This window comes from Delphinus delphis, chromosome 1 (assembly GCF_949987515.2).
Source record: "Delphinus delphis chromosome 1, mDelDel1.2, whole genome shotgun sequence".
In the NCBI taxonomy this organism is placed as follows: domain Eukaryota; kingdom Metazoa; phylum Chordata; class Mammalia; order Artiodactyla; family Delphinidae; genus Delphinus; species Delphinus delphis.
This window is the reverse complement of record NC_082683.1, coordinates 167902615-168033851: the sequence shown is the minus strand read 5'-3', so window position 1 is coordinate 168033851 and position 131237 is coordinate 167902615. Positions and strand designations below refer to the sequence as shown.

Here is a 131237-nt window from a genome sequence, read left to right as displayed (position 1 = left end):
TTCAGGGAGTTATGATTTAGGGCTATTTATCTAGGTGTGTGATGAAACTTTTGTATTCAGAAGAGTTGTCCTCAGAGACAGTTACAAAATATGTTTCATTTTGCTTTGTTAGCAACATCTGGTCCAACACCGCTCACCTCATTCACCCACGCCTCCACTATAGCAGGAGTATATATTTAGCTTTCTGTCCAATGCTCTTTGGTTTTCATTCGAGTAGTTAAACAAGGGTATATGTTAGAGAAGTGGGCCTGATTCCTTATAATTTTAGTCTCTACATCACTACTGTCCGCTAGGACTTTCTGTGATGATGGAAATATATCTCCACTGTCCAATATGGTAGCACAAGTGGCTATGGAGCCTCTCCAGTGTGGCTAGGGATACAGAGAAGCTGGATTTTTCATTAATTACTTCAAATTTTAAAAGCTGCACATGGCTAGTGGTGGTCTGTCTCCCTAAGAAGAGAATAAAGTCACAGAGCATATATTTAGTCTAATAAAATATCAGTAAATTTTGGAATCATAAGTCTATCTTGAATTGTTACATAAACATTTACTGATACAATTTAAGTATATACAAATACTGGTGTGATTTTTATTGACTAAATTATGGTTGATGTCTTTTTCACTATTTGTATTTTTAAAAAGTTATATTAAGTTGCTTTATAATTATTTCCTGAGGTATAACTATTGTCCTTACATGTTAGGCCACTGTGTATGACACATAGCATTTGCTTTTTTAGTAGTACCACCTGCAGCTTTCAGAATGAACACACTAAACTTTAAGTCTCAGTGCTGTACTGTGAAACAGTAGGTTTGTGATGCACTAAAGGGACGTGCTGAGAACTGTCAGAGCAGCAGACAGCAGGTGCCATCTAAGCCAGTGAATTCCAGCGCTGGGGACTTCTGTCGGGAGCCTCCTTGTTTAGGAGGTTTCCTGAGGAAGCGCCTTGAGTGGCAGGGCTCCCGAGGTATCTGGCAGCTCAGATCTATCCCAGCACACACTCGACATCCTGCCAGAGCAAATGGAGGTTGCAGATTTGGGCAAAAAACCCGGAAAACAAAGAGCACCATGAGCGTTGTTAGTACAGCCAGTTTAAAATGATGAGGTGTTAAACCACATTTGTATAAAGAACAGTTTCTCTAACCCCAGAATCATTACCCTGGGTCTTTAATGCAATCGGTTCATAAACATCAAAGCAGCAACACCAAATTTGTATGGGGTCAGGACCAACTGGGGCTCTGAATGGAGAGACAGCTGAGAGCCGTGTCCTTTGTGTGGGTGGCCTTGCAGCTGTTGATTCACCCTGAGGCTTCTAGACAGTTGCCTCTGCGTGCTCGCAGAGCCAGACTTCAGTCTTCGGTAAAAATGGATCCCCTCCCGTGGGATGGACATAAACAAGGGATTGACATCAGCTCTCAAAACATCAGCCGGGCAGCCAGACAGCAGTTATCCTGAAATACTGAGTAGTACCCAGCACAACATCAGGGCTGCCTCTACGTAATATTTGTCTTTGTACAGTAACACTGGGATCTCTTAAGTGTATTATAAATAGTAAAAGCTCAGAGTCCAAAAGGTTCAAGGTGACATTATCCTTCTCTACAAATGGTAGGAATGATAGGAATATCTATTGCATGACACAGCTGCCATACTTTGGTCCTTATGAGGACTCCCAAGTACACTTTTTAATGATAAATGAAGTTATATTTACATGGAATATTTTTAGAAATATCAGTATTCGTTGTTAGATGACAGAAGGCAAAATTTTGGAATCAGAACTGAGTTCAGAGTTCAATTTGGACTCACATTAAGCCATGTGTTGTTGCAAAAATGTCTTAAAACTTTTTGAGGCTAGCATGTACCTCAGGCACAGGGATATGTTTGTGTATATTGGAGGGATTGGAACAATGAGTGCACAGCGTCTGTCTAGCACAGTGCCTGCTATGTAGTAGGGAGGGTCTCAGGAAACAGTATTATGTATTTGGAGGTTTAGATGCTGTGCGTGTAGACTTGTTATTCATTTCTGATCTCTAATCATAAACGTTCCTCTTCTAGATAATGAGTTCCTCCCAGAAAAGTTCAAAGTCTGGCAGATAGTAAAATTTGTGTTCACCCAGTAATTCTACTTCTAGAAACCCTCCTCAGGAAAAGATCCTAATTACAGAAAATGCTGTGTGAACAGTATAATAGCATTATTTTTAATAACAACAAATTCTAGACAACCTACAAGTTCAGTGACTTGAGGGCACACACAGACATCAACTGTGGTACTTCCACTTTTGTGTTACCATTTAACATGATGGCGTGAAGACTGGTGAAATCACGTGTCAAGAATTGCATGTAGACTGAAAATGTAAAAAATTATGGATAGCATAAGTAAAATTTTCAAATGCCAAAGATTCATTAGATGAATAGAAGAACGTAATACATTCTTTTTTTAAGAAAATAATTTTTGACGGCCTGAAAAGTCGAGTTCACACTGAGTACCAAGGTCCTGACCTTTAATGAGAAATTAAAATATATTTACTGTCTACTTCAGCTGTTCCAGAACCAAAACTCTAAATACTGTCTTAATAGAACACTCCAAGGGGTCGACATGGAGAGGTGCAGTTGATGACTGCATGAAGGTCGGCCCATCAACCAGTCAAGTATAAGTTGGACCAGAGCAAGTCATAAGAACAGCAAACATTTATACAGTAATTATTGTGTGCCAGATAGTGTTTAACAGTTTATAATGCCCTTAACTCATCCAGTCAGTCCTATGACCCTGTGAAGTAGGTGCTGTTATTGTCCCCAACATATAGTTGAGGAAACAGGCAATGGGTTCAGTAACTTGCCCAAGTTCACAGTTATTAATACAGTTGAGTCCAAGCTCCAGTCATAGAGCTGTTACACAACAGTGATTCCTCACATTGTAGGTGATACTAAGGTTGTATAGAAAATGACATTCTAGAAATTATTAAGGTCTTATAGAAAATGAGATTCTAGAAATTGCACTTTGCTCTGGGAAAGATAAATAGGCATATTACATTTTTTAGTCTCATTTACTCATGACACGAACCTACGGCGCGTATCAAAAGGTGAACACTTTCCTGGCACTAGCAATTTAAAGGTAGCTTGTCAGCTCAGGCTTTATTTTGGTTGCCATTGTCAGTTTATTATACAGTGTACTATTGGAGAATTTATTATAGATCTTGTTTGAGTATGTCTGATAATTAAAACTTTGCTATTTAATTATCTTGATGCTGCAGAAATGGAAGTACTACTAAGTACTGGAGTAGTGTCCAATAGTTTTGTCTATTGGAACATGACTAGCTCCTTTTATACTAAGATACAATATATTGCCCATAGCTCTGGTTGTTACTTAATGACATTAGATGGCTCATAAAAGTGTAAGTGCTGACATTTTTTCTATTAAGAATTTAGATATTCAAATTATGCTTTGTAAAAATGAAGACTAGATTTTAGTTTAGAATGTTATTGGCTAGGAGATAACAAGTAACTAACACTTTATTTTTCCTCTGGGGGAAAAAAAAGTCAATGGAAAATATCCTTGAGGTGAAAGTTAATTACAGTTAAAAAAAATTTACAGCCACATGACATTGTATCATTGTTTAATAGGCTGTGATGAAAATACCCAGGGAAATTGAGTATGTTAGTTTTCTCCAAATAGGAAGCTGTAGGACATACCACTTTTCTCCTCTAGGTGGCACGATTTAGGCTATCATTGAATTAAACGATTCCCCTCCAGCCCTCACACCAGGCGAGGGACTAGTTTCTGAACAATCAGTACAACCGGGGTATCGATTCCATTTAACCGTTATAACTGGTCAAATAACCAGATTGACCTTGCAACAATCTGTTGTCTAGTGACCTTAAGTAACTTAATTAACAAAGACCTCTTAAAAAACAAAAGCTTCTCTCTAATAACCAGGTAGCCAGAATCATTTTTGTGTATTGCTGAAGTCTCTTTGGGTCAGAGCACACGCCCATTTATGGATTTATTCCTTTGGTTTATGGTAACCAGCTTGCCATTTGATACTGACTGTGAAGATACTGCGTTTGTACTTGAAAAGACACATAGAGATAACTGAAATAATCTAAAAAGAAACCAGAACTGTAGGTGACGTTAACTTCCCAGGTGTCCCTGGTTTTGTTGCAGCCTTCACTGTTTACTAAACAGGAAAGATCAACATGTAAAAAGTCAGTATTAGGTGACCCGGAAGCAGCAAATGACGGAAACATTCTGTTCGTTCTGTGCACTAAAACGGGAAGAGGACACTTTATTTTTACCTTTCAGATTCTTTTATCTATTGTTCACTTTCCAAAATTTAAAAATGAATTTGGCTGCACCCAGAATACATGAAATACTTGTTAATCCCATTTTCATCTTCCTCCTCTTCTCCCTGTCTGTGTGGGGGATGGGCTTCCATGGAGCTCAGAAGAATCTTGACCAGGCACCTCTCAGGAACTTCATTTTGGGCGTGGTGCATGTTTATATAAATGCTAAAAATCGTACAAGTATTTTCAAATTATAGCTCTGATAGTGATTATTAGCATCGGTAGCATAGGCAAAGAAAAAAAAGGCTTGGAAATACGCAATATATATCATACTGAACCGAGAAAAGGTGAAAAGTTAACTGATGTATTGTTACAGATTCCGACTGGAAAGTGGCTTCATTTTAGGGTGACCGTCTGGGACAGTCCTGGTTTACCCCTGGTATCCTGTGTATAGATGAAAAGCATCCTCTTCACTCTTGGAAGTGCTCAGGTTTGTGTGATAAATTATATGGTCGCCCTAGATGTAAGCACTAACTTTCTTTTCTAAGACTTGTAACAAACATCAGGAAAAGTTTGTGGCCCGCAGTCTCCACTTTCACAAATCATAACTACCGATACAGCTTTGCTTTCTAAAATACGTATTAAAAGTATACTTCCACTTTGCTTTTTAAAATACGTATTTACTAGTTTTTCCTTCTAACATTAAAAAAAACTACATCCAGGTTTTCTTTTTATCTGCAATTGCTATTGCCTGTTGGTTTTTGTTTTATTTTCATTTTTTAATTGCAGGATAATTGAGGCAGCAGAAAGGCAAGGTTGTTTGAAATAGAGGTTGGTAACTTTGCTCATGGAAATTTACACATTCAGAATTTTCCACAATCTATGAAACCCTCTGAAATGATGACAAATTCATTTAAAACTATATATCTTAAAAAGATAAAAATTCCACTTTATGTTGTCATACTCATTTTAATTATAACATCATTATGTTTTTCTCTTATCCTTCTTCATCTTTGAATTTTTACTTTGTTCCTACTTCTTTGTCTCCCTTTCTCCCCAGCAACCTAATTCCAGTCTCTTGCTTTGTGAAGTGTCTGGGGACTGCTGGGCTGGTGGGGTCAGTGAAGTAGGAGCAGAGATTCTATAAAGGCAAGTGTCAAACCCTGCCCTAAAAACTAAGGAAAACTCTGCTGCTGGCTTCTTTTGATCAGCATTAGCATTTTATCAAGCATGTCTCCATATTTTAGTGTAAGACAGCTGTCCCCATAATGTTCATTTATTTATATCAATCACTAGGTGCTATTTTAGTGGCTGAATTTCACCGGGGGTAAGAAACCAGAATCTCTGGCTGATTTCAGTAGGCGGTGACAGTATCCAGGCCTCCGGAGGTTGCCCCCTGTTGGAAATCTCACGGAGCTGAAAATATAGAGGTGGAAGGGCCCCAAAGCCACCAGCAGTAATCCATCAACTAATCGCAATTCCAAAGGGTAGGATCGGTGTTCCCACAGTGTATCATCAAAGTGTGAGGAGTTTATCACTTTAAAACCTCACAACCTACTGATACGTCTGCTTTTCCCTGTCTCCTGAGTTCACCCCTTTATCTTTCACCACCTGTGATCTTCTCTTTCAGCCTTTTCCTCCCTGCCAGTGTGCCGTCCTTTGTCCTTTATCACTTCTTTCTTGGATAAACCTATAGATACAGAATGGAAACAATATTTGGATGATTTTTCTTGTGGAAATCACTAAACGTTTTCATTTCATTATTCTGCGAGCAGAAACTTGCATAAAAATGCGTACAGAACATGAGACAAAAAGTGTTATGGACCAAACATTGTTTTTGAATTGTGGTATCAAAGATAAAGTTACAAGGAAGAACTTAAAAGGCTTTTGGTATATTTTCACATTAAAGGGTTACTTTGCCTTTCTCAAGTGTAACTATTGAGAGTAAAATGTAATCAATTACAGTAGCTCTGTATATTTCTTTTCCCCACCTCCTGGTTTTTGAGGCTTGAAACCATTGTGGAAAGCTTTCAAAATTGTTACAAATGACGTTTTTCTTTCACCAGACTTAGGAAGGACCTATTACATTATAAACTCTTCTCTGTGATCCTTAGGGGTAAAACTCCGGGACAGGGATGAGTAGTTGTTTTGATATCAAGCATTTGTTTAGGCTCTTGTAGGACCTGCACATTAGTTAAGTGAATATACCCATTAATGAGCAGAGAAGGGCTAGCGGTGGAAACAGCTCTCCCACTGATCTGGAAGACAAAGAATTCCATTTTAGGGTGTTAAACTGGAATTTGGACTTAACTGGATTTTGATAATCATTTAGAGTTCTGTTCACCAAAAGTGTATCTTCTTGCCCTTTCTTCCTACAATTAGTAGGGGCAAAATACCATAGTGTTTAACATAACAATGAGCATGAACTTACAGAAACTGCTAGGAGGCATAACCGTGAAGCAAATTCTAATTAGCATCTTCCCTGGCTTTTTCATTCTATTTATGTTGGAGAAAGAGCTGACAGAAATGAAGAAGTGAGAGGATACAAGAATGGTCACTAACATTTAATGGGCATATATTTAAGTGCCAGGTTGTGTTAGAAACTCTCTTGGTACCTTGTGTCATTTAATCCTCACAGTAATCTTAACTTGTTGGTACTATGTGTTATGCCCATTTCATAGATGAAGAAACTAACAAGTGTCTGAGTAACTTAGCCAGGATCACAAAGCCAGAAAGCGATGGATATTTGAACCCAAGAAAACTTGAGTCTGGAACCTGCCCCTTTTACACTATGCTCACCTGCCTCCTTGAGCTAATCAGGATGGCCTGTGTGGGTGAAATCCCCTTTTACCGCATGGCTTTGGTAAACCAGGGGGACAGCTCTTGAAGTCTTACCTGTTGCATCTTCAAAGGATTGCTCACCTGAGAGGTAGAAAGGGGCGCCTCCTCTCCTGCTAACACTCAAGTCACTCTCCTCGGCCACACTAGAAGAGTTTACCATCCCCTCCCCTGTCCTCGCTTCCTGGGCTTTAGGGAAATTAAAAGTAGCCTCTTATGAACAGGCCAGGAGTCTGAGGGGTTGTAAAGTAAGCAGTACGTGTTCATCAAACTAAACACCATGGGCAAAAGTGTGTGTGTTTATGTTGGGAAGGGGGTTGTCAGAAGGATTTATGGCTTAGATTGCTTTCCTAGCAGTGATGGAGATGGACTTTTGCTGCTCTATCCACACTCTAATCTGAATCCACTTAACCTCAGGTACGTTTGTGTTTATATCTAGAAGGTAGTCTCCCTAATTTGAGGGGAGGCTGAGCCTATGTCCTTGGCGGAGCACGGTGCCTAAGGTTACCAGCTGCCTTCCAAAGCCAGATCTTCACTCAGTAGCTCCTGCTTTATGTCCTATAATTGCCCCACGTGTAGGAACAGTCACTTTTCCCCTTTGTGTATAGCTAGATTAGTGCAGTTCTCAAACTCAACTCAAAAGGGATGACAACTTGGTGAAACTACTAGCCCCATAGCAGCACCTCTTGAGTATATTTTGCTTTGGCTATTGGAGTTGTAGCTGGTTGTCTGACTGCTTTCAAGTTGCTTCAATTTGAAATTGACCTCCAGGAAAGGAACGTGCTAATGCTGATTTACACATAATTTTCAGAATTATTCAGAAGTTGGTTGGAACAATTCCTTTATTCCAGAGTTTTCTGATGTGTTTTCATAGGAAAAAGTCCCATGTTCAAGGGAGTTCAGGATATTCTGGGTTAAAAGGGTTAAACAGTTTTATTTTCTGTAAGATTCTCAGAGCCTTTAACATGACAGAAACTGTGAATCTGTAAGTAGGCAATAGAGTACCCAGTATCTCTCAAACTTAACTTCACCACACGATCCCTGTTTGTCAGACACATTCTGGTACCAGTGCTTCTTAGAAATACGTAGTGGATAAGAACATAGACAGTACATTCTGATGGCAAAATCCATCTTACTATGGTCTTGAACAAGGTACTTAACCTCTCTGTACCGCAGTCTCCTCATCTGCAAAATAGAGATGATAATAATAATACCTACTTTAGAATGTTGTGAAGATTAAATGACCATATATATATACATCTGTCGATCTGCCTCACGTTACTGAGTGTAATATGTGTTAGCTACTGTTATCGTAACTATTTACCCCTCTGTTTACTAATGGTATAGGCCCCATACACATGGAAAGTGTAAATTCCAAAAGTTAGAGAAAGCTCCTTGTGACCTTTCTATAATGAAAGGAACATCTGAACTAGGGAGTGATATAGTGGCTTTGAGTTTGGGGGAAAACTCAACAGAGTTTCCAGTTTAAATCATCTGTCTAGTCGGTATGGCTACCGTCATGATGAAATGAAAATGTTGACTTTGAGTAACTAAAGGTAAAAGAAAAGAAAAAGGGAAAAGTGAACAGGGGCAAGAATTATTTTTGTATTTATCTAATTTGGACTAGGTTGAAATAGAAAATGTCAAGTTACGAGTAGTGTATAACAGCGACATCAAACCCTTAAAATCCCAGCTTCCTGATATATGCTGTGGAAAGAATGAAGTTGATTGCTAAAGTCTAGCTGGGGAAGAAGGTGAAGAGAAAGCCATGTCAAGATGTGGCTTAGGCAGCAAATTAAGAAGATAGCCATTCATTCAAACAGTAAAATAAATATAATTCATTCTCCAGGTGCAGAAGAGAGAGCTCTGTTTTCAGCCGTTCACAGTCAAATGCAGAACTAGGCTATAAACAACAAACCATAATAAAATAAGCTTTAGGATAGAGGTACCGGCACGGTGCTATGGAATCTCAGAAAATGATGCCACTAAAAAGCTAGGAGGTGGAGCTTGGATGACCTATCCCAGGGCTGGCCTGGCCCAGAGTCAACTGTTTGATGCTCATTTGCATGAGCGAGCGAGCGAGCGAGCGAGAGAGGAGAGAGAGAGAGAGAGAGGGAGAGAGAAAACAATACAGGAGGGAAGACTTCCATTCTAGAGCAAGTGATCCCAACTGGGAGGCTGTGAGCGAGCGAGCCACACGAAGTAAAAATGGGAGGCTTGATCGCATGTCCTTCACCAGACGGGTCCAAAATGACTATATAAAGTAAATACCATAAATCACTGTTGTCAGGGCGCACACCACCTCCTCCCTCCCTTCCCCACAGCCGTGCTCATTTCCACACCCCCTCAACGGTTCAGGGAGAGCTCGTGGTCTAAGTAAACGAGAGGACTTCTGACTGTAATCCTAGCACGTCACTTCGTTGAAGGCAAACACGTGGTTCAGAGAGAACTTATAAATCTCTCCTCCCAGGCAGGATCGTGATGTTATCTGCTGGCAGCAGAAGGTTCGCTCCGAGCGGAGCTCCAGAAGCTCCCGACCAGAGAGAGACAGAGAGAGAGAGGCAGGCAGAGGCAGCGGGAGAGAGACAGAGAGACCGAGAGAGGCAGAGAGAGACACACACAAGGAAGAGCGAGAGCGCAAGTGAAGGAGGACTGGCGAGAGGGATGGAGAACCTAGGATAACGGTCTAGGGAGCCATTCGGGGGCAAACCGAGGGGCTGCCTGGCTGCAGAAAAGAGGAAGGAGAGGATCTACTGCAGGCTGCCTACTACCCTCGGCGAGAAAGCCCAAGTGGGAGAGAAACCAGGAGTGGGTGGGCAAGGGTGGGAGTCCAAGGGAACCCCTTCGCAACCCCCTAGGAATAAAACTCCCCTGTCGGCGCGTCCCGGGGCTGCCGCTGCGGTCCGCGGGGGGCGAAAGCCACGGCGGCGGCCGCCGCTCGTCTGTTGCCGGGTTGGCGTTTCGAGCGAGAGGAGAAGGAGCAGAAGGAGGGAGCTGGAGGCCGGACGCGTTCGCCAGCGGCGGCGGCGGCGGCAACGTGGAGTGACCGGGCGGGTCGGCGCGCCGGCCGGGGTGTCGGCCCCCGCGCGCACCTCCGGGAGCAGGATCCTCGCCGCGGCCCCCGCGGCCCCCGCCGGACGCGGCCGAGTCCCGGGCGCAGCGCGAAGCGCTCCCGCCTCCCCGCCGGGGCCGGGCTCGCTCCCAGCGCGCGCACACGGGCGCGCGCGCGCGCACACTCACACACACACTCACACACGTGTGCGCCCCTCCGCTCCGGAGCTGCTGCTGCTCCTGCTTTCAGCGCCGTAGTGGAAGGCAGGGCCGCGCCGCTCCTTCTTTAAATATATAAATTGGAGCCGGCCGGCCTCGGCCGCCCCCCTGACAGCGCTGCCCGCGGCCCTCCCGCCGGCGCTCCCGCTGCCAGCCCCGGGACCTTTTCATCTCTTCCCTTTTGGCCGGAGGAGCCGAGTTCGGATCCGCCACTCCGCACCCGAAACTGACACACTGAACTCCGTTTCCTCCTCCTAAATTTATTTCTGCCTAATAGCCACTCGTCTCTTTTTTTGCCCCCATCTCGTCGCTCCAAGAAAACTTTTGCTGACTCCCCCAAGTGAAGCTTCCCCCTTGCCCGTCGTGTATTAATATTTCCACTTGGGGAACGACTTGCCTTTTCTTTTTAAAGGAATTCAAGCAAGATAGCTTTTTCTCTCGGACATTGACTCCCGATTGTTTGCAAAAGTTTCGCATTAAAAAAAAAATCTACCTGATCTGTACTTTGAGAGTTGTTGGTTTCTTTTTATTTTTCTTACTTTTTTACTTTTTTAAAAAAAAATTTTTCCACCTTAAAAAAAAAAATGCACTACTGTGTGCTGAGCGCTTTTCTTCTCCTGCATCTGGTCACGGTCGCGCTCAGCCTGTCTACCTGCAGCACGCTCGACATGGACCAGTTCATGCGCAAGAGGATCGAGGCGATCCGCGGACAGATCCTGAGCAAGCTGAAACTCACCAGCCCCCCAGAAGACTATCCCGAACCCGAGGAGGTCCCCCCGGAGGTGATTTCCATCTACAACAGCACAAGGGACTTGCTCCAGGAGAAGGCGAGCCGGAGGGCGGCCGCCTGCGAGCGCGAGCGGAGCGACGAGGAGTACTACGCCAAGGAGGTTTACAAAATAGACATGCCGCCCTTCTTCCCCTCGGAAAGTAAGTACCGCTCCCCGCTTCCACTCCCCGGGGCTTAGCGCTGCCCGAGGCTTCCAGAACCGCAGCCACTCCAGGGATCGCCCTGCCCTCTCCGGGTCCCAGCTCGCTCCTTCCCCTGCTCCTGTCCTCCGTCCCACCCACCTCCTTGCCAGTTGTGTGCTTGAGGACGTTAGGCTTTAAAACGTGGACTTGCGACTTTTAATTTTCTCCATTTCTCCCTTCCCCCAACGCCCCGTCTTTTATAAGGCGTTTTTCTCTTTTTTTCTCTTCCCTGGAATTCTCGACTCGGCCACCGGCTAGGAGTCAGCCCTCCTCTGTCAAACTTGGAGGCGCTCCCTGGGGCCGCGTTAAACCGGGAAACCTTGGTGGGTTTGTTTTCTTTGCTCCGATTGGCCTGAAGCCCGCCGAACTGGTGCACGAGGGGTTAAAAAAAAAAGTGGCTCAAAACTAGCCTCTCCGGAAGGCGCCCCTTTCCGTGCCGACCTATCAGCTGATTCCCCAAGCCTTCCCTATTGTCTCTAAACTCCCCGAAAAATGTCAGCATCGCCAAGACAAAACCCGATCTGGAGACCCCTCCAAAAACCTACCTCCAACCCCTCAATTCTTGAATCTACTGCCTCAGCGAGGTGTTTACATTCCCCCCAAGGCGAGATCTTGTAACCACGTCCCCTTTTGATTTCACCTGGAATGGTAGAAAGGACAGCTTCGTTGCTGACTACGTTTAAAAGGGTTTTTCCTTCACGTTATTTTTTTCCGAATTCACTCAAACCTGCCTTCTTAAAATCGCCGGTGTAGCAGATCCTTTTTCTTATGCGTTTATTGTTTATCTTTCTCACTCTTGAGCCCGGTGTTCCCTGCCCTTTCATAGGCTTCCTGCAGTCACTTCGTTGCATTCCTAAATCTCAGCGTAGAAGACAGCCGATTTTTTTTTCTTTTTAAACTGGCTTCTCTGAGGGCAGTGTCCTCAAAACCAGCTGGCATACAGTAGCAACGGGAGTGAATGATTGATTGTTGAGTTCTTTGAGGGGAAGGGAAGAGGGCAGTTAGCTTAGAATGATTTCCAAGTTCTTTAAAAAAAAGAAAAGAAGAAGCAGCATATATTGATGCCCGAGAGGGTTAAATACCAGGAAGAAGAAAAAGAAAAAAAAAAAAAAAAAAAAAAGAGCTCCAACATTTGCCTATTCCAAATCCCAAGTCGTACACTTTTCATTGGTTGCCCATCTCTCTCCTCCCCTTTCCATGCCCTATATACTCCCTGGCAGCCTTCACAACGTCTCTGTGTCTTGCCTACAGAGATAATATGGCCATCTTGGTAATTTTATCCTAGAGGTTCTAATTGCAGGGTGGTGCTTTTCTTTTTGAATATTTATATTTAGTTTGACAAGTCGTAGTTCCGGGACTTGCCATGTCTTGTATTTGATGGTCTCACATTGTCAGCTGAAGTATCCAACCCCAGGCTTCCTGGCGACCTCTGTTTTGCTGCAGCATCATCTCTTCTTGTTTAAGGGCAGAGCTGAGGCAGGAGATCCTGGCAAGCAGGATGATTTTATTATTGTAATTACGTCACCATCCACAACAATGGTGATAAATACACTCCACCCTGGTGATTCCCCCCCGGGGAGTGAAGGAAAGCTTTCTACCTGGGGTGGAGCCATGGAGATAATTAGGAAAGAAAGTTCATTGTAATTAGTCCAAAATCATTGAGACCCAACAGGGAGTTGAGTCAGTTTGCTTTCTCTAGCACGGTGCAACCGTTCTACTGGAATTTGGGCAGGCGGGCAGTTATGTTATGTAGAACCAGAACAAGCCAAGCCTTCAATGTTTACCTGCAACAGCTCTCATGAATTGCTGGCATTTTCATAACAGAGAGGAGGTCTGATCCCTTCGTGAGATAGGTGTGGAAAGAGCAAATTACCCAAGAGGGTGTTCATTCTTTGTTCTTCAAGCACTCTTCAGTCTAAACAACTGAGGTGATCCCACGCAAGATTATCATCATCACCAAATTGGAGAAAATTCTCAAATTATTAGGATTTCAGAGGTTGGCATCTCAGGTGCGTGTGTGGATTCCCTTCTGCTTCCTCTCCCAGCTACCAAAGAAATGAAAGCCTCTGATCAGTGCAGGATAAAATATAAACTATCAGTCTTCCTACAAAGAGTGCAGGCTTCTTAAAGCCTTAAAGGAAATTTAGGAGCAGAAAGCCTTATTAATAGCAGATTTGATACTACTGTGCTAGGACTGTGGATAATTTTATAGAAAGTAGGTTAACTGATTTTCCAGTACTTTCTAGTTATACTGGAATATAGTGAACCCTTCCAAAAAAAAGGAAGAAAAGAAAAAAAAATCACTCCACCATATTTTTAAAGGGCAAACGGAAAGGACAGCATTGGCTTATATACCAGCTTTCCCTCTTTAGGACCTTTCCACCTAACTTTTAACTCGGTCCTCCCTGAAGAGACGGTGGGGAGGAAGTGTGCCTGTCATTTCTTGAAGGGAATCTGCAGCGGGTCATAAGCCCCAGAGATGAAGGCATGGGAAAGATCACTGGTTCACTTTTTACCACCAACTTATTAGCGTTCAGGGAGTGACTTCAGCTCAAATATTACAAATATGCTCTAACCGTGCTCAATGAGCTATATATCATTACAGATTGTTGGTAGCCCTTTGCAGGACGTTTTATACAGTTCAGACAAAATGTTTTTAGCAATGTGGAGTTTTAAAAGTAAAAATATAAGAGATATTGTATATGCCTTCAGGCATATTTTGTCTTAAATATTATCCTTGGCCCAGCGTACTATATAAATACAGTAAATATGAATAGAACTGGCCAGGTGCCAATCTCCTAGGATGAATTTTAGTCAAGAAGGTATTTATGGGATATAAATAATACTGTGTCAACATTTGAAGAAGGGATCTGATTAGTTTTGAATTTATTCGTATTGATCTTTTCACATGCTGTTAGTTTAAGGCTCAAAGTGGAGTTATGCTAAGGTTTACCCATACTTTACCCAGTGGGAATTAGTGGACTTCTCGTCCTTTTGACAATCCACTTGAACTTCAAGCACATCTATTCAAAAGACACTGTACAGGGCTTTAGAAATTTAGAAAGAGTGATTCCACATAACAGAGTAAGAATCCAAATGATTAACAATTAAAATATGTAGACCCTTCGACAGTCAAAAAAAAAAAAAGGAAGAGACAAAATTTTATTTTCTTTCTTTCACCTCTCTTTTCCATGTAACAAATCAGGCACGTGTTGTGGTTCTAACTGTGGTGATTTTGTCCTTTCCCCCGCCCACACCCTCAGGGAACATTTGGCAATGTCTGGAGACATTTTGGGTTGTCATGATTGGGAGTGGAAGGGCCAGGGAGGTTGCTCACCATTCTAGAATGCACAGGAAAGGTCCCTTTTCCACCCGCCACCCCCATACATCAAAGAATTATCCAGCTCCAAATGTCAGTAATCCCCACGTGGAGAAACCCGGTAACCCTGGGATTTATTTGCAGTTGCTGAATTCTGCTAGCAGTACCATTTCCAAAGTAATAATCTGAAAGTAAAACATCTTTATCATCAAAAGGACATTAACATGGAATAGAAAGATAATCAGAAACTTTCCTTAAGTAAGTGGGACTATGAATTTGACTCTTTGGTATGGTGTATACTTCATTATTATGATCTTAAAGGGCCTAAATTAGAGGCATCAAAGGTTCCCATTCATTTAGCCTAAGTAAGGGTGTCGCTCCACCCATCTGTAACTTCAGTCAGCAGCAATGTGATATTAGTCAGGACAGAGCAAAAAAGAAGTGAGGGATTACCGTGGATTTTCCTTGCAAGGAAAATAAGCAGCTCATGTTAAGGAAGAGTGGAATCTCCAAGCTCAGCAACAGAAGAAAGTTGGTTTATTCTCTCATATTGAATTAGATAAACTAAAATATACAGCCTGAGACATTACGGTGAGGTTTCCTTTGTAATTGTTTCACATAAATGCTAAGCATTTAATACCAAGCAATCTCTTTTTCTATTTCCCCTGTAATTTTCCAAGTGAAATTGAGGAAGATAGGAAGCATACCAATAGCACTATGGTTTGTGGGGTGGGGGGGACGCAACGTAACATTCTATTCATGGATATATCTTTCTGTGTACACATTGCTGAACTGTCAGCCAATTGCCCGATGAAAGAAAATATTAGCAGTTGCTGGAACATAGTACTATTTTTGCTTGATGTTCAGGGATTTTTTTTCTGTTTCTTAAATTGAACTATCGTTGATTTACAATATTGTGTTAGTTTCAGGTATACAGCAAAGTGATAGGGATTTTATTTTTCAGATTCTCTGTGGATGTGTCAGAAAGAGGGACACAGAGAGAGAGACAGACTTGAACCCCTTCCCTAGACTTCCCCAATGATTGAGTTATTAATACACAGCAGACCCAACTTTAATTCCCCTACTTGTATTGCATCATTGCTTGTACTAACTCTAGTGCTTAATTGTGGTTGCGTTTAACTTTAGGCTCCGTTCTCTTCCAGGATTTTCTCTCTTTTCTTTCTTTTACTTTTCAAAGTCTAGCAAAACTCCTCAAAGAGATATACTGGTTATAACTGAAGTAGTTGGGCCGTCTTTGTTGCCAAGGGAGGCCGGTCTCCTCTCCTGAGGAGTCCCCACTGGATGGAGACTGGGCTTTGTGAAGCTGGAGGGGTAGATGGGGACCAGCTGACCTGGCAGAGGCTCCGGGAGCCTTCTGTGTCTCCACAGCGACCCCTGGGGTCTACTCAAGGAGCTGCACTTTTTGAACGATGCCTTCTCCCTGGTGAAGAGATGCTGATGTAACCCCAGTCACAGCATCTTTCATATAAAAAGATATGAAAGAATGACAGATCCTGTTTCCTAGAGGAAACTGAGATGTGAGAAAAGGGCTAATGACTCACTGTTGATCCCATATCAAATCTGGGTTAGAACAAAGGAGGTCACTGACTTCTAGGCCTTTGCCCAGAGATTACAACACACTTCAAGCTGCATTTTTAGAAGTTTAGGGAAAATAGAGTGGAAGAGCCTGGCCCTGGGAGAGACGTACAAGCTGACCACCGAGGTGGGATTCTGGGGGGACTCCTCCCTCCCCGCCGCCACCCCCAGCCCTTTACAGGTTCAGTATTAAGGTGATCCGGGAGCAAAGAACCTGCAGGCAAGAGCTCTGCAAACAGCCCTGTCAGCTCTCCTGATATAGCATTTCCGGTCCTCAGGGATCCTGGAGAGAGGATGTGGATTTGCCAGATGTGCTCGCTCTCCTTAGGCAGCCCGACTGCCGAAGGGTGGATCCACTTTGCAGATTCTGAACAGCTTGATGAAATGTGCCTCTGGCCCGAGATAAACAAACGTTTCCATTGTCATTTTGAAACCATATGGTGTGCTTTGGGTTTTTAATATTTTTTCAACAAAGATACTTTTTAACCTAGGAATTCAGTGTTCTCCAGGTAGTTTCAATTTAATCACATACTAGGGATTCTCTGATGGGTTTGTTTAGGCGGAAAAGCTTGTTTCCATCCTGTGTTTGTGAGAAATTCGCCTCACGCTGCAGTCACAAGTGGGTTTTGGTGGCTGTCGTTGGTTTTGTTTCTTTTCTAACCTCTGATAGGTTAGAACTACACTGCACTGTGACCAGCACCTTGCTTCCGGATTGGCTTGGTGGCCTTGACTCTGCATCTGCACTCCCCCTTGACCACTTCCCCACAGGCTCTAAATTGCCTTCTTGTTCTTCTCTCTTCTGGAATATCTGTGTGTAGGGTGGTGAACTTCATTCAACCATGGCTCCATTTCTTCACTTGTAAAGATGAAGAAGATGCTGGCTTCCTAGGGTTGCAAAGGACTGACCGTGACCTGTGTAAAGACCCCCTGAGCTCTGCTTCTGGCGCTTAGTAGACCCTCTTTGCATGCCAGCTATTAACCATTGATTCTCAGACACCATTGATTTAAAGGTACACTGTTATTTTATGTGCCACAGAGAAAGAAATATCACTGACAATTGACTATAATGTGCCATTGATTATGAGATATTAAAAGGAGATATGTTAGAGATATTCCAATATGATTAAAAGTGATGCCCTGGGGACCACTCCCACCAGCCTGGGATGTCTCGGGACCAACAACTCATTCATTTCCTAGTAAGTTCCACTCAGTAGATCTGTTTCCCTGGCTCCCTCGGATTGGTCCTTAGGTGACCTTTGCCACCTAAGGGGCTGGGAACAGAGACCGGCAGGGCTGGTAATCCAGCATGCCCAGCACTATCTAATCCTCATATAGGGAGGCCTTGAGGATCTAGGCTTCGTAGGTAAGATCTCAGATGTCTTAGATAATATCCAAGACCTTTCAGAGTCAGGCCCCTCCTCCTTGCTCAGCAGCCCCCCAACTAAATCCCCCCAAGAAAACTACACTCCAGCCAGATCACCCTCTTTTCCTTTACCCAAATGGGCCCTTTATTTCTGTGCCTCCAGCCCTTTGTTTATGTCATTTCTTCCACTTAGAGATCCATCTTTTAACACCTTTAAATACCCTTCAAGGTTTAGTTAGTACCATCTCCTAATGAGACCTTCGTCGAAGTTCTTTGTCCCATTTAAGTAGCTCTTCCTGTGCACTCTCACAATACTGATATTCATCTCTATCTCAGCCTCTTTTCTTTTGCTGTAGGTAAAATCTAGCTGTGTCCTGACCTGTCTTCTTCATCGGTTTGTAAACTGCCTCAGAACAGGAACCCACTCTGACTTACCTATGTTCTTACAGCACGTTGTTGTTGCTCAATCAATGCTTAATAAAGGAATGAGCGTTTCCCTTTAGAGAATAAGATTGAGTTACCAGAAGAAGGATCAAGAGTTCAAAGCATTGGGGTTTCCCTGGTGGCGCAGTGGTTGGGAGTCCGCCTGCCGATGCAGGGGACACGGGTTCGTGCCCCGGTCCGGGAAGATCCCACATGCCGCGGAGCGGCTGGGCCCGTGAGCCATGGCCGCTGAGCCTGCGCATCCGGAGCCTGTGCTCCGCAACGGGAGAGGCCACAACCGTGAGAGGCCCGCGTACCGCAAAAAAAAAAAAGAGTTCGAAGCATTGGACCGGGAGATATGGAGAGACAGAAATCTACTCACCTCCGTTACTGGGGCCAATGTTCCTGATGGATCTTGTCCCTGTGCTGAAGGCCACACAGGCTTCTCAGAACCATTCATTTTCTGTTTCCAGTTTTGCAGATAAAAATGAAAATGATGGCGATAATGATGATGATGAAAGCTAACCCTCATTGGGTACATACTGCGTGCCGAGCATAGTTTTAAATATTTTACACGCATGCACTTATTTCACACTCAAAAGTGACCCTATACGGTCCAAACTGGTATTTTCCCTGTGACGTATGAGAACATGGCTATAACTATTTCTATCAGCGACGTCTTACCGGAAGTCAGACTTTTAGGTACCACAAGTAATAGAGGCCCCAGATAGAGACCAGGAAATGGAGAGCATGACTTTTCCTGCCCTCTTGCAAAACGATACAGTCCCTCCATGAAAGGGTGGTGACTCTCCTCACCTGGCAGGAATTACATTCATAGAAGCTCTGCATTCTTTCCCTCCAGAAGGAAGTATACTTCTGAAGCCTTTCCTACCACCCTGGGTCTCTCTTCTTGCCTCTACCACATTCTTCCACTTTTATCTCTGCACTCGGTTGATACAAAAATTGTGATTTCTCAAGTCTCCTGGTCTTGATCTTGAACTGCAATCATTTTCTTCACAACATTTTTATAAATTTGATTGGTAGGTGATTCGTCTTGTCTCTCGCAGAAAATTAATTTATTGAGGAAGGCAGGATGGTGTTGTACGGTGAGCACAGACCTGAGAGCCAGGCAGCCCCAAGAAGTGAAAGAAAGAGAATAAATAAAAGGGAATCGCACCAGAGGAATCTCAGAGGCTGAAAGGGAAGAGGGAGCATCAAAGACAGGAAGTCCTACTCCAGGCCAATGGCAGTTGTTAAAATGTGGTCTTGTTCGGGTTAGCAGCTTGGCTGTCTCCGTGCAAGTTATTAAATCGGCCTCGTTGACATTTAAGTGGCTTCCTGCTGAATTCATATCCTACCTCTGCCATCACTGGCTTGGTGACCAGGCCGAAGCCCCTGCACTTAAGCTGATCTCAGTTTGTTCACTTGTCACGATGAAGAAGCTGATATCTGCCCCCTAGGGTTGTAGAGGATGGATGATGACATGCAAAGAAAGGCCAAGCGCAGCTGCTTCTGGTACCTAATAGGCGTGCTTTACACGGCAGCTATCATTCACTGAATCTCAAACGCTATTGATTTTACAGTGCACCATTATTTTATATGCCACTTAAAAAGAAATATCATTGCCCAGTAATTGTAACGTGCCATTGATTCTAAGAGGGCATCAGGATTTTAAAGGTATGAAAATATGAAAAATATGTAAAATCAGTGAAGTCGCATAAATATTTGTGGATTGGGAGAATAGCGGTCCATGTGCATGTAGCAGAGTGCTGTGTCCTAGAAGCACATCGAAAATAAAATTAAGTGGGAACATGATATCTGCCCTCGGAAAACGTTTCTATTTAGTAAACTTTAAGAGCCTGCGACTGGTAATCGCCACCTCTGGCACCAGAAGCAGGAGGTCCACATCATGGATTCCTCCCAGCTGGAGTGTCTTACTGTGCACGCTCAGCGCATTAATATCCAGTTTTGATTTTTTTTTTTTTTGACATCTCAAGATGTTACCAGTTGTTTCAAAGGGGCTTTACATTTCTAGGAAAAAAATGTTTAAAGTTATTTTTAACGGATCTCTCTGAGTACACGTATGAGTCACATAGCACTCACCTCTTTATCTTTCTGGGCCTTAAAGGTTGAAATCCAACAAAGGATAGGGGGAGGGTATTGCTCAGAAAAGGCTAACATGCAGAAGGGACTTGTGGGCAATGTGCCTCTGGGCTGGCGCGGCCCCTCCTCCCAGGCCCCCTGTCTCACCCGCTCCCCTGGGGAGAGGCTCTGTTAAGAAGGAAGCCAGGACGTTTGGACCTCCCTGCATCTCCGTGACCAGGCACCAGCCACAGCAGTTTCTTCGCTGTCAGGCGACTCATTTAAAAGCAGACTTTAGCAGCAAAATGCCATTAGGGGGTAGAAGTCTCCCAGAGGAGGATGGATGGGAGGAAGGGGAGAGGGTAGTGGAGGAGTCACCACAAAGGGTTTGAGGAGGAAATGAAAACTTAGGAGGTGATGTCAGAGAGGAGAGGCCGTACTACGCCCAGGGTAGCTGTTAACAGAGCAGAATGATCTCTGCGTGCGGTAGCATCCTGGCTTTCCTGGGGCGACCGAGTAAAACCACTCCGTTGGTATGGGAGGACGTTGCCGTGCAAGAGGAATCGAGTTTACTGGATTTAGCATCTGTTACAAGGAGGGAAAGCCTGTTGGTGCCCAGAAAGCTCTTCTGTGTGGACCAGCCCCCATCCCTTCATTCTCAAAAATGAGCCCTTGGATTTGGTTCTGCCTGATAAGTCAAAAATGTGGGGCTTAGATGTTCCTTTAATCACAACAACTTGAGGAACTTAAAGCAAATGGAAAATGCTTTCTGGATGTTACAAAGCCCAGACCTTCTGAAAATAGTTCAAATGCATTTCCAACGTCCCCAGGCAGCTGTTTGCGCTCACACTGGCACGTTGCACACATCTCTGTCCACAGAGAAACTGTCACTCTCCCTTCGGGCCTTCCTCGTGGCCTCCATGTCAGTAATTAGGAAGCAGGACGTTCCTGAGGGAGAGACGTGGTGTTTCTGAAAGGAGAGTCATGGGGCAGCTGTTGGAGAGTAAGGCTGCTTTTTTGGAGATGTTTGTTTCAGGAAGTGCTGTAGCATCTTTCCAGTCTCAAGGAAGAAAAAGAAAAATGTTGTGACTTTGACCTTGGCGCTCCGTTCATTTGGCTTTTGCTATCTAACCCACACCACACTGACAAATACCACATCTGTCTTGACAAGCTAGTTCACAAATAACTGCTCATTCATAACTTCAGGCTGTTGTAAGAATCCTTATTTGTTACTTCAGCTTGTGAACGAGAATGCACAGTTTGGTTTTGAGAAAGACATTGAAACGATCAGAAGTCCACTGGTCTTTGCAGATCTCAGGGGAAGCACTCTCTAAAAGAGAAGACCATATTTTTTAATGTGTTCTAAGAGCGCTAAAATATATTATTGCCCATAAATGGGAATTTTCTGGGAAATTTAATTTTTAAGTTTTGGAGTCATTTCTGTATTGGGAATTGAACACTTCTTAGACCAAATTCATCAGGGATTATTCTCTCTAGAGAATACACAGTCACTTTGTCATTCCTTCCACTGGGGGGGTTCATTCTTATAGGGTCATTTATTTCCCTATCCATTGACCTAATCTCATTTTCACTTTGCTTTGACAACTTAATGACCATGCCATTGAAGCTGTTTCTTCTTGCTTTATAATAAACTCATATAACTCAGTTGCTGGCTGAGAAAGGCCAGAATGGGGGCTGGCGGTGGGGCGGGGGAAAGGTAGATGACTTATTCTGATTCGACTTTAGAAGGAGAAAAAAAAAAGGAAACTCACAGACTGAGGACATTTCTTTGTAGAAGATGGATGATTTGGTAAAGGAACTGCCCACTTGGAGGTCTGTCAGGGTTTTCGGTTGGGGAAGTGTTTCTACATCCAAGTTCACACCTTAGCATCTGGGGCTCTGGAAGTTAAGGAGAGAGAAACAGAGGTAGGAGCTGTTACCCGGAAGTAGCTGGGCAGAACCAAAGGAGAATTATGGCTGTCACGTCAGGTTCTAAGGCAGCAGTCCTCACCCTGAGATATGTCTATTATATAGTCATTTTGATCTGAATAGTAACTTAGTCATTCATTCGTACCTCCCCGCAGTGTCAAGCCTTAGGTTGTTAAGTGTGTTAGTAGATTTCACTGGTCACATCTGTGAACCAACCCACTCCTGAGCGAACGCTCTTTCACCTACTCAAATTTTGCTTTTCTCCTCCATGGAATTAGGTGGCAGGTGCTGGTTTGTCTTGTAGAGAGGAATATTTCAGAAGAATTCCACTGTCAGAAAACATCACCATCAATAATGAAACTATGTGTATAAGGTCATGTCTAATTTCATTCATTCTTTGGCAATTGTATCAGGATTCTAGAAAGAGGGTCTTGAGCCAAGCTGACCCCGAGTCATTAGACACTGGGGATCAACGGTTTGCCCTTTCTCAGTAACATTTGCTGGGAATTCTCTAAGTGGAGTAAAAACTCACTGTCATCCAGAGCTGGGAGGAAATGACAGTACCCACTTCCGGAGTTGCTGTTATCAGAGAGATGGTGTTTGCGTGGAGGGTGTTTGGGTGGAGGGCTGGGGAGGGGTTGAGGGGCAGGACTAATTTGATGGGGAGTTCACTGCAGCATTTTTAATGACATTTAATTCTGCTTAAGCTATCATTGCGTTAAGAATGGCTTTCTGGGCTTCCCTGGTGGCGCAGTGGTTGAGAGTCCGCCTGCCGACGCAGGGGACACGGGTTCGTGCCCCGGTCCGGGAAGATCCCACATGCCGCGGAGCAGCTGGGCCCGTGAGCCATGGTCGCTGAGCCTGCGCGTCCGGAGCCTGTGCTCCGCAACGGGAGAGGCCACAACAGTGATAGGCCCGCGTACCGCAAAAAAAAAAAAAAAAAAAAAAAAAAAAAAGGCTTTCTCTCTGACTGAGAGGCGCTTTCACACTACATTCACACTACATAAAACCGTTACTCAGAACAGGCAACTCTTAGGAGAGAACGGTTTCTCTGTGATCCACCTGGTTGGGTTGTTGTGAGGTCAGACGAGCTTTTTGTAAAAGGCCTTTCTAACCTCTGAGTCACAAAGGCCTATACCAGTGCTTCTGGAATTTTACCAAGCACAAGAATCACCTGGAGTGCTATGTGCGGACTCCCAAACCTTTGCCTGCTCCCCTCCATCCGGATTATTATTCAGTAGTTTTTGTTTGTTTGTTTTGTTTTTCTTGGCCGCGCTGCGCTGCGGGATCTTAGTTCCCCGACCAGGGATTGAACCCTGGCCCTCGGCGGTGAGAGCACGGAGTCCTAACCACTGGACCGCCAGGGAATTCCCACGATTATTATCCTGTAGTTTTAAGGTGAGCTCCAGATAACTGCCTCTTGACAGGAAGGCCAGGTGATTCCCAAGCAGGTAGTTCAGAAACTCACTCTGGAAACACTGTGTCTTTGGGTTTTGTTGCTTTATTTCTTAGCTGTGTCATCACAGGCAAAAATGAGTCCCAACACTTTTATAGTTAGCTTCATTGTTTCTTAGTTATTTTGTAAATGACCCATGCAAAATTTTAATTCCAGGACTTTTTTTCTCTTATGACTCATGTGAGCCATACGAGTACCCCATTATTCATGACTGAGGGCCCAGGTAATTCTAAAAATTTTTATTTCTCTAGGACTATTCACGTCTCAGATTTTTCATAGGGTTTCATCTTTTAAAAAGCATTTCACATGGACGCCAAACCTTACTGATCTGCAAAAGTTTAGGCATACCGCAGTGCCACTTCCAACACATAGATGTTGAAAGTTGATTTTTACGAAAACTAGCAGTTACTTCCTTTGGCCTAAATCATCCCTATTCGCATCATTTATCTCTCCATCCAGTTCATGGGCTTAACTTCAGAGGCACTGTATCAGCACCAGAGCAGCCTGTCCTTTGGCCCTGCTTAAAAACAAACCAACCAACAAAACAAACAAGGAAGGGGAGGAAAGAAAGCATTTTAATACTGTAGCTTGATGGCGGAGAGAGAGTAAACCAAAGGTGCATACCTGAGGACTGCAAGTTGGAAAGGACAAATCATGGCAGTTAGCTTGCCTCGTTTCCCCACAGACTTCGTTTGACCCTGGTGACCTGGGGCGATTTCAGGGATCCGGATTCCGGTAATAGAAGCATCCCTGTTTGGCACCACAACACCCACTGGCCTGAAGAAGGTGCTGTTTCCCAGGAAAAGGAGTGAAATCCCCCCAAGAAACGTACAGGGCCCTAGTCTGAAGAGAAAGCATTGCTGAGCAAGCGATGCCTTGCGTACCCTGCCTGTCTCTGGTTCCGTTCCTTGAGATTTTTATTGAAGATAACTTTCAGCATCTCTTTTTAGAGGTCAAATCTGAATGAGAAGACGTTGTGTGCCTTGCTGATCTTGTGACAAACAGTTTATACCCAGTCTGTAGCTTCCTGTCTTTGCTGACGGGTGATGTGAGGGAATTTTCTCTCTGTGAGGCTGTGGAGAGCGCTCTAAAAATAAACAACATGGTTACTTATTGGTGAGAACATGTGTGAGCAGATGTCAGCTGGTAACAGCATATGGTGGCAACATGATAGCAGCGTGTTACCAAGACCTGGGTGTTGGGCCTTCGTCTTCCAGGCCATTCAGGCCATGCAGATGCCACATCTCAATTAAAGAGGGTTTTGACTGGAAGGTGGAATCCACACAAGTGTGAATGTAGGCCCCTGGGATCTTGTTAGTGGGCTGAATGTTGGAGATGGTAAGTTACAGGCCATGGAAAAAGTCTTCCTTATCTGTTTTAAAATTGAGAGATAAAAGTACAAATCTGGCACACAAAAAAAGGGGGGGTGGGGTGCATATGGGGTGGGAGGGAATCCACAAAGCCTTTGTCTTTTGTCCAAAGAAGTTTTCAAGTCAGGTATAAATAGTGGCCATGCTACTTCTAGAAGACATGCCCTAGGTGAATGGAAGGTGCTTGGATTTTAACTTGGTGTAAGGAGCTGGGAAAAAGGTATATTCACGCAGACCTAGAAGGCCGTGGGGGTTAATCTATCAAATAAGTTAGATAACTAATATTATTACATCCCTTGAGCACCTTTTATTTCTCAGTTTCTTTTAAATATCTCCTTTCAGTCTTTCAAAAACCCTCAGGGGTAGCATGATGTCAGTTTCATTTTATAGCAGCAGAGGCTTGGGTGCCTCAAGGCACTTGTCCAGAGATTCCCAGGAAACTAATGACAGAGCAGGGTGTCCACCTACCTCTTCTCATGCAAACATCTGATATTTATTATTGACTCTATCACAGATAGGATAGCCTTTGAACACTCAGCAATGTTTTTAGCTGGAGGTATTTTTGGGTGTATTTTCATTTATAAGAATATGATGGGCAATATACAAGAACTAGTTGCCACCTTTACTTTTAAAACAGCAAAGTTCAGAATTTCAGGATGTCAAAACTATCACGGAAGATATTTTAATGCATTCCAAGGAGCCCTAGATTTTTAAACGGCAGCTACGCAGCCCCAAAGCAATATACACTCGGATTTTTGTTCACTGGAGAAGGAGTTTTCATGTGCGGGTTAGAAATGATGACAGGTGGTTTTAAGAAAACTGAAATCGAGGCCAACCAAATGAAAATCAGAGTTTTACTCTTAATAGGGAGTCTGTCTTTTGTCAAAGAGGTCAAGGCCTTTCTTAGTCATCTTTAATGTAAGTCAAGGTATTTATTTTACCATTTCCGTATATAAATTGTACATTGCTATTTTAGCACTAGAATGTGTTAAAGGGAACGCTGAATTCAGGAACCTGACTGCTGGTTAAGGGATGCCAAAAGATCTGGGGCGAGAATCCACAATCCCCCAAAGATCCCTCCGGCCTAGTCCCCTGGCCCCGAGTAGGGGGGACCTTCTATTTCTGGGGGAATGATAAGTGCGTCCATTGAGTCCCTCTTCTGCGTTGAATCTTTGTATAGCTCTGTACAAGGCTTCTCCTCAGTCAAATAGCTAATGACTGTGCTTTTTAAAACTCCTAGCTGTCTGCCCAGTTGTTACAACACCCTCTGGCTCAGTGGGCAGCTTGTGCTACAGACAGCCCCAGGTGCTCTGTGGGTACCTTGGTGAGTACACTCGTCTGCTTTCTATACCTCGTTTGACGTAGTGATAGCCGGCCCATCTTTAGTGTGTGTTGTCTCCTGGGGGGAACGTGTCAGAAGCAAAATAGAATTCTGAAGTGCAGCCTTGTAGCTGGACAGTCACACAGGTGCCCCCAATTTTGTAGTCAGCGTTTCTATGAGAAAGACTCATGAATGCTTTGAAGTGATATGATGACTTGATTGCCGTATGGGGAAGAATGGATCGTGAGTCTGTGAGATGTGTGTGATCCAGGGGTGAACGAGGGATTTGACAGATTGATCTCTTGACCCCCTGGGAGGATACTCTCTGGAGGGTTGAACGGTATGGCCAGAATGTCAAGGGTCCTTTTTGGGTACCTTATTTGAATCTATGTTCTTGTTTCTGGCACATAGCAATGGCTCAATTAATGTTTCCGGTACTGAACTGAAAGGGAGGAAGGAGATTTTCTCTCCTTTGAAGTTCTAGAGGGAGGCCTGTGGGAAACATGTGCTGATCATTGTGACCTTGATGTTGCCATTAATGGGTTGCACGAGAGAATGTGGTGGTCGTGGTCAAGGCTTCAGTTGACTGAACCTGGGAGCTTGCCACTTCGCCCTGACCCTCAGAACAAGTGCAGACTCCTCCGAGCTAGGGCCACGTGTTAGCTTGGGGGCCACCGAAGTCGGAGGTCTCACCCCTTTCTGATTTGGGACATTAATACATTTAGCCAGCTTTGACTGAGTGCCATCTTTTATTGTATGCTGGGCCATGAGACCACAGCACAGAACAGGTCTTAGATGGTCCTGACACTCAAGAACTCTGGCCCAGGTGGTACCCTGATCCATTCAGGAAGGGAGGAAATGGACTTGCCACCCTGGCGTTGGTTCCCACTGCACTTTTGAGGCCCCGAAGAAGCGTGAATTATAAATTATATTGATTCTAAATGCAGGTGGAGGTCCCAAATAAGGACAAGAGAAATGTTTTTATTACCCCAGTAGATGTCTGACTCACTGGGTTATCCTACCGTGAACTTTACCATGCCTAACCTTGCTTCTTAGGAATCAAGAAATGAAATAGTTTATTTACAGTGGCCTAAGCTGGGCTTTCCTAAAAAAAAAAAAAAAAGAAAGAAAAACAAAAACTGATTCTATTGAGAATATACATTTATTTTAGTACAGAAGGCCTCAGAGTGGCTAGAAGCTGCCATGTGAATAGGAAGAGTGAATGGCTTGACCCGTGCTTTTAAAGTTCCCCTTTTTTGAGGCAGATTATGTTTGGTTTTCCATCTCTAAATGTGTATTTTATTTCACTGTCTAAACCAAGGAGTTAATTGTCTGATTTTTTTTTCTTTTTTTGGTCTCACCAGCTTTTTGGAAAAGACAAGGGAAAGGGATGAGAGAAGGAAAACATTTGTTGACTACCCCCTAAGTCCCTGGTATTTAAGGCACGTCATCCTGGGTGGGGAGGGCGAGTGCGACCTCCCCATTTTTCCCCACCGGAAACTGTGTCTTGGAGAGGTGAATACCTTGTCCTTGGTCATCACCTAGCAAAAGGGGCAGAGCCCAAATCTGAATTCAGGTCTGGCCCTGGTGCCCTCCACCACATGGACCCCAAACTTCTTTTATTTTTTATTTTTTTGCCCTTCTTTTTGCTTTCCCTTTGGAATCCCATCCCATTCATTTTATAATTCTCTTACCTACCACTTTGGATTCATTCCCATTTCATGTTTTTTTCCCATAGGAAACAAGTGGAGAGGCCTCCCCTAGTACTTGGTCTCAGACACGCCTTCTCCCTCGGGGTTATTTTCGGTCATTTAATCGCCCCACAAGCTTCCCTATTTCTTTGGTGAAAAAACACTAGAAACCTACCCTGCCCCTCCTGAGTCTGGGAAAATCAGGAGTGTCTCGGAGGGTGTGGCCAGGATGGGGGAGAGAGACGCACAGATTCCCTAAGGTGGGAGCCTCTCCCTCCCCATCCAGCTTCCCTCCTGGGAGGAAACCCTGCGGACCCTTCCAGACCTTCCATTCAAGACTGCTGAGCAGTGGGGCTCTGCATTTTTTTTTTTTTTTTTGTCTCTGTTCTTAGAAATAGTAATTGAGTAAAAATGTAAGTGAGCGGATGCCAAGGGGCAGGCGTCCAGGGTCAGGGTGAATTTCTCCGTGCTGACTGTGATTCTGAACACTCGTTAAGTGGAGCCTGGCTCGTGCCAAGCGGCTCGAGGGCCATCCCTGTCACCTTGTGTGAACCACCTCTCCATTCCAAGGAGAGGTTGGGAGTGGCCTCAGGGAGGGCGGGGGGCCGGTGGCGCCTCTGGCTTTCCTCCCTCGGTCTCTGACCTGGGTGTAGTTATCACTATGTGTCCTGACACCCACGCTTGGACTGGCAGCGCTGATGCTTCCTCAGCTTCACATCAAATCGCCTGGAGGAAGAAAGAGTCCTTGCCCCTCACAGCCCATGTGGCTGCTGCGTAATTTTTCTCCCTTTAAGTTCACTCTCCCCAAAAATGTAGGTGAGGATGAGGTGAGCCTGCCTGAAGGTTTTTCTCCTGAGATAGAAGAACCCAGAAGATAAGCGGCCGCGACAGTCTCTCTATGAAGAAATGGGTTAGAAGTCACGAAGGGAAATGCAGCTTCGTTCTTCAAGGATGTACTGAGCGCGATGCTTTTTGTTAGCTTGGTTCGGATTTAAAGATGGGCTTCTCAAAGTGTGGCCTGCGTTTGTATGTCCCGAGGGGTCATCGAAAGCAGATTCCCTGACCTATCTCAGGCCTGCGGAGTCAGAATCGCTGGGGTGGGTGGGGCTGAGGAGTCTGTACCTTTAAGAGGCAGCACAGGTGAGTCAGGCCTCACTAAGGGGAGGATGCTCTCATTCTGCTGGTCTGTTTACTCGAAGTCCTTCAGCTTGAAGGATGCAGATCCAGTGGGGCCTCTGTTTGATCAGCTGGTCCTGCAAGTGTGAGACCCTGAATCCACAGCGTGGCTGGGTTTTCACCCTGTGCTCTCCATGTCCCCCAATGCATATAGATAGCAAGGTAGATCTGTGGTTAATTACACTTCTCACGCACAACCCCTGCTCACCATTCACCACAGAGGAGGCCCTGCACGTGCAAACAAGTGATGACACGGCGGGTGGATGCCTAGTTGGGATGTTATGTACGGGAGTGAATGCCTCCGTTCAAGTGTGGATTGGGAAGGGGAGTTTCAAAACTAATGTATAATGTGTAAGTGATGCCTAATTTATAATGTCTTAGTCAATGTATAATGTTTAATTCGCTGAGGTAGTGTTTGGTCAAAGCACTGCTGACCTCTTCGTGGCCTGAATCCTGCTCTGAGACATTCCATGGGGTAAGGATCCCGCCAACAATGGAATGTAAACTCTACTTTCTCAGCCAAACTCAGCCACAAGTAACTGCAGTTTTCTCTTTCCAAATAGTGTTTTTTTTTTTTTTTTCAACCAGAGGTATTCGAGCAGGTGAAAATCTGACCCAGATATTAAAAAGAAAAAGTTAATGATAAATTACTTGGTATTTTCTTTGTGCAACCCTAGACCTCCTGTTATTTTGATGTTGTTTTGGAAACAATCAAGTATTTTGATTCCAGCCATACAATGTGGATATTACGTAGTGTTTTTGACCATCAAACTAAAGAAGCAGCCAGTTCTTCTACATGGTCTATATCACTAAACCAAAAAAAAAATTGTTATTTATTTTTTTTATAAACATGCCCAGAAAGTGTCCTTGCGCCCCAAGTGATTTCTCTGTTATTTCTACCAGTTTGAGAACTAGGTTGTTTGCTGTGTGGTGAAGGGTAAACGTAACAGTCAACTAGCACCAGAGGAAGAGGCACTAACTACAGTGGTTACTTTATAGCCACCCTAGGATTATACTGGTCAGGCTTAATAACCACTAGAAAACATGAAGTTTAAAATATTAATATTATAAGAACTCTTATCACTCTGCAGATTTAAACAATGGGAAAAAAAGCATTTTTCTATTGAAGTAGGAAAAGAATGACGGGTCATATTCATTCTACTTCCCAGCAAGCCTTGCATTAAAAGGTCTCTACGTGCACGACAAATATAGATCGAGTTGTAAGATAAACGTCAAATGCATGCAGAGATCTTGGGAAGACAGAGGTAAAGACGAGACATTCTTACGATACTGTCTCTCACTCCACAGTGTTCATTGTCTGCTATGTAATAGACATCCATCTAGGCACTAGTGATGCCATCAGTGAATAAAACAGCAGAAAACTTTGCCCTGGGAGAACTTCACATTTTGGAGAAAGAAGATAGACGATTAGTTCAAAAGACGAGATAAGAATGGTAGAATTTGATCAATGCGATAGGGGAGAAAAGCAGCGTTGGGGGAATGGGGAGGTGAGTTGCGATTTAAAGTAGGCTGGCGTGGAAGCGCTCATTAAGAGGGTGACATGGAAGCAGAGACTTGAAGGAGGGCGTAGGACAGCCTGAGACAATGTGGAGAAGAGCGTTTCTGGCAGAGGGAGCAGTGGGTACCGTTCCTTCCACACTCAAGGATGATCCAAAGTAACCTAGGAGCTGAGATTAGAGAGTTAATGATGCGTCAGGTAGGGCCTTGGAGGCCACTGTCAAGTCTGTGGCTTTTCCTCTGCATAAAATAGGGAGAAGGGTGGTTCTAGCCAAGGGGTTCCTGTGGCTAAATTGAGGAGAGTGCACCGGTAACCAAGGAGGAGCACGAAGCCCAGTGAGTTGGACTTGCACTGTGAAGTTGCACTTCACAGCTGCATTTCTAGGTGAAACTGCACCAAGAACTACAACCAGACCTCCCTTGTGCTGAGTTCCTTCTTTAGCAGACAATTTGATAGGCAGGCTACAAGCGGGTTCCGTATGTAGAATATGGTTTTGTTGTTGTTGTTGTTGTTTTGTTTTTTATTGTTTTATATGAATACTCCTGAGTTATTGGCAACCTACCCCCTTCCTTTCGGGAAAGAAGCTATCTTTGCACCCTTCTGTGTATGAAAATAACCTCTTGGGTCTCCCATCGTGTGCTAACAAGTATAGAATGGCAGCTGTTGGAGGCTGTACTTGCTGTACTGCCTAGTCACGGCCACCCTTGATTCAGTGACCAGGGACACAAGGCACTAAACTCATAGGTGACCACGGTTGGCCTCGGAGAATGACAAACTATCTCTCCCTGTGCGAAGTGAAAAGTTGGGCTTGGAAGGGTCTTTGGACCTGTCCAGCTGTGCCTCATGCCTTTGCCTAAACTTTGAAGTGGGGTCATAAGCCAGGGAATTTGTAAGACTATGTCTCTTATCAGTCAAAAAGCATTTCTCTTGGATGAGACTTTGAACTCTAATGTTTAAGTCTTGAACAGCAAGACTTTACACTGGGATGGCGATTTGACTCCTTCATCCATCTGTATGAGACATGTCTACCGAGTCTATAGCGCGTGCAGGTGCTGGGTGAAGTTGCCATTGGATGGAGGCATAGAGCACAGTCCCCGACTTCAGGAGAGCTACAACTTGCTGAGGAACTCAGGCAGACCAAACCAACCAAAGCAAACCGAGAAGCTAACACCATGTGGTTGATTATTAGTAAGGGTCTGAGAGGTCGGAAGAATTGCTGAACGTGCGTGTCAAGGAAGCCTTCTTGGGGAAGGTGGTATTTGCTGCTTGAAAAGATGGCCTTTGGGGTGATCGTTTGGCCGTCATCCAGTAGCCCTAGGAAGCTGCTTCAGTTTTCTGGAAGGAGAAGATTTGCCCTTTCATGTCGTTTGCTTCCTCTGTGAGCTCGCATGACTACCGTCTTGATGAATCATGAGACAGCACAAGCACTCAGTGTAGTCTTTGAGAAATTGGATGTATTCCTACAGGAGACCCGCTGTGAAATACTGAGGCTGGAGAACAGGGCAAGATCATTGTATCAAGTATTTGTTCTTCAAAATTGTTACATTCAGGAGACATAATGGACCCATGGTGTATAAAATCCATTACACCACGATGTGCTGTTGTGTAATGGGACTCTGGAATAGAACATTATTTTATAAGCTGAAAGTCACTAGAGCTTTTCTTCTTCATCTTGAAGGCATATCACAACGATGGGTCCCTCACTCATGTACTGTGGATTTGTGGGTTGGCTGTAGTTGTGCTCCATGACATCTTCATTGCAGGACACAGGCTGAGGGAGCCGCATGTAACCCGGGCATGCTGACCTCCTGGCTGGCCCTCAGGAGATTTGACAGTTATCCCCACCCCATTCCATTGGCCAAGCCTGATTTCAGTAGGAGAGGAAGAGGCACAAGAAAGGGTCCATGTGGCTGTGGGCCCAGGGGAGAGGGACAGACCACATTTTGACCAAAATGGTACAGTCTACCACAGTGTAGGTGCAGGAGTTGGGGAAAGACAAAGATTTCACCCATGTTAAAAACCGTCTGTGTTGGGCTTCCCTGGTGGCGCAGTGGTTGAGAGTCCGCCTGCCGATGCAGGGGACACGGGTTCGTGCCCTGGTCCGGGAAGATCCCACATGCCGCGGAGCGGCTGGGCCCGTGAGCCATGGCCGCTGAGCCTGCGCGTCCGGAGCCTGTGCTCCGCAACGGGAGAGGCCACAACAGTAAGAGGCCCACGTACCAAAAAAAAAAAAAAAAAACCTGTGTTGTGGGTATGGCTTGGCTAGAGCCACACTATCGCTTTATCTGTTGAATTATGAGGAGCTTTATAATGGATATTTACTGAATAATTAGTAGGTTGGCCTTATAAGACAGACATCAATGTCCTTGTCCTCCATTTTTATGTATCACTTGTTCCTCCAACTGAGACAAGTTTATTTGGTGTCAGAGGCACAGTTGGTAGTACTAGGTTTAGGAAGCAAGTCCTGATGTGTTATGTGAAATTTATGTATGTCAGGGAAGCTCAGGCTTACCTCCAAAGCATGTACTCAGATCCCTTAGCCTTAGGGTCTCAGGTTGCCACTGTGGTCCTCACATGCCCAGCAATATCTGGTACATGTGCTTCACAGTAAGGATCCAGGCTAAGCTTCCATGAGACTATAAGTTTGAAGATGCCTCACTGTTTGCTAGAGGGACCATGACTTTCCTGTTTCTTCTCTCTCTTGTGTGAGTTCCATGCCAATTGATTTAAACATCGTGTACCATGCGGTTCCCTAGAATTCTGTCTAACCTGAACCTTAGTGACTTCCTGCCAGTGACCTATCGGGTTGCTGCCTTAGATTCAGGCTCCTTCTTGCTGTGTCCAGTGAGAAAACCGGAGAATGACCCTGCCTGGCTTGAGGCATCTTCTGTACCACTCTCAAGCCAGGGGCAGCCATCCATCCCCTCCGAGCGCCCCTGAGCATGCTGGGTAACTCTGTGCTTTCAAGTTCATTGCCATCTCCGCAGCCTATTCTTAGTAGCAGCAGATGCTGAGCTTTTCCATCCTGCTCTTGGGGTCAGCGGTGGGAAAGAGCAGAAAAAAATGAAAGCATTGTCTTGCCCCTGGCTGGACATCTGTATTTCTGAATCGCCCTGTTGTGTGGGTGATGCAACCCCTGGAGCTGTTTTGCTGAATGTGAACTTTGTCCACCGACTGGACTTTAAAATTGGTTTTGGATCCTTGTGAAATCCAAACGGTCAGACCACATTTTTCTAATCTTCGGTTGGATTGTATCTTTGCTCTGAAGCGGAGCTGATTCGTATGTGTTCGCCTTCACGGCAGGGGCTGCTTCTCTGTTTTCCTGGTCTGCGTTGCTTGTTTTCTCAAGGCTGCTACTTACCTCGTCCATTGTGTGTATGTAGGCAGGAGAGCGGGAGGGCAGCTCCCTGCAGGAACTGCGGCCACTGTGGCTTCAGGGATGGTTTACTCAAGTGTTATTGTTAGGGAGAGAGTAGACTGGCTTTCAGAAACTAAACAGGGGAAGCCCCAAGACCAGCTCACCCACAGGTATGCTGGGACAATGGCAAAGACTTGAACTTGGGCTTCAGATATCAAAGCACTCAGATCCTTTATTGGAAGCGTTGACCTTCAGGGCTGTGGTCTCTACTTGGGTGTCCTAGTGCTGGGATTCTCAACCTCACTGCGCATGAGAATCACCTGGGAGATATTTAACATACATTCAGGCTGAGGTCCGCCTCCAGAAATTCTGAGTCATTTGGTCTGGGGTGGGGTCTGGTATCTTTAGTTTTAAAAAGCTTCCCAGAGCATTCTAATGTGCAGCCAGGTTTGAGAACCTCTGTTTTGGGGGTTTACATAACTTTTACTACTATGATTTTCTGTCTAGGTATCCATGTTCTAATATGAGTGAACTTCTGCATGAAGAAAAGGCATATACCTGCTTGGGGGTATTGATAGATAAAAAGGGTGGATTCTGGCTTTAGTAATAATAAGATGAATAATAATGTTACCGATAGCCATTAGTTATTGAATACTTAGTTCGGCAATGCACTAATCTTTCTCTATTAGCCCTATAGGATAAACAGTTATTCTCAGTTTTCCAGATAAGGAAACCGAGACTTACAGACATCATGTAATTTCCCCACAGTCACACAGCTAATAAGTGGCAGAGCCAGAACTTGAACTTGGTCTGTCTGGTTCCAAAGCCCCAACTAATCGCCCCCCTAAGACAATAAACTTAAGTATACACAAGAATATTTGGGGTGAGGGGATGAGGTGTCAGAAAAGGAGAATTCACTGAGTAAGAATAATATGTATCTGTATTTTAAAGAGATCATTCTTTTCTGAAAAAGGAAAAATGATATGTTTGGATGCTTTCTTTTTTTCTTTTAAATCCAGTATTTCTCTCCTGAAAACCTATGGAAATTCAAAGCAGGCAGCAGAACCCACGGGCTTGAACACAGGTGTTGGAATTAGGCAGCGGCTTCTGAGTTTAGCTCATCTTTATCCTCTGGTTTCCCTGTTGGAAGAACGAAGTGGTTGCTACTTATATGAACGTGTATGAAATATGGTGCATCCTTATGTGATTCTCTTGTCCACACTGGATAATCACTGGACCGTGCAGTGTAAAATCCTGGTGTGTTTCTTTTTTTTTTCTCCCTAGCTAGGAACAACTGTTTTTTGGCTGTTTTTTTTTTTTGTTTTTGGCTAGTAAATCTGAGTTCTTCCTCAGACTACTGCATTAATCCTTTAATGCCTATTAAAAGATCAGAATGGTTCCAGGCCAAGGCCCTAGAAATTCCATCTCCAGTTCTAGGCCTTCGTATGTATCCTCATACATATGAAGGAATGTTGCAGATCAAGGCAGCCAATAAATATTTGTTAAATGTGGGAGTGAGTGAATTTTGCAAATATGGACCATAAGAGAAATAGCACCTTGCATATCGCTAAGGACTCATTGGGAAATGAGCAAAATGTCTTAGTCCACTGCTCTACTCCCAGTTTCTCCATGGGGCCACTTGGTCTGTTAGCCAACTCCTAATTCCCACCTGGGGAAAGTTTTTGTACTCTAAGCAAAGCAATATTAATAGGATTAAAAGCATCTTATTATCACCAACCTCTGTTTATATCTCTGGATGAAGGGATACTGACTTCTTCTTTACTGTCAGTAGCATTTTTCATGTTATAAGTTAGGAAAAATTCAGAGTCCTCGGGGGCACAGAAAGAACATGAGTGAAGCTACTCGCCAGCCCATATGAAAGCCAAGCCTATATCTGATGCATTCTTGTTGTGGATGGTCCCACGGGGATGCCTGGATCAATACTTGCTCCCTCTGTGAGTTCGAACTGCTGTCCCTGGAGTTATAGTGGGACAGTTGGGCCTGTGCTCTTGGGTCCTCAGCCAGACAGCACAAGTATTTTTAGGGTTCTTCTTGTTTCGATCCAATTTCTGCTTGAAACTTTAACACATGCAGGCTGCACTGAAACAACTTTTAAACTACTCTCTGGGTAGTGTAGGAGGGCTTGGATTCGTACTACAGCCCTTAAGCATTTTTTTTTTTTTTTTTTTTTTTTTGCTAAATATCCAACAGGCTGAACAGAGGAAATTTAAGTCTAACCCTGGGGGGGACCCCGGTTTAGTCATCTGTCTAGACAGACGAGTTCATATAATGGGCCTCTCTGTTTCTTTTGCTTTGTTAGAACAGACGGTGGTCCCTTCCTTTCAACTTTGTGAGGATGTGGACCTTTGGTTTTTTGATCCCAGCCTACCACTGATAAGCCAAGAAAGTGACTCATACATGAGCCAAAGATGACTCTTGAGGGTGACACTTAGTCTGTGATATAGGAGACTAAGTGCATAAAGGAGAATCCTGGGTAAAATCCTGACTGTGAAATACTGGGCAAGTCAGTTACCCTCTCTGAACCTCATTTTTCTCTTCTCTAAAATGAGAATTGATTTTTAAAAATAATGCTTCTTAATGGTACTTTAAAAAAAAAAAGAAATTAACACATAAAAATGCTGTGCCTGTGGTAGGGAATGAATATATTTTTTATTCATTCATTCATTCATTCACTTATTTCAAGGTGATCAGTGAAGACTTTTTCTTGCTTTTGTATTCTGAGAACTATAGGAAAACCAGAAATTCCAACCCATGTTTTTAATATCAAGTTATACATTGAGAAAAGCAAGTGATATATATATATATATATATATATATATATTTTTTTTTTTTTTTTTTTTTTTTTTTTTTTTCGGTACGCGGGCCTCTCACTGTTGTGGCCTCTCCCGTTGCGGAGCACAGGCTCCGGACACGCAGGCTCAGCGGCCATGGCTCACGGGCCCAGCCGCTCCATGGCATGTAGGATCTTCCTGGACCGGGGCACGAACCCGTGTCCCCTGCATCAGCAGGCGGACTCTCAACCACTGCGCCACCAGGGAAGCCCAAGTGATATATTTTTTTAAAGCCTAAGAAAAAATTAAAAGTGGTACCAATTTCTGTCAGAGGAAAATAATGCTGAAGATATCATTTAAACATTGGTAAAAGTAAGTAAGGCAGAATGATATTCTTTGTCTTATCAGGAGGGCTCAAAACTTTCAGAACCTGCCTAAAAGAACTCTGTGTGTTAGTAACTATTTCTACAACTAAGTGGTACATCTCTCTCCCTTGTTATTTCACTTTAATCCCTTCCTGAATTGTCCCTGAAAACAAGGATGTGGAAAATACTGTTTTATTCAATTTAATTCAATACATATTCACTGAGCATGTACTGCCTCAAGGGCTTGCTGCCTGAATCACACGAGTGGATAAAAATGAGGAGAGTAGGGGTAGATCCCCCCAGAAGAGGCAGCACACACAGCGCAGAGGAAGGCACTGGGCTCACACAACATAGGTGTAAGTGGAGGCGTCCTATCTCTAGTTATGTAACATTGGATAGGGCACACGCCCTCTCTGAGCCTCAGTTTCTTAGCTTCCACCAAAATGGGACAATCATGGTGGCTATGTGACAGATGGCATGCCCCTCAACACTTGTAGTGTTACTTTTGTCATTGTTCTTCCTCTTTTTATTGTTATTCTTACATCACCCCTGCCCTCAAGTAGCTTATAGCCTATTTGTGAAGACAACTTGATACACCCACTGCCCTACACAAAGCAGAACCATTCAAAAGTTGCTGAATGATATTTACAAGCCAAGGCCAATGGTAACACAAAGACAAGGTGACTGGGTAACGAAACCACCTTTTTAAAACATCGATCCATAACGTACGTAGAATGACATGTGTACCTGAGCAGTGACTAGCCCGAGCCTCAGGATGAAAAGGGAAATAGGAAAGTCAGCATCTCCTTCAGCTGTTAAAGGACAGAAGCAAGTGACGTCTGTGTTGATAGCAAAGCTTTTCACATATCAGAGTACAGTTCTTGACGTTTTCATACATCGAAATTCCATCAGAACCCAGTGCTTTACGTGGCTTCGGATATGGTATGTCTGAGTCATGTCTCTCTCAATACAACTGTAATCAATAAAAAAGCCCAGTAAAATGTGGTTAGCCACAAGGACCTCCCTCCCGACCCACCCCACCCCCAGTCAGCACTGTGATCCATTCAGTCTACGGCTCCCTCCCCGCCCCCCCACAAACTCTGTACTGAGAGAGGCTTAGCTTCTTCAAGTACAAAGAACAGAAAGGCCCACTCTTGTGCCGGTTGCCTGCCCCTCTGTTGTCTGGCCTGCCCCACTCCTGACCCCTGGGAAGCCCCGTCCTGTCCTGTGCCTTGGGTGACTGTGGCCAGAGAGGAGCTCTGCCCAGGGTCATGGGTACACAGAATAGATGTCTCCAGAGGATGTGGCCTGAGGTTCCAGAAGGCCTTACTGAGTAAAAAAATCTTGTCCTTTCTCTTACCGATACAGCTGGCTTCCTCCTGTATCCTCTGTAAAGTGAATCTTGAGGCCCACACTGGCCATCACCTCCTTCGTTTTAATTCCTTACGTATCTTGTAGTGTTTTTTCCTTCTTGCTCTTACGCACAAGTGACCTGAGGCAGCAGCAGGGGTTGTGAATGCACAGGGAGGCCAGAGGGGAGAGGAGGAAAGGAGGTGGGAGCCAGACAGGTGTGCAAAGGACAGAGACAGCTGTCGCCTGCTTGCTGTTTGGACTTGGCCGTTACCTGCTGGAGCAGCACATGCCCAGGCCAGCGAAGCAAGAAGGGTGTCTTCCAGCAGACTCGAGCTGTCATCCCGGAAGTCCTTGACCTTCCATCACCCACAGGGGAAATCGGGCCTCCCGATCACCTTTAATTGTCAAAGCAAACCAAGAGAATGTGCTCCGTTTTCTTTATTCTTAGGAAAATGGTGCCCCTTTCTTTGTTCCCACTCAAAGTCTGCTTTGGTATTTTTTCTCAAAGTTGCCATTTGGGAAGGAGGTTTTATTTAAAAGTTCTGAGGTTAGATATTTGGAGAGTAAGATGAAGCCAGTTGAAAACGGTGTCCTTTTTGTGTTCTTAACCGAGGGAAGTTCAGTCCTGACCTCTGAATCAGTGAAGGCCAAAGTGTGTCACTGGCTGTGATATAATCTAATTTTACCACTACTTGCTTCTAGTTAATAGAAAGGTGAACCTAAATATGTCTAACTACACTTATTTTACTTACTGGGGGAACCAGTTACCCTTTGCTAAGGATCTGTATCTAGCTTCTTTTATTCACACTTGGTGTTTGGTCCATAACAACAATGACAACAACGACAAGAATAATATTTATAATAAAAATGTTGATTACTTACACTGATGTGGTACTACTTCTACCCCAGGTACCCTCCTAAGTACTTAGGGATATTGACTCATTTGATCCTGGCAATAATGGATAGGCATTATTATTTTTTTCCATTTCACATAGGAGGAAACCAAGGCACAGAGATAGATTAAATCACTCCCAGGATCAATAGCTAGGAAGTGGAAGAGCCAAGGTGCCCCGCCTCCCACAGTTGCCGCTGTCATCATGACTCACTCCCGTGGACTGAAGTTTGAGCTGATCACGTGACACAGAAGCGGCCACGTGGTGCAATGGTTGAGGGCGTAACTCCAGAATGAAAACTGCTTAGGCCCGTTTGTTTGGGGAAAGGCAGTGCACGCTGAAAGTAGAGTCCACCTGGCGTAAAATATAGAAACCATTTACGTATGAGAAACCTATGCGGTACGTATACACGCAGTGCTCCTTCGGGTCTAAACTGAGGAGAGCAGTCCACACGCCAAGTTCTCTTCAGGTGACTTTCTTAAACTAACCCCTGTGATTAGCAAACAGTACAAATGTTTATAAAGTTGGAGGAATTTTAATATCTTTATTTGAATGGCGCAAAGCAGCCCAATGTAGCTTGGCCCTGGGCTGCAGCCTATATGTATTTGGATGCCAAGAAGCAACTGTGCTCCGCCTGGGATGCCAAGCATTCCAGACCTGTTACCTTGTAAGTGTAATATTTACCAGATTTTCGCTTCATCTGGAGATGAAGCGCAGAGCTGCCCTGAGTTGGGGAGTCTGCGGCTGCTGGGAAGGGAGCTCCGTGTGCAGAGGCCTCCCTGAATGACCAGGGAGCTGGGGAGATGAGCAGAGGTCTGCCAGAAAGAAGCCCTTTTGCTGGGAATCTAGGAAAAAATAGCAGAAGCGACGACGTTGGGGTACCCGTCAAACTCACAGTGCTGAGTGCTTCTGTTTTCACAGTCCTAGTTTATCCTCACATCTCTAGGCGATAGATGCTGTCTTGTCCCCATTTTAGAGATGGGCAAAGTGCGGTTTAGAGAATTAACTGGAGTGCCACATAGCTAGCTCTGTTCCAAGGCCTATCTTTACTTTCACTTTAGTAAAGCTGGTTTAGAGCAAAGGGTGATGGTGGCCAAGTGGGGCTGAATCGTTCCCTGTAGCCTCTCTTGATTCTCATTTCCTCTGACCTTCCCAACCTCCTTGCCAGGAAGGTGTCCCGCACATTTTACAGATGAGGAAACTGAGGCCTAGAAAGCTTAAGAGATGTGCCCAGGGCCAGCTTTTACGTGGCAAAGCCAAAGCAGAATCTGGGTCTTTGAGTCCCAAACCTTAAATCTCCTCGTGTTACAGCTCCAAGATTACAAACAAAACCCCATCCTAAACTCTCTGTGTTCCTAAATTTTGAGAAGGGCCTGGAGGCCGAGTTCTAGACAGTCTGTACTGAACCCTGTATGTCAATAAACAGAGCTAGTAAATGACATCGTTATTGTGTGTGTGTGTGTGTGTCCATGCACACACAGTGGGGCAGTCGCAGGCTGGAGCAGGTGAGAATCATTTTCAAGTCGAAGAGGTCAGCGATTGCCAGATCAGCACGTGTAATGAACCCTACTTTACTTTCATCATCACTTCATCCGACGAGTAAATGGTGACAAGATCCCCAAGGTCAGGAAAAGGATGGTGAAAACTGCCTCTAGTTCTTCCTGCCCTTCCCGGATGGGGGCTGCCACCGGGACCCTCGACACAGCCGTCATTTTGTTCGTTTTCTTTTTTTGGCGGAGCGTTCGTGTGAAAATGAAGCCAGAGCGTTGGAAGCAGCCCCCCGGCCGCAGCCGAAGTGCTCAGGGCTGCCTTCCGATGAGGCTGGAGATATAAACGGAAGAGGCAGCTCGCCCGGGGGCACCTTGCAAGAGCCCTTACTCGCTACTGCTCCCGTTGCTTTGGGAGATGATGCTTTGGTTGAATCTCACCCCAAAAGCAGTACTTTTAGCCGAAGGTGGAAAATTATAAAGGCAAAGGTGTGAAATGAAGCTCTCTGGTGAGTGTTGTCAGTGGAAGAACAGTCACCCCAGCATAGAGAAAGTTGCTGCAAGATCCGCGTCCAGACTCGGGGCCGGGCCCCTGATTCACCGAGGCACCGGCTCTCGCGAAACCGATGAAGGGACTAGTTTTAAGCCCTTGGTTTCACTTCTACATTGAAGTAGGTAGGCAGGTTTTTTTTCTCTGCGGAAGTTCAGAGTTTTTCTCTACTGGCGTCACAGTGCCACTGTGTCCTGTGTTGGACATTTGGTCACAGGAACTGAATCCAAAGGATGATTTTCCATCATTTCAATTTCTTTTCTTGGGGGGGGGGGGTATAAATACAACAGACCTTGGTTATGCTACTATTTTGTTGAGTGGGTTTTGTTCCATGAGTGGATTTGGTCTATACATTCCCTTTTCTGATACCGTTTTGGTATCACGGTTATACTGCCTGTGTAAGTGAGTTGGGGTATCTCCCATTTCTTTCTCTGGGATAGTTTGCATAGATTGGAATATGTTTCCTAAAAGTCTAGTGAGATTCCTTTGTACAACTGCCTGGGACTAGTGTTTCTTTGTAGGACCTTACATAATCATATTATTTTTTAAATATTTATATGCATTTTCATCCTTCTAATTTCTTTTTTTTCCCTTTTTTTTTTTAGTTTTTTTTTTTAATTGAAGTAGAGTTGAATTACAACGTTGTGTTAGTTTCTGGTGTACAGCAAAGTGATTCAGTTATGCATATATATTCGTTGTCATATTCTTTTCCATTATGGTTTATTATAGGATATGGAATTTAGTTCCCTGTGCTATACAGTAGGACCTCGTTGTTTATCCATTTCATGTATAATTGTTTGCGTCTACTAATCCCAAACTCCTAATCCAACCCTCTCCCACCCAAAAATACAGAACGCTTCACGAATTTGCGTGTCATCCTTGCACAGGGACCATGCTAATCTTCTCTGTATCATATTCCAATTTTAGTATATGTGCTGCCGAAGCCAGCACTCCCCATTCTTAATGGATGTACTATTTACATACAGCAGAATGCACAGCTCTTAAGTGTGCAACTTGATGAGTTTTGACAAAAGTATACCTTTGACATAATCTTGAAGCAGAAGAGAGTGGAGTAACTTGCCTGCAGTAAAACGGCCAATGTTTAGGGAAAGGAGTCAGGATTAGGAAAAGGAGGATGAAAGTTCCCAACTTCTGCTCCCAATATGAAGCTAAGATCATCTTCATATACCATCTCTAGTTTCCTCAGGAGCACAGGTCTTGAACGGGCTTTCCTTTCCAAGGTCTGGTGGTATATGGAGCTATGATGTGCTCTTTCTCTTTTGATCCCTCATCTCAGTTTTTGCAAATAAATATCTGTGGGGGCGAGGAGGTTGTCAGATGACACAAGCCTACTGTAAATTGTTTTTAGAGTCTTCTTGGAAATAACTTTTTTTTTTAACATCTTTATTGGAGTATAATTGCTTTACAATGGTGTGTTAGTTTCTGCTGTATAACAAAGTGAATCAGCTATACGTATACATATATCCCCATATCTCCTCCCTCTTGCGTCTCCCTCCCACCCCTCCTATCCCGCCCCTCTAGGTGGTCACAAAGCACCGAGCTGGTCTCCCTGTGCTATGCGGCTGCTTCCCACTAGCTCTCTATTTTACATTTGGTAGTGTGTATATGTCCATGCGACTCTCTCACTTTGTCACAGCTTACCCTTCCCCCTCCCCTAACTGGGTTTTTTAATCGAACACTACATGGTTAGGAAAAGTCTCAAGGAGAAATAAAATGCAAAGGGAAAGGCAGTTCCCAATCAGGAGGAAAGAAAACTATGTGATAGAGCCTTAAACTTGGGGATTCTGCCCTGGGATATTACAGGAGAGCTGTGGAGCTGGATTTATGATCTAAACAGAGGGTTTAATGGGAAGCCTAGCAGCACAGATGCACCCACATTTAGACAGGATATCGAACTGCTGTTTTGTGGCTGTATAATCCTCCTAGGATTTGTAAGTGATCTTTTAGGAAAGTTGAAACTGCAAGGTGGGAAAGCATGTGCCTTTTTAAAACAGTGTATCATCTATTGTAAATATGAATCTACATTAAGAATAACACAAGAACATTTTGAAATGCAGTAACAAGATTGCTCTTTTGCCCTTCAGAGGTCCCTTTTCTGTCTGATGGGAAAGCAGGTGACATGGGGGTGGGGAGGGAGTCACAGGCTTTCAGGGTCACACAGGCTCCTACTGGCTTTAGAGGAGGTAGGAATTCTTACTAAGAAGTGTCAGCCCTTGCATAAAGCGTTTATCCCTTTAACCATGATGTCTGGGAGTTTTTGCCAAAGAATTTTAACACAGCTACCTGTCAGAGGATTCGCCAGATTTGGTGATATGTCCTATGAGTCAGGTTTCAAGGTTTCAAGGAGTTAGAAGTCGCAACAAGATTAATCACAAACTTCTGAAGAACATTCCATGAAACACATTTGCAAGTAAGAAATGTTGCCTTTGGATTTCCCAACCTAAAAAGGTAGAGCGTAAACACGCACTGACCAAAAAGTACCACATTCTGGTGCCTCCCAAAAATTGTGAAATGAGACAAGAATGCCTTTCCTCCACCCTTTCCTTCATTTTGGCCTCACAGTTTGTCATGCACGGTGATTTTGTGGTGGGGTGACAGTTCTGTAGAGATGAGATATAGGGAAAGTTTATTTAAGGTTTATTTAAATAATATAAAGTAATTCACAGGGGTTTTTTTCCCCCTCCTCCTCGAGAACATCTTGATTCATTTTCAAAAAAAGAAAAAAAAAAAGGAATTACGTAGCATAAGTGTTTTGAATGCATTGGGTATGTGTTTTATTTTTAGTGAGAGTGTATTGTCATTTATTATTTTATAGGGTTAGAGGTTATCATCTTTTTCACGTAGATAATTTAAATTGCTATGTATGTTGGAATAGAGTCAGGATAACTTGACATGGAAAAGGCATTATTAGCAGGTGTGTGGTCTATTTGCCAAGCTGAGAAAAGTAAGTATGTTAAATACTCTACTATGTGTTATAAGCAAGATTGTGTATAAATGGGTTTATCTTACCTTATGAAGTGAAGTACTAAAAGTAGTCCATTGTATTGATAAGTCACTTTCACTCTGGCACCACCACTTACTGGCTATGTGACCTTAGATAAATGATGTAATCCTCCTAAGCCTTGGTCTCCTCATCTGCAAAATGGGAATGAAAAGAGTGTCTACCTTGTCGAGTCTTGTGAGGCTTAAATGAGATAATGCAGATAGGACTCTGAGCTGCTGCTGTTATTATTGGCATATTACATATTGAGAGGCAGATTTTCCAGGCAGTGGATTTACCATGCATTTGCTTCACCCCACCTCATTCTTCCTTAAGCTCGGGGCCGTGGACAGTCCTTCACATGCCTAGAGTTTGGCCACAAAGGGACGGAAGGCAAAACTCAAATCTGTTGGTTAAAACTCAGCTTGGAGGAGGACCTGTAGGGGGTTCAGGGAAACAGATGAGGGTTGGCTACAGGTGCTTCGGAGGCTGCCCATGTGCATGTCGAGGTCCCGGGCAGGTCTGGCTCATAGGACTGATGACACCGTGATCTCACAGCCCCCTGAGAGTGGCTCCAATTCTGTGCACTGTAACCTGAATGGACCCTTCCTAAGTCTGAGGCGATGTGATGAGTGGGAAGAACACCTGTTGGGAGTCAGGATTTGGGTTTGATAATCCACTTACCAGTGTTTTCTGATCACTAACCCTGAGCCTCAGTGTTTTATCTGCAAAGTCGGAGATCAACCACAAAAGTTGTTTCCGGGGGATTAGATGAGCTTGTGTCAGCAAATGCTTGTTGTCTTTGAGTGACCTCTGGGGAAGTGTGGCGAGTACATTCTAATTCAGTGACAGTGTCAGAACGGCTGTCATCAAAAAGACAGCAAATAACAAGTGTAGACGAGGGTGTGGAGAAGAGGGAACCCTTGTGCATTGTTGGTGGGAATGTAAATTGGTGCAGTCAGTATAGAAAACAGCATGGAGATTCCTCAAAAAATTAAAAATAAAACTACTGTATAATCCAACAACTTCACTTCTGGGTATTTAGCTGAAGAAAACAAAAACATTCGTTTGAAAAAATATATGCACCCCTGTGTTTATTGCAGCATTATTCACAATAGCCAAGATAAGGAGGCAACCTAGTTGTTTATTGACAGACGAACAGAAAAAGATGATGTGGTATATATACAATGGAATGTTACTCGGCCACCAAGAGAATGAAATCTTGCCCTTTGTGACAACATGGATGGACCTAGAGCTATTATGCTAAGTGAAATAAGTCAGACAGACACAGACAAATACCATAGGATTTCACTAAAAAACAAAACAAAGGAGCAAACAACAGAACAGAAACTGACTCATAGATTCAGAGAACAAGCAGGTGGTTGCCAGAGGGGAGAAGGGTGGGGAGATAAGTGACATAGGTGAGAAGACCAAGAGGTACAGACTACCAGTTATAAAATAAATAAGTCATGGGATATAATTTACATCATAGGGAATATTGTCCATTATATTATAACTTTGTGTGTTGACAGGTGGTACTGAGACTTATCATGGTGATTATTTTGCAACGTATAAAAATGTTGAATCACTATGTTGTACACCTGAAACTAATATAAAATTGTAGGTCAATTATACTTCAATTTAGAAAGATATTTAAAAAGAATAAATGTAAATACAGTCATGCCACCTCGCACGTATGATTCACTTTGCATTTAGCAAAGCCCGTTCACATGCATCATCATATTTGAGCCTGACCAGAGCCCTGTAAGGTGGTCGCCAGCTCCCAAGGCACAGCGAGGTTCAAGACAACACAGCTTCAGAGGTAAATGGGAATTCTTACCAAGAAGTGATAGGCCTGTGTGTAAACCCCTCATCCCTTGAACCCTGAGATGTGGGAGGTTTTTACCGAAGGGTTCTAACACAACCACATGTCAGGACGAAGACTAGTCTCCTCACTTAGCTGCAACAGACAATATATTGGATCAAGAGCTAGAAAATCACACACAAAACGTATGCTTGACTTACAAGGAGCCAAGGAGAAGCAGCAGAAACATAGACCTCATATCTCGCCTTCAGAACCTAAATGAGGCTTTTCAGAAGCTCAGCCTCTGAACCCTCAGTGCTATCTGGTTCCTTCCCCATCTTTCCTATTTGAGGAAAGTTGAAGATTCGAAGGGCTAGAACTAGACTTGTCTAATGAGCCTCAGCACAGTGTCACACGTTGTCCGGGTGTTCGCATTTCAAAGGTCATCTGGTTCTGTTATCTCTCCTTGAATCTTGTCCCGAGATTCTGGCTGTTGCCGGGAAAGTTCCTGACTCCTTTTGTGTATGGTTCTGACCATACACATATCTTCTGATGAGAAGGCTCATCATTTACTGAGCTTTGGCTGTTCTTCTGGAACTTTCCACCCGCCGGTCCTTGAAGAACTTCAGAAGGAGCCTTTATTGGGAAGAGAGAGGCCATGGAGCAGTAGAAAGATTGTGGACTTGGGGTCAGATAGACTTGATTTGCGATTTCCAGCCACTTCTCTGTTCTAGCTGCACGCACGAGTGACTTGCCTGCTCTAAACCTCAGTCTGTTCGTGTGTACAACAAGTGGTGGGCGGTGGGAATTATCTAGCTCATAGCAAACACTGTCAATAAGACAGCAATTGTACAAAAAAATATACATGAAATGCCATTAAGGTTAAAAATGAGATTATATCCAAGAAAGCGTGTTGTAAATTGCCTGTAAATGTGGGTACTTTTAATAGTAAAATCACTTGAAGTCTCTTTTACACCTGGTTTTATGTGAGTGAGCCAATGGGTCTACAAATCTAGTGACCCCAGAGTGGTTTTCTAAGACGTGTCCTGTTGAATTGGGCTCACGTGTGCCCATAGGTTCCTGATATTAATAGTTATAAACTGAGGAGCAGAGGCACAGCCAAGGACCATGCTGGTTTGTTTGACTCTGTAAAGGCAGAGAAAACGTCTTCCATCCACAGAGTTTCAGATACTGCTGCAATTTTGACGTATGTGACCTTTTTTTTGTTCCTGGTTAGGAGAGTCTTCCTGGCATAGGACTCTGAGAGTAGGTTCAGGCTTTTTTTGGGGGGGTGGTGGGTAGGAGGGCAGGAATGTGTTGCAATTTTATTTTATTTTTTAAAATTTAATTTAATTTTTATTTTATATTGGAGTAGAGTTGATTTACCATGTTGTGCTAGTTTCAGGTATATAGCAAAACGATTCAGTTATATTATATATACATATATCCATTTCTTTTTCAGATTGTTTTCCCATATAGGTTATTACAGAATATTGAGTAGAGTTCCCTGTGCTCTACAGTAGGTCCTTGTTGATTTTCTATTTTATATATAGTTAGTGTGCATATGTTAATCCCAAACTCCTAATTTATCCCTCTCTGACCACCTTTCCCCTTTGATAACCTTAAGTTTGTGTTCGAAGTCTGTGAGTCTGTTTCTGTTTGGTAAATAAGTTCATTTGTATCATTTTTTTTAGATTCCACATATAAGGGATATCATAGGATGTTTGTCTTTGTCTGTTTTCCTTCACTTAGTGTGATAATCTCTAGGTCTATTCATGTTGCTGCAAATAGCATTCTCTTAAAGGCAGAGAAAAGTCCTGCCATCCACAGGGTTTCAGGTACCCCTGCTGTTTGGACATATGTGACCTTTTCTTTGTTCCTGGTTAGGAGAGTCTTCCTGGCATGGGGCTCTGAGAGTAGGGTGCAGCCTTTCGTCTTTTACTCTCAGTGGTCCGTTAATAATATAAGCTTACATTTCTTGAACACTCAGTGTGTTCATAGTCATTGCCTTAGTTAACCCTTATAGCGATGCTTAGAGGCAAGAGTTGGTATTATCACACATTAAAGGTAAATGAATCTGAGACCTTGCTCTCATGCTGTCATCTGTCAGGTAAACATCTAAAGAGAGAGCTACCATACAATAGGCTAAATGTTGTCTCGCCCAAAGAAGGGAGAGATTGCTTCTGCTCTGGAAGAGCTGGAAATTCTTCTGATAAGAGGGGAAACTGGGCTGGACTTTCAAGAATGAGTAGAATTTGCCAAATGTAAAGAAGCGGTTTCTAGGTGAAGGATTCACGTGGCATGGGCGTGGTGGCATGTCAGCACTTGGCATGTTTGGAGATTGGAAGTCATATGGTGCATTTAGGGCTTTGGGCAGAGTCCAGTGTGGGGGGAGGGGACATGGCAGCAGAGATGGTCACGTGCCCGTGAAGCTAGAAATGTAGGTTGGGGTCAAAGGGGCCAAAGCAAGATACATCTTGAAGTTGTCTCTTTATTTGAAAATTGTCAAGACTTTTCACAGCTGAGTTAGAGTTTACGAGAGAGAAAAGGATGGCTGAGAATAAAAGTGGGCTTGCTTTGTACCATGGTGTCTGTGTTGCTAGAAAGGGCAGGCCACACTTTTTAATCTTGAATCCCCGTAACCTCAGGAGTGGCCAGTGACTCTCCCAGCCTTAAGTCTAGTCCAAGCCCAACATCCTTTTAGACACGAGGGAACTGAGTCCTGGAGAGGTTGCTGATGCCCCGAAGTGAGATGTACCAAGAGATCGTACCGCCCTGCCGTCTTCAGGCTCACATCTGGCAAGCCCCTCCCATATTGTGCATTTTATTTTATTTTTTATTTTTTGCCTTTTAATCTTCTAAATTTTTTTTGATTATAGTTGCTTTACCATGTTGTATTAGTTTGTGCTGTATAGCAAAGTGAATCAGTTACACAGATACATATACCTACTCCTTTTGCAAATCAAAACTGCAGTGAGGTATCACCTCACGCTGGTCAGAATGGCCATCATCAAAAAATCTACAAACAATAAATGCTGGAGAGTGTGTGGAGAAAAGGGAATCCTCCTACACTGTTGGTGGGAATGTAAGTTGGTGAAGCCACTATGGAGAGCAGTATGGAGGTTCCTTAAAAAACTAAAAATAGAGCTACCATATGACCCAGCAGTCCCACTCCTGGGCGTATATCTGGAGAAAACCATAATTCAAAAGGATGCATGCACCCCAGTGTTCATTGCAGCACTATTTACAGTAGCCAGGACATGGAAGCAACCTAAATGTCCATCAACAGAGGAATGGATAACGAAGATGTGGTACATATATACAATGGAATATTACTCAGCCATAAAAAGGAATGAAATAATGCTATTGGCAGAGACGTGGATGGACCTAAAGCTTGTCATACAGAGTGAAGTAAGTCAGAAAGAGAAAAACAAACCGTATATTATCACTTCTGTGTGGAATCTAGAAAAGTGGTACAGATAAACTTTGCAGAGCAGAAATAGATCCATATTGTACATTTTAAATCCCTCCACAGTCCAAATGGCCACCACCCAAGACCTGTTGCCACCTGCGCTTTTTGCTTCCCTTCATTCACACCAGACTTGCAAGAAAAGCTGGTTTGATTGCAGCCTGGGGAAATAGGACTGACTCTGTGTTGTCTCTCTATATATTAGACTCATAAAATGCTTTTAGGATTCTTGGATCCTTCTCGGGGATATTTTATGTTGCTGAACATGCTGTGAAGTTCGTGTGTCTGTATGTGCACCACCAACCCCCGTCATTCTCCCCATCAGTGTTACCCTTTGTGGAAACAAAGCAGCCTGGGAGGCCCACCAAGAGCAAGACCACGTTTCTGTCCTCTGCAAGGTTAGAAGCTGTAGTCAGGGGATCCCAGGCGCCCACAGAGGCGTGGACATGAGCTTAGACGTGTGTATGGTTATAGTAGAGCTATGGAGAACGCGTATTTGCCTCTGAGGGCCCCTCAGCTCCCTTCTTACAATGAACAAGGAGTAATTAATGTATAATCAGTTGGTTTCAAAATAAAAAAGGAAACAGAGGGATCAGCTGACGTTTGTAAAAGTCCATCTGTGTTTGGGCTGCACTGATTGCCTGTTCAAGGCATAATGACTTCTGTGAAGCCATCTTGAGGGAGGAGAGGTCACAGCTGATGCCCTACATCCAGAAGGAAATTTTTTTTTTTTCTTTGCTGTACGCGGGCCTCTCACTGCTGTGGCCCCTCCCATTGCAGAGCACAGGCTCCGGACGCGCAGGCCCAGCGGCCATGGCTCACGGGCCCAGCCGCTCCGCGGCATGTGGCATCCTCCCGGACCGGGGCACGAACCCGTGTCCCCTGCATCGGCAGGTGGACTCTCAGTCACCGCGCCACCAGGGAAGCCCCAGAGGGAAAATTTTAAAAGTGCAGTAAACTTCTGGGCAATTGTGGACTCGCTTTATACACCAAAAAGTGATTTTGTCATTGAGGCTGATGGTCAAAAAACATCTCTGAGTCTGTCTTCTTCTTTTTTTTTTTTCATTGCTTTTGTAATTTTTATTTTTGGCTGAGCCACGCGGCTTGTGGGATCTTAGTTCGCCGACCAGGGATCGAACCCCTGCCCCCCTGCAGTGGAAACATGGAGTCCTAACCACTTGACCGCCAGGGGAGTCCCTCTGAGTCTTTCTTATACCCACTGCTGTGGCTGCCTGTGGTCCAGTCTCCCCCTTACCCACCGTGGAAGAAAGAGATGGCCTGAAGACAGCTTAATCTCCTGCTGAAACATGGGGGAATCTGCTCCCTCCTTCTCTCTTGAATCTCTCTTGGCGTCATTCCCAAAGTACCAGTTCCAGGGAAGGTCACTGAATGTCGTGATTGCCAAGGTAGCTGCCGGAGCATAAATCACTTCTCCATCTCGGTCCCTTCTAGGTGCCGTCCCTCTCAGGCTGCTGGGCATTTAGAGGAAGATGCTTCTGCCCTTGGCACTAGAATAGCTATTCACAATAACAATGAAAACTGCTCTCACCAGAGCATCAGAGCCAGTGGAGAAGACAGAGTGCTTATTTTAGCGTTGCTGTATCTCTTCAAGTCGGAATCCCACGAAGGTCTCAGAATTGGTCTTCCCAGCCTTCGCTTGCGAATGCACCGTCTTAAGAGATTGTGCTGCCGGCTCTGTCAGCTGCTTTATATCTTACAGGAAGGGTAGGTCCCGAGCCTGGTGTCAGAGGTTAGCGCTAAGAAGTCCCCAGACTCGTTTAAATAAAACCATTTGGCTTCTGAACTACGGTTTCCTCCACAGTAGAATGGAGATAACACTACCTAGGTGTTAGCAGGCTCAGATGAAGGAATGTATGTGAAAGTACATTGTGAGGCATTAAGATCCTAGGAAGATGTCAGGCTTGTGATTTACACTGGTTCTCATCATAAGATTCAGCTGTTTGAGAAAAAAATTCATCTTCTTTTCCTTTGTGATAGTTATTGAGCACTTGCTATGTACTAGGAGGCCTTGGGGAGAGAGAAGATGAATGATTCGGCCCCTGTACTTGTGAGACTTACAAAGGCTTCTCTCTCCAATATAGAGCCAGTGTTCCCAGGTCGCTCCTACAAGTGTCGTTCCAATGGGTGGCCTGGTCAGGAGGGTCTAAAAAGGAGCTCTCTGATGGGTGAGATAGATGTGCGCAGATCTCTCCCTGGCCCTCGGGGATCTCCAGTCCAGTGCTATCGCCAGGCAGCCACAGGACTTGCTCCCTGCTAAGGAGAATTCTTGGGGTGTCTAAGAGCCCTTGAAGGGATGGAGAGGAGTTACCGAGTTTCCCTTGTCAAACCTCCTCTGGCAGCAACTGTCCTCAGGACCGTGTCTCCTGGGTGCTCTGCTGTACAGCGTTCTTCATTGGTAACCTTCCTTCCCTTGCACACACAAAAGCTCAATTAATTTATTCAGATGAGATTATGGAACTGACTGTTTCCCCACTTTTCTGACATGGGGAAATCTTTCTGATTGTTGTCTAGGCTTTAGAAACAGTCTAATGAAACCAATGTAATATGACAAGAAACGGAATATGGTGTGTCAAGGACATAACAGATGCACCCCAACCTGGTGAAAGTTATTCCCCTGATTTTGGGGCGTACCTGCAGTATTCCCCGAGTACATGCGGGTAAACCCCACACTGGTGTTGTAGACAGGTTCCATCTCTCTACCTCAGTTTGCTACTTTTTAAATTCTGGTTATGCATGTGTGTATATATCACTATGGTGCCCTGGGAGTTCTGTTTGCTTTCACCCTAACATATTTAAGAAGTACTGGCTCATTCAAAGAGCTCTTCTTTAAAGGGGACTTAGTAAATGCTTTTTAAGAAGCGTAAGAGAGCCATTGGCTTGTAACTAAATAAAGGCATTTGTCCTGTGCCATCTACACAACCGCCAGTGAGAAAAGAGAGTGGAGAGAGCTTCAGAAAGCACCTGAGTTTTGACCCCTGCCACTAAGGCTTCTGAAGCCTTCAAAAGATAATAGAGAGAGAGAGAGCTGTAAGACAGAGCTGAAGCTTCCCCAAAGAGGAGAAACTCTTTTTTTTTTTTTTTTTTTGCCTTAAGAATTCTCCTTCCATTTTCAAAAATGACAGTGCCTCTTCCTTTGCTAGGGTGTCAAGTAACTTGGGACCAGTTGGACTCACTCTTTGGATGTCCTGGCTGCTAGGATTTAGTCCGTTTTCTCTCCCAGTGGCCCTAAGAGCAGAGGAAAATTTGTACACGTTATACACCAGTCATGAGATTGAAACTAAAGGATAGGGCTTGCTCTCAGATAATTAAATAAAAATAAGATACACTCAAACATTTCAGAGTACTTAGCTGTGGTCTAGTTTTGCCGTGGAGATTCTTACTTTAAAGACTGTTTTTTCTCCTCTCACAAGTGGTGTCCCGACCTTGAACAGAAAGCTGCTTAGCACCCAAATGAACATGAATTCTTAAAACAAGCATAACACCTGTGGCTCCATTCCAGAACTCGGTCATGCCACAGTTCATCTGGATTCCTATAATTCCTGTATGTTCCCATATCTTAATTGCCCATAGCTGTGTTGCCAGTACAAACAGGATGGAGGAAGAGTCCACACCCTTAATGAATACATCTACTAACCCTAAGAAAGCACCATCTTTTGAAACTCTAGTATTCTTTTTAAGGTACTGAATGACCATCTCCTGAAATGCTAATAAAGATATCTGATAACTAAAAATTCCTTTCGAGCAATTCTTACTCCCTACCATCTTTCTAGCTGGGGTTCAGGACGGGCATTCAGCATAAAGAACATTACTGATTTTCAGACTCTGCCCTCTGCAATGTTATTTAAGAAATGAATGCTCAGGTTCACCAAATCAGACATCAAATCCATCTCAGCATACTTGAAAAGAGGAGTCAAATGAAATAAGTACACATTGGATCGGGGTAGATTGTAAAATTTGCACACAAAAAAGCCTCAGGGTGTAAAACATAAGATAATGACATCTGTAAAACAGGCTGTGTGGAAAAGACCCGAGACTTCTCATTTATTATGCATTCAAAACACATAGAAAATATGATACGAGTACAAAGGTTAAAAAGAGAGAGAGAATGTGTGTGGGGGGCAGTTGGGAGGGAGAGAGAGAATGAGAATGAATGAGAATCATTCACAGTTGGGATGTATTAATAAAAGTATAAGTTCCACGATTAGGAAGGTGATAGTTCTACTGTGTTCTGCCTTGAGAATTATGTTCAGATTTAAGGGTCTGATTTTAAAATTGGAGCAAAGAGGAGACCATCCACCAAGGTAAAAGGCTCTCACGAAAAATAAGAAAAGGAAATAGGAATGTTTGCTTAGAAAAGAAAAGAGACGGGGGCAGGGAGACATGAGATTTGGCTTCACAATTTCTGAGTAGGGTCAGGTGGCAAGGGGGTAAATCATCTTATGCGGCAGAACCAGACCCAGTGGGCAGACCTTGTAGGTAAGCAGATCTCAGCCCAAGATAGGGAAGAACTCTGTACAGTCGGAGCTGTCAGAGACTGCAGTAGGTCATCTGCCTAAGTTTGAGTTCTCCGTCACTGAAGGAGTTCTGGGAGAGACTGTCTTGTCTTGTCTTGTAGAGAAAACTGCAGTAAGAGGAATTCGATACCAGTAACATTGAGAGAGCACATAATGGGTGCCGGGCAAACCCTTTATGTGTTCTCATTTCTAAGTGCAATGAAGAGTTTCAGAGAGAATGAACGTTAGCTGTATTTGCTTTCCTTTTCAAACTAGATAATCCAGACCATCTCTTCCGCTTCATCTTTACTCACTCCCAAGTCATGAATTTAATACATTAGCAGGAATAGCCCGTCCCACTTGGTGAAGTTGGTAAATAGCTTGCAATCCTAGCAGGGTGTGCCCTGTTGCTTATTCGCTGAGCTCCAGGGCAGAGCAGGAAAGCAGCACAGTGCCTCAAAGTAATTAGGCGATTGCCTGACAAAGAAGTTAGGCCACAAGCAAGAAGCTTACAGACAACACAGAGACGAGCTCCCGGTACAAGACACGCAATAACCATTATGTGCATCACTGCTACAATTTTAGAGAGCTTTGAGAAAGATTTTCAGGCTAATAAGGAGCCGCTACACCCATTAAGGCATGTCAGACAGTCCACACCAATCGTCATGGAGCTGCAGGGAACATGCAGTAGTTTCTGGAAAGGGGAATGTTGAAATTTGTCTGTTCTGGGCTGAGAAGGCTCTCTGCAGCGGTGAGCGAGAATGTCCGAGAGGGTACATTTCCATCTTTATTTTGGCAACGTTTGGTGTAAGTCTGGCAAGATTTTACTAGTTTCTCAATCTGTAGAAAGAGATTAAAAATAAAGGGTGCTTCTCACCCATTAAGAGATTAAGGGCGAGATCCTACATTTCCAAGTTTAACTTGTTAGTGGAATCGGTGCATATTGCCTTCTTTCTGTTGACCTTGTTGGGAGCCATTGCTGGGTTCTAGAATAGCTGTGTGGATAAATATGTCATGAGATCATTGGCCTCTTTAAAGGCCATTAGTGGACCAAAATCATGGCGATTCTGCCCCTTCCCCCTTTTTTTAACATGTAAAAAAATTTTATTTATTTTATTTATTTATTTTTTGGCTGTGTTGGGTCTTTGTTGCTGCGTGCATGCTTTCTCTAGTTGTGGCGAGCAGGGGCTACTCTTCCTCGTGGTACACGGGCTTCTCATCGTGGTGGCTTCTCTTGTTGTGGAGCACGGGCTCTAGGTGCGCAGGCTTCAGTAGTTGTGGCTCATGGGCTCAGTAGTTGTGGCTCGAAGGCTCAGTAGTTGTGGCTCGTGGGCTCTAGAGCACAGGCTCAGCAGTTGTGGTGCACAGGCTTAGTTGCTCCGTGGCATGTGGGATCTTCCTGGACCAGGGCTTGAACCCATGTCCCCTGCATTGACAGGCCGATCCTTAACCACTGCACCACCAGGGAAGCGCCCCCACCCCCGCTTTTTTTTAGAGAAAAAGAAGCACAGATTGAAGAGAAGTAAGAAAAGAGAGAAAGAAAGTGGAGCAAAGGAAGGAGAGAAAATAAGGAGAGAGAGAGGAAAAACAAAAGAGAGTTGTATGTGCTTTAAAGAATGAGACAATGGCAGAGGAGAGTGGCTTCAATCACCTACTCCAACCAAGAGGACAGCCTCCCACTGTGACGTCATTCCAAAGGAATATGTCCCATTCGTGGTCCACCTGCCCGCAAAAGCGGGTCCACGTGCCCTCTCTATACACAGTCCTGAGCACAATGAGAAACAGGAGAATCAAAACAAAATAGGTGTCTCCACCTAAGTGGGGTTTTTATGAAGGTGATGGAAACTTTGGAGTAGACACTAGAAACACCGTGTCTGTCATAGTTCAAGAAAACCAACCACTGTGGGCCAGCATCACTGTGATTTAATGTTTTTTTTTTTTTTGGTTTTGTGTAAGAAGGGGCCAAAACGGTCCTGCTGACAGTGTGCACAGACTCAAATAGCAGTTCGATGAAGGCCAAGTCACATAAGCTGATGCTGACACAGTGACTCCCAACTGCCAGCAGCACATTAGGTCTGTCCCCTGCTCGGAGACACCCACTTTCCATCACAGATGCTCCGGTGCTGGGTTACATTTAATAGGAGGGATGGCCAGGGAGAACATCAGAGACCACTGGTGATGCACTGTTTATTCCTCAGTCACTTTGTGTTACATTGCTGTGACTTGAATGTCAGCAGTGTTTGGGATGTGGTAGTGAAATCAAATCTATCTCCCGTGTGCCAAGACAAATTTGAGAAAACCCCCGAACACAATTGTCTTGGTTTCTCGCTGGCTGTGTCCGCGCACATACAAATAGCAGCTCGTTTCCTGGCCCTCCAATCGTGTGGCGGGTGGCTTTCTTGCTGCTCCCTGAGGAATGTCTAATGAAACCCAAACTACTTCCCTCAAAGCTGGGGATGTCAGGAATGAGGGGCCACTACACCCGTTAAGCACTGTCAGAAGTCCACGCCAATTACTACAGAGCTGTAGGAAAAGTGCAGTCATTTCTGGAAAGGGGAATGAAGAGTTTGTTCTGTGTGTTTGAGGAGCTTGGGGATGAGAGCCAGTGGATGCTACTGAGGATAGAGGCACCAGGCACATCTCGTATGGGCGTCCAAATGATCCTGGGCAGTCCTAGTATTAGCAAAGTGCCTCTCGGGGGGAACTTCCGCACGAACAAGCCCCAGATCTCCAAACCAGAGCCATTCTTTTAAGGAGTATCAGTGAAAATACCGGGCCTTGCATTAAAGTTTCTGGAGCTTTACTGCAAGGTCTAACAGATCTCTAGTTATGCAAGAGCTACGTCTTTGTGCCCGTTTTTGCAATAGTGCTCCAGTGAGGGTGTTGGTCTTTCTGCCTCGGGTGGGATTCATGTCTTCGACTCACGGGACTCTTTTGCACGGAGGGCAGGATATTGTGGTGAAAAGCAAGGGCTTTTGATGACAGGCCAGCTTCACCTTGCCCTTAGCCAGGACTTATTTCACTCTCCTTGCTCTTGATTTCTGAATCTGTGAAATGGGGATTAAAAACACCTTCTTAGCAGACATGAAGCATATAAAACTATTAGAACATGGGAGGCGATTGTGAAGTCAATTCTGAGGCTGCAGTGAGACCAGGCCATTCTTTTTTAGGGAGGGGATGGTGGGATAGACATATTTTATTCGTCCCTAACCAGTTCATAACACTGAAGCGAAGGGGAGCCTGGCCAAGTTCATTATGGTTAGACGTTGTCTAGGGCAGATGTTATCAAATCTGGATGTAAGACAGAATCACCTGGGATTCACACGGTAGGTCTGGGATAGAGGCAGGTAATAAGCATATTCCTAAGCCCCCCATGTGACTCTAAAGCAGGTGGTGAGGGACAGTCATCTAATGTAAAATCTGGGGGAGAAAAAATACTTTTTGGAGGCTCCATCCGTGAGACTATCAAAATGAGAATGATGAAAAGGCAGAGCTGCAAGTGAGCTGGGTGGCCATCTAGCTCAACCTGCTACCAGATTCAGGATAGATGATTGAAGCCTTGCCTCCCTAAAGGCTGAACTCTGGATATCCTTGGGGTATTTCTTTCAGCCTCCAAATCTACACTTTCTGTCAGAACTCCTCACGTATTGGTGATGTTGTAAGACCTTTCTTTGGTTTTTGTTCAGTCGTTTATAAACTGTCCCAGGACACTTAACTGCTTCTGTCCCTTCTCTTCTAATTAAGTTAGTTGGTAAGAGAATGTTCTCTCTCGGTGGGACATTCAAGGAAGGCCCAAGAACCAGTTAGCATCTCTGTTGCAGGATGGAAAGGGGGATAGGAAGGGACGTTTTTGAGTGGAAATGTGTGCGAGACCCAGTGCTTGAATGTTCTGTCTGCTCGCTTGTGTGAACTGACAACCTGAGTCAATACATATGAGATAGGAAATTATTTACTTCAGGTTGTTTACTGACAACCTGAGTCAATACATATGAGATAGGAAATTAAGATGAAGAAACAGGCTCAGAAAAGCCCACTGATGTCCCTGTTGCCCCATAGCTACGACTTTTTGATTTGGGGTTAAAATTCAAATGGCCTTAAAGATCCCACTGCCTTCGGATCCTATAACTGTATGTGACTGTGGAAGGACTAGCTACTTTCTCCCACTGGGCTGCCTCTGAATATGCGGCCAGACTCAGCTCAAACAGCCGCCCCCATGCCCTGCCCGGAGATGTTCAGGTGTGGGCACCTGATGCTGGCTGTCCTGGACGCGAGGGGCAGGGGGCTGAGTGCCAGTCCTGGGAAGGCCTGGAGGTGACGGGAGGGTGGCCCAGCACATGAGTGAGGCCCCATGCCCCTGCACGTGCTCCGTTGTCCCATCAGACTTCACGTACGCAGCGTAAATTCAAAGGTGAAATGATTAAGGGTCTAAAGATGGTGACCACAGAGCATCAAACTCCAGTGTGAGGCTTTTCTGAGCTTGGGACCCGGTACCACCACCCTGGTCACATGCCCATGAAGCCATCCCTGGGCCATGGGGAACCAAAGAACTCTAAGTGAAGATTCCTGACCGCAGGGTGCTAACACAAGGAGAAGATGATTTACAAATGAGCTAATCAATAATTTGGAAGAGGGCTTCCCTGGTGGCGCAGTGGTTGAGAGTCCGCCTGCCGATGCATGGGACGTGGGTTCGTGCCCCGGTCCGGGAAGATCCCACGTGCCGCGGAGCGGCTGGGCCCGTGAGCCATGGCCGCTGAACCTGTGTGTCCGGAGCCTGTGCTCCGCAACGGGAGAGGCCACAGCAGTGAGAGGCCCGCGTACCACTAAAAAAAAAAACCTAGGATGAGCGTGGGCAAGTTAGCAAAGGTCAAGCACAAGTCTCCGACTACCTGGCAATGGGGTAGGAAGTGGATCGGAATTCCAGAGGCCTTTAGAGACACGTCCCATTCCAAAGGGGGAAATGAGTTCTTGGAGAAGGTGGAGAAAAAAGCTACATCCCTCCAAGCCTGGATGGATGGATTAGGGCTGCCCAAGCCATTAACTACCTACCCAGCCACTCCGAGCCCAGGAAACGAGCCTCAACATCCAGGCTGGGTGTAGAGGGGCCACGTTGAGCTCTTTGCACCAGGCGTCCAAAAGCCTTTATGAGCAGGGTCACAGGCTAGGCCCCAGCACTTTGCTGTGATTTTTAGTTTTTCCCCCAAATGTAAGGATATTTGGCAAGTCGCTCAAGTTCCTCAGCCAGGCATGGGACTGGTGACCCGTAGCAGAGGGCAGCCAGGGACAGCTGGGGCTGACCCTTAGCAGTGGTAGTCAGTTCTTTAGTTACCAGTCTTTATTCAGTGAGCTCCCATTCTCGGGTGCTGGAGCAGGGGTGTGGGAAAAGCTGCCGTGTCCTGCTGGCCTGGTCCCTTCACTGTGGTCACAAGACCAAAGCCGACGTGCTGCTGGAGAACGCTCAGCTGCCATTTCACCTCCTGTGTTAACTGCTTCGACTTATAAAGCAAGAACCAAAACTGTGGCTTTGTAGTATCAGGCAGCTGAAGCAGCCAAAGTGGTTATAATGGCCAGAGAGGAGGAGGGCTGTTTGCCAGGGTATAGGGAGCAGAGCAGAACAACGTACTTAACTATCAAGCAATTCCTGTAAATATTTGCAAACACCCCTTCAAAGCTCGAAAGCCTAGGACAGGATCATTGGATGATTTGCTTAGAAGAAGGAGAAACAAAATTGACCTCCTGGTCCAAAGCGGCCATAAAAAGAAAGTGTGTTTATGGGCAGAGGACCAGAAAGGGAAAAAAATTGTTCAAAGTTTAATAAACACAAAAGAGAATAAAAATAAATCTCAAGAGCACTTATTTACAAACTTGATGGAGGGATAAGGTTGGGGTTGGCGGGTGTGAATGATGGGTGTCTGTGGAAGTAACACAGGCCTGAAGGGGGTTCCAATAAGAGGGAGAAAACCAATGAGATGTTTACTCTCGCTAATGACGGGAAATGCACTGAAGCAGCTTTGCGCTTTCAGGATGCTCTTTCAAAGCATGTTTGAAGCTCCTGCTGTCTAATGGGGAGGCCATGCGAACTTGAATGCAGCCACTAGGCCTGTGGAAGGTTCTGGCCAAACTGGAGAGTGTGTGAAGCCAGGAGGCCCGGCCCCAGCCCTCCCCAGGCCTCTCTACCTGGGACCCCAGACTGTTTTCAGCTGAGCTGATCAGGATGGGACAAGCCTGTCCAATCACCTGGGCTGGGCGCGTTCCAGCGGAGGGAAAGGTCAGTTTGTCCTGGCAGCTACCTTTGCAAATTGCTAAGCTAGGGGGCTCCCCAAACCTTTCTGGCCGGGTGAATGTTTTTGTCCGCCTGAAACTGTCCACCGAGTATTTCACGGTAGTGATGCAGCGGGCCATCCCCGTGTCCACATGAATACCTTCTTTTCTCTGAAACGTGGGTGCTTTAGATTCGGGGGTTTTTTGTTTGCGTGCTTGTTTGTTTTTGTTTCTGAGGCTTCTGAGCTACAAAGCTTCAATTCCCACAGTCCTTTGTGAAGCAGTCATCGAGCAGGGCATGGTTTGAAATTCACCACTTCCCCGTGAGCTGCTTTCCAGAAGCCACAGGACATGGGAAAGGGATGGGGAAAAGCCTCTATGAGGGAAAAAAGTTCAGAGCTCTTACGATGAGGAAATGTTGGTGTGTTCCTAGCATTTTTTTTTTTTCAGTGTAATTGTCAGGGCATGGATTTCCCAGGAAATCACAAAAGGTGTTTATTTCTATTTTAACATCAGCAGGATGGTTCACTTGTTTAATAAGAAACTAGTCTTGCCAATAGCCAGACGCCTGAGTCTTTCAAGACTCCTGTTGATGACCAACTTCGTAAACAGTGGGTATTTGGTGAACTCCATGTGTGCAGAGCCCTGTCCTAGGTAGACGGGGAAAAAGAAAGACCTGGAAAATATGGTTAGTCCTCAAGATTCTTAAGATTTCATGGGGAAATAAAATAAGCAAACATAATAATGAAGTAATAAAAACATTTGTAAGAAGCCATAAAAAAATGAATGATTATGTTGCAGTGAAGTGACATAATTGAGGAGGGGGTAGAAAATCATGGAGCCACCAGAGTTGGATGGAACATTCCAGAATAACGAAAGTAAGTTTGCAGGAGATTTTGGAAGAGTATTGTAGAAATATACCTATTCTACGTATACTGTAGGAATGTACCTGTAACAGGTGGCCTGTCCAGTGTAGGTGCTTAATAAATCGGTGTTGTATATGAAGTATGGGGATAGAATTTGGACTTGCTTTGGTTTGGGGGTAACCTCAAGTTGCATATTCAAAGGCAATGACAGGTTACTACAAAGTAACAGCAAAATTCTAGCAGCCCATGAACTTGAAATTGCTGTGGGCTTTCTGCATCTCTGTATTTTTCGTGACTCAGAACAGAAGGCATTTGGGTTGATTTTCTTCCTCTTCATTAGCTAGGATTCCCTCCCACCAACGGACATTTATGCTGAATAAAGAATTTTAAGACTGGCCTGGTATAGCCAGTATCTGTATATTTTTATTCAAATGTCCTCACCCTAACTTGTCTAGAGGGTGTATTTGGTCCTATGTGTGTGAAAGACCAAATTATCAAAGCCAAAAAAGATGCAGTCCATGAAGCTGGAGAGAGCAGAGTGTTTGAGTGCCAAAATTTCAAGGAAAAAAAATACATGGGCAAACTGCTTGCCATTAGGAGCTCTTTTCCTGGCACAACTGATGAAAGTGTACGCAAGCCCGACGGCTCTCTCCAGGCATCCACTGTCATGAACTTGTTCCAATTTATAACCATCTAGGGTTTTCCACCACTCTGTCAGCTTTCAAAGGAGAGGGTTAACTTTATAGCCTCAAATGGAGTTGGAAGTGGTTTGTTAATCCCTATTAATCGGCTGCTCCTGTAACCAAATGCAGATGTTTATTTTTTTTTTTCTGGTTCAATTGTTAATGATATTAAATTGGCCATTGGAAACGAAATCATTCTGTAGATATTTCCCGTATGGTTTCTTAAGACTATCTCATGCTGCGTGGTCTTTTGTGAGAGAACAATGGATTTTTATCATTTTGAATGATTGCCCTAACTTTTTACAGATGCCATCCCGCCCACTTTCTACAGACCCTACTTCAGAATTGTCCGATTTGACGTCTCCGCCATGGAGAAGAATGCTTCCAATTTGGTGAAGGCAGAGTTCAGAGTCTTTCGTTTACAGAACCCGAAAGCCAGAGTGCCTGAACAACGGATCGAACTGTATCAGGTAACTTTTCTTTGGGTTGTTTGAATGGACAATCAGTTTGAAGTCTTAGGATAAAGGACTTCCTACAGACAGATTTTCTGAACTGAGATACGCCGTTTTCTACACGCATAATCATGACATAGACCCTCTTTTATTATTCCTCTCACAGTGACAGTTCATTCCTCACTTGCTCAGGAAGGCAGAACATTTAGAGTGAAGGGGGGAAGCTCTGGGCATGAATGGCTAGAGTGCCCACCCTCGGGAGGGCTCAAGTCCAGAAGTCCACCCCCTACTCTGTAAAGTCAGATGACGTAGGACCAGTCCCACCCCAAGGAGGGAAGTCAGCTACCTTTCTTTTCTCATTTGATGGCCATCCCTTTCTCCTTTTCTTCCCTCGTCACTTCCTTCCTGTTGTCTCTCTCTCCATCTTTTTCACTCTCTTTTCTTCCTCTCTTTGCTACCTCCTGTCTCTTCACTAACCTCATCCTGCCTCCTCTTCCTCTCTGATTCTACCCGCACTTTCTAGTCCATCCCACACCAGATGCACATCCTCTGTTCACCGCTGTCCACCACGATTTCAGGCAGCCCTGACATCTCATCTCCCTAAGTACAGTTACTAGGCAGCTGTGTCAAAATATGATGTTGGTGGCGGTGATGATGATGACGATGATGATGTGATGATGATATGATGATGATGATGATGTGATGGTGATGATATGACGATGATGATGATATGATGATGATGATGATATGATGATGATGATGTGATGATGATGGTGATGATATGATAATGATGATGTTGGTGGTGATGATGATGATGATGATGATGATATGATGATGATGATGGTGATGGTAATAATGATGGTGATGATGATGATGATACCAAGTTACTGAGATGTGAGAGATGTTCTTAACAGCTTATTACTCACGTGGGTTACCAGGCAGTAGCATCAGCATTACCTAGGAGCTGGGAGAAATGCAGAATCTCAGGCCCCAGCCCAGACTTACCAAATCAGAATGCACAGAATGTAGACCAGAATCTAGACTTTTATCAAGATCTTCAGGGGATCTGACACACATGAAAGCACTGCTCTGAAAGCCCTGAGCTGGGCAAGGGACGCAGATCAGGTCATAGTGAATACGTCATAGTGTCATATGAACAGTGTCTGTAGAGGGCAGAGTTGGAAAGATTTCACCAGGGACTTGACGTTTGGGTGGGGCCTCAAGAAGCATCTGTTAAAACAGGATGAGGGATGGTCATTCTTGACGGAAGGAGCCACTTGTACCAAAACAGGGTGTCCTTTGAAGGGGCCTGTTCAGGGTACCAAAGAGATGGTACTCAGTGCCAGGAGGTGAGGAGAGTCTAAGGCGGAGTGTTGCCCTCCAGGGAAGATATGTAGAGGGAGACTGAATAAGAACAGACCCGAGAACCCCAATGTTAAGGAGGAGGCATGTGAGACAATATGACTAAAAAGCGTGCTTCCTTGAGGGAATGAAAGGAATTGACATCTGCATGTGGAGACCTCTAGTTGTCCTGGATTGTAAACATTTGGAAATTTTGGTAATCTGGATAAGACTTTTCTTTGCATTTATTGCGAAAATGGAAAAATTCCCACACAAATAAGCATGGAATCTCTGAGAATGAGTCTGAAGTTGTTAAAACAGTTTTCAAGTACCAGTTTACATGTGTGTTCATGAAAAGTAGTTCTTGCTTAGATCCTCAGGGACCTCTCTGTGGAGACCTTAAGATCTTAATGCGCGTTCTAAGAGTATCAGACAGGGTCGTCTTTCTGTGTACCAGCCCCTCTGTTAAGCCCTTTGTAAGTATTGCCTCCATTTGTATCCACAGCTCTCCTGTGAAGTTTGCATGATGAAGTATCTTTTTTTTTCATTTATTGACATATAACAGACGTATAACATTGTATTAGTTCAAGGTGTACCACCTTGAATAATATTTCGATATATGTATATATTGCAAAATGTTCACCACAGTAGGTTTAGTTAACATGTACCACTTCACATAGTCACATTTTTTTTCCCCTTTGTGGTAAGAACTTTTAAGATTTACTCTCTTATTTCAAATATTTAATACACTATTACAAACTATCGTCACCATATTGTACATTACATCCCCAGAACTTATTCATCTTACAACTGGAAGTTCGTACCTTTAGACCACCTTCACTCATTTCAAATATTCTTTCTTCTACTGGATTCTTTCTCCTTTTTACAGAGAAAGATGCTGAGTCACAGAGAAATTAAGTCACTTGGCCAGGGTCACACAGCCAGGAGGAGGCGGGGCTGGGATCCAGGTCCAGCTCTGATTCTCAAGCACTCACTCTTCACCGCATTTGCTGTTTGTAGCAAATCCTTCCCTACCTCTTTGCCTCAATATCAGCCAGAAGAGAAGAAAAATAAGAGAAACTAGGCCGGCCAGAGGGTGGAGTGGTATTAGGAGGGAAAGCAAAGACGGAGTTCTCTGAAAAAGCAGCTTGATCAAAGGTAGCCAGAGACATTGCAAGGTGATTTGAAAAATAAAAACAAAAACATGACTGCCTGTCCTCTTTTTTCTTCTTTCTCAATTAAGTCTCTCGTCCCTGCCTCTCTGTGCAGATAGATTGTTCTCTCTGGCCCTGTTTCAATTACGCGACTTCAGTTAATTGAAGGCAAGGTCTGTTAGATTTTGTTGCCTGTAACGTAAGCTGCTAAGTCACCGTTATTCTTTGGCTTCTGACCTTGCTCCGAGGAGTGGCCTCTGATAGCGGGTTACTGATAGTTTGTCTTCCTCCCAGAGGCCGTCTCATCCCCGGGAGGGGATCTGTCCCTGGAGGCTGGTAATTCAGAGGACCTCAGTGAGGTCCTCAGTGGCTGTGTACCTTCCCAGAGGTTATTGCAGCGCTGGCCACCCCATGACACAAGCAGCAGGCTCTGCTCCAATTAAATCCACAATTGGAAAAGATACAGCCCCAAACAGAAGCTCATTGTATGGAGAACATGACCTTGGGCTTGTTCAGTGACACTGAACACGAGACCCAGGAAGGAGGTAGTTTTAGAGGAAAATAAGGAAGAATAACATCTCCTTATCTATCTGGAGCTCAGCTATGCAGCAATCTAACCTCCTGAAACACAGCCAAAGTCCAGGTAGTAAGTCAGAGAGATCCCCGAGCACCCTCACAGAAGACATAGCACACACACACAGCTGACTCACCGGAAAGGCAGCCTTTGGTCCTCTCTGGGACCACAAGAAATTCGAAGCACTGGATTAGAAGGAGTGCTGGGGGAAGACACTCTGACAGGAGGAGATGACCCTTTAGACTTGAGATGTTTGCCTGTGCACCCCAGTAATGCCAGCCCAGACGATCAAGTCATAGAATGCAGTGCCTGTATGGACAATTTTCCTAAAGCTTATCCTGTTTGTGGTTAACCCAGTCTTTATCTCTGTGGCACCTTATCTGGATTCTGACATCTGCTGGTGGCCTTTTTATCTGGAGTCCCATCTTTGGCCTGTTCTTCTCCAACTTGCCACTTGCCTTCCATGCATTTGGAACTCTTTGTGGCCTTCAGTGATAAACTCCCTCTTCAAGTCTCAGGACAGAAATTGATGCTTACAGTAACAGCTTCCAATTATGCAGGTGAGGCTAAATTATATTCAGGTAACTGAACACGTGCCGTAAGGTACTAGAGGGTTTTCTAGGCAAAATTGCTGAAATGTTATTTTGAGAAATAAAATACTCAGTGCTTAAATGGGCAGACCTGTAGCTATGTGGAGAGCTCAACTATTCAGAAGAACAAAGTCTCTGAAGTTTCTAGATTCCCTTTGACTACTGTATTACTGGCCACAGGGTTGACAATCTGCTTCCTAGAGGAAGAGAGATAGGATGACTAGGAATAGGTTTTCAGGGTGTTTAGATGATTGTATGGATAATTTATTAGGATTCCTCAGGGCATCGGTTCTAAGCAGGGGGAGTGTGTGTGTGTGTGCGCGCGCGTGCGCGAGCTCACATGTGGGTGCAGGAGGTGCTTCCCCACCTCTGAATGCCCTGGGGGAGCTTCTACAAGGCCTGTCCACAGTCCGTTTCCTGGAGCTTCTGATTCTCCCTGGAGAGGAAAAGATTTGCCTCTGGACAGACGTGTTTTCGAAAAGCTCTCCTCACGATTCAGATATGATCATTCTCCATTCTCCGTTGGGAATCACAGATTTAAGGCATATCCCAAGTTTGGGGGGTCATTCTGTCCCCTAAAATGTATATGGGTCCTCTTTCTAGAGTCCGAATCCCAGGCTAGAAAGACCTAAGATAGCATTTCCAGGAGTGAGTTCCGAGTTAGTTTTGTCCAGGGCTGTGCATCTGTTGATTTCTCCCTGCCTGGGAGAGTCAGGATACCCGAGCTTCTGTGGAAATCATGTTTAGTTTGGCAAGGCGACTCTCACTCTTCTCCCCTCTACAGAATCGTCTGTCAGAGCTGTGATGAATGGTGGTAATATAAAACCGCACTGTCCTCCTGCTACCTCTGACTTCTGTTATGCGAGCAGGCTCTAAAGAGCATATACTGGTGTGATCACAGTATGACTTCAGATGTACACCAGTATCAGAGGGACTACGAAAGGGATAAAGCCTTCTGATAAGACGGGAAAGAGGGCAAAAAAGAGGAAAACTGAAAATTTTTCCAAATAGGAGTGACCCTTACCGTATTTTTAGAGATTTATGACAAAGGCAGCCTTTATTGAAATAGGCTCCGATAGAGCTCCAGTGCTCTGGGAATGCTTTTGAACCTACTAATATTTAGTGGAGCTCTCAGCGCATTTGGAAGACAGAATACATCTTTCTCTGATTAAGTTGTGCTTGTATTTATGATTAAAATCATGCCCAGAGTTATAGAGGGAAAAAAAATAGGAGAGGGGAATCTTCTTCAATTGAATATCACCAACAAGAGCAAGGGTGTCTGCCGTCTTGGAGGGGGCTCAGCCCCCAATTTCACAAGCAAAGAAATTAATAACTTACGTAAGGGTGCCCATGACCTCGTGGCCGTGTGAGACCACCAAAAACTACTTATGTTTAGGGGTGCTGACCTCAGAGGGCCTTGGAAATCCCAGCTATTTCTAGCTCCCTCTCACCAACTTACACCCTTTTCACGCTTATTTCCCAATTCTTTTTTTTTTTAATTGATGTATAGTTGATTTACAATGTTGTGTTAGTTTCTGGTGTACAGAAAAGTGATTCAGTTATATATATATATATATATATATATATACTTTTATATATATATATACTTTTATATATATACTTTATATATATATATATACTTTTTCAGGCTCTTTTCCCTTATAGCTTATTACAAAATATCAAGTATAGTTCCCTGTGCTATACAGTAGGTGCTTGTTGGTTATCTATTTTATATATAGTAGTGAGTATGTGTTAATCCCAAACTCCTGATTTATTCCTCCCCCGCTGCCTTTCCCCTTTGGTAACCAAAAATTTGTTTTCTCTGTCTGTGGGTCTATTTACTGTTCATTTAAAACTTTACCACCTCTAGGATAATAAGATTTGTACCTTTGTAATGTTTCGATGATCTAGTCACTGTATAACAAACTACCCCCAAATTTCATCGCCTCAAATATCAATTATTTTATTGACTTTTAAGGGTCAGAAGCTTGGGCGAGACTTGGCTGGGCTGTTCTTCTGCTCCATGTGACTTTGACTGGGGTCACTTGATGGTATTCAGGTAGCAGCTGGTCTGGTCTGGAGGATCTGTGATGAGTTTGCTCCTAAGCTTGGAGCTTGGATGGGATGACTGAGCCCCTCCTCCTCTCTAAATGGTTTCAGGAGGTATCCACGCAGTCTTCCCAGAAGAGTAGTCAGGCTTTTTACATGAGGCTCAAGGGGCCAAGTGTCCAAGGCGGAAGCCGCCAATCCGCTTAAAAACAAGACCCAGAACTAGCAGAGCATCATTTTCCCCTTATTCTATAGATCAAATGACCTACAGCCCAGCCCGGATTCAAAGGGAAAGGAAATAGACCCCAGCTCTTGATGGGAGGAGTGTCAAAGAAGTTGCAGCCATCTTTAATCTGCCACACTAACCCACGGTATGGCGTCCTAGTGAGCAAACTCCAAGTGGGCACCTCCTAGCGTTGGCGCCAGAACTGGAGCCAGCCATCTAGAGATAAATCAGACTCAGACTCTGCCTTCCAGTTGCTCAGGGTCTGGTGGAGGAACAGACGTGTAAATGGTGTCCCAACGGTACCGTCTTTCCACTAATAGAGACATACCCAAGGGACTCCTAGAACAAAATTTGGAGAATCCAGAGGAATGCCTCAGAACTCATTCCTTCCAGAAAGGGAGCTGTGAGAATTTGGGGGCAGTCTTGTTTGGACTCCTTGGGTAGACAGGCAGATAATTCCAATACACCGTGTGCCTGACTCAAGAGATTTCTTTGAGCCCAACAATATTTATCGCAGGAATATCTGAATGCATCAGATTGAGATAGGAGCAGGTTTGGTTAGTGCGCAGCATTTTCTTTTATTCACTCGTTCACTAGTCACCCTTAATGAGACAGCATGATGTAGTGTTCACTGGTATGGGCGTTGTGATCCAAGTTTTTTTTTTTTAATAATTCCAATTCACTTGCTGTTTATTGTCAGGGTGAAATAAAACAGTGTATATGACTGTCGGATGGAGAGTTGGCAGTCAACCTAGGTTAGTTCCCTTCCTTCCTCGTCATCTCTTAGATTTTGACTTCTAAGTCTTTGATTCCCCCAAGAGGAAGAGCTCTCTACAGAATTACCTGCCAAAGTAGGTTGCCAGGTTATCATTCGATTAATTTATTAGCTTGAGACCACTAAAAAAAACCATGCAAAAGAACTCCCTGGGAGGCAATGCGATATACTGGGTTCATACCTCCTACATCATACATCAGGAGAAAAATGTCACCTTCTCACATGGGGCTGATGTGAGGCCACAAATGTTGGTGTCAGATCTTGGTAGAATACAGTCTGCTGGTAGTTGCCTATTAATCAGTAGAAGATAAACGTGCTGGGATGAAACAAGCTCTGTGGATTTCCAAGGCACCTTAGATTTCCCGACCATGGCTTTAAGAGGGGCAATGGTGGTGTTTATTTTTGTAGAGGTAGGGCGTCCAGCTTCAGTTGAAGTCACCTTTGCCTTAACAAAGGAACTCCCCCCTCTACAGAATACTCTGTCAGACCTGTGATGGACAAAAGTAAAATAAAATCTGTCCTCCTGCTTTTCCTGACCTCGTTCTTTAATCCTTGAGATTGATTGATGTATTTATTTATTTTGGCTGTGCTGTGCAGCACGCGGGATCTTAGTTCCCCGACCAGGGATCAAACCCGTGCCCCTGCCGTGGAAGTGCGGAGTCCTAGCCACTGGACCGCCAGGAAATTCCCAATCCTTGGATTTTAATGCCTAGTTGGATTTGCATTTGTACAGTAACGGGTTTGTCAAATGTGAAGAAATCTCATCTTTAGAGATCCCTTGCAAGGCTATACAAGACAGCGGCTAAATCCTAAGTCATTTATATCCATTTATCTCTGGCTTCAAGCTGTAGAGTCCATATGAAATGACTTTTCAGATTTGAGGGTGAAAGCGTGAATTGATGTTTACGGAGCGAAATAAGTAAACAAAGATTGTAGTGGGGAGGAGCGAATCCCCAGCTACTTTTAATGGACATTGTATCTCATCTCCCCGAAAGATTTTAAACGATGCGCACCCCTAAGGCTTTACAGTGATAATTCAAGGTAGATGGCCTTGGCCTGCTTTTTATTTATTATTTATTTATTTATTTTTGGCTACACTGGGTCTCTGTTGCTGTGCGCGGCTTTCTCTAGTTGCAGCGAGCGGGGGCTACTCTTTGTTGAGGTAGGTGGGCTTCTCATTGCGGTGGCTTCTCTTGTTGCGGAGCATGGGCTCTAGGCGCACGGGATTCAGTAGCTGTGGCTCGCGGGCTCAGTAGTTTTGGCTCACGGGCCCAGCCGCTCCGCGGCATGTGGGATCTCCCCGGAACAGGGCTCGAACCCGTGTCCCCTGCATGGGCAGGCGGATTCTTAACCACTGCGCCAGCAGGGAAGCCCTGGCCTGCTTTTTAAGGGACTCTAAAGCTGCAAAATGAAGGGTGAGGTTCCTGTCACTGCAAGGACCACAGCACTAGTGGGGTTAATGAAAATTAACCTTTTCCTAATCCCAAACACGTGCGCTTGCACATGCGTATATGTGCCCTTGTACACGCGCACGCGTGCACACACACAGAGGTCAGCTTTCATTTCTCATATTGCCCAAGGGTGTGTAAAATATAAAGAGGTCAGCCAAGAAACCCGACTGTCTGTTAGATTTGACTTGCAAAAAGTGCTACTGAAAAAAAACATTTATACTGAGCTCCTGTTGTCCAGAATTTTACAACGTACAATCCCCTTAATACTGATCCTAACTCTGGCGCCACGTTGGAGACACACGAGGTATAGTAACCCACTTTAAAAAAAGCCGTGAGGTATAATAAACACTTTGTTTGTACAAGGCTATTAATGTCTCAGGTTTTTGCAAACTGATCGAATGACATGCTCGCCGCGTAAGGAAATTGGATGGTTATCATTTGCATTAGGTTATTAGGTTATGACGTTACCCAAAGCCTGTGAACGCTGTGAGCAGACGGGACCCCAAAAATGGTGTGAACAGTAGTCCCTCCCCACTGTATTCAAAGAACTGTTAATAATCGTGCAATGGTAACTAATAATTCTCTGTTCTTTTTTTTTTTTTTTTGCGGTACGCGGGCCTCTCACTGCTGCGGCCTCTCCCGCTGCGGAGCACAGGCTCCGGATGCGCAGGCTCAGCGGCCGTGGCTCATGGGCCCAGCCGCTCCGTGGCATGTGGGATCCTCCCGGACCGGGGCACAAACCCGTGTCCCCTGCATCGGCAGGCGGACTGTCAACCACTGCGCCACCAGGGAAGCCCATCTCTGTTCTTTTGCGTAGCGTGGCTCAGTAACCGTGTTGAGAATTATCGCTAACCCACGCAGTGCTTACTGTCTGCTGGGCACTATTTTAAGTGCGTTATAAAGATTGATTCATTTAATCCTTATAATAACCTTATGAGGTGGTTACTATTATTATCTTCATTTTACAGATGAGGAAACTGAGGCACAGAGAGGTTGAGAAACTTGCCCAGGCCACACGACTTGGAAGAGGCAGAGCCAGGATTCTAACGCAGGCAGTCTGGCCCCAAAGGCCATGCTGTTGGCTGCTTTGCCCTACTGGTAGGAGGAGTCCAGGGTTTGGAGTTGGGCTAGTGTGAGTTCCAGGTGTGGCTTTCCCCCGTGGGGAGTCTAAGGAAGTCACATCACCGAGATGATTTCTGTATCAGTAAAGTGTGGATAAAAGCACCTACTTGGCAAGGGTTTTGTAAGGCATGGAGACAATGCATGGAGACTCCTAGCACAATATTAGTCGACTCAATGGTTACTATTATTATGATTAGTATTGTTTCCAAAGCACTGACTTTGAACTTTTATCAGAAACAATCTCTTAAATGTACAATCTGCTCCAAATCTCTTAGGAATGATGACTCACCTTAGCCCCTAGTGCTGCAGGTCCTGGGTTTGCAGTGGCTGCCCCGGAACTTAGCTTCAGGACTTCCTTAGATAAGATTTTCAACTCACTCTGTGTGTGGTGGTCTTATTCAATTGCTGGTGAGTAGCTCTGGGTAGGAACGAAGAGGAACATTGCAGCCAGTCAGCCCTGGGTTCACCTTTCACCTTTTTTATTTAGTAGCTTTCTGGTCTTACAAATCACGCATCTCTCTGAGCCTCAGATTTTCTTCATCCCCTGGAGGTTGACAGTTCTTGTCTAATGAGTTGCTGTGAGGAGAACACAGCTGTAAAGTGTCTGGCACGTTGGCTGAGTCAGGAGTGGATATTTTCACCAGGGTTTTGCTGGTCATGTAGAACATGGTTTATACTTCCCCTAGAGGGGGTTTGTGATGGTAAAACTACTCCATGATGATGTCAGTTGTCTCTGCTTGGATGATGTCATTCATCTCTGATTGGATGAGGTGTCATCTGACCCATTTCTGGGGATCAGTGGAGCAGAGCAGGATTATGGGAACAGCCGTGGTGTTAGCGTTCTGGGTCTTTGCTTTATCAAAACTCCAAGGGCAGCTGCGATGAGTTGGGGGCTGTGACGTGCCTTGCTTTTCTTTTTGAAGAAACCATTACAGAGTGACTGACCCCAGTGGGGATGTCTTTTTACCGCATCCCTGGCCCCATAACTACCTCTGCCTGCCTCACCACCACACGACTAGGCTTGACACCTGCTTCCTGGATTGATTTCAGTAGTTTTATTTCCATCTTGTAAATGTCTGTCAACTTTGCTATAACTCCACCAGGGCAAAAGTTGTTCCAAGGGAGGATATGTGTTTATTTCCTGATAGCAAGAGTAATCAGAATATTTGGGGGGAACTTTGGGTTCTAGAACTGTGTTCACAGCCTACAAATACATAATTGAGAATTCCTTCAATGGGGACAAATCTGGATGTTTTGAAAGGTACTATTGGCTTTTTAAAACTGCCAAAGTTCTAAATAAGAGGAACATAAAAAGTAATTAAGTTGATTTTCCTATATAATGGCAGTTTTTCAAAGATGGAACCGAAATCCAACCACTTTTCCCATCTCTGCTGCTACTACCCTGGTCCCAGGGCTTCTTGTCTCTTGCTTGGGCTTTTGCAGTGGCCTCGTCTCGCTGTTTGCACCTGGCCACCTTCGAGGCTGTTTGCAACACAGCGGTGAGGGCGATCTCTGCCGAGAGGTTGGTCCGATCCAAATCCCCTGGTCAGAGCCCTGTCGTGGCTTCTTACCTCACTCCGCGTAGGAGCTAAAGGCCTTCTTGTGCCTTAGGCTTTCCCTGGCCTATTGCTCACTCGCCCCCGCCAGCCGTGACTTCCCCCACTCAGGGGGCTCCCCCATCCTGGCCTCTTTGCTGTTCCTCAGACACCCTGGGCTCACCCCCTTCTAAAGCCTGTGGCTGCCATTCCCTCTGCCTGCAGTGCTCTGTGGCATTTTCCAGAAGGCTCCCTCTCTTCATTCCTTCAGATCTTTCCTCGAATGTCACCTGCCCAGATACCTTCCTAGCCAACCTGTCTGACATCTCAGGGTCCCTCTTCCCAACACTTCCCGTCCCTGTTCTCCACATTTCTCCTCCATACTCTTGTCACATGCTATACTTGATCTTCTCCACCTTCATCTTGTTTATGGTCTTGTCTCCACCTCTAGAGATAATCTCCCTGAACAGCACCTGGTGCATAGATGATGTTCAATAAATGTCTTTGAATACATTGAAGAAACATTTCAAAATAAGATTTAAGTACAAGGAATATATATATTTATAACTGCATCACTTTGTTGTACACCTGCAACTAACACAACATTATAAATCAACTAGACCCCAATAAAAATTAAAAAAAAAAAGAGTTAAGTACAAGGAACATTGTGGAAATAAGCGTGTAACATCATCAGGGGACTCTTAAGAAACATCAATTATTTGGATTTGGAAATTCCGCTAGGTTTGTTTTAAAGATACCTCTGTAGCTATTAATGAAGAAAGAAATGTTGATAGCTACCGATTTTCTGTTACTTATTCAGAGCTACTTCTGGTTAAGTGAATAATAACCATGTAAGAAAAATACATATATATATATATATATATATATATATATATATATATATATATATATATAATAGAGTAATGAAACTGATACTCTTGGGTAACCCATAAACACAGTAGGAAAACCATGCTCTTTATTTTTTTAGATTCATTTCTTTAGATGTGTGGCACATGCCTCTTTCCTTGCCTGTGCGGATGTGACTTGTGTCTGGTTGAATCGTTTACTCTGCTGTGTGATTTATATCTGATGCTCTTGTGAATGAGGTCGAGCTGCAGCATCACAGAGACTTCCGTTTACACAAAGGACTCCTTCATCCCTCAGACCTGTAGCGATGCATTTGCTTGTTCATGCACATGTGCAGTCAGCACAAAGGCCCGTGTGTGGAGAATGAAAAAAGTGAAGGAAAAAATAGGGAATCATGAGGTGTTTTCATCACAGAGGAGAGGCTTTCCTGTGTGTGTGTGTGTGTGTGTGTGTCTGTGTGTGTGAGTGTGTGCGTGTAGCTTGCTGGTGTCATTTCCATAAAGGTCATTAAAGACCTCTGTCTGCCGTACTTTTACTGCACATGGATCTGTGTAATACAGAAACATACCAATGTACATAACGTTGTACTGTAACGAGAAAGAGTTAATATCGGGACATAATAATGTAGATATCTCAGCTCCAAAGAGACTGTATTTTTAATGTGAGTCTTTCTTTGGAAGCTGATGTGTATTCCATAAGTGTGTGCTATGCAGGCTCTCGTGAAGCCCTTGTGAAGTATGCATTCCTTACGACCTCTTAGAGGGATGCAGTCATAAAGGAGCCGCAGGACGTGGTAATGGGAGAAGTAGGATAAGAGCTGGGTCTGTTAGGCCACTTTCCGAAGGATAATCATGCAGTGTGTCAGTTTGTTAGACACGCCCAAGGTGACCCAGCGCCGTTCAAGGAGGCTGCAATTAAACAGGGACAAAGGGCTATGTTTATGCCTCAGTGGAAGAGAAGCCGTTTACCCAGTTCTGATTCTAAGACCACACTTTCTAGTACTTGGAAATTCTACTTTCTTGCTTTTTCTCATCATTTTCATTCCCACAACAAAATATGTTAAGTAGAAAGGGTAAAATGCGTATAAAATTTTTACATTGTCAGGTGATTCTTTGTCATCATAGATAGATAGATAGATACAGATATGGATATATAGCTATAGATGTCTGTCTGTTTATCTATGAAGTCTCTGTGAGGTGAATGTCCATGTGTATGTGTAAAATTCTGAGAAGTCGTTTCTATCACTATAAATGACTGATTGTTCAGGGGCTTGTATGTCACTTGATCATGTATGTCTTTCTAATGAAGTCTGTCAGTCAATAAGAATTTACCAAGGATGGACTGTGTAAACTACAGTGGAAAAAACTCTGTGGAAGAATAAAAAGGAGTGTTTTTTGCTTTGAAGAACTTCCCCGTCAGATCAAGCATCAGAACATACACATCCCACGGTAATGCATGAACACCTACTGTTATAGGTTGAATTGTGTCCCTTCAAAAAAGATATGTGGATGTCCTGACCTTCAGCATCCCGTAACGTGACCTTATTTGTAAACAGGCTCGTTGCAGATGTAATTAGTTAAATTAACATGAGGTTACACCGGAGTAGGGTAGGCCTCTAATCCTATATGGTCAGGGTCCTAAGAAGACAGGCATGTGCACATGCAAAGATGCTCAACGCCCCTAATTATTAGAGAAATGCAAATCAGAACTACAGTGAGTTATCACCTCACGGCAGTCAGAATGGCCATCATCAAGATGTCTACAAATAACAAATGCTGGAGAGGGTGTAGAGAAAAGGGAACCCTCTTGCACTGTTGGTGGGAATGTAAATTGGTACAGCCGCTATGGAGAACGGTATGGAGGTTCCTTAAAAAACTAAAAATAGAGCTACCATATGATCCTGCAGTCCCACTCCTGGGCATATATATGGAGAAAACTCTAATTGGAAAAGATACGTGCACCTCAGTGTTCATAGCAGCACTATTTACAATAGCCAAGACACAGAAGCAACCTAAGTTAACACTGACAGATGAATGGATAAAGAAGATGTTGTACATATATACAATGGAATACTACTCAGCCATAAAAAAGAATGAAATAATGCCATTTGCAGCAACATGGATGGACCTAGAGATGATCATACTGAGGAAGTGATGGTTTATGTTTGCCTGACTTCAAAGCCTATGAGCCTTTTCCCTACACTAATGATTTCCAAAGGCACTTGGCAAGCACCATGGGTTCTTCAAAGAAACCTAAGGAACCACAGAGGGTATGGAATGGGTCGGCAAAGATGGGCAGGACTCTGGCTTCAACTGGGCCTCACATCTTATGTACACTAGTGAAGTTCTACTTTGTTCTGCTGTATACAACACAAGACAGTGTGTTGATTAAAGAAAACAAGGCCAACCAGAAAAGAAGTAACTATGGATACAGCACCAGGTTATGGCTTTGGCTCTATACAATTTAATACTGTTATCATCAAGCTGATGAAGACATTGCATGCACAGCGGTTGATACTGTGGCAAGGATAGTTTAGAGGTTGAAGAGCAAACAAGGTTCAGAGAGATTCTAAAATGCTAAAAACCCAGCTCTGATAAGAAGTTCAAAGTTAACGGAGATATATGTGGAATTTGCATTTAGGTTCAAAAATGAATTGCGTCAATATAGACTAGAACAGTAGTTCTCCGAGTGGCCCTTAGACCAGCAGTTTGTGCATCACCTAGGAACATGTTAGAAATGCAAATTCTTGCGCACCAGCTTCATCCCTATTAAATCAGAAGCTCTATAGATGTTTTAATAAGCCCTCCAGATGTGTCTAATGCAGGCTAAAGTTGGAGAACCACTGGTTAGAAAAACTAACCTTCCTTCTCTCTTTGCCTTCCTTCATTTCTTTGTCTTTATTCCATGTCCTTCCCAAGAAAGGACTTGGGGTGGAAAATCTGACTTAATGATTTGTGTAAGAACAAAGGTTTTATTTTACAAGAAGTTTGGAATCAATGGTGTGATGTGGCTCCTGCCCAAAATAAATAGTTTGCATTAAAAATAGTGACCAGAACAAGGGAAGCATGAGGCTCCCCCCTCCCCATTTGGCATATTCTGTGTATTTGCCATATTCTGCTAGACTGTACCTTGAATCTGTTGAGGAACTGATTTTAAGAGGGACATTGAAAAAGGGCTTGACAAGGGTGGAAAGCACCACAAACCTTGTCTTGAAGGAATAAGTTGGGGGAAGCCATCTCCTGTGATGGGGGGCTGACATAGAGAAGAAACAGAATTTTTCATCTTGTTCCAGATAGCAAAATACGTACAATGTTCAAAAGCCCCCTCAACTGGTATGAACAGGGCAAGATGTTTCCAGACTTTTCCTACAGGGCTTTGGTAACCCAGGTAAGTCCTTCAGGCTTCTTCTCCTCCTGCTGTAGTATTGAGATAATAAGGGCTAGGATATCTACCTCACAGTGTTTTGTGAAGACTGAAAAATGTGAAAATGTTTCACATTTTTGGAAAGCTGACATCATTGTATGAAGATGAGGCAATGGTACTATTATTAACTAAGACCAGTTGATAGAAGGTTTAAGTCCAAGATAAAGAAAAATTTCAACCTGCCAGTTGGCCCAAAGTGGGATGATCTTTTTCAACAAGTAGCAAGTTCACTGTCATGAGAGATCTTCAGATAAAGCCAGAGATGTTAGAGGATGAATTGTCTTGAGTTGGAGAGACGGCCCCTAAGTGCCTCACTGACACGTGTTTCATGACACGGACGTTAGTGCGTGAGATGAGGCAGATCTAAGAGAATGGTGCTCAGAGCCAGCGGAGTGAACATTTAATTCAGCATTTCCTCATCACTCCGTGCACACCACTGCAAACATTTTAAACCCTGAAATATATTTAAACATTAAGTACATTAAAAACATTTAAAAGGAACAAGATGGGCCCACACTTGTTAAGCTGGTGTCAGTTTTTCTCTCCAGCCCTATTGTTAAATTTCTCTTTCCATTAGAAGTCTGGTTGAATGGGCCCCTGGGTCCTTCTGTAGATCTGTTGATGTCTGAATATGGAAAGTAAAATCGAATCCCCAATGCTTTCTTATAGCTTTTTGCGATGTCTCATAGGAATGGAAGAGGTGTCTTTCACGAGGTTTGAGCCAAATCCTGAGTTGATTTATAGCATTATTCCTTTAAGACTAAGCTCTCCTCTGGCTATAATTTTGCATCTAGAGTTCTGTTTCCTTTTTTTTTTTTTTTCTTTTGGCCCTAAACTATTGGGTAACATCAGCGACTTTTGCCTCTCTCCACTCCCTAATTGGCTGGTTTCCAGTGGCAGAGAGATGAATGGATCCTTTTGTGTAGGGAGTTTTGTAATTCAGGGAAGAACTGAGAGCTTTGCCAAAGGCGATATGTGGTATTTTACACATATTACAGATAATGTGTATATATCAATAACGTAATGAAGGTACCATTCAAGCATGGCTGTGGGTGGTAGCAAGAGACAGCTAAATCTCATTTTTAATATATTAGAAGCTCTCTTCTAATTCAATCAGGAACAGTTGTTGTTCTGTTATTTAAAGACAAAAAAAGTCAGTTCAAGCAGGGAATTATAAAAACATGAGTTGGGGGGCAAACTTTATATTTTAATTTAAAACATATGTACGTGTATGTACGTGTACAACACACACACACAAACACAATTTAAATGCTGAGTTTTCTATAAAATACCGAGGACTTTTCATTGACTGTGGCTCTGCCTGTTGCAATCCACGTCTTATTTTTTGCCTAAACCACATCCATAGTGCATCATCAATGCTTTCTAGTTTTTAGTTTCTTTGAAGAAGAGAGAGACGTTTCAGGACGATTGCTAAGCAAACCGAGTGCAGGATCCTTCTAGATTTTTAACATATGATTTCCTTCTTTGATAGTTATCTCTCCCACATCTAAAACTGGAAAAAAATATATATTGTGGTAAAATATACATAACATAAAATTTACCTTAACCATTTTTTAAAGTTTACTATTCAGAGGCAGCAAGTAAATTTACAATGTTGTACAACCATCACTGCTATCCATTCCCAGAAATTTTTCATTATCCTAAATGGAAACTCTGTGCCCATAAAAAAAATAACTCCCCATTCCCATTACCCCCAGCCCCTGGTAACCTCTAATTCTACTTTATACCTTCATGAATTTGCCTATTCTAGTTATCTCATATAAGTGAAATCGTATAATATTTGTCCTTTTGTGTCTGGCTTATTTTACTTGGCATAAAGTTTACAAGATTCATCCATGCTGTCATATGTCAGCATTTCATTACTTTTCGTGGCTGAATAATATTCCATTGTATGTATATACTCCATTTTGTGTATCCGTATATCTGTTGATGGACACTTAGGTGGTTTTCATCATTCAACTATTGTGATCAATGCTGCTGTGAACATTGGTGTACAAGTATCTGTTTGAGTCCCTATTTTCAATTCTTTTGGGTATATACCTAGCAGTAGAATTGCTAGATCATATGGTAATTTCATGTTTACCTTTTTTGAGGACCCACCAAACTGTTTTTCAAAAAAAAATTTTTTTTAAGCAACTTGTCTTTATGAAGACTTTCTAAGGCATTCAGCTTGGTTCTCACAGAAGCAACAGCTCTCTTTACATTTGGTCCTATATTTCATCAGTTTCTAGACCATCTAATTAACTCGTATAATTACAATATCATGGATTCCCTGGTGGTCCAGTGGTTAAGACTCCACACTTCCAATGTGGGGGGGGGGGTGTGGGTTCGATCCCTGGTCGGGGAACTAAGATCCTGCATGCTGCATGGTCAAAAAAATACAATATCAAGTCCAACTATCATTAACAGGTTTAGAAACATACACAATTGATACTTGCTAAGCATGCAACTCAACTGCTAAGACCAGAAGTCCTTGGAACATACTAGAGCGTAGCTTTCTGGCAGTAAGCCCCAGGGTGCTCTGGGAATCAGCCAATACCTACTACAGAACAAATGGAGTATATTGGTTAATCTGTCCAGTCAAATGGAGGCCAGTTAAGAGAGCTTTTACCATTCAATTAAATTACCTTTGTCATGATAAGATATATAAAGGAATTTAGAAATGACTGTGGCTCTAGGAAAAAAAAAAAAACAGCTGCACATCCAGGACTGTTAACATTCAATACACTTGTTGTTGGGAGACTGGAAAAAGGCACACAGCAAAGGCTAAAACAGAATGGGAAGTTGACCAAGGTGGTCATTTTTGTATCAACTCTTGAATTTAAGAAAGTTCTAATCGATAAGAGCCGTAGGTTAATTTTCTTCCCTTACAGCTTCACTTAGCGTGGGTGATAAATGGAAGATAAACAAAGAATAGGGAGATCATGCCTATTCTTAGAAAGAAAATACCTTTCAGGTTAAGATTCAAGACTTGAGGATATGGGGAGGGGGAAGGGTAAGCTGTGACAAAGTGAGAGAGTGGCATGGACATATATACACTACCAAACGTAAAATAGATAGCTAGTGGGAAGCAGCCGCATAGCACAGGGAGATCAGCTCGGTGCTTTGTGACCACCTAGAGGGGTGGGATAGGGAGGGTGGGAGGGAGGGAGACGCAAGAAGGAAGAGACTTGGGAACATATGTATATGTATAGCTGATTCACTTTGTTATAAAGCGGAAACTAACACACCATTGTAAAGCAATTATACTCCAATAAACATGTTTAAAAAGAAAAAGACTTTGGGATGTGATTAGAAGGTTTTCTAGCCAGTTCTGAAATGAAATCACCAAGCTGTAGGAGGAGTACTTTTATACAGCATCATCCATCCTTGTTGGCGACCCAAATGATTAAAGGTTTGGGAAATTGCCCCTCTAAATATGGGCTAAAGGAACTGGGTTTATTTAGCTTAGAGAGGGAGACTGAGCATGCTGAGGGGGACTTAATAATAGTCTCCAAGAATATGAGGGATATTCTATGAGTGATGGAAAGCAGCTGTTTCCTGTTTCCACTGAGCGCTGGATAAGAAAGCATAGAGTTAAATTGCAACAAGTGGGTTTAAGAACTACTTGGCCATAAAGTTCAAGACAACAAACCCACAAGACCAAAGTCACTTCTCTGTTTCAGAATTATGTAGCTCACTAGCTATCTTTCTTGGGTGCTTTCAACTGGCCTGTTCTTGAACTAGTAGAAGGATATGGAGGACCTTTCACCTGTGTGAGAGTATGAAGTTGTCCAGTGTCAGAACCTACCCGTGTTCCGTGGCTGAGGAAGCCCTTATCTTCTAAGGAGATTTAAAAAGAAAAGAAATTCAGGATCTCTTTGCTCCCCCTTCATCTGCTTTTAAAGCCAGATAATCTAGATCTGCTTCTTCTATATGAGATGAAAACTTTCCATAGATTTGCCAGTGTGTGTTTTTTTCTGCCCACTTGGTCAATGTTGTCACGACTTTAAAAAAAGTTCTGTGTTTTTAGTGAGATTGTGTATACACATACATGTGTATACGTACATGTATATAGGCATGTGTGTATATATGGTGTCTTAAGATATGAGATATATACACATATATCTCATAGATATTGTAGATATTTGATATATGATATAGATATATATTTATCATATGTAATTAATTCAACAATGAAAGCAATGTTTCATTCTAGACAGTGTGTCTGTGCGTGTTAGGGATATGAAGATGAATAAGATATACACCATGGGGCTTCCCTCGTGGCGCAGTGGTTGAGAGTCCGCCTGCCAATGCAGGGGACACGGGTTCGTGCCCCGGTCCGGGAAGATCCCACATGCCTCGGAGCGGCTGGGCCCGTGAGCCATGGCCGCTGAGCCTGCGCATCCGGAGCTTGTGCTCCGCAACGGGAGAGGCCACAACAGTGAGAGGCCCGTGTACCACACACACAAAAAAGATATATACCATGCTAATTAGGAACAAAGCAAATAAATACACAAAGCATTACAAAATAATGCATCATTCTAGAAAGTCAGGTAGGGGAAGAAATTTAAAGACAGAAAAGTGAGTTTGGGGAATGTTACTAGTCTTTAGTCAACGAGGCAGATGGAAATGCCTGAAACTTCTTCTCAACTATTGTTTCACCATTGTTATCCTGTGTTAGGTGAATTTTACTGTTTATTCTGAATTGGATAAAGGGGTGTCTTATTTGCCCAACTAGGAGTGTTTTCAAGGCAAGGTTTCATTTCCAGAGGATTGACTGCTGTTGGGTTATATCTGGAAAATTATAGGTTTTTATCAGCATTAACTGTGTTTGTGTTCCACGTGGGATATTTTCATCTTGTACCCACATTTACTATAAGCTTATTAGAAATGTTTGCCTCTGTCTTTGAGTGTTCTCTGGCATCTGGGAAGCGGTGGGGGCGGGGGGTGGTGGTGGTGGACCGTAATCCAGCCCTGACTCCCACAACTCTTTTGGTCTTCAGAAATCCAGCATTGAAGGAGGAAAAATGACCTGGGGTTGCTTTAAATCACTCATTCACTGTGAAGCTTTGAGCAAGTTACTTAACCTCTCTGAGTCTTACTTTCCTTCATCTACCTGACAAGAATGTTTTCAGGACTAAATTAAATGCAATAGTATGCTCCAAGCTCAGAGCTCATGTGCCCAGCCCTTAAGTCATTGATTCACAAAGGGCTTCTCTTGCCTATGGTAGCATCATGATTGCCTCTAGATTCTCTTCCCTCGTGGGCTTTGCTGGACCTTAGGGGCAGGTTTGTAGGGTAGGGTTGGTTTAAAATTCATGAGGGCACCCGAAGTCCAATTGTATGATTTTTTTTCCCCTTTTCTATACTTACTCAATCCAGAAAAAAAAAGTCCACTATAATGCCAGATGTTCCAGGAAGCGTTTGTTGTCAAACTACTTGAAACAAATGATGTGCACACATGGAAGGAAAGTGCGTTGTAAAATCAGCAGGAAGATTATGCTTTTTTTTTTTTTACAAGGTTTAAAGGAGAATAAATCAGTCTTCTAGATATGCAGGTAGTCATTTAATAGACATTGATTAAATCGAGTGCTGTGCTTTGAAATGATATCAAATTGAAGACATGATCCTTGCCCTGGGAGGGTTTATGAACTTGTTGGAGAGACCAAACATGTATATATGAAATGACCACAGAACGGTTAGAATCAATCTCAGGAAAGGAAGTATAAAACAACAGGGCTTAAGCCCGTAAGTACTGAGGAAAGGCAGGATACAGGTTTGGGTAGGGATTTAATATAGTTCTTGGAGACTTAAGGTCGTGGTTTGACGGGTTCATAAAACAGTATCGTTTAAAGACAGACAGAATTAAAAAAAAAAAAAACCCCAACCTAAAATGTTCACTTCCTATAGAAACCTAAGAACATACTGCAGTTACTCTTAACTTATTTGAAATAAATGCATCCTTCTAAATTCTCAGCGTTCAGGCTGATTTCCTTTCAAACTCTCCCTCCACACTGTGCCAGACGGCTCCTGCCCAAATTTGTTCTTCGTCTGCGGGATATGGAATATCTTTATAAATCATAACAAGTCACAGGGAGGGTAAAAATCCCAGCTCGAGACCTACCTCAAAAGCTGAGGCGTGCCACGTATTTTAATGGCGGTGGATCTAGGAACCAAGGGTAGGACCTTTCTCTCTCTATTAGAAGAAGATTTATAATTCAGAGCCTTCTGAGGGTGAGCCTGGATCCTCTGACCTGGACCCATCCTCCAGCCCGTCCCCACATCCCAGCTCCCCAAATGAAATAAGCAGGGAAGCAGGGCAACAAAACCATTAACTTAATAGCGTCGAATTTATGGCTGAAATCTTGCAAAGCTTATGTCAGCAGAGGAAAATAATTACTGTCACTTTCTTTGAGACACTTGGCTTTATGGTTCCTGTCACCTTTATCATAACACACAGCTGATTTAGTAGCTCTGTTTTTCATGGCAAATGGCCTGGTGTTATGTTTTTATGCATGTGGACATGCTAATGAGATGACAATACATGGATAGACTGGGGTGGGACTAAATTTAGATAATGAACTGGAATACTGTTAACGGTTTGGGTTTAGTCATGCTGTCACTATGCCAGCTGAGCTTTTCTCACTTGCCCTTTCCTCCTCTAGATTCTCAAATCCAAAGATTTAACATCTCCAACCCAGCGCTACATCGACAGCAAAGTCGTGAAAACCAGAGCAGAAGGCGAATGGCTCTCCTTCGATGTCACTGATGCTGTTCACGAATGGCTCCACCATAAAGGTGACCACCGCCCTCTGTTCTCCTCCTTCGATGTTCAGTGATCCTAAGTTATTGCAAGTCGATTGCAGATTGAGGGGTATTACATGCACAGACAAATGACCTCCTTGACTTAATGTTTTCCAGACAGGAATCTGGGATTTAAAATAAGTTTACACTGTCCCTGCTGCACCTTTGTACCATCGAATAATTACATCATCCCCAACAAAAGTGAAGAACTAGAAGCGCGATTTGCAGGTAACTGAAACCGGGGCGTATGAGGTGGGGGAGGGAAGGGCCTCTGTTGATAATCTCCTGGGGGGATGAGGTCAGTTTGCATGTGAAAATGAGATTGCTGGGTGAGGCCCGGGGAGTTTCATTTGTTTGGGCAAAGCTATGGTTGGGGAAAGATATATGAAGGCAGAAAGGACTAGAAGAAAGGGATTCCTTCCCAGTTTACACTGCTCGATGCCCCGTGATGACTTGGCAGTACTAACTGACAGACTTACCAACCTTCCAGACTCTTAAATAGCCTGTTCAGCCCTTTATTCTTCACTCGAGCAAACCAACATTCCATCTATGCTAATAGTATAGAAGAAGAAGATCACGTGCATTCAAGGACATCCATTGATTATCCCCCCCAAACCCAACGTCGTGGGGAAGCCACCACTGTTATCTCACAGAGGACGTCCTCTCCCACCACAGCCTCTGTAACTAACCTGACCTGTACCAGAACACACCCCCTTTTCTAGCTGCTGCCCAAGATTCCAAGTGGCTTCCTTATCAGACTTTCATAATAGTTTATAAACACATAACAAGGTTTTAGTCGCCCCCCTAGTCTTGCTTACCTTTTAGTAAGCTTACTTTAGCCAAAAGTCGAAGAGAATGAGGAGATGCCAAGGGTTCAAGTCATGTCTTACATTAGATAACAAGTCGTTGGAGGACGAGAGGTGAGGGGGGAGTCTGGACCTATTGCGGGTTCAGCACTGGCTCCACACCACCAGGTGAGGGAGCTGATGGCCCTGTCCTAACTCACCCCACCTGGGACCTCCATCCATTGGCAGAAGGCTCCAGTGGACCTTGCTCATGGAAAAATACTCCCAGCGGTCTAGAGATTATTTCAGTCTCTAACCTAGTCACGATTCTCTAGAGCATGGAGATTAAATGCTTAAGCTGGCGGTCTCCTGAGTGTGCTTTGGGGAGCTCGAGTTTCTCCATCTCAGATGGAATCAGGAAGGTGTTGAGGATATCATAAAATCAATGAAAAACCCCTTTCTTCACAGCTTCCCAAAGTAGCATTAGGTAAGGGTGGGTGACTTCTGTTTCACTTGAACCTCATTCACTGCAATTTAGTGTAAGTCTCAGTTTAGGTTCATCAGGGAAATCTTTTGACTTGAGCAGTCCTAGGAAGAGAGGGGACCAGCGGGTGACACGTCCTATGGCCGTGTCATCAGTCGTTGAGGCGTTGAGCACAGCCTACACTGAGGACTGACTAAAATAAACAGTCGAGATTGCCCTTGGACTAGTGGTCAAAGACTTCTTCTGTAGTGACTTTCACAACCAACAGGCCCTGCCTTGGACACTGAACTGCCTTCTGACAAGAGCCCCATTTAGCCGTGTTCCTTGTCACCTGCACTAGTCCTATCCACTGCCGTGGGGAGTGAGCCAGCTGCTGCTGCTGTGTGGTCATCACTGCTCTTTGTGACAATAGAAAAGATATGGCTGATTCTGTCTGATGGTGAAGCTAAATGTCTATTACCCGAATGCATTTTTTCAAGGTATTGACGGCACTTCCACATATACCAGTGGTGATCAGAAAACAATAAAGTCCACTAGGAAAAAAAACAGTGGGAAGACCCCACATCTCCTGCTAATGTTGTTACCCTCCTACAGACTTGAGTCACAACAGTCCAACCGGCGGAAGAAGCGTGCTTTGGATGCGGCCTATTGCTTTAGGTAAAGGAAATAAAAAGAAAACAAAAAGTAACTGTGTTTGTTTAACGTTTGTACTGCTTTTGCCCCCCCCCCCTTCTTTTTTTTTTTTTACTAAAAATGGACTGGAACTGCAACTCATTGCATAAAACCAGGACTAGAAAAGTTAGAGCCATCGTATTTCGTAACATCATCCTTTCCGGAGGTTGAAACAGTTATTTCTATGCTGTATTCATCAGTTCTTTAACAATGAATCTACTGTGAAGGGAGAAAACTAGCCCCCTGAACTTTTTCCCCAAATACCTCCGAAGCACTTTGAGGCTGAAGGAGAAAAGGAGCTGTCTGTTCCCCAGAGCAAAGTTAGGTTTATTTGAGGTGCAGGATGGCGGGTCCCTGACTGGGGAGACTCACCACCTGTAGAAGCCTTCACTCTCCCTGCGAGGTACCCATGGTCAAACCTTCTTCACCGTAACAGTGACGAGAGAGACAGAAGAAGGATGCTGTTTGTCGTGTCTTTTACTAGAGAATATGAGAAGGGAGGGTAACATAAATTTATCTCCCATTTCCACCTGAATTCATGGTGGGAAAGTGTGAATGTTTTTCTGTATTTTTTTCTTTCTCTTTTTTCTTTTGGCCATGCCACTGGTGCAGCTTGTGGGGGCCTTAGTGGCTTGCGGGGATCTTAGTTTCCTGACCAGGGATTGAACTCGTGCCCCCTGCATTGGGAGCATGGAGTCCTAACCACTGGACCACCAGGGAGTTCCCCTTTTCTGTGGTTTCTTAGTAAGCGTGGTAGGAGCTGTGGGGTGGTGAGGGGTCCTCACTGATAAAGTGCTCAAAGTGTGTGAGTTCACAAGAAAAAGGGTGATTTTGGGTTGCCAGAGCCAGTGGTTGCTCTAAGAAAGACTCTGTGTTTCTTATCTCTGGTTCATTCCTAGATCCAGGAACAGGAAATGAAATAAAGGATTTCTTCTCAAAGGAAAATGCCTTAGATTGTTCTCTGTAAATACCTATTGTACCTCACCCATTTTGCATTTGAAAAGGCAATAGAGGATGGATGGCCAAACTGTGCACTGTAGGTTGGAACGGGCTTGGTCTCGTCTGCCACGTCTTTGCTTATATCTCATCATTTAAGGGAAGGGTTTGATTTTTGAAGTCACAGATAAGCGGGTCAGGGCATAGAACTCACAAGGGAGTCCTGCGAATCACCATCACACCTCATCATGACAGTCTCTTGAGATTGCAGTTCAGCCATTAAAACCTGGCCCGTGGTATTTGCTCACACATATTTGTTGAATAAATGAACGAGTCATTTTCCTGGTTTGGGATGAGGGGCGGGGGGATTGGGGTGAAATCAGCTTCAAAATCTCCATTGCTCTTTCTTTTATCAGAAATGTGCAGGATAATTGTTGCCTACGCCCACTTTACATTGATTTCAAGAGGGATCTTGGGTGGAAATGGATACATGAGCCTAAAGGGTACAATGCCAACTTCTGTGCTGGAGCGTGCCCGTATCTGTGGAGCTCAGACACTCAGCACAGTAGGGTAAGTACGGGCCTCACTTGTCTCTTCTATTCTTGGGCTGCTAATATGTACCTGCTGATAGTATTTCCACATGAATTCTAAATAGCCTGGTGCCCTTTTGTCATCACACGTAAATGGGTGCTGGAGACACCGTTTTGAAGGATGAGAAAAAAATGTAAGCTGTAGGTGAACTCAGAAAGTAACACTGATGAGTTTGGACAGTATGTCTGGCCTTCCCAGTTAGATTACAAGCAACTTGAGGACAGTTTAATTTTTGCTTTGTTTTATATTCCTAACAGCTGTAAGCATAAATAGGTAGGATCAGTATATCACTTAGTGTCATGTGCTGTTAAGATGTGCAGGGACCCAGGTCTCCAGCTAAAAAAAGGATCCATTATCACCTCCATCAGGGACTGTCATGTTTGAAAGAACATTGAGGACTTCAGTAGGTGCTTTGGCAGAGTGATTCACTAGTGTATGACAGTTATAAAATCATTTAACTTCTCTGAACCTCAGTTTTCTTATCAGTAAAAAGGAATGTCTGTATTAAAAATTATTTTTGAAATAATAATGTCCAACTCCAGAGTGGATGTGAAGAATATAAAGATGATATATGTAACAGTGATTTGAAAATCAGTATCTCCCAGTCTTTTCGAATATAACCCAAAGTAAATGAGAGTCTGAATATTTTATTAAGTTACTTCAATGAGGAATGAAGGCTAATTCAGAAGGCAGGTCCTAGATTGGATGCCATGGGTTCCCAGCCCAGATTAGCAAAGACTTTTTCTATGTAATGATGGTATTTGTCCAAATGCTTCTTCCTGGTGCCTAGTCATGTAGGATTTTTAGAGATGGAAAAGACTTCACAAGTTATCTTGTTCCATCCTCTAGTACTATATATAAAATAAATAAACAACAAGGACCTACTGTATAGCACAGAGAACTATACTCAATATTTTGTAACAATGTATAAGGGAAAAGAATCTGAAAAAGAATATATATATATATATATATATATATTTATATATATATACACACACACACACACACATAACTGAATCACTTTGCTGTACACCTGAAACTAACACAACATTGTAAATCAACCATACTTCAATAAAAATATAGAATAAAATGAAATAAGAATAAAATAAAATACAAAACAATAATAGGCTCTCTTGTTCAAACCTTTCATTTTTTTAAAGAAATTGAAGCCTAGATCAAGGAGATGACTTGCCCAGGAGCAAACAGTTGGTGACAAACCAGAGCTTGGAACGCAGGCCTCCTTGTTTTATAACCAGGCCTTCGTTCACTGCGTCTTAGAGTTTAATTCCTGAAATGTGGCTACACACTGGGGTTATGCCTCTGTAAATCTCCTTATTAAAGAAACATTAGAAAAATTGCCTTCACTGCAGGATAGGAAAATGAATCTCCTGCCAAAAAGGTCCCATAATGCGTTCAGCTGAACTCAAGAGTTTGGGGGATATCAATGATTTTCGATAATCTGTATTATAAAATTCCTCTTGAATTCAGCTGAAAAAATCTTGTGTTGGTGGAGCATGAAGTCTATTTATTGATAAACGCTTGCATATGCTAAACTTCCACTGGACAAATACGGCTCCCTTTCCTTCAGCTGTTTTCCTGACACCCCTGGAGGTTTTGGCTCCCTGGGCTGACCACGTGCTTGGCCACGTGAGGGAAGCTCGCTTATGCCTGTCGCTTGGTCTGAGCTCTCTGGCCAGGCTGCTTCAGCTGGGCTGTGGCAACAGTAGCTGTAATGTGGGCGAGACCCAGTTGCCAAGTAGAAACATAATTCTCCTCCCTGATACACAGAGGGAGTGTGTGAAGGCTGAGACCACGCTTGTTTTTCAAGGAGAGAGGAAGAATCACTGTCATGATCACAAATATGTGGTTTGGACAGTTACCCAAAAAGCCAGAGGTAGCTTAATAAAGTAGTCAGTGTTGCTGTGCTGAACAGATCTTCTGTCTTAGGCTGAAAACATTGCAGTGAATCTCGAGGAAAAGGTCACTCGCTGTTTGATTAACACATTAATGGCATCCTTGGAAATGTCTCTTTATCATCACTGGGGAAGCTCCATACTTCCGTTGGTAGAAGTCACATACCCCTTTGATATAGGATGGGGTTAAAGGTATAGCACTGACCATAGAACTTGCTTTTCATTCTAAGACTGACTATTCACTCCTCCAACTTAGCCACTACCATTTACCACATGGAAAGCTAAATGGACGGTTGATTATTATTATTATTTTAAGAAAAAGGTAACAAAGTGAATCATTAAGAATATAGATTACTTCTGAGGTCGTTCTTAGCATGACTGTATTTACGAAGCAATGAAAAGACTTTGATCTTTATTTATTTTAAATGAAAATTTAGGTGACATTAAATTGGCCTGAGAAGACACTTAGCCTAGGAAGATTTCACACTGCAGACAGATGTCTTTTGCTCTACCTAAGGGTAGATTAAAGCTCTGATGAGAGTTTTAATAAAAAATGTTATTCTCCTGTTTATCCATGTATTCATTTCTTCACCTAGCATGTGAGTCTTGTTTTGATTTTGTCCAGAGAAGTCTCACTAGGGCTATAAGGTTAAAAAAAAAGAGGTGTGTAGAGTCCCTGACCTCAAGCGAACTCTTCGTCTAGGTGGGGATTGAAACTACTCACGAAACAACTTCAGTTACAGAGAAGTGTAGACACAAGGCGAAATACCAGGTTTGGTATTTGGACCAAGTTTTCTGAGGGCCTGGGAAGTATGGGCAGCAAAGGAGTGATCAAAGTAAAGACTCCTTGGAAAAACTGGAAAATCTGTTGAATGAGCAATTTTGTCTAATCTGACTTTTACAGAAGTATTTGTTTACAATGTATGAGAAAAGGATTCTGTAGGAAAATGGTGAATTCAGGGATTCCTCAGGACGCCTACCCATTTGACTATAATTGGAGAATAAGTAAAGGAACGTGTAAGCCCCAAATAATCTAAATTGCCTACTCAGTGCTGTGACTGATAAGATAACTATGTGCGATGGTTCTATTAAAAAATAATTGCCTGTTTTCTGGGGTCTTTTCCTATGTTTTCTTTCTTCTCCTGTGTCCTTTCAGGTTCTCAGCTTATATAATACCATAAATCCAGAAGCATCTGCTTCCCCTTGCTGCGTGTCCCAGGATTTAGAACCGCTCACCATTCTCTACTACATCGGCAAAACACCCAAGATTGAACAGCTTTCTAATATGATCGTAAAGTCTTGCAAATGCAGCTAAGATTCTTGGAAAAGTGACAAGACGATAATCAAACAGTGATGATGATGATGATGATGATGATGATAGTGACAAAGGCAATGTTTGTAACAAGAAAACACGAGAGAGCCTTGCTTCATCAGTGTTTAAAAAAAATTTGAAAAAGCGGTACTAGTTCAAACACTTCGGAAGTTTGTGTTCTGTTTGTTAAAACTGGCATCTGAAACAAACAAAAAAAAGTTGAAGGCTTTATTCTATATGTTACCTACTCTGTAAGTGAGAGAGACAAGAAGCAAAACCTTTTTTTCTTGAGAAAAAAAAATAAACACTGGAAGAATTTGTTAGTGTTAATTATGTGAAAGAAAAAAAAAAAACAGGAAAATCCCGTTAAGTGGAGTTGCTGTACATACGTTTTTATCCCATGCCTCACTTGATTTTTCTGTATTGCTATGCAATAGGCATCCTTCCATTCTTACTCTTAGAGTTAACAGTGAGTTATTTATTGTGTGTTACTATATAATGAACATTTCATTGCCCTTGGAAAATAAAACAGGTGTATAAAGTGGAGACCAAATACTTTGCCAGAAACTCATGGATGGCTTAAGGAACTTGAACTCAAACGAGCCAGCGAAAAAAAGAGGTCATATTAACGGGATGAAAAATGCAAGTGACCTATTATATGACTGAGCAAGTCTGCATGAAGAAAAGACCCTGCAAACACATGCTCTCTACCAACTGCTGGAGGAAGCTTCTTGTAAGGTTCAAAACTGAAAAGCCTGTTAATAAAGGAAACTTTCGGTCAGAATAAGTCTGTAAGATTTTTTTTTTTTCCTTTTTAATTGTAAATGGTTCTTTGTCAGTTTAGTCAACCAGTGAAATGTTGAAATGTTTTGATATGTACTGGTCAAACTTCAGACCTTAAAGTATTGCTGTATAGCTATGCTCTAGATTTTTCCTTCATTTCGGTGTATGTAACCATACCTATATTACTACAATAGATGGGTATAGAAGCCAGTATAATTGGAAACACATCTGCAGATCTCTTTTGCAAACGATGAAATCAAAACATTAACTACTTTATGTGTAATGTATAAATTTTTACCATATTTTTAATGTTCTGTAATAATGTCAACTCTGATTTAGATTGGACTTAAATTTGGCGCTTTTTAATGATCGTTCGGAATTGTGTGTTTCCTTTAGCTGGCCAGTACTTTTGAGTAAAGCCCCTGTATTTTGACTTGCACTACAAATACATGTTTGATAGTATTTGTTCCACCTGTGCTTTTGCATTGTCCATTATTATGACATAAGCTACCTGAGTCCACTTGTCCTTTTTTTTTTCTTTTATAAAAAGACATAGTTTTCCTTCATTTTCTAAGCATCATTACTAATCAGTTCAGACATTAACAATCTTCTATTTTAGGGAAATTGGGGATTATAGATACATAGATAATTGAGGTGAAATGTTTTAGTTTTAGCAAGGGCTTAAGGATCTGACTGGAACTCAGAATCTTGGTGACTGGGTTAAGAAAGGCTTCTCTAACTTGGTTTAATCAGTATTTTCACAGAATTCTACTGTTACAAAAGAGCAGACAGTTCTTAGGAAACAACTGTTTCTTTAATCGAGTTTTTAGTGTTCAGGGAGAAATGGAAAGATTTACATTTTAGTTGATTTTTTTTTTTTTTTAAGGAAGAAAAAAAGCCCAGGTCAGCATAAGTCATTTAGTTTATTTCACTGAAGTTAAGGTTTTTATAGATGTTCTTTGAAGGTTGAAAAGGCACTAGGCAAATTCTCCCATGATCAAAAAAATCCTTTCTTTCCTCTGAATGAGAGTTATCAAATCAGAGGTTAGAATTTACCTTGCTGAAATACATGATTTGCCACAATTTTGCAGAGGAGGTAACCTTATGTCAGGGGTTGTAGGATATGTCAGTTTGTCAGTTGTCTCTTATTTAGCTTTAGGATAACAATTAATAGTAAGTCAATGGAATATTTGCAGTTTTACCTAAAGAGCAGCACAATGAGGTGTGAATCCAGCGTGAAGTTGTTTGTTTGATATAGTGTACTTCTTTTTTGGAATTTCCTGACCATTATTAAAATGACAAATTGGATTTGTTTGAAAACTGGAAAAGCAAGAGATAGGATGCCACAGTACCAAACAACCCTTGGGTTGGATGTAACCCAATCCCAGATTGGAGTGTGTTGATTTTTTTTTTCTCTTCCACTTTTCTATCCATTCTATGTAAATCACTTATTTCTGCAGGTATTTTCCTCTCAGATAGAATGACATTTTGTTTTGTATTATTTTGTCTTTCCTCATGAATGCACTGATAATATTTTAAATGCTCTATTTTAAGATCTCTTGAATCTTTTTTTTTTTTTAATTTGGGGGTTTTATAAGGCCTTTATTTCCCATAAGTAAATATTGCTATGAGAGGGGAGGGAGTGGGGAAAATGTTAGTATGTGGGTGGGGTTGGCCTGCAGTTTTTCTGTGATAAACAGCAATACGATTTTATGGTTGGCATGATTTTTTTTTTTAAATGGAACATAAGAATAGCTGTTTTGTATTTTGATGACTGATTACGCTGTATTTTAACACAATGTATGTCTGTTTTTGTGGTGCTCTAGTGGTAAATAAATTATTTCAATTATATGTCGATGTGTTTTTCCTGTCCTGGTATCATCCTGGAGACCAGAGAACACTTCTGGTTCAGGGAGCGTGATCTCAAGCTAGAAAAGTCACACCAGCTTTAAGATTGTGCTTTTTTTTTTTTCCTCAGAGAGATTCAGTCCAGAGATGTCATGCTTTAGAGTTCCAGAGCCAGGATGTATCTATCAAGGCCTGAAGAAAGCGCTGTGCAGGCTTTGTATTCCCTTGTTTATTGCTATTTGGTAATTGTTGGAGATTTAGTTTCCATCCAGCTTGACTGTCTACCAGAAAAAAAATGCAGAGAGTTGTTTGGACCATGCTTTGGCTTTCTAATCCTATGTTCTGCCAACCCCAGGGCCAAAAGAACTGGTCTAGACAGTATCCCCTGTAGCCCCATAACTTGGATAGTTGCTGAGCCAGCCAGATACAACAAGAGCCACGTGCTCTTTGGGGTCGGTCTTTGAGAGCAGCTACTCCTTTATTTCTCCCCTACCGCTGCACCAAAAAACCCCTATTCCCGCAAACTTCTTTGGCTGTTCACCCTGCAAGACCAGACTTTGCAAGTGAGTTGCCAGTCTCTCAATAAATCAAAGTAATAAAAAACGTCGTTGTGGCTCCATCTGGCTGTCCTGCTTTATCTAATGAAAGAACGAATTTGTGCCTGTGTTCTAAACATCACCTAGAAACAAACCATCCATTCAAACGTCTAGGTAGAAAAGAAAACGGTTCCCTTTTCTACACTCTGTGTTTCATCTTTTATACTCATCTGTTATAGACAGAGGAAGTGTTTCACTTGAAAACAATTCGTTCGTGCTTCTCTGCAGTACCAGGGGCCAGTACCAGGCCTATCACCCCAGCCCTCACCACCTTTATTTGAAGTGTGAGAAGAAGAGGGTATCATAGGGTCATGAAAAGAGTCACGTAAGAGCTGTATCAACTTGGTAAATTTGTCAGCCACTCTGACCCTCCGTTTCTTTATCTTTAAAATGAAGATGAGATTTACCTGCTTTGTGTGGTTGTGTTTGTGCCCTGGCTATTGTTAAGTAAGTGGACATGGGAAAAGTACTTTGGTGTTTGGCCTGTAGATGACGGTCAGTAAATCGTAGTCTTAACAGCTTTTTAACGTCTATTCAGACTGTAACCAGGGGCCACACTCCTTCCTCTTGATACTGAATGTGTAACCTCCAGACCCTAATCTCATCAATGAATTGGGCCATCAGTTATTCCTGAGAATATTGTCACTTAATTTCTTAACTTTTGGGTTACATGACTGACCAGAAACTGTTTAAAATCATGGGGAGATGTTCAGGTGAAGCTTTGCTTCCCGTCCACCGACTGAAATTCAACGTAACAGAGACAAGGCGGTTAGTTGATGGTCCCATTTTCTAAGATGATGATACTGAGAGCCCCAGTTTGCTGAGCACCCACCAGCTACTGTTCTCTGTTATCCTACGTAACCTCACATGTCACCCTACGATGTAGGCTTTTTTGATAGAACTCCATTTTACAGGGAAATGAGCAGACTCGCAATGGTTAAATTACATGTCCAAGATCACCCAGGTTATAAGAGGAAGGTCGAGCACTTCATTGTTCAGTACACTAGCTACTTGCCACGTGTGGCTTTCAAGCAACTGAAATATGGCGAATCTGAATTGAGACATTCCAAGGTGTAATATCCAAACCATATTTTGAAGACTTAGTACAAAAGAGAAAGAATATCTAATGTCTCATTACATTTTTATATTGATTACATGTCTAAATAATACTATTTTGAATATATGGGATTAAATATAGTATATTATTGAAATTATTTCACCTGTTTCTTTTTTACTTTTTTAATACAATTACTAGAAATTTTAAAAGTACATATGGTGCTCGTATTCCTACCCTATTCTATTTCTCTAGAATTGTTTTTTCAGTTCTTTCTTAGAATTTCCCCATCTCTCTGCTTACATTGCCCATCTATTCTTGCGTGCTGTTTACTTTGTCTATTAGAACGCTTAGCATATTAATCACAGTGGTTTTCAATTCCAGGTCTGGTGATTCCAACATCCCTGCCATGTGTGGTGCTGATGCTTGCTCTGTCCTTTCAAATTGTGCTTTTTGCCTTTTGGTATGCCTTGTAATTTTTTCTTATAGCTGGACATGATGTACTGGGTAAAAGGAACTGCTACAAATAGGCCTTAGAAATATGGTGGTGAAGTGGGAGGGGAAGCAGTCTATAGGTCTATGATAAGGTCTCAGTCTTCCAGTGAACCTGGGCCTCTGGACTGTGACATTCACAAGAGGTGCTCAGATTTCTTCTCCCTCCTTAGCTGGGGCAGGATGGCTAGTATGTTGTAGAGTTGGATATCTCCCTTCCTCAAGGTCAGCAGTTTGTTAGTCTCTGATAATACTCCAGCAGGTGAGCCTCTGGTTAACTGGTTTCCCCAGAGGGCTTGATAAGAACAGAGTGCTCTGGTGTATTGCAAAATGATTCCTTTGCCCCATTCCCTGCAGGAAGTCCTAGATTTTTCTCTGGTATTTACTGTGGGAATCTGGTGGATCTCCTGAAGGTGAATCTCACAATATTGTGTGTGTATGTAGGGGTTGGGAGGAGGCTATGGGTGGGTCCCCCAGAGTTTTTAACTCTCAGAGGTGTTCACACTGAGCTTCCAGCAATTCATAAATTACCATTCAGGTTTTCCTATCCCGGCACTAGTTCCTGCAGAGGTTTCTTTCTTTTTTTTGTCTATCATTAATGTGATGGGTAAAGCATAGTCCATTCATACAATGAAATGTTGTCTAGTAATTAAAAGAAAATGAATTAGATTTAAATGTATCAACATATATACATCTCAGAAATATGATGGTGAGGGCTTCCCTGGTGGCGCAGTGGTTGAGAGTCCGCCTGCCGATGCAGGGGACACGGGTTCGTGCCCCGGTCCTGGAAGATCCCACATGCCGCGGAGCGGCTGGGCCCGTGAGCCATGGCCGCTGAGCCTGCGCGTCCGGAGCCTGTGCTCCGCAACGGGAGAGGCCACAACAGTGAGAGGCCCGCGTACCGCAAAAATATATATATATATATATATATATATATATATATATGATGATGAGTGAAGAAAGCAAGTTACAAAAATACATGTGCAGATGACCATCCTGAAGTTGGATTTTATCTTTATATCTGTATTGCTAATATTTTTACTATGTATGTATTCACAAATAATATTAATTCTTGAATTTTATGTAAATCATATCACCCACAGCACTTTCTGCTTGTAAGTCTCTGCTCTGATAAGTGGTGATGACCTCTATTTTCCCATCCATCTCTTCAACCTTGGGGACAGTGGTTTGCCCTGTATCCTCCCCTCTCTATGGATCCAGGAAGATTTGTTGATTTTTTTTCAGTCTTTTCAACTTGTTACTAGTTGTTAGGACAGAGTGGTGACTCCTAAGCTCCTTACATGTGGAGCCAGAAGTTCTTTCTACTTCTGTTCGACAGCTCTGGTGTAGAATTTGAAAGCAGGTCTGTTTACGGGCTAAACTATTCCCTTAGCCCGCCCCCTGCAGGAAGTCCTAGATTCCAGCTTTTGTTTTGTTTTGTTTGTATTACCAGCTTTTGTTTTTGTAATTAACCTATGATTGAACAATATTGAGTCAAACTCTATGAAATTATTCTTGTAGGTCATGATTTGTTGAAAGTTGCCAATTCTTTAGGGTTCATCCTAACAGTTGGAGCTGATTGACAGATGTGGCAATGAAAGTACATACATTCTACAAGCTCCACTGGCAAAGCTCTTGATAAAATTTATGGTTACTTATCAGCAAAGCACTACTGAGACAGTACAACCTATTTCTAGGGTAGCTGGACTATCATACAAATCTTTTCAGTCCATAGAAATCTTCATTTATGCACCTGTGACAACATTTTCTACTGTGTTGAAGGGGGGAAAAAAGCCAAATACTCACTGTGCTCTTTCAAGTCACTGGTCCCGAGAAGACTCTGCTTTTCTATCTGTAAATAAGCTGTGCTCTCTTTACTAACAGCTCTTAGAAGGGTGGATCCAGGCTTTGTGTTCCGGAAGCTTATATAAGGGAGGTTTTGTTTTTTGTTTTACAGAATCAAAATTACAAATACAAAATTAGATTCAGAGCCTTAGAGAGGGCCCACAAAAGTGAGAAGGTGGGATATTTTGAGCTTTAAGGGCTCCACTGCAAACTGGCCTCTGGGCTTAAGCTAACACAGGCCTTTGTTACTATCAGATGGTCAGCTTGTAATTCTAGCAAAAATTATATCCCATCTCTTTACTGATAATCTACTAAATCACATCTTATGTGCTGAACAAAGGAAAAAATAACCTTGGTTTTTCTAACATTCTGAGTCAGAGGCAATAGAGGCGATGTTATTTTTATACCTCTTTTGAAACACACTATGAGATTGGAGACATTGTTCACATAAACATTAGGCAATTGTGTCAGTAAATATGAATAACTTCACCTGAAGTTGCAAAAAGAATGCTTTTCAATTACTTGTTTTAAAGGAAAGTATTTCTCTGGTCCCCTGCCCCTCCTCCCCAGTTGTGATGATTTTGTCTTTATTTCCCTGAAACACTTTGTAGCTGGTTTCTTTATTTCAGCGAGTAATGGCTATTTGGAGAAGAGATGAGTGTGTTCCTGTAATTGGGCAGAGACCTAGTAAAAGGAACAGAATGTACTGAGGGAGACAGTGCTCTGTGATCAAAACTAGGAAAATCATTCAGCCTAAGAGAACAGACATAATTAAACAGCAAAGCAAGAAATTAGTGGTCCACAAAAAGGCCCAATACAATCTCTCAGGCTTTTCCCCCAAAGTGGGATTTTCTCTCCCGCAGATGCCAACCCAACTGAAAGAACACAGATGTGTGACCCAGGTGACGTCATAAAGGTCTAGCCAGATCTAGAGATGGAAACCCTCTCCTCAGGCCCAAATCTCCATTCTGATTCATATAGAAAATCCCGAATCTCAGGATGTTGGGAGCAAACAAGTAAAGAACTTATGTAATCCCATCCAGCTCTGAAGGCAATGTGAAGTCACGTAGCTTGGCTTGTCCTCAAACATGGGTGTAACACTAATTTCTTCCTTTGAAACAAAATTAAGTTAAACAGTACAGAAAACCGAGGAGACCTTTCAATCGAGTGGTCGTTTTTCATTCCATGAAATATCAGATTTCACATCACCACGTGTGTCTATCTTCCCCTTGCTCACATCCTGGTGTCCCCAAAAGCCACTGGCTACATTCAGATTCCCACAAAGGTGAAACACAGAGAGAAGGTGACAGACCTAGAGGAGGGCCAGGGACGTCTGGCCAACCCCTGAATACAGTCAACCATGAGGAATTATTCCTGTAGAATTTTACCCGAAGAGATTAGATAGATAGGTAGATAGATAGATAGATTTTTTAAATTTTTATTTTAATATCCTCAGGGGTGTAGTGCAGGAAACAATTCCAACCAAGGGTGCTAGGATCAATTTTTATTTATTTCCTCTCGTTCCAGGATTTGGAACAGTGAGACCGATGAACACTCAGGACACAATGGAAGGGGAAGTGGGGAGGGGACGCAAGGAGGGGGACAGGAAAGGGAGTGGGTTATTCTGAGCACCAAGTTTATGTGCATCGCCCACTGAATCAAGAGCATGATGTTTGTATAAAACACCAAAGCAACTAAACAAATATAGTGAGAAATATAAAACAACTGGTCAACCGGCTTAAGCTCATTCAAAGGAAGAGTCCCACTGTGCCATTGTCTTTCAACAGGCGTCTTGAAAAGCCAAGGAGCTGGTTGCATAAATGCTGTGACTGGAAGAAGTGGTTCTTTGTGCTCTGTCCCTGCCCCACTGTGTTGGGTGTTTGGGATGGTCACTTTGACCCCCAGGGGTCTCCCTCAGAACCGTGAGCCATCCCAATCCTACGTTTCCTATTCTGTACCCGTCCTCATTTATCTTGTATTCTCAGCCCCTACTATACAGCTCAGCTCATGGCAAAAATCAAAGAAAGGCATGAGATGGGATTATAGTCCCAACTCTGCCACTGACACTATCTGGGACGCAGAGAAATCATTTTCAGTGTCTCCTTCAATAAAACAAAAGGGTTAGATTAGGTGATCTACAAAGTCCTTTGTAAATTCCTTTTTTCTGATTGGTCGGATGCCCTCGGTGTTCTTCTATGATTGCACCTGTGAGCATAAAACATCTCTCCACTATAATTCGTTCAACAAATAATTACTGAACATATCCTATGTAACAGATTTTGTTTCAGGTTTTAGGTTCTAGGTCCACAAAAGCGGACAAAACAGGCTCAGTCTCTGCCTTCGGGAAGTGATGCTCTTGGTGGGTGTGGGGGGGATTTCACCCCATTGAAACCCTAAAGAAGATGCTGTAACCCATTCCCATTCTCTCGCTGCACCTTCCTTGCTGTGGGCACTGAGACTTGGTTGACCATCACTGGTGGAGGCAGAATCAGCAGCCACTTCTGTGGCTGATTTCAGAGGTAATGGAAAAGGAAGAAGCCCTGCTTCCCCCAATACTTTCTCCACTAGAGCAAAGCCTTTCGTTTGCCAATCCGAGATGCAGCTGGTCTATAACCCCCGTGCGAGAGAGAAACCAACTCTGCAGTTCACACAAAGGAATTGTTGAACTGCTCTTCATGATGAAGAAAGACCAGAACCATGTTGCTTCTGCAGGTGGAGGCTCAGCAAAGAGGGCTTCAGATGCATATTCCACCACCTATAATCTTTCTTACCAGTGAACAGTAGCTAGTTCTGCACCCCAGGAGCTCACAGTTTAGAGTGAAAGAAAAGTGGACCCAATTATACTTACCATTCGTTTTGTTGCCAGCAATATCATCATCAACAAAATCATCACTACAACTTACTAAGTGTGTGTATCTTAGTTTATCTCCCATGGCTAACTTGTTCCATCTAAACCAATGATTCTGAAGCAGGAGCTATTTTGCCTCATCCCCCTTCCCCTGTGGGACATTTGACAAAGTCTGGAGACGTTTCTGGTTGTCAGAGCTCAGGAAGTGCTGTTGGCATCTAGGAGGTAGAGGCAGGGGAGGCAGCTAAACATCCCACAATGCACAGGACAGTCTCCTTCTGTAAAGAATTATCTAGCCAAAAAATGTCAGTGCTGCGGAGGTTAAAAAACTCTGATCTAGATCAAAACTTCTGCAACATTTGGTAGTTATCAAGTATTTCACAAGACAGTAAACCATGACAAACACATCTGCAGAAATGTAGTGTGAGTAACTGTAATGGGTTTCTGAAATAACACAGTAGCAGAAGTGAGAATATCTCCAAAAGCGCTCACCTCAACCTGAGAGTCTCTTGAAGCAAGTTCTGCATTAATTGGTTTCTATTCTAAGGCTCCAATCACAGCTGCATATACTGGAAGGTCATTTCACCCTCAATGTGTTCAGGAATCTTAGGTCTCTGGAGAGAGTAGGCTTCTAGTGAAACGGAGCAGGACCCCGTGGGGCTCTCCTGGGTACAAATCTTTTCTGTGTCCCCCGTTTCTTGTTTGCAGGAAATGGGCTTCATTCAACCTCCTTGACCTTACCTGGGTTCCAAAGGGCGGATTCAAAGAGCTGCTAATCAGGGAAGGGAGGGGATGCAGAAACAAAGGAGGAGCAGTCAAGAAATAATAGTGCAGCGATAAAGCAAGGTCCTGGTTCCTCCTCAAGGGATATGCATAACAATATCTTTGAATTCTTCTGCCGGAACTAAGGCCCTCCTCCACCTGGGGGGGGTGGTGAGGAGTGGCCGGAGGATGGTAACTTCAGGCTGAACACATGATTCCTGGAACACCACCCTATTCCCTCACAACCAGCCAATCAAGAGAAAATCTGCACACAGTGGAAGATAACTCTGACTCCCTCCCCAAATGATTCTCCCTTCAAAAACTTCCATGGTCAAGCAGAATCTTCAGGGTCGGCTTTTGGACACGAGTCTGGCTTCTCCCTAGGTTGCCAGCCTCCTGAATAAAGTGTCATTTCCTTTCCAATCAACACTGTCTCTCAAGTATTGGTTTTCAAGTGAGGAGCAGCTGAACTTGAGTTCGGTGACAATAGGAAGCTCTACTGGAGGGTATGTAAGTTGTCCTCCTCAACTTGAACCAGTAATATCAACCAAATACTGCTCAAACATTTAAGGAAGGCCACTTCTAGACTCCTAAATTTATGCTGTTCTGAAAAGACTAACAGATCTCTCTCCCTCTTACTTGTTTCCCCCAGTAACATCTCCACAGTTTAGCAAGAAAATCTTTCTCCAGCAATGATAAATATGTGAGTCCCTGTGTGAATCCCTTCAGTGCATTCCCATTGCATAGAAGACAAATTTAAAACCCTTCACGTGGTGGCAAGGCATTTTAAGACTGGGTATTTCGATATGCAAAAAGGACTTTTATGTTTCTATGAATCCGCTTAACTTCTGAACCTCTAGTTTCATTTGGGTAGCAGAACAGTTAAGCCTGCCAAGCCAAGATAACTATGTCACTTCAGTTTAAAAGCTGTCTCTTTTGGCTAACCACTCAGTTTTGGATTTGTTCTGCCCACTCCTTTTCCTTTTCTCTGTTGCTTGGGTAGCATGTGGGCCCAAGGAGAGTCTTCCTTACCCTATGGGGACTACAAGGAGGTATATATATATATATATGTATATGTGTGTATATATATATTAATTTTTATTGGAGTATAGTTGATTTAAAATGTTGTGTTAGTTTCTGCTGCACAGCAAAGTGAATCAGTCGTATGTATACATATACCCACACTTTTTAAAATTCTTTTCCCATATAGGTCATTACAGAGTATTGAGAAGAGTTCCCTGTGCAATACAGTACATCCTTATTAGTTATCTATTTTATATACAGTAGTCAAGGAGGTATATATTTGGTCTGTGGTGCTTTTCTCTCTTCACTGGCCTTGGGAGTATATCATAACCCATCAAATCTTGGACATTGCTTCATATCAGATGGGGTCGAAACAGGAAAATAAAAACCACTAGTGTTTGAAACAGGAATTTTATGTACAGAACTGGTTACCCAGGTGATGGAAGGGCTGAGAAACCAAACAGAGGACTTCAAGGCAACCCTAAGATTAGTAACAATAAGGGGCTGGTAACCACATCCAAGCCAGAGGGACGAGAGAAGAAGCAGTGTTTCCAGAGCCCAGGGGCTGGTGGCAGAGGGGCCCCGTCTGTAGGGAGCTGGCGCCCGTGAAGGACACATGACCTTTGCTGGAAATGTTGCCTGAGGCAAAGAAAGAGAGAAGTTCCCAAGTTTCTTTCTTCCTCTTGTCCTCAGTGTTCAGCCTAGGTCTTCACTGGGTAAACGCAGTGGGAAGCCAGGTGAGATGGGAGCCTAGGAATCGTGACATGCAAGAGTTAGCCTCCCTATGTTGGAGGACAGGGCCAGGGAACGGTGAGGATTGATGTCATGGCCAACACACCATGTGTGCTTGCTTCATGGGCTACTAATGTCAGAGGACTTGCTGTAGCCGCCCTCTTGTCAGGAAGATGTGCTTTACCTTCTCCTCATTCTAATGCCCATGTCTCCTCTGGTTGATTGAGCCTCTCACTTCTGAGCCTTTCTCAGAGACGTTGGGTACTCTTGCCTGTTTTTCTTGATTTTAGCTGAGTTCATAAAACTCTCTGATGCTGCCTTAGGTTCATCCTTTCAAACACCTCCGTCAGTCATTGTTCTCCACAGCTCAGGTCCCATGTTTGACTGCCCTATGAGGCTTGCTCTCTAGGGAACTGGGACATGGGTGCTCCTCAAACATGACCAAGGTTACAGGACTTTGGTCCCCTTCTCATCTTCTAAACCCTAATCAAGTTGCCTCCAATCTCCTCTTTCTTACTTACTTGTGAAACTCTTATTTTCTTTGAGGAAATAAAACATATTCTTTTGTTCCATATTGGGCATACGGAAGGGGCAAAAACTTAGTTCATTTGTCTCCAGATCAAGAGAAGCAGTACTTGGGGCGATGCACCTGAGGAATTTCACCTAAGCCTCGTAATACCTAGATCTTATTTAGATAACAAGATCCTGGACTGCGAGTTTATGGACATTGAGGCTTGGAAGGAGGAGTTAAGTGTATGTGGTGTGTGGGAAGGATATGATCTATTGTAGTCAGAGGGAAGACTCTGGCAAATTATAAAATATTTTTCAAAAGTCACTGCCACAGTGTATCCCATCCCACACGCCCATCTTACAGCATGAAACTTCTACTCCTTGCATTACTTGTGGGGTCTATGTCTTGTCCCCTTGGATCTGCCTGGGCTTGGGACTACAGTGGGAGTGCTGTTATTTGATATCCAAGGATAGGTCATAAATGGCAGAGCTTTTGCCTTGTTCTCTTGGGATACTTGTTCTTGGAAACCAGCTGCCATGCTGTGAGGAAACCCAAGCAACGTGGAGAGACCACATTAAAGGTTTCCAGCCAACAGCCCCAGCCAAGATCCCAGCTGACAGTCAATATATCAACCATCCAACTTGTGGATTAAGAAGGCGTCAAAGGGCTCCAGTTGCAGCCACTGACATTCTTCACAAAGAACTTCAAGCAAGAATTGTTTAGCTAAGGGACTTCCCTGCTGGTACAGTGGGTAAGGGATGACCGGGTTCGATCCCTGGTCAGGGAACTAGATCCCACATCCTGGCGCGGCCAAAATAAATAAACTTAAAAAAAAAGAGAATTTCTTAGCTAAGTCCAATTAATGCCCAGAACCACAAAAGGTAATAGTAAAAATAATTATTGCTATTTTTCTTTTTTTTTTCTGTACACGGGCCTCTCACTGCTGTGGCTTCTCCCGTTGCAGAGCACAGGCTCCGGACGCGCAGGCTCAGCGGCCATGGCTCACGGGCCCAGCCGCTCCGCAGCATGTGGGATCTTCCTGGACCAGGGCACGAACCCGTGTCCCCTGCATCGGCAGGCGTACTCCCAACCACTGCGCCACCAGGGAAACCCAATTATTGCTATTTTAAGCCACTGATTTGGGGTGATTGGTTATACAGCAATGATAACTGAAACCATGGTTATTTTTGACTTTGTAATTAAGATGTTAGCTGCATGACTTTTACTAATTAAACTAAAAGCCCCTGTGAAATAAGAAAATTTAATTAGATGGTCTGCATGGACTCTTTTCTCTCAAAAAATAACTTTGTGTGTTCAGTCACTCAGCAACATTTAATATTACAAGGATCTGTATAAATTTCTGGAGATGCAGAGATAAGAAATCCACAGTCTCTGGCCACAAAGTTTTCACAGTCTTCTGAAAGAGCCAGATATATAAATATGTAAAATACAATCTGGAAGTCAAAAGCAATTAATTTTTTATCAAATATTTATTGAGCACCCGTGATGTGATAGGTACTCTACAGGTATTGGGAATATAGTGGTTTTGAGAAGATAAACACATGGAAATGACACCAGTGGGTTATAATAATACATGTGTGAAGCACATTGGAAATGTACCAAGGTTCTTAGTAACAAACAACAGAAAATAAGTCTAGTAAAATTATTAGGTCAGACCATATGAAATTGGTTTATTGTAGGTCAAAAAAGATTGTCTAGGACTTCCCTGGTGGCGCAGTGGTTAAGAATCTGCCTGCCAATGAAGGAGGCATGGGTTCGAGCCCTGGTCTGGGAACATCCCACATGCTGAGGAGCAACTCAGCCTGTGCACCCAACTACTGAGCCTGAGCTCTAGAGACCATGAGCCACATCTACTGAGCCCGTGTGCCACAACTACTGAGCCCGTGTGTCACAACTACTGAAGCCTGTGTGCCTAGAGCCTGGGCTCCATGACAAGAGAAGCCATGACAGTGAGAAGCCCATGCACGACAACAAAGAGTAACCCCTGCTCACCTCAGCTAGAGAAAGCCCGCGTGCAGCAGCGAAGACCCAACACGGCCAAAACTAAATAAATAAATAATAAAATTTTTTAAAAATTAAATTAAAAAAAGATTGTCTATTGATAAATTTATATGACACTCACAGAATCAACAGGATTCAGGGAGACCAGACTTGAGGATTAGCAGGGATCAAGGAAACCCTGGAGGGACCAGAGACAGGGAGGAGGAACAAACCTCCTATTGCAGGAATTGCCACTGGGGTGCTGCTGAGCCAGCCACCACCGCTGCTGTGGAGGCTATGAGAATGGCCTGATGCTTCCTCCATCTGTGTCTCCCTCACTCAAGATGGAAAGTTCCAGAAGAAAGCATCCAGTTGTCTGAGCTTAGGTCATATGCCAATTCCTATGCTTAGAACATGGGTTTATAGAGGAGGAGTCTGGTTCCCTTGGCTTCCATGGTGGGTGTAGCAACAGGAAGTTATCCTTCCAGCAAGGCTGCTTACACTGGGGAAATATCAGTACACAGGGGAAAAGGCAGGTTTATTAGGAAGGTAGATGGAGGTTGGGCCACTAAATACTGACTAATGTTTATGTATTAGTTTAGCAGGGGTGCTGAAGCAAAGCATCACAAACTGGGTGACGTCACAACGTAAATGTATTGTCTCACAGTTCTGGAGGCTAGAAGTTCAAAGTCAAGGTGTTCGCAGGGTTGGTTCTTTCTGAAGAACAGAGTTCTGGCTTTGCTATTGGTCTCCAATCAACTCAATCTGTCATGATGAAAAGTGCAACTCAATTTTGCTAATTTTTCCAAAAATTAAATCAGTCAACTAGTTGATTCATCATAGGTAGCTAACATAACTAGTTTTTGGTTTGTGTTTTGTTTTGTTTTCCAGCAATGCTTTGTTGTCTGCCTATGTGCCTTCAATGAGGATTGTTTCTGAGGCAAGAGGAACATTATCTGGACTTCTGGCATCTCATGAATGCTTTCCCTACTCTATTATAGTAGTTGGTTCAAGCATCTGTTTTTCTCTGCTAGCACCTGTCTGCCAGGTGCAGAGGGAAATGGAGTGGATAAGCAAAGGACTGATTTGCCCGTGTGACCCAATATTTACTACTTAATTGGTTCACGGGAACCAGGTTGCCACAATTTATTTCTAAAGAAAGCAGACCCTGCAGGAGAATGTGAGTGCTTGACCTTAAGAGTCCTGAGATAAAATTGATAAAAATGCCAACTCACGTGGCCTGGCACAGAATAGGTGCTCAAGGTTTTGGTGTCCTTTCTTTGTCTCCCTAATCGCATTATGTCCTTACCTCATGGCATCTTTCTTCATGGCAAAACTCCCCCGAAGGCCGCTTCCTTGCTTTCTTCAAACCTGTTCCAACGAGTCTCGTTTGACAGCTATTAGCTGCCCATCAGGCAACACTTGTGTAAAGAGCTCATCAATTAGGAGGTTCACCCCCAAAGCGAGCCCAGGTCTGTAGATCCCTTGTCTGTCTTCACAACTCTCCAATTACCCACTTCTTTTGGAAAGCTGCCCTGACTCCAGTGCCAGGGTACCCCCCGGGTGCAATTGGTCATCGTCCCTGTCCTTGGAGGGAAGAGGAAATCTGTTTTATAGGGGCCGGGTGAGGTAGCAGTGCCCTGACATGTGTTGAACCCCTTCGGCATCCTGGGAATTGGCTCAGCGGTTCTGTGAAGGTTGTCTGCTCCTCAAGATGGAAGAACACAATTGCTTTTGATGAATGTTTGGGTAAAACATTTTCCAGGCCACATTTATCCCTTTGGAGGACTATGTTATATGTGACAACATTCCAATTTTGAGGCATGACTTGTGCCAATCCACACAGGCAATTAGAGCTGACACATTCCATGGGCTGTTGGTCAAGCCCTCAGTAGACCAGAAAGAAAACCCACAAAGAAAAACTTTACCAATAAAGGAAACCAGTTGGAGTCAGCCATGGAACCTTAGAGCAGAAATTTCTTCCTCGGTTTGTATGCTGGGCTTTTCTACTATTTCACCCTTTCTTCTGCCTAAATATCCCCGAGGCTAGGAATATTTAGGGGGATATTGCTAAAGTGATAGGCAACGTTTGGACATGTCCCACCTGAGACATGCAAAGCTCCGTGACCCTTTCAGATGAGTAGAGTAGTTTTACACTTTGTCACCTCCAATGCCATCACAGTCAGCCTGAAAGTGGCCCTCACCCCATGGAGGTGCACTGCAGGTGGTATGAAAAGAATCTCCCTGCTCCCCCCCACCCCCACCTCAGGACCACTGATCACCATCAGAAAAGCTGGGAAGTGCACAAATGACGAAGTAAACCAACGTCACTCTTGGTAAAGTTGTGATGTCATTTCCTAAATACGAATCTTGTCAACTCTTACTCAAATCTTTCTTTCACACAAATAAAATGCTATCTTGAGGTTTCTGCGATCTTTTGCAAAATAAACTAGCTGTTCAGAAAGGACGCCTGTTGGTTTTGGAAATGTCTACAGCTCTAGGGGACGGGTTCTGATCACTGACCTATTTTTATCGTTAATCCATGCCACTTTAAATTGTAGGAATGTATTAATTGAGCCATTTGAGTTAATAAAAAATCGAAATATGAGAAATCACCTAAAAATGCAATATTAATGTTTTCAACGGGTCGAAGAGCACTGACTCTAGGATAAAGAAAGTCTTATGTAATAGAGACTTTGGGAGACTTAAAGATGAATAGATAAGACACAGAAGAGCTCTTTTTAGCCGCTGTCAGTTTGAGGTATGTAAACAGCTTATGAGGAGCTTTCAATGATTCTCAAGTATGTTTAATAAACTCGGTGCCATCTTGTCTTTCTCATTCATTTTCTCAAGCTTTGTAAAAACATATTGGTTTTTGGGGCTTCCCTGGTGGCGCAGTGGTTGAGAGTCCGCCTGCCGATGCAGGGGACACGGGTTCGACCCCTGGTCCAGGAAGATCCCACATGCTCACGGAGCGGCTGGGCCCGTGAGCCATGGCCGCTGAGACTGCACGTCCGGAGCCTGTGCTCCGCAACGGGAGAGGCCACAGCAGTGAGAGGCCCGTGTACCGCAAGAAAAATATATATATATTGGTTTTTCATACCATAATCAACATACTATGTCGGCACTTATTTTTAATTCATGTTTTCTTCTCAACGAGAATGAATTCACGTACTATCTCTACTGGACTCAAGATGAAATCTCTCATGCTAAGCTCCACGTCAACAAACTAAAACTTAGCTAAGTTCCTATACTCAGCTCTTCCAGTAAAGGAAGGTGTAGGTCAACCCATCAGTGTTTGCTCGCTCAGCACAAGTTACCTGACAGGGTGCCAAGATTCCCCTTCACTCCATATGAGGAAAGTAACCTTTCAGTAACCAGTCTGCTTTTGCCCAAAATAACTTCCTTGTGCCTTCTCACTTTGGTTTATAAAACCCTCTCAAATCGTACAACTCTTCGGAGCTCCTTTCTATCTGCTGCCCAATTGGATGCTGTATGATTTATGAATCACCGAATAAGGCCAATTAAGATCTTTAACATTTACTCAATTGAATTTTGTTCTTTCACATCTCTATCAAGAAAGACTGTAAGTAAGAATTATCTATAGCTGGAAAGCGAAATACTACATGAAGCCACATGGAGTTAAGATACAGCAAGTAGAAGCTACTTAATTAAGGGCAATCTGTTGTATGTGGGGTGATTTGTGTTTGTTTTTACAATTATTATTCAGTTTTAAAAGCAAATGATCACGCACTTGGAGAGCCTCAAGAGAAGATGAGAGGTGGTTGCCTGAGAAATATCTGTGTTTTTAGAAAATATTGAAAATATAGCCCCTCATATGGTCTTTATAGTCCCGTAGAGAAAAGACCATACGATAATTCCGCTTAGAGTCAACTGCTAATAGAATATGTCTTTCCTGATGTAATAGGAAGCTTTCTGTCATGAGATTGTGAGAGAATACAATGTATCAATTACTTATTTTTATTCTGGCTGCCAGTGAACTCAGAGCTAAATTTTATAACCGATCATAGGAGCTTCCTTAGCTTAAGTTGCTAGGTACGATGTCCCCCTCTTTCTGCTGCCCTGCTCTCTGCTACCGAGCTCCCGTCTGTTCTCTCTCTTTTTGCTGTGACACATCCTTTCTGGAGATTTGCTTTTACAATGACCTCATGAGATTGGCTTTGTTATAGTCCCCATTTTCCAGATAAGGCACATGGGTTGATGTGAGGTTAAATAGATTGGCCAAAGTCACCTAGGTTACTGTGTGACCCAGCAATTCCACTCCTGGGTATATATTCAAAAAAAACAAACACACTAATTCGAAGATACATGCATCCCAATGTTCATAGCAGCATTATTCACAACAGCCAAATATGGAAGCAACCTAGGTGTCCATCCACAGATGAACGGATAAAGAAGATATGGTATGTGTATAAAATGAATACTAGTCAGCCATAAAAATGAATGAAATTTTGCCATTTGCAGCAATGTGGATGGACTTGGAGGGCATTATGCTAAGTGAAATAATTCAGACAGAGAAAGACATATACTGTTTGATATCACTTATATGTGGGATTTTAAAAATACAAAAACTAGTGAATATAACAAAAAAGATCAGACTCACAGATACGGAGAACAAACTAGTGGTTACCAGTGGGGAGAGGGAAGGGGGGAGGGGCAATACAGGGGTAGGGGGTTAAGAGGTACAAACTATTAGGTATTAAATAAGCTACAAGGACATATTGTACAACATGGGGAATATAGCCAATATTTTACAATAACTATAAATAGAGTATAGCCTTTAAAAATTGTGAATCACTATATTGTACACCTGTAATTTATATAATATTATACAGCAACTATACTTCAATAAAAAGAAAGTCATATACGTCTCAAATGGAGGAACTAATATAAAAGCAGACAGCTCTCTCCAAGTCTATTCCTTTAAGCTTCATGTAATTCAGCAGAGAAATGTATCCAAATGCTAGCAGTTCTTATGTCCAAGGGGTGGATCATAGTTCTTATTTCTCTGAGTTATTTTTTATTTTTGCCTTATAATCATCATGTAGTAAGCATGTATTACTATGGTACAAATAATTTTTATTCAAAAGGCAAGATCATTGAATAATATTAACAACAATGCTAGTAAACATTGCCTACTTTACAGAGTTTGGTGAGGATGAAATACAAACTCAGGCCCTCACTTGATAAGGTAATGCAACGATTTTGCTAGGATTGTTGTCTGATGTGGGCCTTGGTTTTCACTGCTGACTTTCTGAAGAGCCGTGAGACGGAGGGGACCAGACCTAAAGGAACATCTGTGGGGTGTCCTTAGGCAGGTGACCAAAATGGCGGCTTGGCCAGCCTGGCGGCACTGACCCCAGTGGAAAGGGGATCCCAGAGCTTTGGTCCAGGTGCCCTGAGTCCCTTGCTTTGAGCCTTCAGTCTATTTCCCTCTTGTCTATTTCCTGTCATCTGCAAAGGGTCTTGTTCTGAAAACATTTTATTCATTAAAATGAGCCCCACCTTCTCCTTAAAAGCAGATCCCTGCCATCCAGGTTTCTAACGAGCTCCCCTTCTCCTGGAAGTCCCCCCAGGCAAGACGGGAATCAATGTAGTTGCTGAGACCTTGGCAGCCAAGGTGACCTTGTCTGTACGTAGCTCAGATCCTTCCTCGCCACAGAAATGGGATTCCAAACCAGACCCAGTAATAGCCAGTTGAGAAGCTTCACAGAATCCGAGCAGGGTGTTCAGCCTCATGCATAGTTTAGAGATGACTCACTGCCCAACGCTTCCTAAAAGAGACTCATTAAGTTACGGTAACATTTTAGAATGGTATTTATAGTGCCAATAGAAAATAGGAGGGGGCCAGTTATTTGGACATTGCCTCTTTCTATGCACCACCACCCCAGCTATTTCTCTCTTTTTCAGTTTTCAAGTCTTCTTTGTCCCCTGACCAAAGGCAAAGCCTGTGTGTGAGACTGCCTTCTGATGCCCTTGGGGCTCCGCCACTGACCCCTCACAACCTCTCAAATCCTCGTGTTCCCATTATATCTCCCCCTATCAAACCCTCGTCCCAGCCCCACAAGCTGAACCCTTCAATCTGCTCTATCCCTTCCAGCAGTTCGGTCCTCTGTTTATTAACAATTCAGATGCACTGTCCTGAAATGAGTGGAAATGCCAGAGGTTATTTGTTCTGGTTTCCTTCCACTGTGTATGCTCCGTTTCCGTGGCTGTCGGTTGGTTACCTAGGATATCGCCAGGAGAGGCAATGGATTGGCTGGGAGCTTGGATGGATTCCCTGGGAGGCCGGGGAACAGGGCTTAGTGGTCAGTAGGATGCCCTATTTGAGTGTTTGATTAACCACTCCATGACCCCTTCTGGGCTGAGTTCATAGTGTCCTGTCCAGGGTTCTAAGAGTTCTGCATATATACCCGTGTTGTGGCTTTTCCCCAACTGGTGATATAAATGTATACCTCTGCCTGCCACTAGGCTACAGAATCCTCTAAAGCAATGATCATATATTATTCTGTGCTGTGCCCAGCACAGTTCAAATCGCACACAAGTTGCTTGATATATGTAGGTCGAATACATGCCTAAACGAATACTTGGCCTATTTCTTTGGAGTTTGAAATAAACTCAGCATTTGATATTCCATCAGTGGTTGTGTTGAAAAATAAAACTAACGTATTAATCACCTGTAGTGTCAGGACCCTTTTGGATATATTAACTTTTTTGAACTTCACAACAATTCTGATAAAGTAGGTATGATTGCCCTCAATTTTAAAAGTAAAATTACGGAGTTCAGGGAGGTTAAGACATTTTCCCTGAAGTCTCTCTGTTAGTAAGTAGTGAAATCAGGCTTTGGGGCCCTCACTGCCTTATTGCTTACATTGTTTTATAACGCCCCCCAACTAGGTTACCGACTGTATGCTTTAACTGTGTGAATTAAACTGGGAAACTGTGCTTTTTTGGAAAGAGTCACTCAAAGAGTTGAGATGGAAAATAAATGAATGACTGCATAAAACTTTAAAAAGCTTTTTATTATAGAAAATTTCAAACATGCACAAAAGTAGCAAGAATAGCAGAATAAACCCCCTCCTGTACCCTTTATTCAGCTCTGTTTCGTCTACATCTCTTCTCACTTCCCTCTTCCTGTCACTGGATTATTTTGAAACAAATCTCAGATACTGTATCTGTTGACTAAGATTTTACAAGTCATTAGCGTAATGATACTCCTCTGGAACATAGACAGACTCAGACAATTTGGGTACAACCAGCTAGAGAAATTGATTCTCTCCAGGTGCAAGAACCATACGGCTGCTGCTCTTTCCAAAAGGATAGAGCAAATAGTTCCATTACCCTCAGATCCCATTCGTCCTTTAGGGGATGCCGTGTGTTCTAGATTAGTGGAAAACCAAAGATCCGTTAAAGGGTACTCCATATTTTAGATAGATTCACAGCTCGGGAATAAGCGTGCAATTCAGCATGTGCTGTGCGGAACCCCAAAAGACTCTCTAGATCAGCCCAAGTGTGATAAACTTTCAAGTGTTATTACTTTCTTTTCCATTGCACATTCGATATGCTATATCGTGTGAGGAGGCTTTTTTTCATCCTTTTCCATTTTTCAGAGACTGGTGGTTGGTAGTAACTGCAAGAAGGGCAACATCCACAGCATTTTCCCATGACAGCCACAGAGTTCAAGAGTGGTTTGGAGAAATCACTAATATTCAAATGCTTATAGACACACTTACCACAACCCAGGCATTTTTTTATTACAGTTTTGAGAGGGAAGCCTCGGCAAGAATGGTCTTTTATCTGCAGGAAACAGTTAAATATTTCTACTCCTCAACATGGTTTGGGTTATGATCAAAATTAGGGATTGCGGCAGTAGGATTTTATGAAGGGGTCTGAGGTGTGAGTGTGTGCACACAAATGCCACAGAGCAAGGGGACGGCAGCCTGTGGAGGTGACGGGAGGGGCACGTCCACTAGGATGAGAACCATTTTGGTATCTGTAGCTTTATATACTTCGGAATCTCAGATCTAAAAATAACCCCCTTTGGAACCCTTGTTGTTTATCTGTATCCTGGGTTTTCCCATTCTTAAAAATACCCTGACATGCATATGGAGACTGTGTTCCAAAGGTTAATGCTCCTTAATCCTGAAGGGAGTGGCGAGTAAATTCCTTATATATCAATCTAAGAATAGGACTTGGAGCTATTCTAGTGTATGTCATAACATGAGTGGTTTCTTCTTTTTTTAAAGGAAGCTTATAGCAATGGCTGGGCAAGGAGAGGATTCGAAGGAAGAGATGAATGAATGCGTTTTGACAAAATAAAAATTATCCTTAACATTTGCGTATAGCTTGAAAGAATCATTGCCTCGAAACGGTTTTATCTGAGAGTGGAGGGGAAGGAGGAATTGTGTGAGAACAGCTCCCCTGTCCTCCGCTCCATCACCCCACTGTGGCATTTCCAGTGGAAGCCTAACCAGAAAACTCTGGATATCAGAGGAAAGTCAGCCCTTCAAAAAAAAAAAAAAATTTTTTTTTTTTCTGTACGCGGGCCTTTCACTGTTGTGGCCTCTCCCGCTGCAGAGCACCGGTTCTGGACGCGCAGGCTCAGCAGCCATGGCTCACGGGCCCAGCTGCTCCGCAGCATGTGGGATCCTCCCGGACCAGGGCACGAACCCGTGTCCCCTGCATCGGCAGGCGGACTCTCAACCAGTGCGCCACCAGGGAAGCCCCCAATTTTCTTTTTTTTTAAGGCTGCTTTCCACTCTGATTTTTTTGATTCAAGAGATTCTGATGATTTCCCCTGTGTGTAAGGATAACAGGCCTTGCCACGTCCAGGTTGCTCTCTCCACACTGCATCCTTTCCATCTTTCTGTTTCTGGCAAACAGCCTTTCTGAATCAGCATTGTTTCTGCACTGCTGCTTCTCATGCGCTGGAGTCCAGGGGAAGAGTAAAATGAAAAGAATTGAAACAAACTCATCGAGGCTGGTAAAGGTTTCTGGTAGATCCCAGATTCCTCTCTGAATGGACTGCTCTCTCCCAAGTCCCCTTATGCTCCTGTTCACCACCTTCTAGGCTAATGGATCCCTTCTGCCCAACACCCAACCGTATTTCCCCACAGTACCTGCTTTTTGGTGAATTCTAAACAAGCACAATTTTAAAACATTGTACATCTGAACAAGTTGGAGATATATATATATATATATATATATATATATATATATATATATATTTTTTTTTTTTTTTTAAGGATGTATTTCTGCATGACTCACTGGGCCTTCTTACTTCCTGCTAGAAAGATTACAAAATGAATCCGGGAGACAATGAGTTGCTGAAAGCGACACGGAATATTGGCAGGTCTGCTATAGTATCACGTGTCCCTTTGCCAGTGGGTCTCTCCTTGATTCCCCTCCAGGGTCCCCGGCACAGTCACAAATTGGGCCAAGGTAACAATTTCTTCCTCCAAGCTGGCTTGTGACTTCAGGCATTTTGGGAAAACCAGTGGCTATTCATGGTGCTGAAGACCTCTGCTCATGCGCAGCCCTGGAAAAAGGGCCCTGGAAGGAGATTATATGACGGATTGTGATGACATTATTTATGCTGAGGGTCATTTTGAAATGTGTTCTGTCATAATTATATATGTTGGCACTCAGTTTAGGTGCCAAGTTCTCAAGCAAAATCGTATATAGTAAAAAGGGAGCTCTCTGCCCTGAAAAACATCCTGTTCTGGTGCCAGGCCTATAATCGTATTTGTTCCTATAGGTTATTTAGATGTCTTCTGAGATACTTAGTTGTACGTAGCCAACCTCTCCCTTTATATGGGGTCTTTTTTTTAAAATAAATTTATTTATTTTATATATTTATATTTGGCTGTGTTGCGTCTGCGTTGCTGCACGTGGGCTTTCTCTAGTTGCGGTCTACTCTGCTGCGGTGCCTGGGCTTCTCATTGCGGTGGCTTCTCTTGTTGCAGAACATGGGCTCTAGGCATGCAGGCTTCAGTAGCTGTGGCTCGTGGGGCTCTAGAGCGCAGGCTCAGTAGTTGTGGCGCACAGGCTTAGTTGCTCCGCGGCACGTGGGATCTTCCCGGACCAGGGCTCGAACCCGTGTCCCCTGCATTGTCAGGCGGATTCTTAACCACTGCGCCACCAGGGAAGTCCTGGAGTCTTTGAAGGAAAATCGTCTATCAAAAAAAAACTCACCGATTCAGAATAATGGCAAGAACGTTTTAAGCGTTTTCAAGACATCGGTTTAAGTGCAAAAAGTCAATTTCCTAACTCCTGTTATGTTTTATGCTCTATCCAGTCTCAGGCCCACCTCTTCTCGTAGATTCTCCCCACTCTTCCTGTCTCCCAGATATTATAGATTCACACCGTTATGATGCTAGCTCTCTGCTCTGAATCTTTAGCCCTAACTTCTCTCCTGGGCACTGGTCCCCCATCTCTAAGGATCAATTGAATAATTCACTTAGATGACTGGCTACCTTCACCCCAGGGGTTCCAACAGGGGTGATTTTGCTCCCCTGCTCCCCGCAGGGGATATATGACAATGTCTGGAGATGTTTTTGGTTGTCACACTTAGAGGGGGATATTACTGGTGTGTTGCATAGAGGCCAGAGATGGTGCTAGGCACCCTACCGTGCATGGAAAAGGCCTCCACAACAATGTCATTTGTGCCTAGACTGAGAAGGCCCGTCTTAACCTAAGATGGAATTTATGTATTTTCCTCCTGAATTCCACTTCTTCCATTAAACTTTCTCTGGACCATCCTATTTTCTCCCTTCTTTGAACTCCGTTGTGTGTTTGCTAGTAAGCTGTGTTCTGCATGACATTGTTCTTCTGAATTTATCTATAGCTTATCTCCCTAATTGGATTTGAGGTTTCCCCGATGGCAGGGTTTATCTCCTCTTCCTTTTGTGCCTTTAACTGTACCCAACTTAACACTCTGGATTTAGCTTATATTCAATACGCTCCTGATAAATAAATATATCTTCAGTGAACGATTGAATCCTGAAGTTTGAAGATGATACATTGGAGTGAAAGCAAGGGTTCCCCAAGAAACGTAGCGGTGGGGTAAAAATAGATGCTCTTAGAGATTCCAAGAAATTAAGTAAGCATATAATGGAAGTGGACGGCGTATCTTCTGGCGTCCACAGAAATAGCCATTCAATAATTGGTTAACAATCTTAACACCTTTGAAGACATGCAGCACAGAAGAAAAGGGGCAAAAGAATTAGTGATTTATGTTAAGTCTTATTGAGTGGACCGAAGTGACTGCATTTGGGAGATGATGGGAATTTCATTGAAACTTATCTTTGCTTAGATGACATGATCCTCAAGGCATTCCCCACCCATGGGTTTCAGTTCCACGCCAGCCAAGCCACATTCAGATGAATAACCCGTCTTCCTGGCTACTCAGTACATGGAAAGGGATGTCTTAGATGGGAGGGGCAAGCATTCAGCACCCTGACATAGATATCCCCCATAAGAAATTGGTAAATTGGGCTTCCCTGGTGGCGCAGTGGTTGAGAGTCCGCCTGCCGATGCAGGGCACACGGGTTCGTGCCCCGGTCTGGGAAGATCCCACATGCCGCGGAGCTGCTGGGCCCGTGAGCCATGGCGACTGAGCCTGCGCGTCCGGAGCCTGTGCTCCACAACGGGAGAGGCCACAACAGTGAGAGGCCCGCGTACCACACACACACACACACACACAAAAATGAGGTAAAAATTGGTAAATTGACTTTTGCATTTACACATTACTCTCCTGTGAACTTAGGGTGTGAATCTCTCCTCAAGATTCTGACTACGTCTGAGATTCTCGATAAGGTCCAGTTATAGGACTGAAAAGGCAAAGGGCCAGACTCTGGTCTGTGACTCACTCACCAAAGCAATGCCATGTTGGAAACTGCTTGACTGATCATCTAACCCATTTTCCCCTGTGACACCCTATTCTGCCTCAAGCCTTTCTGTTCAGCTTGTACATATCCTACCATTGTCAGGTTTCACAGCCCATCCCAGATCCTGGAATTATCCCTTTTTCACTTCCAAAGTCCCTTGAAAATTCCATTCATACTTTATTTAGAAGTATTCTTCTTGGAAAAACAAACGAACAAACAAAACCCACATGCAGCTTCTTTTTAATGAAGGAAACTAGATGGGAAAGTAAAATTGCTCTTAGAACTTTTTATACACCTGGCAGCCCTGGAAATATTTCATCATTAAAGAACGTGTGACAAGTCACTGGGACAATTTACTGAGGGTTTCTCAGGGACAGACAAAGAATAGCAAAAGGGAGCTTTTCTAAAAGACTCCATGATTTGTCTTGATTTTCCTGAGAACAGCTAGGACTAATTAGACCCAACTTACAGCTTGTATTAGTTACATCTGAGTAATTGTTAACAAGCTCTTGTATGCAAAACAAAGATGGATTTCAACTTGATTCATCACTCGAGTTCTCGTTCCATGTTCTACTCCCATCTTTTCATTTAAATGCAAGAGTTTCTGGTTTAATGTCATTAATTAACAGAGGAAGTTGGGATGAAAATATCTTGAACGCTCCACCTAATTACAGACCCGGTCATGAATGCTGGAGAAAATGTGGCTTCTTAATAAAAAGAAAACAGTCTAGAACAATATTATGCAGTTTATAAATTCCACCAAACCACTGTACAAATAAACAATGCTACTGAATCACACAACATATCATCTCACAATTAGGCTACACAAGACCAGCTGCTTCACAAAGGAGCCCGTGAGCCAAAGAGGAAAACTTTGAAGATAAATATTGCCATATGTGAAAAGAAAAAAAGAAGTTCCCAACAAACCTTAATTGCACGGAGCATCATTTTCAAATGCTATTTGCCGTGGGAATAAGGGAGCTTGTGTTGTGACCCATGACTGTTGTAAGCATCTTCTTCAGTACGGGGGATAGAATTACGGATCGGATTGGAGGCACCGTGCACCTGCCTATACGTGCTTTATGTCTCCTTCTTGCCCCATCTCTTTTTCCCTTTCCTTACCCCACTGGCATTTCTCACCACCCAGCGTTTAAAATCAATTCTCCATTAATCTGTGTAGATTGTCCACTTTGGACCTCAACTGAAGAAAAATGTTAAGTGCAGGCGGGCCTCCCAGAACTAGGAGTTGGTGGATATCCCCAGGGCATAGACTCATTTTAGTATTTGTTAGAGTTCAACAAGAAGGCTTCCTAAATTTCACGATCAATTCCAAAGCCAAGCATTAATGCTCTTTGGCTTAACTGCAATTCTTAGATTATCCTTGCATTTGACAGTAACTGTAGTTCTTGGATTATCCTTGTCACCACTTCCCTTAGTTTTTAAAGCTTTGACAATGACTGCATTTGCAACTTCATTGCTCATTTATGTCAAAGAGTAACCAGGGTGGGACGATCACCCCAGGAAAAACTACAGAATCCCCAGGGTGCCCAAAGCAAGGTAGTCATGCTAAGAGTTGCAGGTCTCAGCCACCTTTGTGAAGCCGGGAGAGTCAAAGTCACCCAAAGGCTAGAAGGAAAATCCTTGCTCAAATTTCTAAGGGTGTCTCATTCTACTTTTAATATTGTAATCTCTGTAAATGCAATACGGGGAGAGCTCTTTGGAGGAAAATCACTCCATCTTTGTGAAATGTCAACATACCTAACATTCCTTTATTCATAGGTGCACCATGTTTTAGCTTATATGGAATCTTCCTTTGGTCCATGATGGGTGAAGTAGTAACATTAACATCAAAACTGTGCTTTGACAATGTCCTGTTTGCACTCTGTTTCCTCAGATAAGTTCTTTTTTTCCCTCATGCTTTACAGAGGAAATGCTTCTCTTTGCTTTTACTTTCTCCTTCTTCAGAGATTCAGGAATCAGATCGGTCTGAATCAAATTAGAACCTCTTAAAAGGGCAATCAAGCATATCAGATAGGTATGGTTGACTACATTTGTCAAAATATGATGCAGAATATTTTAAAGTTGATGGTGGAAAAATGTTATGCTTTTAAGTAATTACCCTAGTTTGTATAATGTTGTACTTTAGAAAGCCTGAGAAGAAAACTAAAGAGTTAAGAAGAGGTCGGATTCTTTGTTCCTTTGCAATGGGAATGCATCATTAACAGAAAAAGTTTGAGAAGCACCTATTTACTTAAAAAGATATTTAGGATTTAAATTATATATAATTTCAGAGATCTTTTCTCCTGTATAGTTACTGGTCACAGATCATTATCTCCAGGAGTGTAAATCAGGCATCCTCCATTATCATTTTCTCAGGGTTGCTTGGGTTTAGCTCCTCCATTATATCTGCTGTATATCGGAAATCATCAGTGTTAACATAATAAATGTCTGCGGTGATGTTGTAAATAACGATCATTACCTGACGTTTCTTTCTGTACCAAATATAATGGTTCTTGTTGGTTATGAACTCCAACAGCAGTACATACAGTAGTTAAGGTCATGGGTTATGGAGACACATATTTGGGTCATAATAATAGAAGCATTCCATTATTAGATGGAAGCAGTATAAATGAGGTTAGGTTAAAGCAGGTCCTGAAGGCGAATGTAAGTTGCATGTGCAAATGTACTGATGCTCATGGGACATCTTTCTGCTATATGCCTTTTTCCATCTCGAACAAACATATGGCCCCATGGGGGTTCCCTATTATCAGTTGACTGAGGAAGGAATCATTTAGGTCTGGTTTATGGAGAGTTTTCGGCAATATGCTGGCACTACCCCAAAGTAAACAGTTACAGTCCTATAGCCCTACTCTGGGGTGTCCCTAAAGGCAGTGGTAAGGGAAAGAACTTCTAGCAGTGTACTTGGTTGTTCAAGTACACTTGCTTAGAAAGACAGAAGGTAAGAGATATGGTTATACAACAATTCATGGACTGTGGCTATTGGTTTGCCTAGATGGTCAGGAACTTGGAAGGAGCTCAATTGGAAAATTAGTGACAAAGAGGTCTTGGGAAGTTACTGGTCACAGGTCATTATCTCCAAGAGTGTCAATCAGGCATCCTCTGATTGGGGGTGGAGCTCTGTGAATATGCATCAAAGGGCAACCTAAACAGAAAAGGCTCAATTATCAGGTGTACAAATAGCGTGTCTTATGGATACCAGTGGATACCCCTATCCTTGCCCAGTTGGCTCTATGCACAAAGTGGGCAGAGAAGTATGGGCGGAGATTACAAATGGGCTCAACAACACAAACTCCTCTTCACTAAGGCTGATTTGGCTTCAGCCGCTGCTGAAGATATGTCCTACGAACAGCAGAGAATGACAGTGAGCTCCCAATATGGTACTGCTCCCTGATGGGCTTAACCAAGCACCTGGTTGATTCCATTGGGCTAATTCTATCATGTAAGGGCCAGCACCAGCGTTTTGTTCTCATTGGAATAGATGTTTACTCTAGAAGTAGCTTTGCCTTAACTTCCTTCAGTGCTTCTGCCAATACTACCTTCTACAGACTTACAGATGCCATGATCACCATACGACATTGCTTTCGACAGAGGACCTCATTTCACAAGAAGTTAAGTGCAGCAGTGGGCTCACACTCGTGTAACTCACTGGTCTTACTAGGTTTCCTACCACTCTGAAGCAGGTGGCCTGATAGTAAAAGAGTAGAATGACCTTTTGAGACTGGTTACAGTGCCAACCGGATGTACACAGCATGCAAGACTGAAGGAATAGCCTCCAAGATGCATTATCTTCTCTAAACCAGTGAGTAATAGATGGTACTCTCTCTCCCATAGGTAGGATTTACATTCTAGGAATCAAGAGGTGGAAATGCAAACGGTTTCTCTTATTATCATCCTTAGTGATAAACTAGTGGAATTTTTGCTACCTGTCCCTGCTCTGCTGGTCTAGAGGTCTTAGTCTCCAAGAGAGTGGATATGGCAATGGTTTCATTAAACTGGAAGTGAGAACCTGACAGGTTTGCATGCAGTTTTGTGGCAAAATGCACCAGCTCTTGCGCAGGTTATAGGCATCATTGGAGTCGGAGTCTTGGAGGCAGTGAGAGGCTAGCATCGGCTCCAGTTCATCCTAATAGATTCCAGCTTATTCTCATGGATGTCGTTTGTCCTTGCTCTCCCTTACTCCATGTCCATCTTTTCTTTCCTGAAAACCTGCCCTTCGAACTTCAGGCCCAGCTGTATGTAAATGGTTCAGTCAGTTCCTATAATCATGTAAGGTCAAGTATGTATGGCTCCTGGTGATTTTGCTTCTCTGATAGAGCCCCAACTAACTGATTAGGTTAGAATCCAATATCTTTCTCTAGCTGTAAATACAATAGTAGGCAAATCTCTATAAGCAAATTTCTTCATCTATAACATGGGGATAATACTAACTACCATATAGGAGTGTTGTGAAGATTATATGAGCCAAGAGCTGAGTACTCTGCCGGGCATACAGGAAGTATTCAATTAATGGTTACTACTACCTACAAAACTTGACTTTGACTCAATATAATTTTCCATAGTATTATGGGGTTTGAGGACTGGCAGAGATTTTGAGAAATTATCTGAACCAGTAACTTGCCCTAAAAAGGCCAAAACTCCCAGTCATTTTTAGGGTAGATATCTTATTCTTGCTAGTTTAATGTCACTAAACTATAATATCTAGTTTTATTTATAAGATATATACTGGAGAGAAATTCATTCAACTGTCATTACTTCTGAGAGAGGGGTTTTAAAACCAAATATTAGATTTTACAATTCAAATAAATACTATTCTTCAAATAAATCTTTCTGAGTCTGTTTCCTTCTTCAATAAAAAAAAATTATCACAAAAGTCCCTTCTAATTCTAAAATTGTATGAAGATTGGTCAACTGGGAGGCTATTCATTTATGCAGTGAAGATTCCTTTGCTTTTTTCATGCAGAGGCAGGTGTTTCTGCTTGGACATTATCTTCAGAATTGGCTTTATGAGGTCAATCCAGAGAACAAGTCTCACTACATTATATCCAAACTTTGTGTCTCGAATGGAGCTCATGTTATGAGACTTGGCATCAAATGATTTGGGGCTCTTCGCAAAAGCCAGATCTATTGTCTAAGGAAAGAGATGCACCACCATGGAAGATATTCTGATAGATACCTCAAAAATGGGATTACAAAAATCTTTGGGGTAATATCAATGTTATCTTGGGATATTATTAGAATTTAATTTCACTATTTTCCTTGGTAAATCAGAGGAAGCAAAGACTTAGCATATGCCCTAAATTGGAATGTGTAAGAGGTTAGGAGGTACAAGTTTAAGTCCTGGTTCCAGCATTTACCAGCTGTATTCCCTCAGGAAGCCACTTTACTTGTGGAAGTTTTGGGAACTTCGTCCGTAATATGGGGATAACGTATCAAACTAGATTTCTCCTAGAATTATTGTGAAGCACAAATACGATAGTAATGTGAGAGCACTTTGCTTGAAAAGCACCCAAGAATATAAGCTGAGGTTGGCACACTATAGGTCAGATTCAGTCTGCTGCCTGTTTCTGCAGAGCCAGTGAGCAAAGAATGGTGCCAATGAATGTGTGTATCAATTTGTTAATAGGGACCGCTAGCTAACTTTGAACCCCAGCTATGAAAAATGTTACCACTCTCCACACCCAAGAATTCCTTTTTTCTTGTTAGTAGGTCTGTATTACAATAGAATTGCACTCAATTATTATTATTACATTTTGAATTTCATCAAAGATTTTATGGAAATTTGTCTTCTCTTTGGCTATATAAACACCAGCATAATATCCTCTCTTTTGCCTCTTGGCCCACAAAGGCTTAAAATGTTTACTATCTGAGTTGCATGGAAAAAGCTTGTTGATCCGTGCTATAAAGTATTGTGCAAAGGGATTGCTAGTATTGATAACAAGCATAGTCCCTGCTCTCAAGCAAAGTTTGCTGTAAACTATTCGTTTGCTTTTCCACCTAGTTATATTAAATCTCTGTTTATACTTTTAATTTGTATAACACAATGTCTCTTACAGATCGCAAAAAGAGAGGGAGAGAATTCTGTTACCTAGATGAATTATCATCTGAATTTTATAGTCTGAATTGCAAAGTTGCAAATCTGTGAAAATTTGAAGAAAAAGAAAAAGAAAATTAAATAATAAAAGAGAATCTGAAGAATCAAACCAGGGGTAGAGATGCTGGCTTATCCCAAGCTCTAAAAGTCCCTCTGAGGGCTTCTGTGATTGGTAGACCCTGGGGGCGGTTCTCAGAAAAAGAGAACCGTATTATACGGGTATTATAATAATGCACCAGGAGGCATCATGTGTGTAGGTGTGAAAGTAGGAGCTTCCTCACTTGCCTCTGAGAGAAAACAATGCAGTTCTAGCTATAGCAGTAATAACGTCTTTACGGGTAGGAAAATCTTTAAAATGAATCAAAATTTGTTTCGTCTGAGCACAATTTCAGATGTGGATGTCTTTATTGGAAATACGAAATACCAAAGTCATCTTCGGGGGCTACAGCTTCCCTTGCATAGGTCCGTGATACACGTTAATATCTTCATTCAAGAAAAAAGAAAAAAAAAAGAAAAAAAATAGGAAAAGAAAGGAAGGGAAAAAGATTTTTCAAATGTGCACTGCCCGTTTTTAACATTTCAAATATTTGTCTCAAGGTATGTCTGGAGTGCCTTTGTTAGAGATTAATTAGGCAGATTCGATTTTCTAAATGATATGAGCCAGAAGAGCAAAGGTGGCGTCTCTCTTCTCCTGGGAAGGGGAGTTGGGGGCAGATGAAAGAGAGAATAACCTTTACCTCATAATTTCCCTTCCCCTCCTCTCTCTGTAAGCCACATTAGTCTCTCAGTAAAGGTACTTGGAGAAACTTGCTAAAATTTTCCCTCATGCTTGAAATTTACTTACCCTGGGTAACAGGAAATGTGGAGTCTTGTGATGTAGATTGTTATACCAGATGGTAATCTTAGCACATGCTATTTATGTAGATCAGCCATGTGTGTGAGTCACCCATTTGAGGCTGACCTCAGCCACTGTGAAATTGGGTTCCATACCGCTGTTATTAATAAATAAAAACGGTACTGATTAGGCATCATTTTGATGCACACTTAATGAGGCCATTCCCTTTACACAGTATTAAATATGAAGTTGTTTTCTTTTTCCAAGTTGTACTTTTTTTTCACCAACTGGCTTCACTGGTCGAGTGCTCCTCCTTAATGGCGAGGGCAAACACAACATTTAACTCACTTGAATTAGATAATTAATATCTGTCACTTGCATCGTACTTGTCATTGACTGCCCTGATTTTCAAGAAAGTTTCTATTCTTATCCAAATTGTCCTCTTCTAGACCCTGTGATTTGAGTTAATATTTTACTGCTGAAGGTGAATTTGAGTGGACTAACACACACTCTCACCTTCTCTCTTTTCAACCACTGGCTGATTTAGCCATGGGAGACAACTTCACATTTCTTACAACTCCAATTATCGGCTGGTTACCCATAAGCCAGGTCGTGAAGGCTGGGCAAAGATAAACTCTTCAAAGTCAGGGTGTATGTTTTCTTTCCTTCCTACCATCCGGTCATTCAGCCTTTCTGCCATTCATCCTCCTGGACTTTCCTTCCCTTCTGCTTCTTTTCCTGGCACTTTTCCCTTCGTGGTGCCTACAGCTGGGTTCTGCACAAAATAGTCAACATCCTTTTGGCTTTGTAACTGTCTACGGATGTTTTCTAACATGACACTTGGCTGTCCTCTTGCTTGAAGGGCTTCCCACTGACGTGCTGTCCTCTCGTTGACATCAGACGCCACTTTCCTGCGTATCCGACTTGCCCTCACACTTCATAGCACCTGAATAATGTGTCTCTTCTTTTTTTTCTTTCCCTTCTTTCCCAGCTGTTGTTTACTTCTACGTGTGGTCAGATATCGAAGTGAGGGGAAGTGCATGGCTGAGATTCTCTGCTCCTGACCTTTCCTTAGCCCAGTTCTCGGTGTTCTTTCGTCCCTTTAGCTATGTCACATTCTTTTCAGACTTTCTTCTGAGAGGACTCAGTGTTTGCCCTGTCTTCTTCCTCTGTCCTCCTTCATCCTGTTTACATCACGAGGGGTCATCCCACCTTCCTGGAATACTTCCTGCTGGTCTCTGAGAGAAATGCCTCCATCGTTTTTTGCTTGGATTCTCTTATCCAAAGATAACATTTCTGACCCAACATTGTTACAGGATAAGGACTCAATAGTTTGTTGGTAATGAGTTTACAGGCATTTTTGTTCCCCTCTGATTATGACCAGAGTCCTTCGTTTTATGACTGAATTTGGATCAGAAAACAAGGGTAGCAGGTCCATAAGGGGTTTTAGTCTGTACAAAGTTCCACTGGAGCAATGTAATGATTAAGGGTACAGAAGAGAAAAATTTCAATGCGAAAAATGAGATATTGGTTCACCTCTTTCCTTTGGGGTTTAGGGTGTAAACTGTTACTGATATTGTGCTGCTAATATTTCTTAGCCCTAATTTTAGGTGATTGTCTGTTTGTTTTAAGTTGCCTCACTGAGTGAGGGCTAGAGCCGTGAGGTCTCTGCGACTCTTCGGAGCAAAAGATCCTTTATCATTGAGGACTTTCTAGGCATAGCGTTCCCCGAGGGTCCAAGCTGTGTCTTGACAGCTCCCCTTCCCTCGCTCCTGTTCTCTCAGAGCAAACAACCCTTCACAGTTTACTAAGATCCAAGCAGGGGCTCATCTGAGATGGTCTCAGCTCCCTGGTGGGAGGGGCAGTCTCTACCCCCAATCAGCACAGACAGCAGGCTTGGGTATCAGGTCAGCTGCAGGACGCAGTTCCAGCCCCCACGACCGACTGTAACATCTGACAAGTAACAAAACCTCTCCTTGCCTTAGATTCCTCGTGCATTCCATGGAATAACATGACACCCAACTCATATAGTGGCCGTGAGGAGGCAATGAGAGAATCATGTAAAGTACCTGGCACCACTAGACAGCAGCTATTTTTATCTATGATCCAGGAGGTAGAACATTCCTGTGCTCTCTCCAGCCTGAAATGGAGATGCCTTTACATCATCCTTCTTGGTTATTCTTAATGACTCTTGCCATCTGACTTTTAAATGCCCATCGTTAGCTTCCTATTAAGACAAGTACCTATAAAACAAGATGAATAGCAATTACATAAGCCGTCTCTGCAGAGCTTTGGGATCCCAAGATTTTGTCAGAATTTTTAGATCATCAGTGATTAAGGTCACTGAAGAGCAGAGCATTGGAAGTCTAGGTTTATCACTGAAACTAACCAGCACTGCTCTCCTACCTTAAAATGCTAAGGCCTTACCATCATACACGATGCCTAGGTAGTAAGATACAGGTGAACTTTAAGAAGTCAGGACTGGAGTCAGGAGTTGTAGGTTTCAGGGTCAGCTCTTCCAGCTCTAATATCCTGTAATCCGTGATGATGAGCTCCTTACCTAGATTCAAAACTCCTTGAAGGGCTTATTGATTCTGGAAGGAGGAAGTTGGTGGTTAGAATGTATACTGATCTGAAATCAAATCAATTTCTATATTGCTTCCTGGGCTTTTCGGGAAATTCCACTCCTGTCTGAAAATGAACTAGTCTCTCCAAAAGAGTGAGCCTTACTGTAATCTCTACTTGCAGCAAGCATCTAGCTAGTGTCTCCCAGATCTCTTGTACAAAGCTCACACTTCATAGAAGGGACATGCATACTGATTCCAAAGTCATAATAGTCTAGATAAGGAGATAAACAGTTCAATCTTGAAACACAAAGAGCACCCATTATACAGCAATTTATGAGGGGAGAGAGATTGTACTCTCTCCCCTCAATTTTCTTTAATGCACAGAGTAAAGACTCCAGCCTGAGTTGTTTTGTCCTTTTCTGAAGTCCTTAACTTCATTTATTTACTTAAACTCCTAAACATCCTATCTATAAGATGCTGTAGGAAATAAAAATTAGAAAATTCTTGAATATGATTATTATAAAGGCCCATTTTCAAAGATCATGATTTGTTAGTCTAAGATTCTATGACTACAGTTATCAACATGATGGTTGATCAACGTGATGGCCCCATTAGAAAATGCCAAGAATTCAAAGACACTTGTGTGATGAGTCACTGCCATTTAGCTTCTTCCACAAATGGTCTTAACCTAAGCAGGACTCTTAAGTCAACAAGTGGTTGTTGCTAGAAAAAGCATTTGCAATTTAACAGTGAAGTTTTAACTACTTTTCAGTTTCTATTGGTGGTTCTTTAACCTACAGCATAAAATTCAGAGTCTGAAGGACTTAGAGATGGGGCCCAGTCCTTATGCAGTGGGTAAACTCCCTCCACCCTCTACATGGTTGTCCAGCCACTGTTAATACATCAGTGCTGTCCACTAGCAATAGACTGTGAGCAAAAAGTAAAGCCGTATATGTAATTTTAAATTTTCTAATGATCACATTAAAAAGGTAAAAAGAAACAGGTGAAATTAATTTTAACATTGTTTTAACTCAGTAGGTCCAAAACATTATTCCTTCAACATGTAATCATTATAAAGTTATTAATGAGATATTTTACATTCATTTCTTTTTCATACCAAGTCTTGAAAATTCAGGGTATTTTACAATTAAAGCACATCTTAATTTGGACTAGCCACACCTCAAGTACTCAATAGTCACATGTAGTTCGTGGCTACTGTATTGAACAGCACAGATGTACGTAGTCACAAAGGAAAATTATCTTCAATACCCTCTGACCCTCCTCTAGAAACCCATTACACATTTTTTTTTTTTTTTTTTTTTTTGCGGTACGCGGGCCTCTCATTGTCATGGCCTCTCCCGTTGCAGAGCACAGGTTCTGGACGTGCAGGCTCAGCGGCCATGGCTCACAGGCCCAGCTGCTCCGTGGCATGTGGGATCTTCCCGGACCGGGGCACGAACCCGCATCCCCTGCATCGGTAGGCGGACTCTCAACCACTGAGCCACCAGGGAAGCCCCCATTACACTTTTTAACAGCTCTAGGGATCAGAAAGTTCTTCTTGTGTTGCACTGACATCTGCATATTTTCAATTTCTCCCCTTAGTCCTGGTTCTACTGTCTCAATCCTACTTTGAATACTACTGAAATTTCACATTGACTTTCAGTAGTGACAGTATTATCGTCGTAATGTAACCCTGGTTATGCTCAAGTTTTCTCTTCTTAAACCACATTTCTCCATTTTTGAAATTGGATTTTTTTAGATCAGATACAGAATTTTCTATTTAGAGTTATTATCCCCTTGCTAGTTGACTCATCGTTTCAGATCGACCCAGTTTCTTTTGGAACAGAATTCTCGCAACTAACTAATCAGGTATACCTCTCAGTTTCTTGTTATCTAATTATGGAATCAGCTGACTATCAGCATTGTCATTTAATTTGGTGATAAATACATTAACTTGGACAGGGCATTTATGACTTGCTGTGAGAATCATCCTCCCAGGCTAAGTGCTGTCCACAGTCACCCCATATATGTTACAGTCATTTGAACAGTTATAAAGTCACCAGCTAACTGGTCATTTCAGTCCACATTTCTTCATCATCCCCACCAGGACATCATGATTCACCTTGTCCAATGTCCTTCCCAGACAGTCAAGTTCTCAGCTGTCAGAACAGGAAATAAGTTAATACTTCTTGCTTAATTCAGCGAACCCATGGTGAGCTTGATCCAGAACCACATTTTTCTCTCTCCAGGCTTCTGTCACCTTTCATGTCCCTCATAGCTCTTCAAAATAATTGGCAATCGTTCATGGTTCTCATCTTTTGGTTTCCTCATCCCAGGGATCTTGTATAAATTAAGTAGTTGGTCTTCATTCTTTTTCAGCATTCATTCTTTCCTGTTAATATTTTTTCTATTCTTTAGATCTGAAAATTAGTTTCAAACATTCTTGGCATAGGTTATATGACTCAATTTTAAAATCATCGTTACGGTTGGCTTATTGAAACAGGCTCGTTTGCATGTGTGAGTGTGTGTGTGTGTGTGTGTGTGTGTGTGTGTGTGTGTGTGTGTGTGAATTTTCCTATCAGTGCAAGTTTCTGAAGTCAAAAGTGTCTTGTTATCAGAGTGATGAGAAAATATTTACTTCTTGGATCAGAGGAGGAGAGAGAACAAGCTTTTTGCGTAGAAATCATGATTTCCAAGGGTCTGCTAATGTTACTTTCTTTTTCCTTTATCTTTTCCCCCTACTGATTCACTTGTTTTGGCAGCACGGCTTGTTCTACTCTTCTCCTCCTATTATTCCAACTTGCTGCTTCTCTTTAAATTAAAGGGCTAGGCATCAATTTTTTTTTTTTTTTTCCAGTAACACGATCAATGGGTCAAAAGGTTGTTTGTTTGGAAGCACAGAAAAGCAACCCATCAGAGGCCCAGTGGAAGGATATATATTTGTCCAGCTCCTTCTAAAGTTAGGTCCTATGTGTGGTCCAAAGCAGGGTCATATTATCAGCTCATCACTGACTCTACTGTGTTTTAATTTTCTGTTTTGGGGAGTGGCTCACCCACTCTTCTGTGAACTCCTGGATGTCAGGGGCTATATCTTATTAATCTCTGTGTTATCAGCACTTTATGCTTCATAGACATTCCATAAATACTGTGCCATAAATGAAATAGTTAATGAATGAATCACTTATATGACACTCACATGCAACTTCTCCTGGAGTGCTTCTTGTTCTGAAATACTGCTTTGCTAGTCAACCCATTACTATGTTGGATAACTTTAATGACAAAAAGCTTTTCTTTGGTGTTAAGCTAAAACCTATCCTCAGAACTTCCATTTTCCCATAGAAAACATCTTTCCCATGTATTTATTCTAAATATTAAACTGAAGGCTTCAGGCCTGATGAAGATAGCAATTTTGTTTTCAACAGGAAGTACTGTGCTTATTCCTTTGCTTGTTCAACCATCTTCATTCCAGTGGCATTCCAGTGGCAAGTTTCTGGCATGCCAGCCACACAGGTCATCTAGGGAGAAATCCAAATTCCATTTAGACACATTTTGAACTCCTCTAAATATTGTACTTTCTCAGGCTTCCAGGGAGCCAGTGTTTATCACTGGATGAGTACAGTTACAGAGAGATCAAGGACTTAGTTTATTCTGGGTCACATCCATTATAACGGCCTAGTTTAGACCAAGGAGTCCTCTTGTTCCCAAGTACTTTCCTGGGTCTTAGACTGAAATTTTCTGCCACGTTGCCCTCCTTCCCAGGATAAATCCATGTGCCCAGGCTGTGGCTGCTTTTTCTTTATTCTAAAGCAGCAGTGCTGTTTTTCATAGCTCTGATTCTCTCCTGTTTTCACTGCCAGACAATACAGTATGCGGAACCCAGTATCTGACACTCATATTTGGCTCAGAGCTGGTTTGTGAATCACATGTCAGAGCAGAACTTTAAATCTCACATCCAACACAAAGAGAGATGACGCCAGTGCTTTGAAATGTCTTTTAACACAAAATATGTCAATTCAGTGACCCCCCTCCAACCCTGCCCTTTTCTTTCTTCCTTGCATTTTTTTGAGATGTTTAGAAGCTGTGTCATCTTTGTTTGTGAAATCTGATCTTAGGGTAAAAGTATGTCAATATTGTGAAGCTGCCCTAAAAAACACTGCAAGGAACATGAGACCATGATTGTACCAGCTTTGATCATACTGATTCCACTAATTAAAAATTCTACCAAGAAGAGTGCTGTGGAATCCTGTAAACCCTGTGAATTACC

At 43.1% G+C, this 131237-nt stretch overlaps 1 protein-coding gene and 1 non-coding gene across 3 annotated transcripts; one reads left to right on the top strand and one right to left on the bottom strand.

Annotated features, from left to right (window-relative positions):
- Window positions 1–10950: 10950 nt before the first annotated feature.
- Window positions 10951–93689, top strand: TGFB2 (transforming growth factor beta 2). Of its 2 annotated transcripts, XM_059998296.1 has the most exons (8): window positions 10951–11316; window positions 26137–26220; window positions 62303–62466; window positions 84224–84356; window positions 84480–84590; window positions 86111–86288; window positions 87656–87809; window positions 90900–93689. In XM_059998296.1, the coding sequence occupies exons 1-8, from the start codon at window positions 10971–10973 to the stop codon at window positions 91056–91058; spliced, it is 1329 nt and encodes a 442-aa protein (XP_059854279.1). In that variant the 5' UTR covers window positions 10951–10970; the 3' UTR covers window positions 91059–93689. The 2 variants fall into 2 exon arrangements, with proteins under 2 accessions (XP_059854279.1, XP_059854288.1); XM_059998305.1 differs by lacking the exon at window positions 26137–26220.
- Window positions 42244–42352, bottom strand: LOC132416056 (U6 spliceosomal RNA). The gene has a single exon (XR_009517453.1). It is a non-coding gene; the product is annotated as a U6 spliceosomal RNA (small nuclear RNA).
- Window positions 93690–131237: the final 37548 nt, after the last annotated feature.

Excerpts from the sequence above, each read along its gene's own strand:
- TGFB2 (XM_059998296.1), top strand. The coding sequence starts at position 10,971 with ATGCACTACTGTGTGCTGAGCGCTTTTCTTCTCCTGCATCTGGTCACG. Across the intron at positions 11,317-26,136 it reads GCCCTTCTTCCCCTCGGAAA|CTGTCTGCCCAGTTGTTACA; the intron begins GTAAGTACCGCT and ends TAAAACTCCTAG. Across the intron at positions 84,357-84,479 it reads CGAATGGCTCCACCATAAAG|ACAGGAATCTGGGATTTAAA; the intron begins GTGACCACCGCC and ends AATGTTTTCCAG.